Source organism: Prunus dulcis, chromosome 7 (assembly GCF_902201215.1).
Source record: "Prunus dulcis chromosome 7, ALMONDv2, whole genome shotgun sequence".
Lineage (NCBI taxonomy): Eukaryota > Viridiplantae > Streptophyta > Magnoliopsida > Rosales > Rosaceae > Prunus > Prunus dulcis.
The window spans coordinates 5010679-5154857 of NC_047656.1; the positions used below are offsets into that span (position 1 = coordinate 5010679).

General features: G+C 38.3%; 10 protein-coding genes across 13 annotated transcripts; 7 read left to right on the forward strand and 3 right to left on the reverse strand.

Annotated features, from left to right (window-relative positions):
- Positions 1-1506: 1506 nt before the first annotated feature.
- Positions 1507-4317, forward strand: LOC117635230. The gene is made up of 9 exons (XM_034369581.1): positions 1507-1761; positions 1867-2529; positions 2613-2777; positions 2857-3198; positions 3281-3451; positions 3536-3649; positions 3765-3845; positions 3988-4021; positions 4136-4317. Exons 1-9 carry the CDS (start codon positions 1507-1509, stop codon positions 4315-4317), a joined length of 2007 nt encoding a protein of 668 aa, XP_034225472.1.
- A 1172-nt stretch (positions 4318-5489) lies between these two features.
- LOC117635231 (protein FAR1-RELATED SEQUENCE 5-like) lies at positions 5490-8100 on the reverse strand. Its single transcript, XM_034369582.1, has 2 exons — positions 7968-8100; positions 5490-7864 (listed from the first exon to the last, which is right to left on the reverse strand). The coding sequence occupies exons 1-2, from the start codon at positions 8098-8100 to the stop codon at positions 5490-5492; spliced, it is 2508 nt and encodes an 835-aa protein (XP_034225473.1).
- A 4352-nt stretch (positions 8101-12452) lies between these two features.
- Positions 12453-21520, reverse strand: LOC117633731 (3-oxoacyl-[acyl-carrier-protein] reductase FabG-like). 2 transcript variants are annotated; one of them, XM_034367462.1, is made up of 3 exons: positions 21082-21520; positions 14614-14687; positions 12453-13337 (listed from the first exon to the last, which is right to left on the reverse strand). In XM_034367462.1, the coding sequence occupies exons 1-3, from the start codon at positions 21452-21454 to the stop codon at positions 13059-13061; spliced, it is 726 nt and encodes a 241-aa protein (XP_034223353.1). In that variant the 5' UTR covers positions 21455-21520; the 3' UTR covers positions 12453-13058. The 2 variants fall into 2 exon arrangements, with proteins under 2 accessions (XP_034223353.1, XP_034223352.1); XM_034367461.1 differs by having other exon boundaries at positions 14614-14843.
- Positions 21521-30277: 8757 nt separating this feature from the next.
- Positions 30278-33567, forward strand: LOC117635070 (probable auxin efflux carrier component 1b). Its single transcript, XM_034369401.1, has 6 exons — positions 30278-31779; positions 32178-32451; positions 32538-32623; positions 32747-32904; positions 32982-33058; positions 33150-33567. The coding sequence occupies exons 1-6, from the start codon at positions 30648-30650 to the stop codon at positions 33214-33216; spliced, it is 1794 nt and encodes a 597-aa protein (XP_034225292.1). The 5' UTR covers positions 30278-30647; the 3' UTR covers positions 33217-33567.
- Positions 33568-39109: 5542 nt separating this feature from the next.
- LOC117634699 (transcription factor bHLH106-like) lies at positions 39110-40860 on the forward strand. The gene is made up of 2 exons (XM_034368886.1): positions 39110-39601; positions 40280-40860. Exons 1-2 carry the CDS (start codon positions 39272-39274, stop codon positions 40703-40705), a joined length of 756 nt encoding a protein of 251 aa, XP_034224777.1. The 5' UTR covers positions 39110-39271; the 3' UTR covers positions 40706-40860.
- Positions 40861-55070: 14210 nt separating this feature from the next.
- LOC117635767 lies at positions 55071-56016 on the forward strand. Its single transcript, XM_034370128.1, has 2 exons — positions 55071-55124; positions 55373-56016. The coding sequence occupies exon 2, from the start codon at positions 55490-55492 to the stop codon at positions 56006-56008; it is 519 nt and encodes a 172-aa protein (XP_034226019.1). The 5' UTR covers positions 55071-55124; positions 55373-55489; the 3' UTR covers positions 56009-56016.
- Positions 56017-69438: 13422 nt separating this feature from the next.
- Positions 69439-76099, forward strand: LOC117634014 (CDPK-related kinase 7-like). The gene is made up of 11 exons (XM_034367912.1): positions 69439-70732; positions 71485-71612; positions 72320-72361; positions 72484-72592; positions 73315-73393; positions 73482-73778; positions 74257-74369; positions 74927-75034; positions 75111-75173; positions 75277-75444; positions 75530-76099. Exons 1-11 carry the CDS (start codon positions 70247-70249, stop codon positions 75665-75667), a joined length of 1731 nt encoding a protein of 576 aa, XP_034223803.1. The 5' UTR covers positions 69439-70246; the 3' UTR covers positions 75668-76099.
- A 7236-nt stretch (positions 76100-83335) lies between these two features.
- Positions 83336-85557, forward strand: LOC117634950 (agamous-like MADS-box protein AGL82). Of its 3 annotated transcripts, none has more exons than XM_034369243.1 (2): positions 83336-83796; positions 84734-85557. In XM_034369243.1, exon 2 carries the CDS (start codon positions 84739-84741, stop codon positions 85432-85434), a length of 696 nt encoding a protein of 231 aa, XP_034225134.1. In that variant the 5' UTR covers positions 83336-83796; positions 84734-84738; the 3' UTR covers positions 85435-85557. The 3 variants fall into 3 exon arrangements, with proteins under 3 accessions (XP_034225134.1, XP_034225136.1, XP_034225135.1); XM_034369245.1 differs by lacking the exon at positions 83336-83796 and adding an exon at positions 83820-83863; XM_034369244.1 differs by lacking the exon at positions 83336-83796 and adding an exon at positions 84247-84515.
- Positions 85558-92319: 6762 nt separating this feature from the next.
- Positions 92320-93842, reverse strand: LOC117635134 (polygalacturonase-like). The gene is made up of 4 exons (XM_034369475.1): positions 93378-93842; positions 92976-93265; positions 92650-92878; positions 92320-92538 (listed from the first exon to the last, which is right to left on the reverse strand). Exons 1-4 carry the CDS (start codon positions 93840-93842, stop codon positions 92320-92322), a joined length of 1203 nt encoding a protein of 400 aa, XP_034225366.1.
- A 14865-nt stretch (positions 93843-108707) lies between these two features.
- Positions 108708-109403, forward strand: LOC117635232 (agamous-like MADS-box protein AGL82). Its single transcript, XM_034369583.1, has one exon. It carries the CDS (start codon positions 108708-108710, stop codon positions 109401-109403), a length of 696 nt encoding a protein of 231 aa, XP_034225474.1.
- Positions 109404-144179: the final 34776 nt, after the last annotated feature.

Consider the following 144179-nt stretch of genomic DNA (forward strand, 5'->3'; position numbering starts at 1 on the left):
TCAAAGTCCTTACCTGAAGAGGTGAAATTCCATCTGGGTATGCTGCATTTCTTCCTCAATGACGTAAATTACAATTTCATTTGTAGTTTGTCCAATTGGGTTCTTCTCTAAGCAGAGTTCTGTTCATTAGGAAATCCTACTATTATACAAAATGCAATGCTGGTGCACGTTTTGTGGTTTGTGGTTTGTGTGCGTTTTGTGATGGTTTGTGTGAGTTTTGTGAGTCCGCCTATCTCAATGTTGGTACACGTTTTGATCTTCTAATTTGCATATCCCAGTTATTTGTATGTGCTTGTATTTCCCTCTCTTTCTATCTCTATTATGTGTGTTTGCTCTTTGTGTTGTGTGGCTCTTCTTACTCTATCTATCTTAATGAATGGGTCCATGTCATAATTTCATACGCATTCAAACTCCACCTCTGTGATTAAAGCATTTACCTGTATGTGATAAAAGCTTTTCATTTGTTTGTATTTCTCATTGGCTTTTTGACTCACTCACTCTCTGTCTTTCATTTATTGGGTTCTCTGAGATGGGGTGTCCTTTATTTTTCAGACCCATTTATGTTTCATGCATTTTTCATATCTTGTGGCTTTAGCTAGATACAGAGAGATAAACACTATGAACAAACAGTTTATGGGTCCTCATTCCTGAAACTCAGAATCTCAGTTTATTGAGTTTTGGTTTTATTGAAAAAACATTCCCACAACCCAGTTCATTAAAACAAAAAACTTCACCTTTTGTCACTTTTTGCATTTCTTCTGATTGGAGAACGGTGGGGGGAAGGATGCAGGAGACCTTATTAGTAGCTTTTTCTCCTTGTTATTTTTGTTAAAGAAGGAACAAAGTTCTTTTTCATTGTACTCGTTGTAAGGCTGTAAGGATAAAGTAAACGAATCATATCTTCTGAACATTCACTGAATTGGCTTGTTCTGAGTTCCAAGGGAAGTATACAGCAATTGTTGTCAATCACCATTCCATCTGTCATCAATATAAATCTAAAGGGTCTGATTTGGCAAATCCCATGAATCTATTTGAAGATTTCTAAAAACATTGTTTTACCTTAGAGAAGGGTTCGTTCCTAGAATGGGCTGCAAATTTTTTTCCAGATGTAATTGCTGGTTTGGCTGGCTTTTCATTACGCATCGAGATGTATTTGCTTTCATTTTCGAGATGTATTTGCTTTCATTTTTGAGATGTATTTGCTGGTTTGGAAAAAGCTAGGTCAAGCTTAATATATAAATTATGAGCTGCGGCAGTGAAGATAGATTGCTGGTTTGGCTGTAATTGTTATCCTTTGGCTGTCATTGCTGTCATTTTGGAGATGTCATTGTCTATATTTCGTTGTGGGTGTTTTTTAACAATGAACAGGTTGAGATTATGTCTCGTTAATGTGTTGTTTTATTTTTGGTCAAACTTGTTACTGTATTGTTTGATGTTGAGATAGAGATAATCGGTTGGATATTGTTTGCCATTTGAAATCAATAATGAAGGATATTCGAATCAACAATGAGGACGAAACACAAGGCCACCGAGGTTAGACCATCTGTTCAAGGTTCCCGTCGCCTGAAGACCACAGTTGCACAGGGTACGAAAGGTAACTCTTCAGCGGCTTCCTCAAGCTCGAAAAAACGGACGCCAGCCAAACGAATATCGGGTCCTATGGGTAATGGGGTGTTCGGGGTACGTGTGTTCATACCAAGAGACCGCAATCCTTGTTCACCCGTGCTTCACTTCGATTTGGAGGAACATATCTCCTTCAAGGTATTATTATTTAAGTTTACATTTCGCATTTCACACATTGGAATAAATTTTGTTTACCGGGTCACAATCAAATGAAGATTACTAAACCCAAAATTATTTATGCAGCTCACTTTAAAAAAAATCAGAGGGTGTGGAAACAACGACATATGTGCTACATGGTATAACAAAGCAATGCACGACACGGTGAAAGCAAAGGTGAAAGAATCTGGATTTTTGCCCTTTTTGTCAATACTGGGACATGGAAAGAAAGGGGATAGGCCATTACTTGTGGCCTTAGCTGAGAGATGGTGGGACACTACCCACACATTCCCCTTCGATGAAGTTGGAGAGATGACAATGACCCCGACGGACTTCGCAGCTATCACAGGATTGCGTGTTGGTGGGAAGCGATTAACGTACGACTTGGACATTTACAGAAACAAGAACAAGGTGGTGAAATTGTTTGGGAAGCCAATTGCAGACCTACTGGCAGGGGAAAGGAGAGTGCCGTATGAAAGCCTTTGCACTCCGTACTGGAAGAAGAATCCGAAAGATGATAAAGAAGCTGACCAAATTGCAAGGGCATTTATACTGTGCTTGATTGGCTCCTCATTCCTCAATGACAAGAGCCAATACGTGAGTATGCACTACGCCCCCTGTCTGGAAATAGTCTCAGACATTGGTAAATATGACTGGGGCGGTGCGGCGTTGGCTTGCTTGTATAGATCATTGGATTCTTGTTCCAGGGGCAGGTCATCAAGCATGGGCGGGTATTGGAGGGCATGGGAGGTTAGTGTCATCGAATTGAATATCCGCAAAGTGCAACATAATTTTTTGCTTAAATTACTAATTTGTAAACTTGTCTTGTGTAGGTATGGGCTTGCGAGTACCTAAAGCCGTTTGCTTTATCAAGGCCCAGTGGGACCTTGAACACGTGGCCCAGAACATTGAGGTGGGTTGGGGCAAAATCAAAGCGGGACTTGCAACATCACTTGGAACATTTTAGAGTGATGATGCGACATCTAACAAATGATCAGGTATAAACCTCGAAGTTTGTGAGAAATGTTGTGTAGCTTCAAATGTATGAGTCCGTGAGGTAACCAATTTGTGTTGCAGGTTAATTGGAACCCATGGGGGACCAATGAATCCGACATGCCGGAAGCCGTCATAAATAGTGTGTCGGCAACCCGTAAACGAATCCTACTTGAGGGACCAGCTGGTTCAGCCTGGTTTTTGGGAGAGCGAGTCGCAATGCAAAGTTTAGGCACCACAGAACCTCAAGTACCCAAAATTCCACCGACGACAATGCTTTCTGATTATAAGCTAAATGATGAGGCAGAAGTCAGGGAAGCACTGAATGGGTACCCCGCTTCAGAATGGCTTGCAAATTCATCCAACTATGGCCACTACAGAGATGAGTACATAAGGTACCGCCACTATGAGGACTTGCGTGAAGCGGTACGTTATACGCTGAACACGTGTTCTGTACTTACACTTGCTGCATGAAATTCATATCTAAAATGATACCTAAATTCCACAGGAAGGAGAAGATCGAAATCTCGGAGGGGCCAAAATCAGGGTAGGAAACATCTCTCCTCAGCCATGGTCAGTGCGAATACCATGCTGGGCAGCCGAAAATGGAAGTAAACTTGTGCGGATACCGCGTGGCCAAGATAGCCTTGATCTACCATTACCTGCTGGTGTGACACATGTAAGTAGCTTCCATTGCGTGATATATTCATACATTGTGAAATTTCATGTGGTCATTGGTGTAATTGCATGTGCCTCAATGTAGGTAACTGCTGAAGCTGCGACCGAGATTTTAGAGCTGAATGCTGGGTTGAATGCCGTACTTTTTTCAACTTCATTGGAAGCAAGCATAGAGATCAGTCTCCTACGGCAAGAGATTGTGAGTCGGTCGACTTTCATTTCAGACTGATTTCATAAAATGAACAACCTTCACGGATGTTAATATGAACTGACAGACCATGGTATTGAACATGAACGCTGTTATATTGTAATAGGCCAAATTGAAGAACACCTCGGGAACAACCATTGGAAGTTCAGGTATTGGTGAAGACGTCATAGATGATGATGCGGAACATGTAAGTTTGTTACCTCCATTGTAAAGTTCGCTGTATAGGATGTTCAATATTGCACTTTGAAATACATTGCTGACAGATTCTGCATTGCAAACCATCATCACAAAATTGATAAAAATATATGTCAATGTTTCCCTGTATGTAGGAGTTTCGCACAAAATTTAAAGCTGACCACCTAGGTACAAAAGGGACGACAAAAATTGTGATACCAGAAGAGCATGAAGAAGATGAGGAAGAGGAAGAAGAAGAGGAAGAAGAGGAAGATGAAGACGATGGTTGGATCGACGAGACAGACGTTGGGGATGAGGATGAGCAAGCCGATGAGGACGAGGTTGGGGATGAGGATGAGGAAGCCGATGACGGCGGGGCGGCAGCAAAGGGGAATCTGACTGCAGAACAAGACTCCCCACTCCAAAAAGGCAAAGTTCAGAAATGTCTTCGTCCACGTACCCCAAAGAGAAAGAAAACCAAGTAAATTATGGAAACGATTCAATTTTCCGGATCATTGGTCCGTTTTGTAATACAATATGTTCGGCATATTTCCCCTGACCATTTCTGATGCTATGTACTTCGATTTCTAGTTATAAAAAAAAGGTGTAATTGTGGAAGTACACAAAAATATGGAGTTCCATTTTTCGTTTGTAGGGGTTTGCGCACAGTGACCCTTGCATTGCATCACCGTCATGCAATTGCATGTGTGAAATGCAAATACAAACCTGCTGTGTGCAAACAAAACATACCTGAAAAACGCATGCCCAACCCTAAATGTATAGCACAAAGACAAAGACAACAAAGCAAATACTTTATTAAGACCATATGTGTACCATTCAATATTATGGTTAAGCACATTGTGTTATACGAAAATCGGGCTGTTTTGGAAAATCATTTGTGGTACATTAGAATGACCATTACAACGTATTTTCGAGTATTAATCATTGTTGTACTGAAACAATGTTCGGCTTATTGCCCCTTTCCGTTTTTTATTCTCTCAACTTCAATTGATAGTTAAAAAAATTACGTGTAGTTATGCATGTAAAAAAAAATATGAATCATTTTTCCTGATTCGGGGTTTGCGCACAGCCGGCCTTGCATTGCATCACCGTCATGCAATTGCATCTGTGAAATGCAAATTGAAACCGGCTGTGTGCAAAATAAACATACCTTCAAAACGCAAACGTAATTAATGTATGGCGCAAAGACAAAGAAAACGAAGCCAATTCTTTATGATGACCGTATGTTTATTATTCAATATTAGAGTTAAGCACATAGTGTTTATTGAAATTGGGGATATTTAGGAAAATCAATTGTGCTACATGACAATATTGGATCACCGCCTCCTACATAAAACTTCCGTTCAAGCACCCCCTACAAGTCATAACATCGTTTCTTAACATTACATACATAAAACAATAACATATCAATCATATGAAAGCATATTGTCTATTACTGAATCTACATTTCATGTGAATTTTTACATGTAAACCAAGTTCCAAAACTACAATTGTTTTGGGTTGAACCAGTACATAGGGAATTAGGTTCACCATTGTCGAATGAGAAACCATCGTCACTGTTAGGGGTAGAACCAGTTGGGTCTGCAGTAGAAAAACTATCAGAACCAGAGAAATCAACCACATTGTTGCTTCTGCATTAAGAAATCGTTTGACTAGGATAACTGTAGCTAATGTCCGGGGACGGCCCTTTATCAGAACTATACTGATAGCTTTCACTACCTGATGGGATATTCACACCTGCATTTCTACTTGGATGCAAGTTTCTTTGAGAGCAATTACGCTTTGTATGTCCATATCCGCGACACAATTGACATTGTCGACGCTTGCGCGTTCCACCCTGCCTTGCTTGACTGCCTTTTGTCTTAACGATATTTGGATCTTTCACAATATTTGAAGGACATTGCTCAGCGCTACCCAATTTCAGACTCGTCTCTTCTTCCTTTTGCCGTAAGCCTTCACAAATTCCCTCCAATCTACTAAACTCATTCGTCAACATGGCATAACCATTTGCACTCTTTGATGCATAAAAACAAACTTTGTTTGACATAGCACTTAAACTTCCATACCTCGCCATTTCTACAACTTCCTTGCTACTGTCTTCGCCTTTGCTGATAAATTCCCTACATGTATCAGTTTGGGCACTCTTTGTCCATCTCTTCATTATGAGTGCTGGAGGAATTTCCGTAAGGTGCTCACACTTCATTACATAAAACAGGTGGCAACACGGGATCCCTTCACTTTCATATTTCCGACATCCACACTGTATCCGTATCTGTTCCCCACCGTGGTAAACACAAGTCCATTTATTATGCGGTTCACCATATTTTGATAATACGTATACACGACCTCCAAAATTATGCATCACATTATCATGGATGAGTGCTGAACAAGATTCGATCTCCTGACGAACCAATACAAAGCATCTATGCGTGTAAATCAAAGAAGCTTGTTGCTCGAGTTTTGTCAATGCGGTTTTAAGGACTGGTGTTGAGTACTTTGCGTTGAAACCATCCTTTGCCGTGGTATTCCTAAGACGTAACATAGCCCTATCAATTGCTGGAATACATTCAAACAACTTCACACCTTTCCTCAAGTAATCTTTCACATACTTGTTCATAGACTCCACGCGTTGAGTGGTGCACATACCACTGAAAAACTTTCCTCTCAAACATGATTCAGCCCATGAGTCACTTTTTGCATACATCATTTCCAACCATTCTTTTTGTTTCGGAGTCCTCGCTCTTTCCCTTAGAACCTCCCATTTCTTCTCAAACTCGTCCAATGCAAATGGTTCCCAAATACATGCCTGAAAATTTCTTACCAATTCATCATCCTTCAAGTTATTTTGTGCATTCCTTGACACATGCCATGAGCACAACCGATGGTTAGACATGGGAAACACATCATCAATGGCTTTACGCATTGCCTCATCGCCATCCGTCAATATTGATATTGGCTTCTTATCTTTCATGGATGCCATGAATGTTTCCAATAACCACTTGTAAGTTTCAAATGTCTCGTCCTGCAATAATGCACAACCAAACATTACAGTAGAACGGTAGTTGTTCGAACCAACAAACAACACTAGGGGCTTGTCATAAACATTTGTTTTGTATGTGCTGTCAAATATGAGGACGTCCCCATAGGCAATGTAATCCAAAAGTGAAGTGGAGTCCCTCCAAAACAAATTACCAAGCCTATTTTCCTCGTCAACACTGAACTTACAAAAGAATTCTGGATCCATTGCTCCTTTCGCTTTCAAGTAAGATAGTGCAGCTTCTGTGTCACCGTCGAGCAAAATTTCCCTCCGTGATGCATCCAACTTATTGTACAAATCCTTTATTTGAAAACCAACATTTAAATACCCGCCACATTGGTCGACCATATACTCATATGTTTGACATGTTCTAACCAATGCTCTTCGCATTCCCACTGCTTGTGCTAAATCAGAATTTCGAACAACACGGTTACATCGGAGATATGGTGATTCAAGTGGAGTAACTAGTTGATGATTGTGATGTGGTTCAAAATTTGTAACGACGTAAACGTCACGTTTCTTCTCATAACCCACCCAAAAATGGGCAGAACAATTCTCTCTTGTAATTGGCTTTGGTGGTCGAATCCTATCTGATCGATCATTAAACTTCTCATTTCTCAAACCTTCTTTAGAACAACACCACCGTCTCCTACATATTTTCCCTTCCGCATTTCGCACCAATTTGTCTTTTCTCACGCTAAATCCAATGCCCTTTGCATAACTCATATAATATTCTTCTGCTAATTCTATCGTTTTAAACTCTTTTCCCATAACATCTTCTTTCCTCGGTGCAATCATGTCAACATCATTATCATCACTGCTTTGACTAACCATATGTTGGACCGACATATGCCCAGTCTCTGTTGTCGGTGCCCTATGACTCGACCTTTCACAACCACCCAGATACCCTGAATCACTACAACCACCATTTGATGTCTCTAGACCCCTGTCCATCTTACCAGACCCCTTCATGCCTGAGAAACATAATTTCAAACTGAAATGACCTTATACTCTATGTGCTAACATACTTTCTCTTAAAAAAAACACAAATGAATAATCTCATGCAATTGCACATACTCAGGTCAATAATTGCACCACGTATAACTGTTTTGCAACCAAAAACATGCAATTGCATCAACTCATTACCCAAATCACATTCAAGTCCTAAACCAGAAAGAGGGTTCTTTGAAATCTTACTTGATGTTTCCATACTTTCAAACGCCTCTCCTTACACTTCCTTTTGGCACCAACTCAAATGTCATCGTTAACAGCCAAGGATCTTCAAAATTTTTACAACCACGTTGTTATTACAAATTCTTTCCCCTGTGACATTGAAATTCTATATCAGACAATGCCAACAAATCAAATTAAATTAATTAAATACCTCCAATTTGGTGACCATTTCATCATGGAGGTTGGACCCACCATCAATTTGGTATCTGCATATGAGTTTTGGGCAAGCCATCAATTTGGTATCTGCATATGAGTTTTGGGCAAGCAGAGAGAAGACTTGAGGACCTCAATTCAGTGAGCATTTCCTTCTTGCAGCTGCGTTTTGCCCAAGCACAGACAAGAGTTGGACGCACTTACGATGAATTTGGGCAAGTGAGAGGAAGAGTTCCTTCTGAAGCAGAGACAAGACCTCGCAGCCAAGCACAGACAGTGGGCAAGAAGAGAGGAGTTCGTGGAGGCGCTAAGGATTTGGATTTGGGCAAGCAAAAGGAAGAGTTCCTGGAGGCGCTCAGAATTGGATGGGCTCTTACGAATTTCGATTTGGGCAACCAGAGAGGAGAGCTAAGTATTCAATCTCACTGCTTCCTACCGCACGTGTGACTTAGCTGCTAAATAACAAAGGGCTGAATAGGTTACCCAGTCATTCAATCTCAGCCATCCATTTTTGAAATGCAAACTCAACCCTTGGATAAGTGGCTGTACAGATACAGCCAGGGCACCACAGAATTTTCGTATTTCTAGTCTGTACATAATCCATGGCATTTCCATAGAGATAATAACTTGATGATTTTTATTTTCAGGAAACGCTGCTCATGTGGACCAGCAGAACTTGTGTGTTGATGGAAAGGCTACCAGTGTAAAGGGACTTAACATGATTTTTGACAGTGGGAGCTCCTACACTTACTTCAATTCCCAAGCTTATCAGGCAATAGTTACTCTGGTGAGAAGGAAACAACAGAGAGCATTCTACTTTTGATAATGATTACTATCTTTTATAGAAAACTAACCATCAATTGGTGTGATCAGGTGAGAAATGATTTAAAAGGAAAGCCTCTAAAGGATGCAACTGAGGATCAATCCCTCCCAATCTGCTGGAAAGGCAGAAAACCAGTCAAATTTGTTCGTGACGCAGAGAACTATTTTAAGCCCTTAGCACTGAGCTTTACTAATGCCAAGAATGTTCAGCTGCAATTATCACCTGAAACTTATCTTATAGTTACAGTGAGTGCCCCTATTTTCTCTCATTCTTTCTCTTCATTCATTTACTGCCTTCTGTGAGTATTAGAGAGAATAGAACACTTGAAAAACATACCCAACAAGATCATCATTGTCAGAAACATGGCAATGTGTGCTTGGGATTCTGAATGGCACTGAAGTAGGACGAGGAAATCTGAATATCATTGGAGGTAACTCATACTAACAGAACAAAAACGTTCTGATTCTTTTTATTTATAATTTCTTTTCTGAGATAGAATTTCATCTTTTACTTCCTTTCTATATACAGATATCGCTTTGCGAGATAAAATGTTGATATATGACAATGAGAATCGGCAGATTGGATGGGCTCCTGCAAATTGCAATACGCTTCCCAAGTCCCGAACCGTTGCCATAATTGCAAGATAAAATGTCACTTAAGAGAAAATAGTTCTTTTTGTCTATTGCAGAACTTACAAGGTGGCAAATGTAAGGTTAATGTCTGAAGTATCAAATTCAAGAAGAAACCAATTCAAACTAACAATAATCTCCTAAACTAGACTCTCCAATGGGACCCTGTTGTAGAAATCAAGACAAACCGGGCACTATGAGACATGAAAACACCTGATCCCATTCCGACCCTGGTTTTGTCCAATGCCAGTTGCTCCGGCCTACCCCTCATTCTCACCTGAGACTCACACTGAAACATTTAATGAGCATAACTCAGTAACTAACAAATAGACAAAATAAACAAAGACTTCAGTTAAAGGCTTTAAGCAGTATGTCTGCTATATGAGAATAATTGTGCTATATGACATGTATGCCTCAATTAAAAAGAAGAAGAAATCAAAAACCTTTTATTCTTTACCCTTTCCTTTTCCTGCTCAAATCCTTGGTACTCGCCTCATGGAAGACAATGCTGTTAACCTCTTGAACAAGTATACATTCCTTTAAACCTTTAAATTTTTGGCATGGTCCATTCACCATGAACCGTTCCTTTTACCTTTCATTGTATTTTTCTACCATAGGCATTTCCGTAGGTCCTGAAACTATTTTAACAAATTCTAAAGTCATTTCCGAGAATTCCCTATTACGGCGAAACATTTACTACTTTTTATCAACAAGAAATCCTGTAAAACATCTTTTGTCTAACAAAAACTATGCATATGCTATGCACTTTACTATGATGTCATGCTCTTAATGTAATCGCTACTTGGAGCAGCCTTAATAACACAATTCGGAAAACACTTAGTGATAACCGGTCGTTAACATGACACGAAACTTACAAGTCTCCTTGCTATCCCAGACAACGAGTCTAGTTACTTACCTTGAGTGTCCAAAGCTCACACACCTTTCACAGAGTAAGTTTAACCTATAAAAGTCCACTCATATCATCATATAAGTGCATGATTTTAAGAAACACAAAGATGTTATACGGCCCTTTCAAAACTTTTAAACAAAATCTTTTGGCAATGACCTCTTACTAAAAAAATTTGTGATGCCCCTTCTACTGAATTAACAATCAAACATAAATACTTTTCCAAAACTGTTGTTAACAATTTCAGAAAGAATCCTAATTATTTCCGAACCGACAATACTACAAGGGTTTCTAGACTCATACCTTCACACTTGCACAAAACTTCTTTGTAATGAAAAATTACCTTTTCTCAGCTTTTACTTACTCTTCTCTCTACGGTTACTGTGAAAAGTAAGGATGGAGAAGTAACTAGGGTAAAAGGGTGGGAGGAGGTTTTGAGGTCTCTTTTATAGGTGTTTGGTGGAATTTGAGGGCTGGCACGGGAGCTCTACCAGGTTAAGCAGAGCTGAAATTGCGCTCTGGTTAACCATAAAAGTTCAGTAACTTGGCTGAACTTATGACAAGTAACTTCAAGTTCTCTGACTAGGAGAAAAAGAACTTCAAGTCCTGAACCATACCGAAAAAACAGATCACATTTCCATAACATATATATATATGTATTTTTCCTCTTTCCCAGTTTCATAGATATAATACCTTGATGATTTTATTCTCAGGAAACACTACTCATCTGAACCAGCAGAACTTGGCTTTGGTAGCAAGCCTACTAGTGTCAAGGGCCTTCACATGGTGGTATTTGGTAGTGGGATCTCCTACACTTCAATTCCCAAGCTTACCAGGTGAGAACAATAGAGAGCATTCTTGTATGGTTAATTGATAATAATTTTTGTAGAAAACTAACCATCACCAACTCATGTTATCAGGTGGTAAATGATTTAAATGGAAAGCCTCTAAAGGATGCAACTGAGGATCAATCCCTCCCAATCTGTTGGAAAGGCAGCAAACCGTTCAAATTTGTTCGCGATGCAAAGAACTACTTCAAGACCTTGCACTGAGCTTTACAAACATCAGGAATGGTCAGCTGCAATGCGTGCTTGGATATTTTCAATGGCATGGAAGTAGGACTGGCAAATCTGAATACAATAGGAGGTAAAAATACTAACATAAGAAAAATCTTCCCACTCTTTGTTTTTTTTTGTGGATAAAGTCTCATCTTTTACTTTCTTTTTATGGACATTACACAATGTTGGCATATGACAACGAGAACCGGCAAACTGGATGAGTTCCTGCGGATGCAATAAGCTTCCCAAGTCCTGAACCATTCTATCATATTTGGAAAGATAAAATGTTGCCTCAGCAGGAAAAATGTTACAAGATGGCAAATGCGAGCATCTCCCAATACCAGATAACACATACCGTCCTTGATCCATCTCTGAATCTACATCAGTAGTAGGGAGCCCTAAATAATTCTTTGGCATTCGTTTGGTGTTGCTCCCAAGCGGTATGGCTCCCCCCCGGTGTGTTTTTGTAATTTTCCTTCAACATCAAATATTTAAAATTTAAATAATAAAAAATCAGAGTTTTATCAAAGCCAAAACCAATTTTCACAACATAATTCTGCCTCTTATTAGCTATAGCCTACTCTGAGTATTGCCATGAGAACAGGCTTCGAGGAAGCCACGCACGAAATATTGGAATGATCAATTACAGTGTTTTTAATTAGAAGATAAAGTCAAACAAATAGACACGATCAAGTTTGGGATATTTTGTTGTCCAAACACAAATAACATAATGAGGTCAAGTTAAATTACGGAAAGTGATTTATGTAACAGAGACATTTGATTTCTAAAGCAAATTGCATCGCCCTTGTGTAGGAGCAAAATTTACTCCTCAAGTAAACAATCAAGCAACACGTCTTCCTAATTTTCTCCAAAATAGCTAGACTTGATAGCCAAGCCATACATAATAACCCCCACTAACATGTCCATTATGGAATGCTTGCTGATCATAAGAGAAAAACAAGGAACACGGAACATAGAGCCAATACTTAAAATGACATTATTACTGTTCTACTACCATCTACTTGAACACTCACTAGCTTGAGTGTCGGAGTGTTTTCTTGCAAGTAGTCCCCCTTTCCTTATTGTTGGCAAGCGAAAAAGTGTCCAGCTTCTCAACATTGATTGCAAGATTACTTCTTGGAGGACCCGAAATTTCAGCCCCAATACCCTAACAAAGTTCTGTTATATTGAGATACACGTTAAGCACATAAAAAATCTAATAGGAAGTTGACCAAACCACTTAAGCTAGACATTCTATCATTCTTGAATCTTGAACTTGTAGGGCTGGTACCATATCCGTTCTTCCTACGTTTATTTGCTTCTGTACTCTTTTTTGCTCCTCATGAGTATAATCGACATAAAATCTCAAAGGGCAGAGAAAATAGGGACACCTGGCAAGGTGGCTCCTGCATCAACAATGTAGACATTGCCTGAAACATATTCAGAAGAGTCGTGTACTAAATAACGAACTAGTGATGTCAATGCTGGATCCGAAGTGCCAAATGTTCTTAAGGGGACAGTTTTCATAGCCACATTGTGTAGCCAGTCTTTTTTCATAAGACCCTCCGTGATTTCAGATCTGAAAAGTCCTGGCGATATTGCATTCACTCTGATTTTGTGTACTCCCAATTCCATAGCCATAACCTGTTAAACTTAATAATAATTAGAACCCTTCACTTACACTACCATGTGCAGAGACAAGTACATGGAAATTTTAACAGTCAAAATGTATGGAAGTAAAAAAAAAAAAAGTAAGACAGAATAGATCAGTAATTCACAATACATTTCCAGAAATTCTCAGAGGCAACAAAAGCAAAAACGAGATAGGTGCGGTAACACACTGGTCAACCAGTGGTCAATGTGACAAATGGCTATTTAACAATAAGCAGGTGCTTATCATCAATTTTAGCTAAGAATTTGAAGTGGAAAAACCAAAAATATTTATTCTACCTTTTGTGTGCCTATGATTCTTATTTCTTATTAACTACAGTTCTCTAATTCTTAAGTTTTTTTTCCTTTCCACAAGAATAACATGCATCTTCAAATTGCTCTCGGACATTGAATCTTTTTGCTTTTTTCCCCCTTTTTATCAATTGCAATGCCATTTCGACAACACTGTCTTATAAACCATAATTCTCAAAGCACAATATTTGGCAAGAACAAGTCATAATTAAAACCATGATGAATCTACAATATCTCAAACAAAGCCAAGGCAAAGTTTTGAAAAATATCGAGTGAAATTGTATGTGTTTGCCCAGCATGAACTCGAACTGCGGGCCATGAGTTGTGATACCCACGGACCAGCTTAGATTCATTTGGTTGATTGACCATAACCCATGATCTGAACTTTAACCCAACAAGGAACTCATGCAATTGGGGTGAGCCAGAGCTCAAATTGGACTCTGATTAAGCTTCGGTAAAAGCTCAGTAACTTGGCTCAGCCTAAGCCAAATAGCTTCAAGTCATTAACCCTTCCCATACAAAAGATAGACCACATTAAGATGACTAGTTTTCTAGCATTTAAAACAGTGGCGATTAATGAACTAAAAAGACAAAGAATCAAAAGCTTCCTTCAACCAGGAAGGAGAATAGAAGGAAATTTAGAGGGTGTCCCGTACGCCTAATAACAATATTCCTTCAGTAGACTGAAAAAGAATTGAAATAATTCTAGGCTCATTTCTGTCCTTAGTCTCTTTTTTCTTATTAAATCCACCCCTTCCTTATTCAAAGACGTTGTAATGGTCTTCTTTATTGCTTGTGTTGAGCAACACCCACCACCCCCAAGAGGCAGTGTATTCCTTCCAAGTTGTTATAATTCAATTATAGGCCAAAAGCCAAGCTAAGCCAAGCGGATAAAAAAAAAAGTATGATTCCTTTCTCTTAAGCTATTAACAAAATTATGTTAAGTCAATGGAGATACCTTTGCCAAGGTGTTTACACCAGCCTTTGAACAATTGTATGCTACAGCTCCAGGCAAATATCCACGATGAAGACCTGCAATGGAAGATACATTGATGATTGATCCTCCCTGATCAGCGTCGCGCATGCGTATAGAAACATATTTTGACACCAACCAGGACCCTGTCAAATTTGTCTTGAATACATTATTCCATTCCTCCTCAGACAATTCGAGCGAGGAACTCACATTACCTAAGGAACACAGATGGAAATGAGCGATTATGATACACCAACAGACAGAGGTACAATATGATACCCAGACAGTGAGTCTGTGATAAAGGTCAAACTCTAAATATTAAGACACTAAATTTGGGAGCATGAAATTAATCACTATCTAATGTTTTTTAGTGCCTAATGCATATTTTTATCTTTGTTTTCTTATAGAACCTTTTGTATGTTAAAATATGAAAACAACCACCGCTTAAAATCAAATTTTTTCCATTTCAAATCATGCATGAAATGACTCCCCAGACATATGCCGACTCAGGTCTTGCAAGAGTGTCTAAGAGTGTGGAAGACGCACATTGTTCATTGTCATTGACACACACAGAACGTGCTGGACTAAACATAACCACACAGAAAAGCAAAGGTTTCCCTTGTTTGCGTTTGTCATCGACACCTAACTACACTTTCACCTACTTGACTCATCTCATTTGACATCAAGTGCAGTAGCATGACAAAGAATTGAATCGACATCTTAAACTGCCAAGGAGCATCAGCATGTGATCTCAAACACATCGCATTTTACAATACTCAATTATCACATTTTACTATCTACATTGTCCATGGAACTCTGTTTACAATGAAGACCCAGCCAGCTGATACTTGTAGCACTCAAATGGATTTAAGTGTAAGATAGTTTATTATCACAATCCTTACAGAATTGGTCTTCTATTCATTATCGGATTGCAAGACTCAAGACTGATCAAGAATTCAACACAACTCTCGACCTGCAGCCTCTGTGTCAATGTTCCATATGGATTACAAGGCTAAAGGGGTTTCTAGTTCTATGAGAATTAGGATTAACAGTTCTATAGCAACAAGGATACCTCAAGGAGTCTCTTGATGGGCAAGACTCCTTGAAGCGTTGCCTATAAATAGAGCAGCTCCCTCTAAGAGCCGACACACACACAAATCTCATCAAGTAATTCACCCCATCTGGAATCTGAGAATAAGGCAGTCGGTTATCTTAGAGAAGAGTTGTCTCCCAAGTGTTCGATAAAAGACTTCAATGGCAGAACAAGGTTAGTGTTCAAGTTATAATAGCTTAGAAAGTTTACATGTGGTATCAGAGCATAAGTTATTTTATCTTCTACCTAACCAATTTTGTTGCAGCTTTTAGAACTTGAAAATTGAAGGATAATTAAGTTTTCAAGGTTAAAGAAACTTGACATAGCAAGAGTTAAACTTAACACCTTGCTGTGACAAACAGAAATTGATCAAAGTTTTGTATAGTTCTTGCCGTGCTCTGCGCAAGCCAAAGCAACTCAGACACAACAAGATCTGTACATTCAAAGTTTTATGATCAAACTTGTGTTGAAAATAAAGGCATAATGAATGATTCACTATCCAAAGATGTGAATGATTTATCGTGCAATTATTTTCAGCAGAACAGCATAAGAGATGAAACACGTAGGCTATCAAGGTTGTTCTTCTGTCCAAAGATGTGGAACCTTTCTTGTACAGGAAGCTTATGTGATTTTCATGTCTTAGTGTTGATAAACATGTTTTGATTTCTTCACCTAAAGGTGAGAATCGATCATGTTTTAAAGTTATGGGGTTTTCAGTTTTTAAACATATATATACTATGTGTTTTTTCAGTTAATCACAACTCGATTGAAACTCTCGTTGGCTCCAACTACACCAAATGGAGGGAAGATGTGGAAATTGCTGTAGGTCTGCTGGACTATGAGATGGCTATTGAAGTAGATGCTCCTGCAGTACCTGATGCAGATGCATCTGCTGGAGCAAAAGCAAAATATGCCAAATGGGTTAAGGCAAACAAAATGGCTATTCTAATCATGAGAAGGTCAATTTCACCATCTGTCAAGGGAAGCATTACATCATGTGATAATGCCAAGAAGTTTATTGATTCTATTGGGGAGAAGTTTCAGGAATCAGAAAAGGCTGAGATTGGAACTCTAATGGGACAGCTTACTGATACAAAATACAATGGGGAAAGATGTGTGAGAACACACATACTGAACATGCTGGAAATTGGGAACAAACTGAAGGCACTCAAAGTCAATGTGGATGAAACTATGATGGTGCATTTTGCTATAAACTCTCTGCCTAGTACTTTCAAGCATCTTAGAAGCACATATGTAGCTCAAAAGGAGAAGTGGACAGTAATTGACCTCATAAGCATCTGTGTGCAGGAAGAACAAAATATGAAGAAAGATAAGGCTGAAGAAAAGATTAATATGGTTCAAAACAGCTTCAGAAGGGATTTTGGAAAAGGCAAAATCGTTGGAAAGAAAAACAAGGAAGAAAAGGAGACTAAAGGACTGAAACCAGAAGGACTCAAGTGTTACTTCTGCAAGAAGTTTGGTCATATGAAGAGGAATTGTGACAGGTACAAGCGTTGGTTGGATAAGCAAAAGGCTAAAGGTAAGAATCAAGTACATGTTTGTTTTGAGTCTAATGCAATTGAGATTTCTTCAGATTCATGGTGGTTAGATAGTGGTGCATCAGTTCATGTGGCTAATTCCTTGCAGGGGTTCAAAACAAAGAGGCTGCCAAGCAAGGCTGAGATGAAGGTGTTCGTAGGAAATGGAGAAAGAGTCAAGGTGGAGTACATTGGATTAGCTAGGATCGAGTTGGAGTCTGGTTTTATTTTGGAGTTAGTAGATGTAGTTTATATTCCTTCTATGAAAAGGAATCTTATTTCAGTTAGTAAGCTTGTAAAATCAAACTTACAGTTTGAGTTTGATGAGTCTGGATTCTCCATTTTCAGAAATAAAGTTATGATTGGCAATGGTTTTCTAAATGATGGAATGTTTCGATTAAACTGCAAGAAACCAAATCCCAGCACTGGAAATCTAAGCATCAATGTGATAAGCACTAAAAGAAAAGCAGAAAAAGAAGAATCTTATAAACTTTGGCACAAGAGACTAGGACATGTCTCAGCTGAAAGAATGAATTTGCTTAACAAAGAAAATCTGTTGCCACCACTTAACCACCATGACAAAGACAATGTTTGCATAGAATGTGTTAAAGGGAAATTGACAAATTTGAGAAAGAAAGGTGCTACAAGAAGTGAAAAAGTGCTGGAAATCATACGTACAGACATTTGTGGTCCTTTTCCCACTCAAACACATGATGGTTTGAAGTATTTCATAACCTTCACAGATGATTACTCTCGATATGGTTATGTGTACTTAATATCTGAAAAATCCAATGCACTGGACATGTTCAAAGTCTATAAAGCAGAAGTGGAAAACCAGTTGGATTCAAAAATCAAAGTAGTAAGGTCGGATAGATTAGGAGAATTTTATGGTAAATTTGATGAGAGAGGAAGGAACCCTGGACCTTTTGCCAAATTTCTACAAGAAGAAGGTATAGTGGCTCAATACACTAACCCAGGGACACCACAACAACACGGAGTAGCAGATAGACGAAATAGGACCTTGATTGAGATGATTAGGAGCCTAATGTGCTGCACAAAGCTTCCAAAATTTCTTTGGGGAGAGGTTTTAAAAACTGCAAATTATTTGCTAAACCGAATTCCTACCAAAAGTGCAGACAAAATTCCTTATGAAACATGGTGCAATAGAAAGCCTAGTCTCTCACATCTTAAAATCTGGGGAAGTAAGGCAGAGGCAAAGTTCTACAATCCAATGGAAAGGAAACTAGATTCCAAGACATTGAGCTGTTTTTTCATTGGATATCCGGATAGAACAAAGGGGTACAGGTTCTATTGTCCGAACAGCAGCACAAGATTCATGGAAACTCAAAGAGCTATTTTTATTGAAGATGATATTGAATCAGACACTGAGGAAAACTTTGATTTTGATGAAATTTTGGAAAACAAGGAAACTGCTGAAAAGGAAAATATGCTGAGATATATAACCATCTTACCATTCACTGATTTGAATGACAAGCAAGTCTCACCAAATCATGATCTAACAACTGAAGTTCCACAAATTGCACTAGAAGACATGCAGATAGAGCAACAAGAACCTCAGCCTCACAACTTAGAATTGAGAAGATCACAAAGAACTAAGAGACCCGCACTGTCCAATGATTTTTTCGTATACTTGCAAGAGTCAGAACATGACATCAATACCACAGAAGATCCTCTATCTTATAAGCAGGCCATTCAAAGTGACAACTGTGATAAGTGGATAGAAGCAATGGAGTCTGAACTCCAGTCAATGAGCAAGAACGATGTATGGAAACTTGTTGATTTACCTCAAGGATGTAAACCAATAGGATGCAAGTGGGTTTACAAGACCAAAAGAAACTCAAAGGGACAAATAAACATATACAAGGCACGACTAGTAGCAAAAGGGTTCACACAACAAGAAGGAGTAGATTACAATGAGACTTTCTCACCTGTGTCAACCAAAGATTCCTTAAGGGTTATAATGGCATTAGTGGCACATTTTGATCTTCACCTTCATCAAATGGATGTTCAAACTACATTTTTGAATGGAAACCTTATTGAAAAAATCTACATGAAACAACCGGATGGTTTCATTCAAAAAGGGGAAGAAGATTTGGTTTGCAGGAGGAGCAGTGGCTTGGAGAAGTGTCAAACAACAATACATATCAACCTCAACCATGCAGGCTGAGTTTTTAGCAATTTATGAAGCGACCTCAATAGCCATGTGGCTTAAAAATTTTATGTCAATGTTAAAAGTCGTGGATTCTATACAAAGGCCAATCCAATTGTGGAATGACAACAGTGCTGCAGTTTATTTTGCAAAAGGAAATAAGAGGTCAGGAGGATTAAGACACCTACAGTTAAAGTTTTTATCAGCCAAGGAAAAGATCCGAGATGGTTATACGGCCTTAGATCATATTGGAACAGATTTCAATATTGCAGATCCCCTGAACAAAGGCTTGCCTAATCATGTTTTCCATAGGCATGTTAAAAGTATGGGTTTACAGATCAGTTTTGATGCTTGAAGTCTGTGGGAGTCTGTGGGAGCCAGATTTAGTTTTATTTTTCTTTTAGCTAGTTTTAATCGAGACTGTTTTACAGTTTATTTAATAATATTTTTTATGAATGTTTTGGCATGTGGATGAAGGAAGAATTTGCAAAATTTTGCTAGCATATGTGTTTTGCATTTTCGTATCTATGAAGGAGCCATGCAAGTTTATTAAGACCTTGGTAGTCTTGTAAGGGTGAGCTAAGCTTTGTTTTGATCATTAAGTTTTCTAAGGTAGATCACAACATTGTTTTTTTTATACTAATTCAGTTGGCAGTCACATGTGTTGATGTACATTTGTATGTGTGGTTGTAAAAGACTTGAGTTTGGTTGCTCCATGTTCTTTGACAGTTCCATATGAGTTTATATCAATGACAGTGGCTTGGTAAGAAACTGAGAAGGTTGATTCTAAATTGGCCATTAAGAGATTGCTCTTGAGTCACAATGAATATTTGACCAAGTGGGAGAATGTAAGATAGTTTATTATCACAATCCTTACAGAATTGGTCTTCTATTCATTATCAGATTGCAAGACTCAAGACTGATCAAGAATTCAACACAACTCTCGACCTGCAGCCTCTGTGTCAATGTTCCATATGGATTACAAGGCTAAAGGGGTTTCTAGTTCTATAAGAATTAGGATTAACAGTTCTATAGCAATAAGGATACCTCAAGGAGTCTCTTGGTGGGCAAGACTCCTTGAAGTGTTGCATATAAATAGAGCAGCTCCCTCTAAGAGCCGACACACACACACAAATCTCATCAAGTAATTCACCCCATCTGGAATCTGAGAATAAGGCAGTCGGTTATCTTAGAGAAGAGTTGTCTCCCAAGTGTTCGATAAAAGACTTCAATGGCAGAACAAGGTTAGTGTTCAAGTTATAATAGCTTAGAAAGTTTACATCAAGCTCACAAATAACATATTAAAAATCAGCAATTTTTTATTGTCTGTCCACTTCCCATCATTCTAGAGTTCAACAAGTAGTCAACCAATGATAATGCAAGAAAAGAATACAGATAAACTAAACAAGTCAAAGCATCAGGGAAATCCCACAACTTGAATTTATCTTTGAATTTTAAAAATGGAAGTTTTGGGTTTTCCTATACAGCCTAAATCTTATTGTTGGTTCTAGTACCTCAATTTATCTTTCTCCAAAAACCCAAGTACAATATACCACATATGTTAAACTTAACACACACAAAACAAGAAAATGCAAAATTTTCTCAGGAACCAAAGACAGAAAGCAAAATCCTAAACAACAATCAAAGCTCACCTCTAACACCGGCGTTGTTAACGAGGGCATCGATGCGCCCAAACGCGTCCCAAGCCTTGTTTACAGACTTCTCAATAGCTGGCCCGTCGGCGCTGATATCGAGCTCCACGGCCACGGCCCTGGAGCTTCCAGGCCCATTCACAGAAGAAGATGAAGAAGATGAAGAAGGCGCGGTAACGGTTAGCTGGTTGATTTCATCACAGACGGATTGAAGGCGGTCGATGCGGCGAGCCGCGGCGACGATCCTGCATCCAGCTTTAGCCAAGTCCAAGCAGAACTCGCGGCCGAGGCCAGACGAAGCGCCGGTGACCATGACGACCTTGCCGTGGAGGTGGCGCCATGGCTCGAGGTGGTCCGCGACTTGGTTCGCCATACTTACTCTCAGTCTGTATTGGATTTGTTTGGTGGGTGAGTCCGGGGTGACAAAATGCCCAGGAGGAAAGAGAAGATCCACGGGGTTCGCTGTGGTTTTTACATGTGGAAGTTTTGTTGCGAAATCTGGACTGTTGGTGGGTTCTGTATGGACGGTCGAGATGTGGGTCAACTAAAAGGATGTTTGGTAAGGTCGCAGGAGGTGGACTCTTTCGTTGAATTGGGAAGGTTGGCTACTACTTTGATTTGATCAATTTTTTTTTTTTTTTGGGGTTAATTTCTGATTTTTCAGGTATTAAATTACGTTTTTTTAATGCCGGATTCAAAGCCGCTCTTGGGTTTTCAGATGCTTAAGGTGAAAATTAAAATGAATCATCTTTGTAGATACTCGTTATACAAAAATGAAATATTAAACATTTTTGTATATGTATGTATTTTTCTGGTATCAAATAGATGTGTTGGTTTATATATAGCTCACATTAACACATGTAGAAATGAACGTGCACATGGACTTCCTAAGCATGTGTGTATTGATAAGAAATATTTTTGGGAGACAATATAAACTTGGTGATTTTTTAACATGTGGTTTGTGGTGAGCTTGAATCCATTTTATTGGTACAATTGTCGGCTTGCTCTTTCTTCATTGCAAACCATATAAAATATAACACATGAATCATGATACTAGTGGCAAGACACGTTTTTTCTTTGGTAGATTAGGAAAAGGAAAGAAAAAAAGATTTGATTAGTGATTTTTAACATGGGCATACAATATAAAATTGGGAAAAATGTGTGCAATTATGGGAAGACACGTGTTATTTACACTAACTACCATTTATATTTTTCAAAGTTTTGTAAATTACACTAACACGCTATGAGCTTTCAAATTATTTTCACAAAACTCCTCATGTTAATTTTTCACCAAAAAATTGTCAATCTCATCAAACAAATTTCTCCACGTGACAATATTAACCTCATAGATTAGATTGCACACCATGAGGTCTAATCGTTGAAGTTATTTTTTTTTTTTTTTTGAATAAGTTTTTTATTTTATTTTAATGAATCATAAATTTTGACTGAAAATTAAGAAATGAGATTTTTGTTTACAGTGCGTTTGGATGAGGGAAATAAACTTGGGATTTTTATAAAAGTCAGAATTTCTAAATAGACATGAACCAATTCACGTGTTTGGATTAAAAAAAATATATAAATTTAGAAATTCTGCTTGGGAAAAAACATGGAATTTGGAAATCATAAATCTCAACTTTAAATTCTATCTAAAATTCGTCATTTCTAAAATCCCAAAAGAGATTGAGTTTTTAAAAAAGATTAATTTACAAATAAAGATTAAATTATGTGTTATAAATCCGTCACCCAAACAAGAAACTTTACAAATTCTAGAACATTAATTTCCCTTATTTTAAATTCCGTCATTTATGAAATCCTTTGTACTTTTAAATTTCCTCGTCCAAATGCACTGAGTTTTTGTTTTGAAAGACTACAAAAATTGGAAGAAAAAAAAAACGAGTTGAGAGATAAAAATGTAAATCGTTGAGAAGTTTAAGGACCCGTTACTTCAAAAAGATAGTGAATAATGACATTGGAGGTGTGGACGGACCACCCTATGAGACCGTGAGAGAGATGAGGGAGCTTGAAGACTTTGACGAATACGAGGGAAGTTGAGACCATGGGTAGGTTAGGAGAGATGAATAGGCCAACATTAGATTCATAAGAAAAATGACTTATATATCAATATATAGGCCAACATTATATAACCATTCTGGTTCAGTTGTTAAGTGACAAAAACCAAGAATTGAACCGGTTCAAGTCAAAATCGGTTACCGGTTCAAATGTCCACCCCTATCAATGCTTCTCAGAGAGAGTAAAAATTGGAGATGGGCTTGATTGGGTTGAAAAAGTAAAACATGCAAACGACCAGACAGTCCACTAGAAGCCCAAAGTTTTAGTTCAAATACCTGCAAGCCCACTTCTCCATTAACCAGCAGAAGAGGAGGAAGAAAAGGCACAAGACCCGACCATTCATAATGGGGAGCAGGGAGCAGAGAGCAGAGAGCAGAGCAGAGATTGGGAGGGAGACAGTGAAAAAGACGTTGCTGTCATTTCTTGAGGAATTTTCGGACATAATAGACGCTCCCGAATCTGGATTTCACTTCAAACAAGGCAACCTAAGATTTTTTTTTTTTTTTTTTTTAAGAAAAAAGAAAACTGCTTTTCAGGCTTTACTGCTGGCAATGCGTGCCTCAATGTGTTTTCTGAAGCAGAAAGGGAAAGCAACTATAAATAAATAAAAATTAAACCCCAAAAAGAAGGGAGATTTTTATACTCACTCATTCACTCGCTGACACGTGTTAATGTTCCATTGGCCCTTGCCGTTGTGGCCAATCAGGGACCAGTATGTTGTGTAAATAATAGAGTGTGAATTGCAAATGTGAGCTTATTTATTATGGCATTGAAGAGCGCCGCCTGAGAGTCTGAGAGCGGTGGAAAACAAGGACTGTGTATTAAATAAATAAATAGTAATAAAATCTTTTTTTTAATAATAAAATTAAGAAATAAAATCAATTGCAGCAAGTGAAGGGGCATTAATGGCATACCTCTATGTCACTCGGCATCACCCTCGTACTAGCCTTTGCTACAGAAACACTATAGTGGTCCCAATTTTCACCTTGGTTACCAAGCAAGGAAAACAAAAACAAGAATAAATCTTTTGCATCCTTGGGGCTCAAACTTTTCTTGGATTTTAGGGTGGAAAGATTATGGAAATTACAGTGCTTTTTTTTTTTTTTCAATTGAAAGAAAGAAATTAATTTTTCTCATAAAGAGGGAAAAAAAAAAATCAAATTTTCATGGGAAAAATGTTACCATGCAGTGCAGCACGCAAATTAGGTCTCCATAGTGTTTTTTTTTTTTTTTTTTTTCATTTTTCAGTCATTTCACTAGGAAATTGTTCACCTCAAAAAGTGTTTTTGTGTATTTTAACATTTTTGTGTTGATTTTAAGTCAATTGGCTATAGAATGGGCTCAATGTGCCTATGTATAGTTTAGTTTTGAGCAGTGGCGAAACCATGAATTTATGTGTTGGGAGGCCAACATATAAACCAAACAAGACATTAAAAAATTTCAAATTTTCAACCTTAATAATGTTTGGAAAAATAAAAAAGCAGAAAATAATTGTTTATCCAATTAGGTATCAAAATAACACTCGTCGTTCTTTCATATCTCGAAAACCATTTATGACTGAGTCAATGCTAAACTTTCATGCAATTTCCCTTTTGATGTACATAATCAAAGAGTTTGTGAGAAATTCGTCTTCCATCTTGTTACTAAGCCTAGTTTTTACCATACGCATAGCAGAAAATGATCCCTCTACAGTTGCAATAGAAATAGGATGAGTAAGCACAAGCACAACCACTCTATAAACAAGTGGATATGTCGTTGATCTTCTAGTTGTTACCATCCATTGAGATAGATCAGAAATGGTTGACAAGTTTTCGAACTCTGGAAGTCGAACGACGTCATTCTCAAAATGTTGAAGTTATCTTCTCGAACCTATCTTCTCATGTTCTTCAAGGTCTTGCGGGTAGAACTTATCTACCAATTGACAAATATCATCAATTCTAAAAGATTTATTCACTTCACAAGGATCCAAAGCCGACCCCAGAATAAGCAACTCTGTTGTTTGATAACTAAATCTGATATTTAATTATTGGAGTTGAGAATCTATTGCAACATAAAAAATATCTATCATGTAATAATGCTTAATCGTAAAATCATCTTGTTGATGGCGAGCTTGACCTCGTCTTGCAACATAGTGAGCATTTATATCTAGGATATCTATGTTCTGTGCTTCACACAAACAATTCACCTTGGTAAGCAAAGAATCCCATCCATCATCTCTTAATTCTTGGATGAGTGCTTTAGTGGAAGAAACATGATTCATGGCATTTACGATGTGTTAGGATTGACATTGCAAAGCTTGACAAAGATCATTAGTGGTCTCCATAAGTTCTTCTTAACAAAGATATCCATAAGTTCTTCATAAGATATAAGATAAAGACAAATTCATATGAAATTATTGCCTTATAAGCTGCATCAGCATCTCCTCGTTGAGAATAAGTAGTTCCATTATCAATTATATTAATTAGAACTGTGCATGTTGCACTAAACATATTTACCAAGTTAGTAATTGATTTCAAATGAGAATCCTAACGAGTATCACTAGCACCTTGTAAGGTGCCAATTTGGTTCATTCTTTTTCTGGTCACGAGCTCATCAATTGCAATCATGTGCTCAATTTCAACAGCTTGAGCATTTTTCAGTTCCTCATTATGCTTGCATGAAGCACCAACAATATTGACAATATAAGTCAATTTAGTGAAAAAGTGGTGAACATGAATAACTTCTCTTGATGATGCAATTAATGCCAATTGTAATCGATGTGCCAAACAATGAATAGTAAGCATATGAAAAATCATTCAAAATCATAGCTTGTAACCCATTCCATTCACCTAGCATGTTACTTGCACCATCGTATCCATGTCCTCTAATATTTTGAATATTTAGTGAAGTATGAGACAATATAGAGTATATACCTTTTTTCAGCATTAATGCCTCAGTGTCTAACACATGAACAAGCCCAAAAAAAGGCTTTTGAATAAGACCTTCTTTGTCAACAAATCGCAACACTATTGCCATTTGCTCTCTCTTGGATTCATCACGTGCTTCATCAACAATTATATAAAACTTTGATTCCCCAATTTCTTCACAGATTGTTTTCTTCACTCTAGTTGAAAAAATATGTAAAATTTCATTTTGGATCTGTGGTGATGTGTTAGAGCATTTTTGGGAGCTTTATCTAAGACAACTCCATCAACTTTTTCATTATATGCAGCCAATATTTCTAACATTTGAAGAAAATTTCCACGATTGATTGAATTCTTTTTTTCATCATGGTCTCTAAAGGCACATCCTTGGAATGCAAGCCACCTGACTGCTTCAATTTTTACCTTAAGTCATAGTCGATTGTCTACAATTTGTTGGGAAGAATAATTCTCAATGACTTTCTGTATATGTTGGGATTGATTCATCAAATCCAAACATGATATTTCGGCAATTTTATGAGGGGAGTTAGGATCTTTCCCCTCATGATTTAGAAAAGAACACTTTTTTCCATCTCTAACTTTCTTCCAACTTTGAAATCCCTCAAGAGTGAAAGCATTTTTCCCAGAATGTTCAGATGGTTTGTTAAAAAGATAGTACAGTAGATAAAAAGCTACATCTTAAAGAATTGATGATATTTGTCAAAAATCATGAAGGAAGTTGAACCAAACAAAACCAATTTAATACTGTTTGGTTCAGTAGGTTTGGACCTAAGTCCAGTTCTCTTTCTTTTGCATTTTTTAAACATTGTTAGCCATTTTTGTAGAAATATTACCTAAACTTATACCTCAGTTTCAATATGTCACCTTAAAGAAAAATTTAAGAGAAATGTCATCTTAATTTTTCAAAATCCATTATTTGTCATATGACTTTAACACCATCCAATTTCCCATCAATTTTGAGCGTATTTTAGTCTTTCCATTTTCAAGGGTATTTTTAAAATGGAAAAATCAGTATATATAAAAAAAACACAGTGGGTGACCAAGCAAACTTTAGATCCTTCAACACAAATAGAGTGGCGTAAGTTAATTAAACTATGAAGACAAGAAAGGTGGTTGGATTTTGGGTAGGAAGCTTAAGTAGTTTTAAATCAGATATCTGAAAATTTTAGACATGCTCAATGAACGCCATAAAAATATTCGTACATGCTTGGAGAGACAGAGATAGAGAGAAGAGGGAGGAGGGGGGGTCCTATGTGATGTATTTGGGTGTGGGTGTGGGTGGGGGAGAAAGGGAGAGAGAGGTCTCTTTTTTCTCTCCTTGAAAATGGAAAGACTACAATACCCTTAAAAATGGATGGAAAATTGGTTGGTGTTAAAGTTAGATGACAAATCATGGATTTTTAAAAATTAAAGAGACATTTTTCTTAAATTTTTCTTTAAGGTGACAAATTAAACTGAGGTATAAGTTCATGTGATATTTCTACAAAAAATAAAAAATAAAAAATTTCAAATTTAAATAATTAATATAACTCAATTCAAATATCCTTATATAGTTATTACTTCATTAGAGTATTATAAATGTAAAATAAAATATAAATAAATAAATATACACATAACGGTTCAGTTTGGTTTAGGCCGGTTTACAAAAACTCAAAAATCAAAATCAAACCATAAATAGTTTGGTTCGGTTTTTAAAATGTTTGACTTTTTCTTGGTTAGTTCGGCCAAATTGATGCCCACCCTACTTGCTTGTTAAAGGTAAACCTATAGAAAGCTTTCATCTTTAGGATTTAAGACGACAACCTCTCAATCCATTTCATCTACTACTGCTTTAGGTTGTGTTTGTAGGTGGTATTATAGTTTCCAAGTTCCAATGTCCAGCTTAATCTCAAAGGTTCTTTGGGGCATTTCGTTGAACAATTGGTGGGAAATCAGAGGCCGCCACCCAACCTTCCATGGGGTTGTTATAAAAGCTGCCATGGAGGTTTTCCGGCATTCAAAGGGTCAAGGGACCCTGTTTATCCCTATGTGAGTCTGCCACTGCTTGTGACAGTCATGCCAACCACTATTTCACATTCGAAAGTCAAACAAGTTTGTTGGCTCATTGTATTATAGTGAAGGATAAAGATATTCATACAAGAGATGAATAATTCTGAAGGCTTTGACATTTAGAGATAAATGGATGATATTGAGAATAAAAATTCGAGGGTTGAGATGTTATAGGGCTCCTTTTGTTCCAACAGCTTGACAAATGGGCTTGGGCTGCCGTAAGGAAAAGGCAAGCAAAATTTTCCTTGTGACTGAGTTTGAGAACCAAGCTCCAAAAAAGTTTTGAAAAGTTTGTAAAACCTTAGAAAACACATTTGGTTCCTTTCACCAATAACCAGATGAACGTGACAGATTAGTAATATAGCTTGGCTTAAAAAGCTTGTGGCATGGGAGCTAAGCCTTCATGAGTTTAGCAGTAGAGAGAAAGAGCACGAATTTCTAATGGAAACGAAAGCTTAAAGTAAGGGGGAGAGATATTTGGGAAGATTTTGACTAAGGAAGAAAGGGAGAGATAGAAGTAGAGAATGAGGTGTCTTGAGTAAATTTCCAACTAATCGACAAAAGCTTGGTCGTGCTCTGGATGGTGGTGTGTTTGCTGGGCAGAAAGAGTCTCCTTTTATAGGCGCTGGAACCTTTAATTTTATCAAGCCTCTCTCTTCCTTTTTCTTCACTTTCTCCCATTCACTCTTATTTGGTGAAATTTCCCCAGCCTGAGCATATAGGCACCAAGCCTTTTGGGGTTCCAAGATCTTCACACAATTGGACCTCTCCATGTGAGTGAGGTGCTGCCCTCTTTTTATTATGGTTTTCCTATTAGAGCTTGCAAAAGAAAGAAACAGGGGTAAAGGCATTAGTCTAATGGGTATTCCTCTTGCGCATATGAATCTCCGTTGGTTTTTACAATGGCCTGCTATTTGAATTGGTTCTGAGGTTTTTGACAAGCTAGATACGATGCTAGATATTTTATAAGGTACTGGGCTGGGCTTTTCTAAGGTATTGGGTCATTGACATTTTTATTTCCAGCGGCTAGCTAATCCTTCATGGTTTTGTCAAGCTGATGGAAACAACTTATTTGCTTCTTTCTTTGTCAAGGCGCTGGGCATCTTAGCTGGTGCGAGATTTTCCTAAGTATTGCAAACTATTGAATATCTTCCTAAGGCATTGGGCCATTTTTTCTCTCTCCCTTGCTTACCCATATGTTTGGGTTCAAGAAAGGGACTTGAGTTTTGGTGTTCTGAACTAGCCCAAAACTTTCATCCCTTGAACATCAATGGGTCTCGTGAATACTTATAACCATCTATACCACAACCTACTCAACAAGCCCCAGACGTTCACGTGGCTTGGGTCCACTTAAGCTTGCAGCGTTGCTCGATGTCAAACTAACTATTTTCGTTTGGCATGTTGCATGTTTGCTTGGCGTGGCATGTGGCCCACAACTCGTGCAAGCGCATCCGATAAATTTATGCGTATCCTAGTCGGGCTTCTTCCTCAATTAAGCGTTGCGTTGAACTAGAAATATGTTTGGACCCAGCCTTAAAGTTTTTGGGCCTCAACAGATAGACATGAGAGATTCTGTCCAGCTATTGAAAATAAAATTTTATAATATTAGAATCTCAAATTTTATACAAATACATGAAAATCCAAATGTACATGAAAGTTTAAAATTTCTAATGAAATTCTATGTTATCAAAATTTTAAAAAATTAACACAAATAAATTAATACATGACAATCTAAATTCATTTCCTCCATTGTTGCAAAGACTACATTTGCATAAACTGCATGGAAATCTTATTTTTTACATCCTAAATAGGCATCTCCCCACTCTAAACATTCTTATAAAATTATGTAGACATGAAAAAAAAAAAAAAAAAACAGTGAAGAGAATCTTTTGAAGTCTTTCCCTTTCCTTTAGCTTTACCTTCCTCTTCATCCCCTTTCTTTCCGATGCTGTTTGGTCTTTTCCCTCTCAATTACTGAATTACTTTCCCTTTGTCTGAGATATGTAGAGATGCCTATTGCCAACTCCTCTACGAAAAGACTTAAAAAAGTTTCTCAAAAGCCCTCTGCTTTTATTTCTTTGTCTGCCATTAAAATGCCATAAATATAACCACTTTACTTCTCTCCCATCCCCACTTGCCACCATCTCTCCCTCTCCCTCTCACGCTCTCTCTCTCTCTCTCTCTCTCTCTCTCTCTCTCTCTCTCTAGGTAGAGAGAGAATAAAAAACTCTGGTCATTTTCCGGCGGTTGCTCTCGTTTTCACTTTACTTAATATCTCTCATTTTCCATCTTTGTCATTGACCCTTCACCTGAAAATGGGTTGATATTTTGCGTCCAAAGTCACACGAAAACTGGTTTCATCTGCTTTATCTCACCTTGGGTTCTGCCATTAATCCCATTTTCACATCTGGGTTTCCTCTAATCCCAACACAACCCATCAAAAACAGAGAAAGGCGCGACCTTTATTAAGCCAAAATAAAAAAAAAAATACACACACACACAAACACAAAGAAAGAACAAGAAAACATGATCAGTTTAACAGACCTCTACCACGTTCTCACAGCTGTTGTGCCACTCTATGTGGCCATGATCTTAGCCTACGGCTCAGTGAAATGGTGGAAGATCTTCAGCCCTGATCAGTGTTCGGGCATAAACCGCTTTGTGGCTCTGTTTGCAGTTCCTCTGCTCTCTTTCCACTTCATCTCTACCAACAATCCCTATGCCATGAACTACAGGTTCATAGCAGCTGACACTCTTCAGAAAGTCATAGTCTTGGTGGCCCTAGCAGTATGGTCAAGAACCAGCTCAAGAGGCTCTCTAGAATGGTCCATAACTCTCTTTTCTCTCTCCACTCTCCCCAACACTCTGGTCATGGGCATACCCTTGTTAAAGGGCATGTATGGAGATGCCTCAGGCAGCTTGATGGTCCAAATTGTGGTCCTCCAATGCATTATTTGGTACACTCTGATGCTCTTCTTGTTTGAGTACAGAGGAGCTAGGCTCTTGATCGGGGAACAGTTCCCAGACACTGCTGGCTCCATCATTTCCTTCAGGGTTGATTCTGATATCATTTCCTTAGATGGGAAAGAGCCGTTGCAAACTGAAGCTGAGGTTGGTGAAGATGGCAAGCTCCATGTCACTGTCAGAAAATCTACAAGCTCTCGCTCTGAAATCTACTCCAGAAGATCCCACGGACCCAACTCTGGCGTTTCCTTAACTCCAAGGCCTTCGAATCTAACAAATGCTGAGATTTACAGCCTTCAGTCTTCAAGAAACCCAACTCCCAGAGGCTCAAGCTTTAACCACACTGATTTCTACTCCATGGTGAACGGCAAGAACATGAGCAATGCGAGTCCAAGGCAGTCAAATTATGGAAATGTTGGGTTTGATGAAGAGGCAGGCGGAGTTGGGATGAGAGGAGGAGCAAATGGGGTTTATCCGCCGGGGAATTCGGGGTATCCCGCACCTCCTACAGCCGGAATTTTCTCTCCGGTGACAGGGCCCAATGCGAAGAAGAAACCCGATGGGGCTGATGGCGGTAAAGATCTCCACATGTTTGTTTGGAGCTCAAGCGCCTCACCTGTGTCTGAAGGAGGCATTCATGTTTTCAGAGGTGGAGAGTATGGCAACGACATTGGTGGGGTTGCTCACCAAAAGGGTATGCTAATTTGCCAACACTAATCTTTGAGAATATTTGTCACAAGGGCATGCTTGTTTTGGCTCTATTATTAGATTGTTGTGTTTGTGATGTGTAAACTATTTGTTAAGGTTTTGGATCTTTCTGTACATTTATGCAAACTGTATTTGTCTGGATGAATGTGGGATTTGATTTTTATCTGCTTGTGGGTGAAGAAGTGGGGTTTGTTGGATTTTGTTTGTTATGCCCTTTCCTGTATGCCCCATTTTTCTCTTGTTGCTTTTCCAAAACAAAATCCCCTGTTTTTTGTTTCTGGGTCTTATTTTGTCATTACTGGTGACTAGTGGATTTGCTTTTTGTCATGTCCTTTTTTCCTCATGTTTTGATCTGCAACAATTGGTTTTTGCTTTCATATTTAGATTATGATGAGTTTGGCCGAGATGAGTTCAGCTTTGACAACAGACCAAATTCAAATGGGGTTGACCGGGAAGGTCCTGTGCTTTCCAAGTTGGGTTCAAGCTCCACCACTGAACTCCATCCCAAGACGGCTCATGGTGAACCAAAGGCCACAGCTATGCCACCTGCTAGTGTTATGACCAGACTGATTCTTATCATGGTTTGGCGAAAACTCATTCGGAACCCAAACACTTACTCCAGCCTTATTGGCCTCACCTGGTCTTTAGTCTCATATAAGTAAGCATAACTAAATTGTGAAATACTTTCAAGAGGGGCTTTACAATCATAATTGGAAGTTTATAATCTGTGTTGTGATTTTTCAGGTGGCACGTTGTTATGCCCGCAATCGTGGCCCGTTCAATCGCCATTCTGTCAGATGCAGGTCTTGGAATGGCCATGTTTAGTCTTGGTATGTTAAATTTGCAAAGTTAATGCTTTTGTGCTAAATATTGTACAACTCTAGTTGGACAACATGTTCTTAGATGGCTGAAATATGTATTATTGATGAGCATTATCTTTGATGGGATTGCAGGCTTGTTCATGGCATTACAACCAAAGATGATTGCCTGTGGAAATTCAGTTGCTTCCTTTGCCATGGCAGTTCGATTCCTCTCCGGTCCGGCTGTCATGGCGGCAGCCTCAATTGCTGTAGGACTGCGAGGTGTTCTGTTGCACATTGCCATTGTACAGGTAATGAAAGTTTGCCTGTGGAAAATTCTTCAAAGGCTTCAATGGATAACAAATAACCTTTTGTTCTGTGATTTCAGGCAGCTCTTCCACAAGGGATTGTTCCCTTTGTCTTTGCCAAGGAATACAATGTTCATCCTGACATACTAAGCACCGGGTTCGAAACATGAACTCTCATCTTGATTGTAATTCCACTGCTTAGTCTTAAACATGTAGTAATCTGATATAAGCAAGTTTGTGTTGTGCAGGGTTATTTTTGGAATGCTAATTGCTCTGCCTATCACATTGGTTTACTACATCCTGCTTGGACTGTGAAACAGAGAATCTCTTAACTTGTTGAGCAAACAGTAGTCATAATGTAGTTCTCACCATTTTGGCATTGGGATTTTGCTTTTTGGCTCTCTAACAGAAGAACAGCATAGATTTTCAGAAGAACGTAGACAAGAAGAAGATAGAGATGTGGGAGGAAATATAATGACAAGTTCTCTTCACACAAGGTAGATAGAGAGAGAGGAGAGAGAAGAATCAGAGATGGAGAAATGAGCTTTTGTGGAAGCTCTGCTACTTTTTTATTCTCATTTTACCTTTTTCTATGAACCTTTTGTGCCTTTGTTTTTTTGTTCTTTTGATGAAGTGAAGCTTGTTTGTAGTTGGAGATGCCCTCTACTTTTTTAGCCTTTTCTTTTTTCCTAAGGTCAAAAAGGATTTAAACCCAACTGGAATCTCTATGCAAGAAATTTAAAGCCAAACCCAAACTGCTTTTTCTATAAGAAAAAGTCTGCAGCCAAACAGTGGATGCCTTCCGCAGCCTAACATATCAAATGCATGCGAGTTTATTGGATTTTGTGGTCTTTCTGCCTTTTGGGCAGTGCTTAATGTTACCAGCTGTGAGCTTTGACTTGAGTAAATATAGCCCAATATAATACATATCTGCTTTTTTCTCAAGCATTTAAATTTAATTTTGGTCATATCTGCTTGGAACTTGAAAATGAGAGGCATGGCAAAAGCTTTGCAGGCAAGCTGCTAGAAAAGATAAAGCAAATGTATAGCAGCAGCCTAGCTGACATGCTGAGGGGAGCCTATCTCCATAGCCAATGTCGGTTGGTATTGCTCAAAGTCTTGCTTTAAGGATGTGTTTGGCAGACCTTGTAAACCTCTCTGCTGGCTGGTCTTTGAATTGGGGAACACTAGAGACCGCTGAGAGAGAAAATTGCTATCCAAATGTGAACGAGGAGCTTAAACTTTAACTTTTGCAGCAAGTTGCCCAATAAAGTTTCTGCTGAGAATATTTATTTTCCATAAGAATGGAAAATATTTTCAACCTTTTTATAGCGTGTGATTTGAACCTCTTTTTGCTCGTTGTGTTGTCTCTCAACCAGTGAAAAGTTCTTCAGCATGCTAGTAGGTCGGGATGAGTGGTTGCTTGCTGTCCAGGATTTTTTCTAGGGTTTGTTGCACTTAAGTTGTCACGCTTGGATTTAACCTTAAACCAAATCGAAAGGAGTGAAATCCAAATTCACTTGAAAGAGTAGTTAAACCAAGATTGTTTTACATAGTTATGGAACTTCTAGAGTATATTATCTTTCAAAAGTACAACATTAACCTTTTAAAAGGATTCTAAAGCTTTTAAGATAACCACAATATCTCATATTTCGTGGTCAAAACGTCAAAAAGAGCTTAACTTCAAGTCTAATATTTTCTTAAAGGGACTGGAAATGGTGTGTTATAAAGCTCGGTAAGCAAAAATATTCATGGCCACGAGTGAGGGTGAGGACCACAACTATATAGGAGCTGACACACAAGTAATATTCCAAATTTGCTATATTTTGGGTTCTAACCCGTTTGTTTCATGAGAAAGGAGGTCTGTGAATGTGAAATCAATTGATTTTCCATATTTGGTAAGTCCATACATGGGAAATGGTTGCTTGGTACATTGGCAAGTAGGGAAGAAAATGAAGTCTTCCAACCAAATTGGGTTTTGTTTTCCCTCATTATGGGAAAGTTTGGGGAAATGAGCAAACATTCAATGCACATTTTTCATAATCATTTTGTCTCCATTAACAATTTAGAATTACAATATATCATTAAATACACTTATTTTTTATTTGATTTAATATGGGTATAATTGAAAAATTATACAAACTTTATTTTTCATTCATACTCAAAACAAATATGATAAATGAAATAAAGTGAAATCTCCCGGTTACTTTCCCGGCATTACCAAACGTGGGAAAGAAATTTTCCATTTCTCATTCCTTAAGAAATAACAAGGAAAATGATTTCCTCTTAAATCCGTTCCGCGAACCAAACGAGACTTAAGAGGACAAGAAATTTTTGTAGCCCTACTGCGAAATGAACTAAAGTTTCAAGTCTTGACCTAAAAGTTTCAAGGTTCTTCTATTTTCACTTTCCAATCTGATTGAAGCCTAACAAAATTCTTTTGCAATAGGAATGAAGTTAATGAGTTCTCTTCCCTCCTCCATGCCACCGCACCATCTAAATCCCATAAAGAGAGAGGAGAGAGCTGGAGAGCAAATCTTGAGGATACAGACTACTTGTCAAAATGTACATCTTCTCATCTCATGACACACACAGCCATCATAATCATCCTTCATCATTTCAATTCATCAAAAGCCGCATCTTCAGTTAAAGCAAGCTAGATTTATGGGTCTGCTATAAAATATGTAGTTTGGGTCCTTCCTTGAGAGAGAGAGAGAGAGAGAGAGTAGTCAATGATGGTGATAATTAAAGAAAATGGTATTAAGTATTCAAATGTGTGAGTGACAGCAATCTCAATCAAAGTGACTCTGGTTTGCTTAAACTTTTTTTTTCTTAAGTAGTGCTTCCACCTTTTCTCTTCCTTTTTCATGGAAAACCTAATTGAACCAGGAAAGTTGTATGCAGAGCATGAGATGATTCTACAGAATATAATGATGAAACCCAGCAGCCACCTTGTATTTTTAATCATCTTTCAAGGAATGTGCAGCACGTGTGCCACTTGGTTCACATTGCCCCATTCAAACTTTTCTTTGTTTTATGCCCCACATATTATATAAATATAAATGCATATGTTATTAGTTGTAAAGTCACATGGAAGAGTACTAGTTTTATAATAAGAGAATGTTTGTGAATACATGGGTTATGTGAGAGTTTGGTGTTAGTGGCGACCAAAAAGTCTGTTTTTTACTTAATAAAATCAAAAGATAAAAGCCGACGGGTTTAGAAAGAGCTTTAACTTGCAGATGAGTGATTTCAGGTTTTAATTTTTATGGCATCTTGATATTATATGTGTAATCTTCTTGTCCAATATCGTTAGTATAAAAAGAAATTAAAAAGGAAAAGGAAAACCAAACAAACAAAAGCAGAATGGTGGGGTGTGTAGGTACTTGTTGCATCCAGTGCGGGCTCAAGCTAATTTTGAGTAGCTTTTCTTACTTGAGGCCCAAAATATATCAGATACCCTACAACTCACTGTATAGCCCAAATAAAAAAGTCCTAAACAAAAAGAGACCACCCAAAATTAAGAAGAGAGGACTACTGAAATTAAGAGCCCGCGAACAATACTTCATGGCCCATCCATGTAAAAACAGATCCAAACAGCAAGCATCTTCGCTTATAGGATGCTATAACGAGGGGTTATTGTGAGGGGTTATAATAAGAGGGTTCATAATAGTCGTTCGATTCAGTGCATAATTATTATTGAACTGTTGGATTGAACTCCCTCATTATAACCCCTCAACATAGCCCCTCATTATAGAAGGTCCTCCCCCTTTGCTTAAAGCAAAAATTGATGTTTGGTCTAAGATTCGATCTAAACTTGTGGGTCCTTAGCTCCCATTCCACAAGTTTCTCATGCCAAATATTTTCCACATTATCGACACTTTCTCAAACTCAAGTAACATCCTTCCACTATTAGACCATATGCCCCTCTGTCCATCTCTCACTAACATATATTGCTATGTTTTGACACGAAAGAAATTAACTGTTTTATTTCCCCGACTAAATTGTTTCCATATTCATTTTCTATGCTTATATATATAGTCCCATTCTATTGAGAGATCCTTTAAATAATTTTATTTGAATGATACCCTTTAGGGTACTCTACGAATTTTTTTCCAACGATCCAAACTATCTATTTTTTAAATCAACATTCATAGATCATCCTTAAAAAAAATTAGACAAATCGGAAACCGTTTCGACATCTAATTGTATCCTACAAAATCAATGAACATGGTGCTCCAAGAAAGTATTAAAATTTCAATTACACAATTGAGTGGTCAAATGATATCGGATTCAAGTAATTTTTTGTAGAGATAATTTTTGAATGATTATCTAAAACATAGACGGTTTGAATTAGTGAAATACAATACGGAGTAAGCCTTACAAAAATGTCCATTAAATAAGTTAATTTGAGGGATCCTCAAAGAAAGCTATATATATTCCAAAATGTACGACGGGCTGTCGTCAAGTGATCTTACCCAAGACAAATGCTGCTTGTTTTTTATTTTTGTTTTTGTTTTTGTGGTCCATTACAAAAGTAAATATAATGCTTACAAAAACATGTCGAACTATCAACAAGAATTAAATGACCAGGCATTTACACTCGACAAGTAGATTCTGATTTGAATTCCAAACTGGAAAATGTGCAACTTTTGTTTGGAAAAGAGTAAACCAACAACAAAAATGGCTTGACTTTTGCCCCCCGGCCCTCTTTTCTTTCGTACCAATTTGAAACGAAAATATTCACATTGGGAAATAGTAGGCGGGTCATGTAACACATTGAAATTGAGAAACTTGATCTTAAATAAAATAAAAGAGTTACTTACGCTAATACTCGCTGAGGTTTTTAATTTTTTTTTTTAAATACCTTTAAGATTTCAGAAATTACATGAACACCCATTGAGGTTTTAAATTGTTTTTACAAAACGCCTTTCCATTGACTTTTCGTTCAAAAATTGATGATTTGATATAAAATATTTCTTCAAATGATAAAGTTAGCCTTTGAGATTAGATTGCACATACATTTGTTGTTTGTTATTTACATAATTTTTATTATATGAAATCACTGTCCAAGGTCGCAAATGTGATTATTGTTCAAGTTATGTATGTGAGTGTTTGTGCATATTCTCAAACATTTGAGTTACAAGTCTCTTACTAATTAATTTTTTTTAAACAAAAAAAATAACATTTTGTCCACACATTGCTTACATGGCTTCCACATCCACAAAAAATGCATGACCCACGTATTCTATATCATCAGTTAACATAATTTTTGATGGCATGTGCCAATTGCTACATGGAGCAAAGCCAAGGTGGCTAATTATAAATTTTTTTTGTTTAGGTGGTACTTGACAAAAGCCTAAATGCATGTGATATATAATATTTAGTTCTTTTTTCTATGCAGATGTACATACATTATTATTGTGCATACGTCATTGTAAATAATGAGGAAAGTATGGAGGGATAGTAGCAAATATATGGTATTCTCACGGTAATAACGTCCGGATGTTCGGACTCACAAAACCCCTTTCCATTGATTTTTCGTTCAAAAATTGATGATTCTAAATGATAAAGTTAGTATTTGAGATTAAATTGCACTTACATTCATTGAGGTTAATTTTGTTATTTGCATAAGATTTTATTGTATAACTATAAACACATCAAGCTTTGGATTAAAAATCAATAAAAATGAGTTTTGTGAAAACAATTTAAAACATTAGGGGTGTTCATGTAATTTCTTAAACCTCAAGGGGTTTTGTGAAAAAGTCAAAAATCTCAGGAGGTATTCATGTAATTTCTCCATTTTTTAATAAACAATTAACGAAAAGAAATTTTATAAAAATAATTTGAAACCTCAAAGGATATTAATGTAATTTTAAAAGCTAGTTTTTTTGAAAACACTAAAAATCTCAGTAGGTGTTACTTGTAGGAAATTTCATCCCATTATCTTATACCTTTTTTTGGAGACATGCTATGAAGAGTTTTAGTGGCCCTAGAAAATACCGTACAAAAAAACAAATGGAACTGAAAATTGCAGAGCATTTTATCGTCATACTCACATCATCATATAAGAATTCCACTTTTTGTCATCCCTCCCTTTTCCCCAATAAAAATAAATAAAAATATAAAACCCATTTGGACCCCAAAATTCACGGATATATATAAAACCCTAAAGACAAAAAGACTAAACCACCGAAAGTCTCCCAACGCTTTCATTTCATTTCAGTACACACACACACACACATATATATATATGTGTGTGTGTATCTCACTCATCTCTCTCACTTGGTCGGTCAAAAAGCAAATCAGAAAACAAGAACAGTACTCAGTGAGAAAAAAAAAAGAAACTTGACTCAGACAAGAACAAGATATGCAGCCAGCTGATCATCAAAACCAAGAGCTCTACCGTTTTTTGGCCCAAAACGGGTTAATTAACATGAACAACAATAATGGTTCATATGTTGGGTTTCCAGGAGGAGCTAGCTGTGATCAGTTTTCAGCTATGCAAAGCTTTTGCAGCTCTTCTTCTTACAATTATTACCCTCTGGAGGTCTCTGGAGTTAGCACTGAACATGAAACCTCACCTCAAGACAGAGCCCTTGCTGCTCTCAAGAATCACAAGGAGGCTGAGAAGAGAAGGAGAGAGAGAATCAATTCCCATCTCGATAAGCTTCGAGGCCTTCTTCCTTGCAATTCCAAGGTACTCTCAGTTAATTATAATCACATATATCTGTTTTTTGCAAGGTTAATTTTGAAGTTTGTTTTTGGGTTTGTGTTTGAAACTTTGAACTTTGCTCTTAATAATTTGTTTTGCTTTGTCTTAGATCGTTTCTCACTTCATCCACATTCATTTTTCTCTTTGTTGACTGATGTTTGGTTGGTGAGAAAAGAAAAAGTTGGCAAGTACTGCTGGAATTGGAATCCTAGACTAAATCTCCCTTTTGACCAAGGAATCAAAGATTTTATGTTCATTGACTTGTGCTAAATTACAAGTTTTACTAATTAGAATCAGTACTTAAATTATTTTTTTGGTACTAGTGTAAGGATCAAGTGTTTTCACTAATTCATTCTGAATTAATTAAATTCAGAGAAAAAAAAGTTTCTTCTAGTGAACTGCTTTTACAAGTGAAATTCAAAGATCTTGGATCTATACAAAGCTTAGGTTCTTTTAAAGCTTTTGAATGTTCAAACTCTAAGTACTGTCTGAAAAAGAAAAAGGGATGAATGGAATTGTAGTACTCAGACTGGTCTTTAGTGTACATATACTGTATTTGGGAAAGTTGCTGAGCTTTTTACAATTAGGGTTTCTTATTATTATTATTATTATTATTTTTCTTCTACTTCTAATATATATTTTTTTTATAACCAAAATTATCAGACAGACAAAGCCTCGCTGTTAGCAAAGGTGGTTCAACGAGTGAAAGAGCTGAAACAACAAACTTCAGAGCTCACTGAGCTTGAGAGCTTCCCTTCTGAGACTGATGAAATCACTGTGCTCTCTTCGGATGATTATTCAAGTGATGGAAGAATTATTTTCAAGGCCTCTTTGTGCTGCGAGGACCGGACCGACCTCCTACCTGATCTAATTGAAATTCTAAAGTCCCTCCATCTCAAGACACTCAGAGCTGAAATGGCCACCCTCGGAGGAAGAATTCGCAACGTGCTTATCGTTGCTGCGGATAAAGATCACACCATTGAATCAGTCCATTTCTTACAGAATGCGTTGAAGTCTTTACTAGAACGCTCAAATGCTAGTGAAAGATCGAAAAGGCGACGCGTATTAGACCGCACATTAGTCCTTTAATTAGTACTAGTACATATTGCTAAAATGGTGATCATAACTATTTTCAAGTTTGTCTTTCATTCTATATATTTTCTCATATATGTAATTTTATTTGAAATTAATTGTGTGGGTTTGTTTTTAATTTATATATGGAGTGGTTTTTTTAGGGCTTTCAATCTCAGACTCAGAGCACTCTTGTTGCAATTCGCATGCATGTGATCCTTTGTCTTCATGTAGCAAAAAGAAACCATTTTAATGAATGATTTTATGAAATAGAAGATCGTAGATTCTACTGCACGTGAAGTGTGAATATGGTGTCTGTAAAAGGAACGCTTCTATGAGTTTTCATGCATCTGTGAAAGTTTCTCAGAGGCTGAGCTAGCTGCTCTGAGCTCTCAAGTTCTGAACATATATATATATATATATATATATATATATATATATATATAACACTGATTCTCAAGAAAGCATGAAAGAGGAAAATTATGAAATTCTTAGATTTGAGATGAGATATGATGTTTGCTTTAGTGTTGATATATATGGTGAGCAGCTGAGACAGTGAGAAGGAGACAGTAAAGGACATGGTTTTTCAGCCCCAAGAAACCGAACGCTGTGCTTCCATTTCCAGCACAGCCTGAAACCAAAAAGAAAAAAAGAAATTCCAGACTTCAGAAAAGAGAAAACATTCTCACACGTATCAAGGCGGATCCTTGTCTTTGAGTTTTAGTTTTGAATTAAGGAAAATCATACGCTTACCACATTTTTATACCATACCACCTCTTTAATAAAGATGACCCTATTTTATTGGTGGGTTCTATCTTTATCAGAGATGTGGTATATAACGTGGTATAAAAATGTGTTAAACATATTACCCTTGAATTAATTCACACTAACTACTATTTTTTCTTTATTATTTTATTCAGAAGATAATAAAAACAGAATGTACTTGCTATTAGGTAGATTCCACTATTTTTGTCCTCATGTGAATCCAAACCCACTACTAGAAAAGGGGCTAAAGAAGGCCACAGATTAATTCCTTTTGCACACACCAGACAACAATGTCGCGATCTAACTACTTGTTTGTACCAAAATTTTCACTTCTCTGAGTCGTTTTTGGCGGACGCGTTCATCTAAATTTTAAAGCACGATTAGGGTTAGCTTGAAGTCCAAGTTAGATAGGTTAAGACACCTATAAATATAACGTTTAAGCCATCAAACAAGACTTCAACCCATATGACTTCATATACTCTAAACATATTTCAAAGAGATCTCCGGAGAGATTCCTGAGCGATTTCAATTCTTCCGAATAACATCCAAATCCGAAATTACCCTCAAAGATTTCTCTGTCACGCCTTGTTGCTGGTATGATCTCCAGTTTGTTGAGGGTTGGGCTACACACCCCATTGCCAATTGGTTTTGGGGTGGAACCTTAACTTCCTTCATAGTATCAGAGTAAGGCTTCACGTGTTGGGCCCAACGGCCATACGTGCTTCCACGTCACCCAATATGTGTTGTTCACGTGTTAGGCTTGAAAGTTCACCACACGTGCCGGGGCGTGTTGAGGGTTGGGCTACTCCCCCCATTGTCAATTGGTTTTGGGGTAGAACCTCAACTTCCTTCACAGTTGACGTTCATCCCAACTAAAGATTGTTGCAACAATGAGTCCTATATTCCTCTCTCGAAATCGAGTTCAATTGCCTTTTTTTTTTCTTTTTTTTTTCTCCTATTTACTTTTCTTTCTTGTTATCCATTGAGACAAAATATTTAAAAAAGATATTTACTCATCATTAGTAATTATTATTGAGTCTAATCAAGGCTTGATTATGTTTGACCAAACAATAGTGGCTACACTTCACAAAATCTTGTTGACCGAACAATGGATCTCTTAGAGCTATTGTATCCAGGTGTCATCACATTATAGGGTTAGCTTGAAGTCCAAGTTAGATAGGTTAGGACACCTATAAATATAACGTTTAAGCCATCAACAAGACTCTTCAATTCCTTCAACACAACAGACTTCAACCAAAAGTAGTTCACATGTTCTACACATATTTCAATCTCCACAGAGATTCCTGATAGATTTCAATTCTTGCTGGTATGATCTCCAATTGACGTTCATCCCAACTAAAGATTGTTGCAACAATGACTAAATTCCTTTCTCGAAATCGAGTTCAATTGCTTTTTTCAATTTACTTTGCTTTCTTGTTATCCATCGAGTTCATCATAGTGATGGGGCTCGCACTAAATATACAAAAAAGAGATTTACTCATAATTATCAATTATTATTGAATATACAAAAAAGAGATTTACTCATAATTATCAATTATTATTGAGTATAATCAAGGTTTGATTGTTTTTTACGAAACAATAGTGGTTATTGATGCAATTTTCCTCTCGGGTAGATTCGAGAAGATCCTCGCATCTATTCGCTTTTCCAAGATTTCTTGCAAAATAAGAATGGTCAATTGGAGAACACTGGTGATGTGTTGGCTAAGAGCCCTCCAATGTTTAAGTCAGAATACAGTCTCAGAGAGATGCAAATATTTTTGAAGGAAATGAGTTTTCTCTTAGAGAGAGAGGAGAAAGTCACTACTACGATTTACTATTTGCGCGACGGAAGTTTGCGCGACGAAGGATATTTCGTCGCGCAAGGAGCACATTTGCGACGAAAAAAATATTCCGTCGCGCATACTACAGAAAACTAGCGCGACAAATAATTTCGTCGCGGAAAAAGGCTATGCGCGACGTAAATATATTTCGTCGCACAAAAGTGGCGAAGTCTATGTTATGGCGCCAAACTCTTGCGCGACGACATATGGCGGTAAAAAAATTTTGGCGCCTATTATGGCGGTAAAAAAATTATCGGTATTCGTCGCGCAAAGATGGACAGAAAATTGGCGCCTATTATGGCGGTAAAAATTTTTTGCGTGACGAGAGTTTTCGTCTCAAAAGACAACTTAGTGCGACGAAAAAATCAACCGTCGCGTAAGAAAACGAGGGAAACTTATTTTTGGCGCGAATATACAGGTGGGTTTTTGCGCGACGGAAAAACCGTCGTCGCGTAAAGTGTAATAGCTGTGCGCTCTTGCGCGACGAAATATTTCATTTGCGCAACGAAGTTTATACTTTGCGCGACGCTAGTATACGCGCGACGGATTTTGTGCGACGAATAATTCTCTTCGTCGCGCAAAAAAGCAGATGTCGACACGTGATTGCGCGACGGAAATGTTGTTTTGTGCGACGGAAAAATGGGTTTTCGCGACGGCGTTTTGCGCGACGAATTTTCCTCTTCGTCGCGCAAAGTCCTTCTTCTCCATATTCTGTATGCTGCCTCTCTCTCATTCTCCCTCCCTGCTGCTGCTCTGCTGTGAATTCTGTATGTTTATTAGGTATGTATTTTTTGTCGTTAGTTTAAATGTATTAATGTAAATTCGTACTAATGCTATTAATTTTGTTCTCGTTAGGGATATTTGTGATTAGTGATTGGTGGAGAACGATTGAGAAGGTATGTTATTGTAAAAGTTTGTTTGTTATGTTTGTACTTTTTTTGTGAAGTTATATGTTTATAATGTTGTGAAATTGTGCGTGACGTAGCACAATGTGTTGTGATGTACGAAGTTAATTGAAATTAACTTCGTACTTTTATTTTTATGTTTAGTAACACGAAGTTTCCCGTTCGAGATTAGTTGGATTTCGTGCATGGATGCGTAAGGCATGACTGCGGTCCAATTAATTCTTGAATTGTCCCATTATTTGGACAGTTTGGTAATGCATAGTGTTGTCACATAATCTTCGGCTACAGGATTAGGTTTCGATTGTGGAGATTTCGGTGTCATCTCGGTACGTTCTTCGGGTGGTACGTAGGTATTTATACCTATGCCCACTTCAAGAACTGTGTCGAGATGCTGCCGAAATTAATCCACGTCGAAATCTAATCTCATGTAGCCGTAGGTTACGTGACAGGACTATGCATTCCCGAATGGGATAGGGCCCTTACCGGAGGCATAAGGTGACATTATAACTTCGTATGAAGTTGTTGTGATTGTTGTGTCGTGATTGTGGTTTCAGGAATTATGAGCAGAAGGTGGATACAGAACCCGAATAGATGCGCAGACGAATACTTGGATGGAATCGAGGATTTTATTGAGTTTGCACGTAGACACAACCCGGGTGCAACTAGAATCCGTTGTCCTTGTAGGAGGTGTAACAACACGTTGTTTGAGACAATTGAAAATGTTGGATTTCATTTAGTAAGGAATGGAATGATTGAAACATATAGCATTTGGAACCTTCACGGCGAACAAGTAGACCATGCTTCGTCTTCAAATGCCCCAAGAGTGGACAATGTTGAACCTATTGTGGATCCTAATGATCAAGTCATGGGTATTATACAGGATGCTTTTCCATTCGCATCGACCAACATCAATCAGGAAGGGGAAGATGACGTGCCTACACCAATAGACAGTGCGGAGTTTGAACAGTATGAAAAACTGTTAAAAAATGCCAACCAAGAGTTATACCCGGGGTGCGAGAGTTTTTCCGTTCTCACTGCCATTGTGGAGCTAATGCACGGAAAAATAAAGTATCGTATGTCGAACTTGTGTTTCGATTACTTTTTGGGGGTTTTCAAGAGAATGCTTCCGACGGACAATTGTTTGCCGAAAGACCATAAACATGCACAGAAGGTGTTGCATGGTCTTGGATTGGGTTATGAAAAAATCCACGCTTGCAAAAACAATTGCATGTTATTCTACAAAGAGCATGAAACGTTGGATACATGCCCTATATGCAATGAGTCGAGGTTCAAAATGACATCCCAGAATAGAACGACTAAGATACCACAAAAAGTGATGCGTTATCTCCCCCTTAAACCTAGGTTGCAGAGATTGTATATGTCGACGCATACTGCCACAGACATGAGATGGCATAAGGAAAAACGGGTAGACGATGATGTGATGCGGCATCCTGCAGATGGGGAGGCATGGAAAGAGTTCGATCGAACGTTCCCCGAGTTTGCTGCTGATCCCCGAAATGTTAGATTGGGACTTGCCACTGACGGATTCAATCCGTATGGGGTTCTAAACCAACACCACAGCACTTGGCCGATTTTCGCATTCCCATATAATTTGCCGCCTTGGAAATGCATGAAAAAAGAATACATGATGATGACTGCTTTGATAACTGAGGATCCTGGCAGGTCAATTGATGTGTACTTAAGGCCTCTGGTTGATGAGCTGAAGGATTTATGGACAAACGGTGTTCGCACGTACGATAAATCAACTGGGAGGATGTTCACTTTGCGGGCAGCAGTTATGTGGACTGTGAATGATTTCCCAGCATATGCAATGGTTTCTGGGTGGAGCACAAAGGGTTATATGGCATGTCCTGTATGCAAGGAAGATGTAACTTCTGGTTGGCACGCAGGAAAAGTTTGTTACCTTGGTCATCGGAGATGGTTGCCATGGGACCACGAATGGCGGGAAAAAGATAAAGAGTTCGACGGGAACACAGAGCGTCGCCTAAGACCTAGAGAATGGTCCGGTGATGAGATCTTGGAACAGCTGAACCGTTTGGATTTTGCTCCGTTCGGAAAAACAGTGAGTCGGACCAGACCTTCTACACATTTGAACTGGACGCACAAGCCTATGTTTTTTGAGCTCCCATATTGGTCGAAACTGAAATTGAGGCACAATCTAGATGTGATGCATGTTGAGAAAAATGTATTCGACACATTGGTGGGCACGATTCTAGATATCGAGGGGAAGACGAAGGACACGATCAAAGCTCGTCTTGATTTGGAAAGAATGGGCATACGAAGGGGTTTATGGATGAATAGGGACAGTGATAAAGCTAGAAGGGATCTTGCATTCTTTTCTATGAAACCGAATGACAAAAAAGAGTTCCTAAAGTTTGTATCGTCTGTCAAATTTCCCGATGGGTATGCTTCTAATATCGCACGTTGCGTGAATGTCGATGGGGGTAAATTTACTGGACTTAAGAGCCATGACTGCCATGTGTTTATGCAACGCCTACTTCCTGTGGGTATTCGACACCTACTGCCGGAAGATGTGGTGAAGCCAATCATGTTGTTATCCAGATTTTTTTCCCAACTGACGGCAAAAACATTGCGAAGGACAGACATGTTTCAGTTGCGCCATGACATTGTCCAAGTCCTATGCAAGTTTGAGATGATATTTCCGCCAGCTTTCTTTACAAGTATGATGCACGTGATGGTTCACTTGCCAGAAGAGGCATTGCTTGCTGGTCCCGTCAACTATCGCTGGATGTATCCAATAGAAAGGTATATAATCTTTATCATTTGTGTATGCATCATTATCGACAGTTTGCTAATTTGTATCATATCGTTTTATTTTGGCAGGCTTCTCGGAGAGCTGAAAAAAAGTGTACGCAACAGGGCAAAGCCCGAAGGATCAATTATAGAGGCTTGGGTTCAATATGAGTCGCTTACTTTCTGTGGAATGTATTTAAAAGATGTGGAGACGGTTTTCAATCGTCCTCAACGCAATAAGGACGGAGGTATGAGAAATGAAAAACTTTTTGTTTTTGCCCAAAGCGCACGACCATTTGGAGATCCTGGACGAGGAGAGTCGTTTTCTAGAAATGACATGGAGGTAGCGCATTGGTTCGTACTGAACAATTGTGATGAGATAATGGCCTACTTAGATGAGCATGAACAGATGATGAAGCGAGAACATCCATCACATTTGGTTGCCCTGGAAACACCGTGAATTATTTCCACAATGGTTTTTGGATTCTGTAAGTTATAAGTGTTTTGTAATTGACAAATATAAATTGTAGTATTTAATTTTGTCATACTAACATGTAAATGCTTTTGTATACTATTAGGTGAATAAATTGAAATCATCGAATTCCCCAACTTACAGTGATGAGTTATATAACTTGGCGTTCGGCCCAATTCGCGCTGAATTGTTCTCGGGTTGTAATGTTAACGGCGTCAAATTTTTGGGGGCCGCACGAGATGACAAGTTGTGTACGCAAAACAGCGGTGTCCATGTCCCAGGTGGAGGCGAAAGTACGGACATTGATTTCTATGGCAAACTGACAACTGTAGTGCAATTGCTTTACAAAGATCGATACCAAGTCATCATGTTTAAGTGTCGATGGTTCGATACCAACCCAAATAGGGCGGGCAAGTGTTAAAATCGACCATGGAGTACTGTCTGTGAACATTAACAGAACTTGGTATGATGACGACCCGTACATTTTGGCAAACATGGCGTCCCAAATTGTGTATCTAGATGACCCTAAAGCCGGAACGGGTGGAAAGTTGTGCAGAAGATGGATCATAGGAACGTGTATGATATACCAGAACTAGACCCAAGTGACAACGACGTCGACAATGTGGCTGACCAACGTTTAGAATCTTCAATGGAAAATGATGCGGAAACACTTCGAGATACAAATGTTATACAAGAACCGTTTCAAATAGAAGGAGTGTCTTCAGTCGAAATACCGATTCAGTCAATTACAATTGACCTCGGTGATCTTCCCCGATACGATGTTGCAGTGGGCCCTAGCAACGCCGATGATGCAGTTATTGAGGAGGAGGAGGAAGAAGATTGGGAGACCGAGAGTGATGATAGCGACGATAACGAAAGTTATTATAGTTCAGATGATGAATAATGAATTTATTTGTAAATTTATTATGTTAGTGTATTCATTTTGTGTAATACAAATCTTTTAATATATGTAGTTGTGTATTCATTCTCCACATTTCATCACAAACTTAATTGGAATGTCAATACTTTAGTCAGTACTTATTACGATCCCATGCTTGTTGATTGGTTTTTATTTATTTATTCATGCCTTAAGGCCTCTTCAATTATTAATTTTTTCTTTTGAGATATAGTTATTTCTTCATGTTTAAACAAATAATTTAAGTCATTTCTCCAACATTACCTGTGTGCCACTTAATTTTCTTCACTTTGGTTCATGATTAGTGGCATCAATCTAGTCAAACCGATACATTCGGTTGATTCAAATCTTAATTATCAATTTTGTTTGGTTTTGATGAAGAAATACAAAGCCTTTCCAAAAAATACAAAGCATAAAAAATGATGAATACAAAACCTTTCCAAAAAATACAATGCATACACAATTTGAATGGAGTTATGGCGCCAAATCTTTGCGCGACGAAGAAACATTATCGTCGCGCAACAATACCATACGCGACGCATAACAATGCGTCGCGTAAATTTTGCGCGACGAACAAACATCGTCGCAATGGTTTTCGCGACGAACACGAATGCGTCGCGTATGGGATTTTTGCGCGACGAAAAGAATCTCTTCGTCGCGCAAATATATATTAGGTAACTTTATAGTATAATATATACACACATATATATATATATATATCAAATTGGCGATCGAAGTAGTTGATTGTATTCATATGGAGTGTAGGACTGTTGGTGCAAAAAATCATCAACATCGGAGTTCAAATAACCGTTCAATCATCACTTTTTATTTAGAACCGTCGAAAAGTTTTACCCCGTTACTTAATCTCTGAATGTTTTTTTGGGCCGAATTTTGCTGTCTATGATCTCGAATTATAAAAAAACAAGTTTGACGGCTGGATGACTGCAACTAGTTTCGTAGACTTAGTGTGCTATCAAAATCATATATTCACCAAAAACTCAAAAATTTGTTCATACATTTGTCAAAATGTAACTTAACGTTTATGCGGTATCCCCTAGTGTAAAAATCAGAAATTGAAGATCAAATTCAGTCATTGTATTCATATAGGGTCAACAAATGTTGCTGTAAAAAATGATCAAAATTGGAATGAAAATAACCGTTAAATCATGACTTTTCATTTATAACCGTCGAAATATTTTGTCCCGTTTTATGATATCTGAATGTTTGGTCGTTTTGATTTTTGGCGTATACGATCTCCAAGTATAAAAAAATAAGTTTGCCGGTTGGATCATTGAAACTATTTTAGGGTTTAGGGTTTAGGCCTTACGGCTTAGGGTTTAGGGTTTACAATTTAGGGTTTAGGTTATGCGCGACGGATAAGGTTACAAAACCATATCGTCGCGCAAAGTGAAAGTCGTAATGATTGCGCGACGGATAAGGTTACTTTCGTCGCGCAATCTAGGACACAAAGTCCACTTCTCCATCCCCTTTCAACACTTAGTGAAAATTTCAACCGAATGAAATTCTAAACTAGCGCGACGAATAGGACAACAACGTCGCGCAATCCCTCGAAAACGTCGCGCAAAGTGAAAGTCGTATTGATTGCGCGACGGATAAGGTTAGTTTCGTCGCGCAATCTAGGACACAAAGTCCACTTCTCCATCCCCTTTCAACACTTGGTGAAAATTTCAACCGAATCAAATTCTAAACTAGCGCGACGAATAGGACAACAACGTCGCGCAATCCCTCGAAAACCCAGACACCAAATTTTGGCAGCCAGATGTGTTTTGCGCGACGAATCGAGAGCCTCCCGTCGCGCAAAAGGTAGAGACCCTTCAGTTTCAGTCTCCCCCTAAACCCTAAATCCCAAATTTTTGGCGGGCAGAATGTGTTTTGCGCGACGCGACGCTTTATTTACCGTCGCGCAAGGGTTAGCGGCGCGACGCTTTCGTCGCGCAATGTTCTTTGCGCGACGCTTACTGTCTTCGTCGCGCAAAAGGCACACGAATCCCAAAAATTTTAGCGGCCAGATTGTGTTTTGCGCGACAGACAAAATAGTGTTCGTCGCGCAATGTTCTATGCGCGACGCTTACTGTCTTCGTCGCGCAAAAGGCGCACCAATCCCAAAAATTTTGGCCTTCAGAATGTGTTTTGCGCCACAGACAAATTGGTTTTCGTCGCGCAAGATTCATTAATGCCATTTTGCGCGACGGAATTGTCGTCGCGCAAGATTCATTAAAACGATTTTGCGCGACGAATTATTTCCTGCGTCGCGCAAACTGTATTAAATCTGCAGAAACGGCCCGAGGCCTCCTTCTTCCCCATTTCTCTGGTTTTTCCTCCTTCCCTCAGCCGTCTCTCTCCGCCGCCACCTCAGCCACCTCCGCTCGTTCCGTGGCGTCCTTGCCGTCGCCGTCGCCACCGTAGCCTCATTGTCGTCGCCGTCGCCACCGTAGCCTCGACGGGAACACAGCCGCGCCGCTGCCGCTTCTCTTTTCTCTGCACCACTCCCGCTTGTCTTTTCTCTGCGCCACTGTAAGCCTCCATCAGTTTTTATGAAGATTTCAGTTTTTTGATTTTGATTATGTGTTAATTCAGTTTTGTATTTTTGTATTTGTGTTATGAAGATTTCTGTCATTTTGATTTTGATTATGATTTTGTATTTGTGTTATGATTTCTGTATGTTTGTTATGATTGATTGGCTGGATGGATATGTTACTGGTTAGATGATGGTTGGTTAGGATTTTGTGAATTTTCGCTATAGGAAATAGGAATTAAAACCCTAGGTTTTGGCCGAATTAAAAACCTAGGTTTTGGCCGGTTTAAATTTGGTTGCCGTTTGAGTCTTGATCGGATTTCGCCTATTGTGCGATTTCCAGGTTTGATATGTTCGGACCGTTGGATCGAATTGAAACTCACGTAGTTGTACCTTTGTGTTTCTAGGATCGTTTAGGATTCGACCGATCGTTGATCGGAGTCCCGGATACTCTGAAATTCCAAACCCTAGGTCATGCTATGCTTTTAATTAATTAGTTTAAATTCTGAATGAAATTATATGTGCAGATGTCAGACTTGATTAGACGAGGTAGGTCGATGACGACTGCACCGAGTTCGGATCCCCCGGCTCAGTCGGCATCTCCTGCCACTGCTCCAGCTATGCTGGACCACGTGGTGGTTGGTCCCGGGGCGTCCCAGGCGCCTGCGTCATCTTCGTCATCCGTTGCGCAGCCACCTAGTGCTAGGCGGCGGCACCGGCCCACCGACACCATCGACACGACATCGACCGACGGTACTGGTGCCTCGGGATCACAGCCAGGTATAACTAGACTTTTGTATTGTTAATTTTATATTGAAATTTGACAATATTTTTTTATTTAACATTAATACCTTATTTCTTTGCAGCGAAGAAGAACACCCGAGGGCCGTGTCGTCAGCTGAAGACGGCGAAGGTCACCCGGATGACCAACAGTCGTATCAGCATCGGATACGACGAGCGCCATCGGGCTGCACCGACGGCGGAGTTGCATAGCTCCTTGGCCCACGACATTGGCCACGTCGTGCGGACCCATTGCCCGATGCAATGGAAGTCTTGGAGGGTCATGCCCGACGAGATCAAGGCGGAGGTTCGCGGCCAGTTGTCGGTATGTACCTTACATTTTCATTATTTTTCTTTAAAATTGTGTATATTTCTATTACTTAACGTATCTAATTAATTGATTGCAGACGAACTATAACTTGGAGGATCTCGACGAAGAGTCGTCGACGTACGTCAACAGACTCTTCGCTGAGAGGTACAAGCAGTGGAAGAGCGACTTGCACCACCATTTTCAGGCCTATGATGATCCGCAAGTCGCTCTTCAGGAGGGTTGCCCGAAGGAGCTTGAGGGGGGGGAGGATAGTTGGGAGTGGCTCTGCGCTCATTTTCAAGCGCCCGAATTTGTGGTATTTTTTTAATTATATTTGTTTAATTATTACTTATTACTTATTAATGTTTATTTTATTTTTTTTTTTCATTATTATTTAATTTTTTATATTTTAACTAATACGTTTCATTTTTTGTATAACATAATAAAGCCCAAGTGAATAAGGGTAATAGGAAGAAGAAGACCCTTCTCCACCATTCCGGCTCCAGACCCTTTTCGTATAGGATGGATGCACGGCGTCGGGTAATAATCACAAAAATTTTATTTCATTTTTAATGTCATTTTTATTAATTTATTTTTTTCATACTAATATTTTTCTTCTCTTGTTCAATTTAGGAGGGGTCCAAGTTCCCAGAGATCGACGTCTTTGGTGACGCTTATGTTCGACCCGGGAATGAGTTGGCCGAGTCCCTTCATGTAAGTATTATTTAATTTTAATTCTTATGTTACGCATTCAATTTATATGCATGTTTTAATTTATATTTTATGTTATGTTCAACAGACGATGATGGTGGAGAGGAGCCAGTTGGTTCTTCAGGAGTCCGCCTCCCAGCTTCCTCCCGAGACTCCGATCGAGTCTGTGGCTCCTCCACAGGATGCTGGATTTCATATCTTGACGGAGACGTTGGATCAGACTCTCGGGAGAAGGCCGGGGACATATTGTCGAGGGATGGGGAATGCCCGGCGGAGGGAACCTAGACCTCGTTCATTGGCGCAGTCAAACAGTCAGGTCATTGCTTTGACAGCACATGTGGCCTCTCTTGAGAACAAGTTGTCGGCTCTTCTGCAGTCCCTCGCACAGTCCGGCCTTCCAGTCTCGCATTTTGATGAGCCGACCTCCGAGCCCGTCCATCCTGAGCATCCCAACCAGACCACTGCACCGGTGAACGCCCAGATCTCTGACCCGCATATTGGCGACGACTCGGTTGATTTTGATTCATTATTTGATTAGTGTATTTATTTTCATCATCAACATTTATTTTATTTGTAATACATTTATTTTATTTTATAACAAAATTTTATTCTAATTTATTTTTATTGCAATTTCATTGTTTAATCAATAAAAAAAAAATCAATTTTATTTAAAATAAAAAAAATATGTAAAAAAATATAAAAAAAAATTATAATATTATGTTTGCGCGACGGCTAGTAGTTCGTCGCGCAAACCAGCATGTAAAAATAAATAAAAAGTCAACATTTTTATTACTTTTAATTATTGCGCGACGAATACATACGTCTCGCAAACATGTTTTGCGCGACGAAAGTTTTCGTCGCGCATTTCTTCCGGCGCGACTACAGTTATTTTCGTCGCGCATATATAAGAGCGACGAAAGATTCCTCATCGCGCGAATGGTTCTGCGGCGAAGATCTACGTCTCCGGAACACGTTTTGCGCGACGAATTATTTTTCGTCGCACAATCCCAGTCGTCGCGCAAATATCTGTGCGCCGAATAAATAATCGTCGCGCAAATTTTATGCGACGAACAGTTGTTTCGTCTCCATACCGTTGGTGCAACGATGGTTTACCCGTCGCTCAGTTTTACGCGACGAATGGTTGTACCTCGTCGCGCAAAGGCTTTCTTCACGATCTTTGCACGACGGAATGTGCGCGACGAATTGTTCGTCGCGCTGAAGTTAGTGCGACTAAATGAGACTTTGGGCGACGTTTTTGTGTTCGTCGCGCAAAGGGTAAAATGTAGTAGTGAGTGGTGTGAGAGCCAAAAAGAGAAATAGAGTTCTCTAGGGCTCTTTGTGATATAAACTTATCTTTATATAGCCTCATCATCTTGTGCCATATTTGGTATGATTTATGAGAGAATAAATCTTTTTTTAAGGGAATTATTTATTGGGAGATTAACTATTATACCCAATATGGGGGCCCAAATTATAAAAATACCTCATATGAAATGGACTTTAGAAACACACCCAAAGCTCATTTACAACATAATAAAAAAACTTTTAACTTCTTATAAATTACAAAACTGCCATCAATTTCTTAAAACAAGCCCAACCCCAAAATCTCATAAAAATACCCAAAACACTTAATAGGGTATCAAAGTAATTTAATAATTAATATTAAATTCAATAAGGCCTTCTGTCATTTTTTGAGTTTTTTTGGGGTTTGTTTATAGAAATTCAATTGTGTAGGGTTTATTTATAATATTAGTGCTAGAAATGGGTATATCACTAAATATCTCTTATTTATTTCCATAAATAAAAAGATCAAGGAGATTTAATGCAATCTGGATCCTTGACTTATGAAGATATTTCCCATTTTAAATCAAATTAATAAGTCAATAATCAAAATAACCTAGGGTATATTCCAATTTCCACGTCGCGTCACCCAAGTGATTGCCGAAATTCCTTGTTCCCACAATGGCTACACTTCACTATTTGCCATAGTCACAAAATCTTTGTCTAAACTGTGGGCAGTGTGAGGTTGTAGCGTTTTGCGGTCCATCGTAACCATTGACAATCTGTGCCTATATGTACAAGAGTTGGGTTGGGCACAACAATCCATTAAAAAAAAAAATCACATTGCCATTTCTACAAAAGTACTAAAAAGGGTTATTGGGCAGAAACCATTATTTAGGGATTCAAAACTATGGTTCATTAATATGAAAGGATAAGAGTAAACCCGTTGAATCTAATTGCAATGGGACTCCTATTATTCTAGTTAAATCTAAACGTGATGTGCAAGATTTAAGTTATCTTGTATGGGTAGGAAACTTAATAGGCATGGCATATATAAAAAGCAAAGGCCCCCCTCACTAGTTGTGGTTTATGCTATTCCCATTGTAGCCTTACAAGGTCTGATTCCGGAGAATTCATGGCTTCAGGTTAGTCTTTTTAGGTATCAGAGCATGTGATAATATATATACTTGATTAAATTAGGGCTTTATCAACATCATTCATGATTTTCTGAACTTTGCTTATGAATTGCCGTGACCCATTATGTGTGTATATATGTATGAGTCAGAAGATTAAATATAAATTAGGGTTTTCAGTGCTATGATATTATTACTATTGTGTCACAATGAATATCCCTTTTCCAGTAATCTTGTTGCAAATCCATGTTGGTTTTCAGTTTATACTGCTCCGGATTTGAGTTCAATAGAAACTTTGAATAGACCAAATTATGAGGAGTGGAAACTAGACGTAGAGGTAGTTGTGGAAACTAGACGTAGAGGTAGTTTTAGGCCTTATGGATTTGGATTTGGCTTTGATCGAAGACAAGCCTGCAGCTCTCACTGCTTCCAGTACATCTGAACAGAAATTGAAGTTGAAGAATTGGGAAACATTGAATCGAATGTCTCTCCTTGTTATGGAGAAGACAATTTCTGCATCTGTGCTTGAGGAAATACCTGCTTCTGAGAATGCAAAACAGTTTTTGGCAACTATAGTTCAGAAGTATAAGCCAGAAGATAAGGCACAAGTTAGAAAATTGATCACTGCTCTCACTTCTGCTAAGTTTGATGGTGTTGGGTATGTAAGAGAGTATAATCTGGGATTGGCTTGCATTGCAAATAAGCTGAAAGTGCTCAAGGTCCCCATAGATGAGACCTTCTTGGTGCATATTGCCGTAAACTCTCTTCCAAGCTCTTATGGGCAATTGGTAAGAGTATACAGCATTATGAAGGAGATGTGGACAGTGAATGAGCTTATTTACGTGTGTGTTCTAGAAGAACAGAGGCAAAAGAATGACAAGGGAAAGCGAGCTTAAGTGTCAAATCAAAAGGGTTCGTTAATTAGTCTCGCTCTAAAATTTTAGTTTTGTCTTAGATTTGACAGATGTTGTTTATGTACCTTCTATGCGATAAAATATTTTGCGAAGAAATACTACCTACATCAATGTTTTATCAATTTTCTCACAACTCCCTCTTCCTCTAGTCTACTTAAAGAGTCAAACAATATGGGTAGAATATTTTTCAGGTTGTATTTCATTCTGCAAAAGAAGGTATTTATAGTACAAAGATGTAACCCTAGTAGGGTAAAACTAGGAAACAAGATAAAAATCTAATTACATAATATTTGTACAAAAAAGAAAAAAATATAATACTAATAAACTAGGAAATAAATATCCTGATTAAGTTAAAATCTCGCTAACATAAAGTTGTTAAACTGGTTTAGATTTAACAATTAAATGAGAAGTTTCTTTGGTAAAACATAAATCTTGACCGACTTATATCAAAATGGGAGGGATAGATAGATAGAGGCAGTGAAGCGTGCAAAAAGGAGGCTGACAAAAAGCATCAAGATTTCTCTTTCGTTTGAATGTAATTTTAATTTTGAGGCATGATAAAAAAGCGACGATGATGATGATGATAGGTATTTGCATGTAGGGGGGTGGGGAGAGGGAGGGAGAGGGGGGGTGTTGTTTGTGTGGGGGCTTGGTTGGATGGTGGAGAAAGTGGGGACTGTGGTTACTCTTCTGCATATTCAAAGGCCTTTTGCAATTGGCAGCAGCAGCAGACAAATGCATTGCGCTTTGGGATGGCCCCCTGTCCCTTGTCGGGGACGTGCTCTCTCTGTCTCTGCCAGGCCCCCTTCCTTTCCAACTGGCGTGCGTTTTTATTCTCAGCCTCTCTGAATTCTCAGCTTAATTGCCTCCTCCTCCTAAACCCTAATGCCTATGCAATGCTCTTTGCCTCTTTGTCTTTGCTTGCATGCATAAAATCTCTCTCTCTCTCTCTCTCTCTCTCTCTCTCTCTCTCTCTCAATCATTACTACTCCACTCTCCCTCTCTCTCCATTCGTTCCCAAATTCTATCTCCAATGTTGTGTTCTACATATATAGGTGAAGTCACTTTAGTCTATGTGGTTTGTCTGTTTTATCATTTTAGTTCCCGCAGTAATTTATTTTTGTGAAATTAATCATATAATTTTAAATCTTAAAAAAATTCAAAGACACATAAAAAATTATATCAAATTCCTTTCAATCACTTTAGGTTTTTTAGCATGTAATTTAACACAATTAGAAGGAAATTAACAACATTTGTAATGTGTTATTGAATTGCTCGAATTTAATATTATAAGAATAAAATTGACAAAGCCGAAATTGTGGGGATCAAAGTAATAAAATCCACAAATTATATGAACCAAAAATAATTTTTTGTCAAATTGATGAGAGAGACAGCAGGCGTATTCATGATCATGATGTGAACACCTTCTTGGCCAGTGACACATTCTCCAACATTCCACACCCCACCATAGGACTTTAGGGTACATTTTTGTTTTTATTGCCTTGTTTGTAATTTTTTTTGCCCAAAGGGTCTATATGCCTCTAGCTACCACCTTCTTCTCACCTATATTCTTACAATCCAAAGGGAACAACAATCTTTCCCAATAAAAAATTATTTTAATTTGCTAGCCCAAATAGGGCTTCTAAAAAGTATATGATTGAGTGAATTTTCGTACTACCAGGCAATTTTTTAATGAATTTATTTATAAAAGTTGTGATGATTTAGCCATGCCGTGCGACCACTTTGAGGGAGAGCAAGCCAAGATGAGGAAATGCATATTCTATTGTTGTCTTGCCTAGGCATGCCTCTGGTCGAGCCACTGCCCGTTTTACAATTATTTATCTCCTCAAGAAAATCTCTCCTTCCCCTTTGACCGTCACATTTTAGAGACAACGAAAATGAAGCCCAAACTAGGGTTAAAATGATGGAAGTATTGCAACATCCCTGTAAGCCCCATGAATCAGAATTCCAAGCTAAGCCATACCATATGGCCCGTATTTATTTGTGCTTGGATAAATTATGCTACATCATGCAACAAAAGATGTGTCATATATTATGTTATGTCTAAGCGTTACTTATAATTTTCATTTATAGTTTCGAGATCGAAACAACACGACACTAACAGCGGTGTCGTTGGGTGAGTCACTCCTTGCTTCCCTAACCTAATCACTTCCGATCCCCTCTTTCCATACCTACTTATCCGTCGAGCCGTGATAAACGATAATGCTCAATATATACATGCCATTCTTTACTAAGTGTCGATACAAATATAAAAGAGCCCCAAGACCAAAAAGAAACCAAAGAGCCATTAAATTTTTTGATTGCTGAATGTTCAAAAGTCCAATAAGGATCGGACCAGGCCCAAGCTGATTGTCACTTTGGGATTTCCTTTTTGTTTTCTGGGTTTCCCCTATTTTTCCTTGAAGCTGTACAAAACCACAACGTTTCAATAAGCACTTTCCGAGATTATGAAAAGACCTTGGAACCACCCTAGAAGGGCCCATCTTCCACAAGCTATGGAAAGCACAAAAACCATTTGATTTTCTTTCCTAGGTATGTTTAGTGCCACAACACATAATCAAAGTCAAGCTTTTAATGCTTAATTGACAGGACCCGAATCAAATTCCACTTTGGAATTCGAGTCGAACCTTGTGCGTGTCCGACACTTGGCAAATGTCGGGCACAAAAGACCTATTTGCCCTTTTTCTTAAATTTTGATTTTGACTTCGACCGAAATTTCGGCAGAGTCTTCCCTATATTTCGTTTAATCCCAAAACTTACACCTGTCAAAACGATCATAATTGTCTAAACAACCAATAGCCAGCACTTCAATAAACATGCCAAAAGTTCCATTCTCGCTCTAGGGCAATGTATTAGAGCAATTTTGATAATTTACGGATCACTTACCTGGTTTACATACCATCACTTTTAATCCAGAAGGCGCGGAAGTCAAGATGGCCCGGTGGTGGATGTCTTGTGCACGCTACAGCCTGGGGGCGCAAAACAGTTGAAAGTGTGAGTGGACAAAAATAGGGTTCTAGAAAATAATTTGCGAACATAATAACCCCCATTGTAAAATAATAGTAATAAAAGCTGGATATGTAAAGTGCGCTTGAAATATGCTAAATGTAAAGCATTCACACATATATAGATAATATAAAACATATTCAATGTCGAGAAAACTTACATAAAATCACCGTAATTAATCCTTGCATAAAAGCACTGAAATCCAAAATTTGCATGAAAGTACTGAAATCAAGCCTGCATAAAAGCAATGTACTCAAAACTTTAGTCAAAACACTGTAATCAATCAAAACTACCACTCGGATGTACCCCTGTAATTCCGTCAATTCCCCTGGCAGGTCTCGGCGACACGCTGTAACACCCCGACCCCAGATGAAATGTTTATTTTAATCGATTTAATTAAATTTACGAATTTACCCTTGGGGTAGGGGTAAATTGGTCACTTTCTGATCCGGAAGGATTTTGGGACCATGAATGGTATTTTTGGGTAGGTGGTACCGAGACGAATTCGTAGACAGGCGGTAGGCTTGAATCGGAGTTGTAACGAAAAAGTTACGGGCAAAACACTTCCAGTGGCAAACTTGTAATTATTTCAAAAAGTTTGGTAAAAATCAGATTTTCACCTCAGCTCTCTCTCTCTCTCTCGCGCGACACTCTCTCTCCTCAGTCTCTCTCTCTCCCCGACGTCAACTCTCTCTCTCCTCGGTTCGCACAGCTCCGGCCACGGCAGGACCCGAGACCGGTCCCGTTCGACTCGCCTCGACGCCCCGACCAAGACCTGCCCGTTTTCCCCGTCGGAAACCACGAACTCCGGCCGCGAGCTCGACTGGTTCGAACCGGAGCTTGCTCGCCGTCGCGCCGCCGCCTCCGCCGCCCAAACTCGGTGATTGAGGTATGGTTTCTCCTCCTTTTTACGAGTTCTAGCTGATGTTGGTATAGGTTTGGATCGATTGTGAGTGTAGAAAACCGATTAGGAAAACCTAGGGTTTGGGCCGAATTTCAAACTGAAATTCCGGCCAGTTGCCGCCCGAATTGGGCCTTCCCGTAGTTGAAGAAAGTGATCCTGACCTCGAGTAGAAGCTAGGGTAGGAAGGGTGAGCTCGGGTGTGGAGTTTTTCCGTCGCCGGAAATTACTCTACACACCCACGCGCTGCCGGCGCGTGTGGCGGCGCGTGGGCAAGTCTGGTGAGGCTGCTAATTAACCCGATGAGATCCTTAGGTTGTCACGAGCGTGTAGGAATTCGCGGATCTCAATTCGGATGTCGTTTGACTATCGAACGGATTTTCGCATATTGTGCGTTATCCGGGTTCGATAGATTCCGACCGTTAGATCTTTCCCGAGTTAAAATATGTTGTTCTAGGAATTCCTAGGACCGTATGGGACTTCACGAATTATGAATCGGAACCCCGGATGTTCCAATTCAAAAATGCAAAGTTTGCGGGTTAGCGATAACCGTAAAATCGTGAACGAATCCTAAACCTGTAATTGGACCTTAGGATACCCTCTTCAACGTGCACGTATGGGGAATTTGGGGATTTAATCATTTAATTTATGATTTCCGCTTCGACGTAATTTTATACCAATTAACGGTTCGTATTTCGAAATAGGTGTTTCGACTGCACGTACTCAGCAGGCAGGACCCTCACGTGGTCAGGCAGCGTGGGATTATCTGTGAGTGGACTTTGTTTTAATCATATGCATGGTTTTAATTGATGAAAGTTTCTGCATAATGTTTTAATGGTTTATGGAATTTATATATTATATTCATGAAATGATTTTGATGGTCGTATAGTATTTGGCATTACATTGTGAGTTTGGTATTTTGGGTTTTTGAGAGTGCATTTATATGGAGAGTGGGGAGGTATAATTATATATTCGCTATAGATGAGATATTGGGGTAGTTGGAGGTTGATGTGGAAGAATGTGGTTGTGGAGAGAAATTGTGTGATTACACTACGTAAGTACCTTCCCCAGTTACTAGTCTCACTCGCGGCGTTGGATGTTCCGGCGTGTGAGACACTTTCCATATGCGGCGTTGGATGTTCCGGCGTATGGAAAGACTTTGTATAGAGTTTAGGGTCATCACCATGGCGTTGGATGTTCCGGTGTGTGATGACCCAGTCTGCGCGCGTAGGACATAGTTTGGAAGCTACACATGGCGTTGGATGTTCCGGTGTGGGAGCTTTGGAGTTTCGTCCCCCGGTTGGACCGCTCATCCCTAGACGCAGGATAGCACCTGGAAATCCTGCGGACTAGTCAAACGATCCCCCAGTTGGATTGTTTTCCCGGTACCTAGGTTGTGTGAGGAGTATATCGTATAGCTATTTTTTATATATATATATGTATATATATATAGGTATATTTATGTAGATATGTATGGTGGAGTGTGTAAGGAATTAGTAGCTTGAAAGAAGTGGTAAAATTGAGAGAATGGGGATTCTTTTGAAAGAGATAACTTGTGTTTTTGAAAAGTTTTATTTGATTCAAGTTTTGAGTAATTAATCAGAGAATTGTGAACTTGCATGAATTGAGCATTATTTTTACATGGTGGGGTTACTATGTTGTTTTTAACTGCAAATCTGGTTTTTGTCCACTCACATATTTTCTGTTTTACCCCCCCCAGCCAGTAGTCGCTCCAGGAAGCATGCAAGTGGTGTACGAAGCTCAATCTGTGCATCTTTCTAGTTAGGAACTGAGTAATTTCTCCTACTCAACTGTTCTTGTAATCTAATTTCAGTAGATGCTCTGTATCGCTCTTGATAGATTTTACTTGTGAGGTCGGAGGCCACTTTAGCGACTTGTAAAATTGTGAAAGCATGCTGATGGTTGGGATTATTATTATTATTATTATTATTGTGTGTTGCAGGTTGAATAAATTTTGTTGGGATTGCTTAATTAACAGGGGAGACTCTGCCAAAATTTTGGTAGAAAGTCTCGAGTTTTATTTTAGTGGGCCCGGCATCGGGATGATGTCGGATCAAAGACGGGGTCTGCTCCAATTTCAGGGAAATTCCGGGGCGGGTCCTGTCACACGCAGTCTATCCGAGCCTCAAATCCTGGCAGGATACAGGGGACTATAGTCAGCCTGATCCGCTGGCAGGTCTCGGTGACACAAAGTCGACTCGAGCCGCTCTAGCAGGATTCAGGGGACCGTAGTCAGCCTGATCCCCAATCCTGGCAGGTCTCGGGGACACAAAGTCAGTCGAGCCGCAAATCCTGGCAGGTCTCGGGACACCAAGTCAGCCGAGCCGCAAATCCTGACACTCACGGTCCGAGCGTCCCCGAAACTCGTGAGGCAATGTCAAGTGCACTGACAGAACTGAAAATAGACTGGATGTCCGTAGACATCGGTCTAACTGAGGGTAATCACCATAAATGGGTATATGGTGGTCTTAAAATAAGCTATTTTTGGAAAATCTGATAAATAATTGAGTTTTGTTAAATATAAAGCTGTGCTGCTATTTTATCTGATACAAGTCTCAACTCTGCTTTCTATCACTTTTTAGCATGCTCAACTAAGCAGCATAGGAATAAAGATATTTTACAGCATAAATCATGCTCGGAAAACATTCCATAAAACTTATTCAAATTCAAATAATGAAATTCATTCATATAAACTTATTTATATAAAATCAATATAAAATCATTTATATAAAATCATTTATGGAAGAAAGTCCACTCACTCCTGGTCCGAGCTCGCTAGACCTCCTGACGATCTCTCCTGCGGGCTTGTCTGGTCCCGGGTGCCTGGGTAAACCATCATGAATGTTTAATTAATAAAACTGCTCGGTATAACTTTTTTTAAGTAAAACTCTGACCCCCGACTTCTAGGAGTGCGTGCACTAACTTTAAAGTCATTTTCCTGCCTACTTCGGTATTTCAGATATTTACAATCGTCTGAAAAAACTAAAGACTTCATTAAGCGATAAACTTCCACCTTGGTCGAGACGGAACCCCGTGGGGTCCACGACCTCCAATGACCAATCTGAGAGTTACTTTAAGTTCCTCACGCTTAAGGAACCATATCCTGCAAGTTTGGTTTGAAACTGAAAATCAGATTGACCACAATCGTAAAATCATAGAATTTCCAAACCCTAGCCCCAGGCTTCGCGATTTCGGAGTATCCGGGACTCCGATTCACGATCCGTCGAATCCTACTCGATTCTGAAATTATCTGGAATAACATATCCAAAATTGAGCGCGATCCAACGGTTCGGTAATATTGAACCCGGAAAGCGCACAATATGGAAAATCCGTTCGGGGCTCAAACGGAATCCAAATTAAGATCCGCGAAATCCTACGCGCTCGTGACAACACAAGGGTCGCAACAAGACATAGTGCCACTGCACTACCCTCATCCACGCAGCCCAGCACGCGCCGGCAGCGATGGGTGTCTAAAGCGATTTCGGCTTGCCGGAAAAACTTCAAACCACGGCTCCAAACTCCTACCCTAGGTAAAACACCATATTTGGAGTCACTTTTGTTCTTGGACCTACCCCAAAAAGTGGCTGGAAGTGGCCGAAAATTGGCTGAAACTTCAATCTCAAAAATCCGATGGCTACACTACAAATCGATCTAATCAGACACAACAGGCAGCTAGAACAGCTCTAGAGGTTCAAGATCCATACCTGGGTCGACAGAAATGGTGGCCGGAGGAGGGAGATCGACAGCCTTGAAGTTCAGGTGAGCTCCCGTCGTTCTTTCGCAGATTCCGGCCAGCACAGGTCGTCGACGGGCGGGAGATCGGTGCCTCATAACCACTTTTACTATTTTTGCCAAACGCTTTTAAAAGAGTTTTTATTATTATAAAAAAGCACTTTTAACTCTTTCAGAAGCAGTATTAAACATGCCCTTAACTATAATCAAAATGTTTCCTTTTTTGTTTTCTTTTTGGGTGACAACCTTTAGAAGAACTTACTCTTGGAGTATAATTTTGTACATAGAGAGAAAACTTGCGGTAGTATAGTTAGATCATTTAAGCAAGACATGCTTGATTCAATCACCAATGCACGTATGTTCGAGTGGATGAATTTAAACTATTGATAAATATAAAACTCACATTACATCAATGGTTAGGAGTCGCATGCGTGCGAGTGAGCGACTATACCTAGAAAATTACTTATTCACAAGGATTAGAGTGGTGCTTATAAGGCAAGACCCTCCTCCCATGTTGAGGAGGTTAGAAATAGAACGGACAACAAAATTCTAGGCGTATGTATATAACTCAACTCAGCTTACTGGGCCTCTATTTTTTTTATGTCCCTTTTCTTCATGAAACATCATATTGGGCTTCTAGGCCTAGGAATGTAATTGGCGACTTTTCTAATTTTCTTTCGGGCCTTGTGCCTCATTAACAGAAATTCAACTTTATATATGGCCCAAAAAGAGGAACTATTATAAAGTTTTTTTATTTATTTTTATTTTTAATACAAATGATATTGAGGGAGGATGAATTATTATTAGGATTTTAAACTAGTCATCGCACGCTCTTTTATCTCATAATTTTTCAATAAGAAAAAGGATGAACGACAACTACTTTGGAGTGGTACTAATAAGTACTAAAAAGAAAGAAAGGTATCTCCATTAGCTTGGTATTTGGATTTTAATGTCGATATTATTGGGTGCTTTATTTGCTTGTACCTAAATGCACAAACATTCTAAACTGGAGTTCTGAAAACAACATGAGGAATCTTTAAACTTTACATAGGAGCATTTCTAGAATGGGCTTATGCTTGGGTTAAGAATCTGGCTTTTTCATTCGGCCTCCACTTTGGAGAGAGAGAGAGAGAGAGAGAGATAATAAATGATGCATAATTGAAAATTAAAAATTATAAGAAATATTTATTTATTTATTTACATTTACTCAGCCACTCACGACCCTTTTAATTTTGATGATAATCTAATGGGACAAATTAATGCTTGTTTTTGTTGGGTTTAAGCTTTAAAATAAGATGCTTCGATAAAGAATCGAACATTTTATTATTATATAAGAAAGTGGCGGAGGAATACATTTTTGTAGATTGCCGGAGGATCTCCAATCCCTATGATACTCCATCCAAGCATAATCTTTGTAAGCAAGAATAGTCAGAGAGCCGACCTGCAGATTCTCGACACGTGTCCACCGATGATTTCCCCCACCAAAAGAAAAAGATAAAAAAAATAAAAAGAAATTAAAAAAAAATATTCAGAGAGCCAAATGAATTGGCATTGTCTTCCCAAGCACACACCAAATTCAATGATCAAAACTCCCAAATGGGTGTCCCTTTCCAAGCCCAAATGGTCAGACCTTCTCAACAAATGAAAAATGGCTTGTAGCGGGTCACCTAATGCCACACACAAGATAAAGTGGGGTCCACCAAAATAACTTTGTGAACATAATAGTGACGTTTCTCAAGGCATTACCCTAACCCAAATACCAAAACAAAGTTCCACACCTTATTAGATTATAAAGTTATTCATTGAGTCTATTCACTAAATGATTTTGTTTTAACAAAGGCGTAGATTATTATAAGGAAAAAGTATAAACAGAGAGAAAATATCATATACTAAGGATTACGAGTGTAAATTTACACATAAAGAATTTATTCGTCGTACTAATCAGCATCCTACTCATGTTGTTTTTATACACATGTTAGGCTTCATTTAGATTAGAGAGATTCCAAATCTATGGATTTACATGACATTATAAAGTAAACTAGTTTGTTTAGATTAGTACAATTCATGTATGCCAAGATTTGGACTAGAATGACAGGAAGAACATAAATGGGTTTCAAATAATTCCTTACAAATAGTCATTTCAAATCCTTTTTTTTTTTTTATTTTTTTTTATTTTATAATACAGTGATATTGGGAGAGGGGGGAAATTGAACCTATATACATCTAGTTGTTTCAAAATCTAATGCTGTTCTTATTTTTATAACAAATTTAGCTTTGTTTTCTAATTCAAATCCATTCTTTTAAATCCCTCCATTGAAACGGAACATTGGAGTTTTGTTAAAAATAAATAAAGTCTAGAGTAGGTCCAACTTTAAATAAACAAGAAATCATCGCGTCATTTGGTAAATAAGTTCAATGATTGTAACAATACTCAACTGATACTACTCTTTGATCATAAGAGAGAGGAGGATGATTATGAAACCAGGGTCGCCAAATTGCCATAATTAACATAATAATTGCATTTCTCAAGGAAATACACACACCACCCCCATAAAAAAGTTTCAATGATCAAAATACCTTTTTCTTGGACTTGTGATGTGTGTGAACAACATACACACACACAAGAAATATATATATTTGTAATAAGCAACACTCTATATATCGTGATTTGCGCAGAGGACTTAGCATTGGATGCTAATTATAATCAAATATGGGTGCTAACAAACATTTGACCAAAGCTCTACAAGTGTGTCTTCATAGTCAAGCAATCCCTAGCACTGCCTTGGAAAACATCTGTATCCCATGTTCTTGCATGTTCACATGCAATTTAAAATTTTCATACACACACCAACCATCACTCTCTCTCTCTCTCTCTCTCTCTCTCTCTGTGTGTGTGGGAGAATAACTATACTACTTTTATTCTCCAACATTTTTATATATGCCAAACTTTATTCTATAGAAAAAGAAGGGGTAAAGAGGAGGGTATCAAGGAATAAGAATTTTTATCTGTCTTGCACAAAGCTCCACTCTACGATAAAAGGGGGGCATAATTGGGGTCCTTGTTAACCTTTGCCTAAATATATCATCTTTTATCCAGTGGCCTTTGGAAAAGAGCTTTCCCAATCTGATTTAAATTCTTGTGTCATTTGAGATTTTAGTTTTTATTATTTTATTGTGCAAGAATTCGTCTCTACCTGGTACTGGCCATAAAGGGTTTCTTTCTGGCGTGATTTTTGTCTCTGAGTAACCTAACAACCAGCTTGGTTTTTTCTTGGTGGGATTCAATACAAGGATTAGAAGAAACCATAAAATACCAATCACTAGCTTTTTTCCACTTCACTTTCTTCAAGGAGCTGCTAAGATATATAATTAATAGTTTGGGATGCTTTGTCTATACACTACAATCAATTCGATTATTTTATATCAAATGAGTGATTGGTTCATGACACGTGTAAATTTTTTGCTTAAATTTGATAAAATTGGGTGTTACTCATACAAATTAAGTGTTTTAAGTGAACGATTATCTTTTCTTTCTCTTGTAACTTTCTATTCTACTCCTATAAATACTTATGGTGTATTTACTAATCAAGAATTGGAATTTGAATAAGGAATTGAATTCCAAGTATGGAGGATTCCTGTGTTTACTTCATATCAATGAATTAAAAAATAAATGGGACCTACACAAAAAATTCCTAATTTTGAAGGAAATCAATTCTTAAGTGGGAGGTGGTATTCTAATTCATAGAGATCTAAGTCATTAGGAATTCATTTTTTTTTCCCATTAAATCCTCACACAATTTTAAAATTTCCAAATTTGTCATCTACTTTAACCTAACAACAGGAAATTTTAGTAATTAATATCACTTCTACCTTAATTCCATAAGGTTTAGTAAATAACTTCAATAGGAATCCATAATCTAACTCTTCTCAATCCATATGGTTTAATAAACAACTTCAATAGGAATATGGAATCTAATTCTCCTCAATCCAAATCCTCATCAATTCAATTCATTCTCAATTCAATTCCTCATAATCCAATTATAGATTAGTAAACATACCATTAATATATTAAAATATTTTCTAAATAATTATTTACGACCGTCTCTAGAAAAATACAGGTGGTGTCACCGCACATGCAATGACGGATATGGGTTACAATGCATACACAATTTTTTTTCCCCCTAAAGTGTCTAGCCCACAACCCATCATACTAAGTCTTTGATATTGACTTTTTTCTCTAGCAAGTGTTTTTTGTTTAAGTTTCTGAAATTTGGTTGAATCTAGCTACAAAAAAAAATTTCTTTTTTACTCTGGTCATTTTAGAATGGATTGCTTATGCTTGTGAGTTTTTATTTTGGTTTTTGTTTTAATATGGATCATGTAGGGGGTTTGATAACCTTTTATTTGGCATTTCCCTTGCAAAATGATGTTGAGTTTTTTCTTTTTGCTATTTTGGGGTTTATTTTTGTTACCAAACTCACAGTTTGGTTCTAAACATGTAGAATACTGCCTAACCAGGGAAGCAACTTTGCTTCTTGCCATGTACTTGACTTGTGGGCAATTTTTGATGACCTTTGATGACAAGTCTATTTACTAACTTGTAAAGGCAACTTTTGATGACAATATCATATCACCAAGAAAATTATGTATATAATAAATTGAAAATATGTTAATATATAACTTTTTATGAGGCCTAAAATTTGTTTTGTAATTTTAGAGAGGTTCAACTAGCATATTCAAACGTCTTGTAAGAGTCACAATTTTTATTTTACTTTAAAATGGAGGAAATTAAAATGTCCCACACTACTAAGCATCAATTTAATGATACGGTATCTCCGCAATACACGTGTTTCTCATGTCACATTATGTGTATGTGAGACTTTTTATCGTTGTCGCATAGGACTCCTAAATCTTTGAACCTAGCTTGTCTTTATTTAACATGATATCAGAACATTGATCTTGAAACTTACCCTTTTTTTGCTTTCCCTTGCTAGTTATAAAAGAAGAAATACAACTGAAAAAGAAATAAACAAAGGATTATAAGAAATTATGGCGGATGCTCCATCGGTGGCAAATTAGGCTCCTTAATTCGTAATATGCAGTTTATTCCTCTAAATGTGAAGAAATTCAATTTCAACATGTTTTTTTTATTCAACAACTATCTTTCATATTTTAAACTTAAGACTTTCTCTTAAACAAAGTAGATATTGAGTGCTGCACTAATGGACATGTTTTTGACGCAAATTTTGTAGCTGATACTTTGGCTTCTTTTATCAAGTTTCGCAAACTTGAAACAACTCCTTGCACTTTCTGTTGTGTAGTTTCTCTTAAAGAAAAACAGAGGAAGAAATTATACATTATTTAGCTTTCAAGTTTTTCCCTTACTCTCTCTTTCAATTATTTTCCCTTCTATGCACTCCACATCTCATCCCACATTCCTCATATTCTTGTTTTTTTTTTTTTTTTTTTTTCAACCTAACCCAATTACAAGTAGGTATTGCATGCATATTATTGTTCACCTATATTCTTTAGCATTTATATCATAAACAAAAGAATTAAAAAAAAAAAATTCTCTAGTATTTCTTGAGAGAAGCCTTTGGAACCATCCAAAGCCAAACAAAAGCTGGTCAAAGCTCAAATACACATACAGACTCTTTAACTTGTTATTACAGATACAAGGCAACATATCTATCTTCGTTTTTAGGGATCAAAAAGGACAGGCTGGAAGGATCCAAACCCAAACCCCACTTCCATAATTATGAATTATTATTATCAGAGACCAAAGATGTAGAGAGAGAGAGAGAAAGAAAAGGAAAATACAAGGAAAGAATTCACAGTGAGCAAGAGTAATAGAAGAAACTTCCACCCTCTAAATGAAAGTGATATTGCCACACACAGAAACCATTAACAGAAAAGCTTACATAAAGCAGAAAAAAGGAGGCCTTGGGTTTTCCTTTTCCCTTTCTTTTCTTTTCTTCCTGCCTCTGCTAAGCATCTTTTTATTCACTTTTTTCACCTCTCCTCTCATTCCTTCCTTCCTCTTGGAATTTATTTTTACTTGAGTTTCCCTTTGCTTTTGTTTCCCACCATCATTTCCTTGTCTTGCTCACCTATAATTTGCTTCATGTTCTGCTGAATTTTTGATGGTTCTCCTCTCTGGCATTGTTTGTTTAATCAGAAAAAGTTGCATTGCTTTTCTTCCTGGTTTCTCAGATTGATTTCCCTAATTGGGTATCTCTCTTTTGCTGTGAAAATCCCTTTGGAATTTGATTCTGGGATTGACTTCATGCAATGATCCTTTCTGGGTTTTTCTTGATCAATTCAGTTCTGCTTTAAGAATTCCCTCCCTTGAATATATTCTGTGTGAATTTTGTTTCATGAGCGCCAAGTTCTTGAATTTAGTCTCACTTTCACCTTCCTAATTGTCTAAAAATTCACTGTTTTTTCTTTTTTCACTCATCATACTTTGTGAGCTGTGTGATCTTCATTGTTAATTCTTGCAAGTAAACTTTTTCTTCTGTTTGTTGGGTTTGTGATTCATGGGACTCTGTCATGGAAAACCCACAAAAAACCCACAAGCCCAATCGCAAGATTCCACAATTCCCAGTGAAAGTGAGCCTTATGCACTCAATTCCCACTCCACCAAATCTTCAAACTTTCCCTTTTACAGCCCAAGTCCATTGCCAAGTCTCTTCAAGAACTCCCCTGCCAACTCCAGCGTGAGTTCGACGCCTCTGCGCATTTTTAAGCGACCTTTCCCGCCTCCCTCTCCGGCGAAACACATTCGGGCATTGCTTGCTCGCAGGCATGGCTCTGTTAAGCCCAATGAAGCCTCAATCCCTGAAGGAAGTGAGTGTGACGTTGCCTTGGATAAGAATTTCGGGTTTTCTAAACAGTTTGTAGCTCATTATGAGCTTGGCGATGAAGTGGGGCGTGGGCATTTTGGGTATACTTGCTCTGCCAAGGCCAAGAAGGGGAGCTTGAAGGGCCAGGATGTGGCTGTCAAGGTTATTCCAAAGTCAAAGGTCTGAATTTCATTTCTTGGTTCTTTGGTGATCTCCTCAATGTTCAACAAGTTCAATTCTTTTTGAGTTATTGTTCGCAAAATCATAATTGAATTGTCCTAGTTTCCGTAGAAGTTTGATTAGATTGCTTAGGTGCATATGCATACATGTTTCATTAACTAGGGACCATATGACCTTAATATCATGTTGGTAATGTTCTTAATTCGTATCTCCTATAACTCGTCTTGTTGTTTTAAATATTTTAGTGAGCTGTGACGCATCTTTAGCATATCTGATGTTGAGTAACTTTCGTCCGTGTTAGCTTATGCTGGAAATATCAGAAGGATATTGAGGATGTAAAGGTTTATTAGACTTTATCTTCAAGAGGATATTGCATACTCAACTTGTGTGTTGTGTTTGTTAGTCCTTTGGGTGTGATATAGACTGTATGCTTGCCCCTCTAAGTGGCTCATTATAGATGTTATTTTATATCAAGGTGATAAGTGTATATGTATCAATCTATGCTCAGTGTCGATAGCTTCAGGGCTTTTAAACAGTGAAGGATCATGGCTTAGTCTGAACAAAAGTGGTAAACTAGGATATTGTAATGGCAATGACAATAAATCATAACTGCAACGCAGACAAAATCTTCATAGATTTCTTCTCTGTTGCTATCAACATTTCTTACAATGTGGATCTTTAGATGACCCATACTTCCTTCCATGTCATACTATTAGACTGTGGACATACACTAATGAAAGATGTTTCTGCAGATGACAACGGCAATTGCTATAGAGGATGTAAGAAGAGAAGTGAAGATCCTACGGGCACTAACACATAAGAACCTAGTGCAGTTCTATGAAGCCTATGAAGATGATGACAATGTTTATGTGGTGATGGAGTAAGTTATGATTGCTATAACTTTCTGAATATGCATCTTACTCTGTGTCATAGGATGCCTTTGGCTTATTTTAGTTCTCTTAATACTGGCTGAAGATGCTGATATGACTTCCTGAATTTCTTCTTCTGCTTGGTTGCATCAGTACCAGGTGTCAAAGTTGCAACTTGTTGAACATGTGACAACGTGCATACATATGAGTCCCCTTAAGAACAATGTATACTTATTTTAGCAAGTGTCTTTTTTGACACCAAAGCCATTAGGATTTAGATGCTATATAATCATGGTGCCTTGAAACATAAGTTTAATCTGGACATGGCTGAGATACCCCTATGATCAATCTAGATGTGCAATCTACAAAAACAGAGATGGGCGAGCAGAATAATTTTAAAACCTGGTCAGATTTGACCCCAAAAGCATACAATTTTTTTCTGCCCAAAAAAAAAAAAAAAAAAAAAGCATACAATTTTTATTGGGGGCATGATCATTTCTAGTAACAAGTGCTGAACCAATTACGTGATTCATTTTTCCTTTTCAGCTGAATATCATTTAGCACTGAAGGAAAGCACTATATATAGATATGTAGATACGTATATATATCGATATATATTAGTAGTAAAATTATTCCAAGTAGGCCATCAGCAAGGCATTTGTTGCTATAATTTTAGACTTTTAAGATATTGGAGCTTAATCAATGTTATGTTCTCCAGGTTGTGCAAAGGAGGTGAACTATTGGATAGCATACTTTCAAGGTACCTGCTCTTACAATCTTTTCATTTATGTCACAAGGAAGAACGCAACTCTTTCTTTTTTGGAAGTCACTAGCCTGTTCCGTACCTTTCAAACTAGCTGAATTCCCATTTCTCTTCTCTAGGGGTGGCAAATATTCAGAAGATGATGCAAAGGCTGTTATGGTTCAGATTTTAAGTGTAACTGCCTACTGCCATCTCCAAGGAGTGGTTCACCGCGATCTCAAGCCAGAGGTAGTTCATTCACAAATATCTTTCAGTTTTTGAGTATCAACAGACTTAGCCCCTAAATACATGCTACCTTAGAGAAGTTGCATAAAGGTAAAAATTAAACTTGATTTTCTTAGGTCGAGGAATCTGCATATGCTCAAAATTAATTTAAATTAAAAAAAATAACAAAGGTAATAATAATAATATTTTTCCCCTTCTACTGTTTTACTCTTAGATTTGAATGTCACCTATCCCATTGGCACCAGCTGTTTATACCATTGAGCAATAGCTTGAATTGCCAAACCAGCTTTAGGTTTAACTTGATTAATTTTAGGATTCTTACCTTCCACTTTTTTTGTTGTGCTAGATCTTCATACAGGGTCTTCCCATGGATATTGGATACATAGTGCTTCATTGCCTGCATTAGTGGTTAATCTAAATTATACCTCTCGAGTGGGAGCAACTGTGCATTGATTAATACGAGTTAGAGGCAGCTCACATCCTGCATCACTGACAACTCTGAAGACAAATGATTTTTTTTCTAACTGCATCCATGCATTGTTATTTTCTTAATTTCCGGATAAATGCACCTACGTGTAATCTATTGATTGTTGAATTTATTTTGTGGTCTGAAATTGATTATTGATTTAATGATGTGATAGATACAATTCCTTATTTGACTATATTTGTACTCTTTTGCCTCATTCCCTCTTTTTTTAACCTTGATTTGGTATTTTCTGCTCCAGAATTTCCTTTTCACTTCAAGCGATGAGAAGTCCCCCCTGAAGGCCATTGATTTCGGACTCTCTGACTATGTAAAACCAGGTTTGGACCCAGGATTACTGCCTAAGATAAATCCTGCTCTAGTTAATTTTAAAAGACAGATTGGGCTCTAATACTTAAGTTTGTGCAGATGAGAGATTGAACGATATTGTAGGAAGTGCATACTATGTAGCTCCTGAAGTTCTACACAGGTCATATGGGACAGAGGCAGACATGTGGAGTATTGGTGTAATTGCTTATATCCTTTTGTGTGGAAGCCGACCCTTTTGGGCCCGGACTGAGTCTGGCATCTTCCGAGCTGTACTAAAGGCTGATCCAAGCTTTGATGAAGCTCCTTGGCCTTCTCTATCATCTGATGCGAGAGATTTTGTAAAGAGACTACTGAACAAGGATTACCGTAAGAGGCTAACCGCGTCTCAGGCTTTGTGTAAGTCACCAAGCTCAGGGCCCTTCTTTTGACACCCACTATAGGATTATGTTTACTAAAGGGTACTTCTGATGAGAACTTGCTCCTATCTCTCTTTTTTTTCTTTTCCACATTTAGTCAAAGCCTTGTGAAACAAATTCTGGAATGAAAACAGTTAATAATCTGAGAGAAGGGAGATAGCACTCTGGCTTCTTTCTTTGGGAAAGGTTTCTCTCCTTTTGAAGATCAAATGGAGAGGGCCAGTTGCTAATCCTAACTGTGACATGCTTTGGGCTTCTCCTGAATGGCAGCGGGCCTGAGATGCTTGAACTGTGTAGATTAAAACGTTTATTCTCTATTTGAACTTTAAATGGAGAGGAGGAAGATCCTCTTTCTTTCAATCTATTCTAAGGGTCGTGTGATGGATTTCATTTTCTGCATCATAAATTCATAAGTTTGTTGGAACTTGTGATACTGACAGCCAATTTTTTTTAATCAGGTCACCCATGGTTAGCCAACTATCACGAGGTCAAGATACCGATGGATATGATAGTGTACAAACTTGTTAAAGCTTATATATGCTCATCTGCTCTACAGAAATCAGCATTAGGGGTATGCAGTAATAAGTTTATTAATCTTTTTTCTCTTTGTTGGTGTCTTGCACCTGACTGAAATTGAAATGTCTTCAAATATTGCTATTAATTGTTTATTATTAACTAGTGCCTCATTGTTATGTTCTATTTTTATTCCCTATCCTCTTCCTTTTCAGCATTTTGGTTTCATGAGTATTATTCAGATTTGTCTTGTGATGTCTCCTATGGCAGTTCTCTAGCTTTTGGTTGAGTTGAAGCGAAGCTTTTCTTTTTTAGCTTTTGGTATAACAGTCGAGTTTGGGAACCTATACATTGTAGTGGTTGTCAGGGCTGATTTTGAAAGAGAAACTGAGGAATAACTAAAAGAATAGAATCTTTGAGAATCGCTTATTGAAATAATTGCTTTGTATCTATCTCAACTTTGTAAAAAAAGTAATGCCTTGGAGTGATGAATATGTTAGGAATACTTTTGCACATTCATTTATCTTATTCAGCACATGTCATTGGTGTAAATATCTGAAATTTTCCTTTAAAGCAATACCAAAATGGAGTGAAAAACTTTTGCCATTTTGACAGACTCTTGCAAAGACATTAAGTGTAGCACAGCTGGCTTATCTCCGGGACCAATTTACACTGTTAGGGCCAAATAAAAGTGGATTCATCTCTATGCAGAACTTCAAGACGGTCAGCACTTTTTCCTAACTATTGTATTCTGTTAATAATTTATGAAGTCATTAGAACTGACATTGGCATTCAGCAGGGTGTAATAAGGAACTCAACTGATGCCATGAAAGATTCACGGGTTCTAGATTATGTCAACATGGTAATATCTCTAAGTTCACATATCTTTTAGTTTATCTTAATAAAAAGTCTCTGTATAATAAGAATTACAGCTGAATTTGCAGTCGTATATATGTGTCTTGCAGATCAGCTCTATCCGATATAGAAAGCTGGATTTTGAAGAATTTTGTGCAGCTGCCATAAGTGTGCATCAGCTGGAAGGGATGGAGAGCTGGGAGCAACATGCAAGACGAGCATATGAGCTCTTTGAGAAGGATGGAAACAGACCAATTATGATAGAGGAACTTGCCTCGGTATGCTCTCTCTCAGTGAATAAAAATAGAACATAAAAAACCCTCTTCGTGCTAAACATTTTTCCCTGTAAATTTCTATTTTCAGGAATTGGGGCTTAGCCCATCTGTACCAGTTCACGTTGTTCTCCAGGACTGGATAAGACACTCGGATGGAAAACTTAGTTTTCTGGGGTTTGTTAGACTACTACATGGAGTTTCTTCACGCACATTTCAGAAGGCTTAAACTAAAACTGGTCTACATGCAGTTTTAATACCTCCATCCCTACTCTCGAGGACCTGGAATGCCCCAAGGGAACCAAATGTGTGCTTAATTGGAGAACTTCATTTTGTTTTGGTCCCTAGGAGGGTCTGCAGTGCATGCTCATGTCAATTTTTTTAAATAACTTTTTTCTCCTCCCTGTTAAGTTATATAAGGTTTTTCCTTCCCTTTCTTCTCTTCTCTCCATGATTGGTGCTGTTGAAGTTTAGAGGATTGTACAGGTGAGAGTAGATCACAGAAAGTGTGTAGGATTACCGATTACAGAAGTGTTCTAAACTGGAGTGAGTTTTGTGGTCTCTGGCGTTCATACCTCATGTAGTTATAATGCGCTTTAATTTTCCTAATAAAATCTTCCTCTGATCTTATTGAAATTATAAAGAAAATATTGATTAGGTACCTTGAAACATTTTTTGACAAATCAGTAGTTGATTTTTTCTTTTTTATTAGTTACCAAGCAAAGGCTCATTTGTTTAAAATAAGCCACAAATCATGCTTTTATCTGGACCCAAGTTGTTTTGGGTGCTAATGCAATGTGTGTTGCTAGGACTTTAGATTTCTATTTTAAGTCATTTTTTCCTTTTTTTCAATTAAAAAAAAAAAATGAGGATGTGTGAGTGGTTGATATCTTGATAGTTGATTGTTTTGAATCTACAATTGTGCCTCTCCTTTCATCTTTTTCTTCACATTTCATAAGGGTGCACTCTCCTATGCATTCATATGTTTATTTTTGACATGATATATAAATTTTTTATTTATTTTTTATAATCAAATAAAAACTTCATTAGATAAATTTTAACGGTACAATCAAAGACATTATCGCCACCATTGAATGAAGCGCCATCGCGGCCACACCTACCACCGCATCCGTAACAGATCTGAGGAAAATGTGATTTTCAGTGATCTATCTGTGCATAAGAGTGAACAAATAAATGAAACTAATGGGGACATGATATAGAACTTCAGTTGATCTTATTTGAGTAATAACCTTGTGGGCCCACTCGGCATTGAATTTCAATTATATGAACCGTCTATCTTTTCGATATTTCCTCAAAGACCATCTCTGCAAAAAAATCACTTGAATTCAAAATCATTTGATCATTTAATTAATGGTAGTTATTTTAGGGTTTTCTTGCAAAACCATTTTCGTGTATTTTGTTGATCACAACTAGATGTCTAAAGGATTTTCAATTTATCTAATTTTTTTGTAAGGATGATCTCTTAATAATGACATGAAAAATATATTATTTGAATTGTTGAAAAACAGTCCCGATCTCTTGGACCACAGGAGTCCAAGAGATTGTGGTCACCCACCGTTGGATATTAATTCAATGGTTCAAAATGATATATATAAATGCAATATGACATAAATGATTATTACCCGATTTAAGTCAACCGTTGAATTTACATCCAACGGTGAGTGACCATAAATCTCTTGGACTACAGGGGTCCAAGAGATCAGGACTGTGTTGAAAAAAAAAAAATCATAATGGACCTTGAAAGGTATCCTTATTTGAGGGATCTCGAAATAAAATTGTATGTATGTGTATGTTGCATGTTCTTCACGTATAATATGGATAAAGGGTTCTTCAGAAAGAAATGTCCTTGAAATCCATGAAATTCGACCTGAAGGTTCCACAGGAAAAAAATCCCTTTGTCCCACCGGAAAAAGGTCCCTTCGGTAGCAAAGAAAACAAGCATCTACACAATCATGTGCTGAGAGAATAAGTAAAGAGGCCTGCATTGACAGGACCCGACCCAATTTCCACTTTGGAATCTGAGCGAATTCTGTGCGTATCCGACACCTGGCGAATGTCGGGCACGAATGACCTTTTTACCCTTTCCTTTTTCAATTTCTTTTTAAATTTTCTTCTGACTTCTGCCGAAAATTGGGCAGAGTCTCCCCTGTATTTTGACCATCCCAAAGTCTTCCACCTGTCAAACAGTCTCAAAAATCCTACCAACGGCCAGACTAATTCAACAAACAGATCTTAACTCCAGTTTCTCAAGTTCAACAAGATATCAGAGCATGTTTATACAAATTTACAGAACTAAGAAAAGTTAAAACGGGGTCCTACGCTTCGGTGGTGGGGCGGGAGCTAGGATGATGGCCCGGGTGGTTTCCTTCCTTCTTCTACGGCCTGGGGGCGAAAAACAAGTTAAAATTGTGAGTGGACCAAAAATAATGTTCGTGAAAACATTTGAGAACATAGTAACCCCCGTTTGAAAAACATAGGGACATAAAAGCTACTATTTGATCATAATCAAACTCGAGATAATCATTTAAACATAGATAAACGTAACTATAGAAATGTTCACATACTAAACAAAGATATAACAGTATAACACATGTTTGAGTATCAAATATACTGATAAAAATGAGTGAAACAATAACTGCAATAAAAAGTTTTAAAAAGAATCCTTTAAAACTGCCACCTAATTGTACCCCTGTGATAACCGTCAATTCCCTGGCAGGTCTCGGGCGTCACACAGGCTACCCGAGCCGCAAACTGGCGAAATCAGGGGACTATGATCAGCCTGATCCGCCGGCAGGTCCTCGATGACACCAAGTCAGCTCGAGTCGCTCAGGCAGGATACAGGGGACCGTAGTCAGCCTGATCCGCTATCCTGGCAGGTCTCGGGGACACAGAGTCAGCCGAGCCGCAATCCTGGCAGGTCTCGGGACACCAAGTCTGCCGAGCCGCAAATCCTGGCACTCACGGTTCGAGCGTCCCCGAAACTCGTGAGGCAAGTCAAGTGCACTGACTAACTGAAATCGGACCGGATGTCCGTCGACATCGGTCCAACTCTGGGTAATCACCAAATAGAGAGTGGGTACATGGTGGTCTAAAATAACTATTTCTGATCAAATCTGATATCCTCTGAATTCTGGTAAATCTGAGCTAAACTACTATTTTGGCTCAAAAACCTCAAATCTGCTGCTTGGCTAATTTTCATAAAAATAAAGGTATTTCACAATAAAGTTCATACTATAACACTTATTCAAGATCAAATATAACATAAAATTATAAAATCTTTTTAAGAAAGAAAAGTCCACTCACTGCTGGTCCGAGCTGGCTGGACCCTTCGAAGGTCCCTCCTGAGGGTTAGCTGGACTCCTGGTGCCTGCTTATCCAAAAATAATAAATTAATAAACTACTGGATAAATAGAATTTAAATTAAACACCCTGCCCCCGGCTCCTAGAATACGTGCATTTCATTTCAAGTTACTCCTATGCCCACATTAAGCCTTTCAGACACTTGGACCCGCTTTGGAAGGTCCGACGCTCAGCTAAGCGATAAACTGTTAGATCGGCCGACCCGGGACCCGTGGGGTCCACGATGTCCGATGGCCAATCTGAGCTTCCCTGAAGGTTTCTCATAGAGCGGGAACCATGTTCTGCGAATTTGGTCCGAAACGGACGGTCGGATTAGCTAAAATCGCGTTACCGCTTAAAACCCAAACCCTAACCCCAGGGTTCGCGATTCCGGAGTATCCGGGACTCCGATTCGCAATCCGTCGAATCCTACGTGGTCCTGAAATCACGTAGACCGACATATCCAAAATTCAGCGCGATCCAACGATTTAACGACACTGCACCCACGGATCGCGCGATATGGAAAATCCGTTCGGGGCTCAAACGGACTCCAAATCGAGATCCGCGAAATCCTACGCGCTCGTGACGGCACGAGGACCTCAAAACTGCCCAGAAACAAGCCACCACCCTCGCCCACGCGCCGCCACACGCGCGGGCAGATCGGGTGTCCAAAGCGATTAGGGTGCGTCGAAAAATCTTGGAACCGAGACTCCAAACTCCTATCCTAGGTAAAACACCTCATTTGGAGTCACTTTTGTTCTTGGACAACCCCCAAAAAGTGGCCGAAAATGGCCGATCACGGCGGCCGAAGTTCGGCCGATTTTCAAGTTACAAATCGAGTGATCTAGAGATGAAATTGATCAAAACCCAGCCAACCATCAGTTAGAGCATGAAAAATAGGTGAAAATCCATACCTCACTCGAAAGATTTGGTGAAGAAACGAGAGAGATATTCAAACTGGAAGTTTGAACACGTCCGTCGGCAAGAATGGCCGATTCCGGCCAGAATCCGGCGTGCCCGTGGCTGGGGTTGGTCGGGAAAGGTCGGCGGGCGAGCGGCGGTCCGATTAGCACCGGTGCCGGAGATCGAGTTGACCAGTGGTGGAGATGGGAGCGGCTGGAAGGAGGGAGGGTCGCGCGGGGCTGTGCAATCGAGAGAGAAGAGAGAGAAATGACGGGGGAGAGGAGAGAGAATGGATAAAAATTCTGACTTTTGACCAAATTACCGTTTTGCCCTTTGCGGTATTTTGCTCGTAATTTCTTCGTTAGAACTCCGATTCGGGTCTACTCCGTGTCTACGGACTCATTTCGCCGTGCTCTACGCAAGGCGCAAGAGAAACTCTCAAATTCTTTTCCGATTAAAAAGTCAAAATTTTCCCCATTAAAATATGCGAGGGCAAAATCGTCTTTTGGCTTGAATAAAGAAATCTTAATTTTTAAATATTTTGGTTTGGGTTCTTACATGCATAGGTTTGTTCGTTCTCTCTTTGGCGTGGCTCTTTTATTGCTCGATTGCGCAGATACACTATGCCACACTAATTGTGGGAACACATATTTTGCTGGCCAATAAGAAGACGACACGTGGAAAAGGAATAAGTAATTCTCCATTTCTGCGTTTCACTTTCAACTAACTCCAATACTCTTGGTGCAGCATTACCACAATACCGTTTGCTCATTTAATTTCTTGTAAGTTCTTTCATTTATACTATTCTCTTCGTATGCAATTCTATGCGTGCGAGGTCTTTTTCAATCACATGAGACTTAAATTTTCCTTATATATATATATATATTATGTTTTCTATATTTAAATAATGAGTAATGCTACACTTACCCACATTTTTATCCCACATTTTTATACCACATGATGTGGCATGTCCATATCATATCCACATCCCTTAAGAATAATGCTACTCTTACCACATTTGTATACCACATTCCCATACCACCTTATGTGGCAGATGAGGTGGATAGTCAAATTAATTAAAATTATTTAATCTTTTCTTTTCTTTTCTTTTATGATTTATTAACACATAAAAAAAAAATTGTTAATTAAACTTTCTTTATTAAAATACACTTCATTGATTTAATTAATGTGGCATATGATATGGATATGTCACATCATGTGGTATAGAAATGTGGAAAAAAAATATGTTAAGTGTAGCATTACCATTACTCCATCACTTAAATCAATGAAGTGTATTTTAATAAGGCTTATTATCACAAAACATCCCTGAGGTTTATGAAACTATCAGATTGCATCCTTAATGTTTTTTTGTGTCACTTATGGTCCTCAAAGTTAGTATGTGCAATCACAAATGGTCCCTGACGTTAGGGTCTGTCAAAAACTCTGTTAGTTTGCTATCGTGGCATACATATATATCACAAAACATCCCGAGGTTTACACACTTATCACAAATGGTCCTTACGAATTTTTTTTAAAAAAATTTAAAATTCATAAAATTTTGGTTTTCTTTTTAAAATTATTTATAAATGAAAAAACAATTTATAGAAGGATTTTAATCTTGAGGACCATTTATGAACCCTAAACCTTTAGTTTTTTTTTCATTTTTAAATTTTATGAATTTTAAATTATTTTTAAAAAACTTCATTAGTTTGTTGATGTGGCATACATATAGAGCCCACATCTACAATAATATAGTGTCACATGTATTTAAAATTTAATATATATTTTAAAATAATTATAATTCATAAATTTTAAAAATAAAACAAAAATTTTATGAATTTTAAATTAAAAAAATTTCGTAAGGACCATTTGTGATAGGTGTGTGAACCTTAAGGATGTTTTGTAATATACATATGTGCCACGTCAGCAAACTAACGGAGTTTTTAACGGAACCTAACGGCAGGGACCATTTGTGATCATACATGCTAACTTTGAGGACCACGAATGACAAAAAAAAACATTAAGGATGCAATCTGATAGTTTCGTAAACTTTAGGGACGTTTTGTGATAATAAGCCTTTTAATAAAGAAAGTTTAATTAATAATTTTTTTTAAAAGTGTTAATAAATCATAAAAGAAAAGAAAATGTTAAATAATTTTAATTGATGTGGCTGTCTACCTCATCTGCCACATAAGGTGGTATAGGAATGTGGTATACAAATGTGGTAATTTCAAATTAATACTAAGCAAATTTCAAATTAATACTAAGCTAATTTCAAATTTGTTTCCATCTTTACAGGGCATGATCAGAAATCAGTCTTGAGGAGTATGAAGATGACAAGCATATAGATTCATCTGTAGCCCGTGCTGAATTTTTCTTCATCCACTAAGGCCCAGTTTGGGATTGCTATAACTTTTAAAAAAAGTTGCTTATGCTGTGCTTTGAAAATAATTAGCTGTAAAGTAAAATAGCTCAATGTTTGGTAAACAATATTTTAAAGTGCTGTTAGTACAAAAAGCAATGTCAAAACCGTTTGATAAATTTTAATATAAAATTGTTGTAACTGTGAATAATGACTAAAATAGACATGATGTTAAAAGTGTTATGTACTAATCATGTGGTGGTGGTGGTAGTGGTAGTGATGGAGTGGAGGTAGTGGTGTGATGAAGGTGGAGTTAGTGATTGTGGTGGTAGTGGTGGTGGTGGTGGTGGTGGTGGTGGTGGGGATGGCGATTGTGGAGGTGGTGGTGGTGGTTGTAGTGGCAGCATGGTGGTGGTTGTGGAGGTGGCAGTGGATGTGGAGGTTTTGGAGGAGGAGGTGGTTGTGGTGGAGGTGGAGGAGGTGGTGGTTGTGGTGGTGGCGGTGGTTGTGGAGGTAGTGAATGTGGTGGTGCAAGTGGTGGAGTTGGATGTGGAAGTGGAGATGATGTCATATTTTAAAATGAATGATGGTATTTTGGGAATTAAAAAAATTCATTAAAAGTTCATCTCTACTTTCTTTTCAAAGCTGCTTTCAAAAGGCCACTACTTTTAAAATAATCGAGATATTTTATTTTTACCAAACACCTTAAACTGCTTAACTTTAAAGTGAAGCAGGTTTTTGGCCAAAAAAAGCAATCCCAAACGGGGCCTAAAATTGGCAAACCACTTGGAGAATTGTTATCAATTTTTATTCATCCACTAAATTTTTTCCAGCACTAACGCAGTGTTGAAGCTTTTCTTTCTCAGATAAGATTTCTTCCTTTTTATGCCCGCTTTCATAGTTGTTTGAATGCTTTGGTCTTGTCTTGTCCATAGAAAATTTTCCTAACACTAATGCAAATGGAGCTTTCTTTCACACTATCACAAGTGGCCTTTGAATTTTTGAAACACTCTCATTTTGAAGTTATTTTCTTTCTCCGATACATAACTTTGTTTACTTTGTGTCATGGATTGATAGGTTGTGTCATGTATTGTCACGCGACAAATTTTTACTAAAATTTTGACAAAATGCGATGACAGCGACCAAAATGTGCGAGTCAAAAAATTAATGAGCACATTCATTTGAAGACTTGGGAAAAAAAATAGTCCACAAAATTTTTTCCAACACTGTGAAGCTTTGTGGTTTTTTTTTTTTCCCCCCTGTAATGACATCTTCGCCTTTTTATTAACATTCAAAATTGTGTTTAGAGTTCTATACATCCACTACAATTTTTCCAACACCAAGACAATGATGTTTCTTTATTTTTCTCCGTGATATGATTTCTTTCTTTTATTCACACTTCCAAAATTGTTTGACCTTTTCACTCATTCCAACACTCACATCGATCCACTGGGCTGTGAGTAAACTCCTTATAATTCAGCCTCTAACACACTAGTTCGCCTCGTGAGGAAAAATCCCTTTGTCCCATTGGAAGAGTAAATCCTGAAAAAGGAAAAGAATCCCATCGGAAAGTCCCCCTCCCCGAGGAAAAGTCTCATCGGAATAAGTCCCTCTGTCCAGTCGGAATAAGTCCCTGCCCTTCGGAAGCAAAGAAAACAACTCGGAAGAGGAGATGGTGGAAGTCCCATCGGAACAAAGAAAATAAATTGTGTCCCTTCGGAAGCCAAGAGAAGGTAAACCAGTCCTATAGATAACAAATGCCAAATTGAGCCTGTACTATCTGTTTGATGAAATGCCTCTGTGAGAGTCTCTTTGTCTTTTCTCCTTTTCTTTAGTCTGTTGACTGAAAAGCAACTGAATTTCAAAGCAAAGAGAAGATTTCGATTTGTATGCAATTGAATAAGAGTTTCACTTGGTTGAAAATTTTGAAAGTCTCCATTAAAGTTTGTTTGAATTTGCAATTCTTTTAGTTAAGAAATAAACCACGATATGCCTCTCTTATTTAAGCTGCATGAATGGCAGCTATATAGGTTTCAATGGAGTTATTGGGTTACCAATTTAAGAGAGAGAGAGAGAGAGAGAGAGAGAGAGAGAGAGATGATATGACTTGTGCGAGGATGGGTCTCTCTGGTTTGTTTGGGATGGGTCCGCAAACCGCAAATAAGTGTTCGCAAGAGAGAAGGGCTAAACCCTAGGAATGAAAGTAGACGTGGTGGAATAGAAAAAGGAATCTGTAGAATATAGACGTCTTAATCAAGAATTATATTTTGGGTTTTCCTCGTGAAATATGGAAACTACTTTTCTATAAATATTAAAAATTAAATAAAAAACCAGAAAAATTCCCATTTGAATTGAGTTTCCTTAACCGCCTCCTCCTTCCTTCTCTATAAAACTCAATCACAACCCCGACCTTCACTCTCATATTAAGATATCCGAAAAACCCAAGTCACAGGTACTTTATTCAACTTGAACAATCCAAGTTATGTTTTTTTTTTTTTTTTTGGCCCTAGTTTTCTTTTTCTTTTTTCTGTTTTTTCAAACCAAAGTTTTGCAACAAAGCTTCTAGTTGTTCAGAGTTAGATCCAATTAGATCTCTGCAATATATTATTTTCTTGGGTTCTTCTAATCTAAACATCAAAATTTTTGTCTCTCTGTTTTGTGGAATTATAGAAGATATGGTGGCTCCTCGAAGAAGTAGCTTAGAACTCATACCTAATGAGGGCACTCGGAAGATGACATTTCGGAAGCGAAAGAAGAGTATATATAAAAAGGCCGACGAGCTTTCGAAGCTTTGTGGTATTGATGTTTGCTTGATCGTCTATGAAGCCGATCAAAAGAAGGGGAGGGCAGTTCAACCGGAGACGTGGCCGCGGGATCCAAATCAATTCAAACGCATTCTCAACAAGTACAAGGATTCTAAGGATACGTCCACACCCAGATTGAAAAGAAACTTTATTATGTCTGATTTTTATGAGGACAAGAAAGATCACGTGGATGAGGATGACGAAAAGTTTCAAAATTCAGGGAAGAAGATTTTTGAGGAGGAATACCCGACAAAGTTTCAAAATTTAGGGAAGAAGATTTCTGAGGAGGAGTACCCGAGATGGGACGATCGAATAGATGATTTTTCGCAGGACGAATTGACTGAGCTCATTGCTTCACTCGAATCCAAGATACATGTTGCAACCAAGAAGATTGATTCTATGGAAAGATATATGGGGTTTGCTAAGAAACAAAATCAAAGTTTGGTCTGGGAAGAGATTAATCATGATGAGCAGCCCTATCAAGTCCCTGCTTTGATGTCTCCTCCATCACTTGTGCATTGTCCAATGTTGCCAAGTGCATGGGTTTCAAGCTCAGAAAATCGGTGAAGAGCTAATCAGAACTTGACAACCTGTGTATCTAATCCTTTGTAATGGAATTTCTAGTATTGTTTAATTCGATTTTGATGTACCTTTTGGCTAGGGATAATATAGCCCTATAATTTTTGTTCACCTTCCGTCAAGGACAGGCCCTCTGTATGTTGATGAATTGATGGTAATCTCAATCCAAGGTTATCAAGTTTGAGTTGAGAGGTCGGTAAGAAATAAACCAAAAGCAGATGGAAAACGACAGTTTGCCTTTTATGAAAATCTAATTAATTAAGCCTTTGGTTTTAATTTCTAACCCTCCAAAAAGCATGAAAGCTCTGTTTTTGTAATCGGAAGGCAAGTACTTTCCTTAATAGTGGACAAATCATTTGAAAGAGGACTTAAAAAACCGAGTGCACTTTTCCTAAACAGTGGACAAATCAAATTTTATTGCGACGGGCTGTAGCGGATGTTCCTTGAATGTTCATTAGACATTTAGTCAAGACATACGTTTATGAATGAGTACATGCTCAATTTAGTCAAGACATACGTTCATTAGACATCTAATCAAATTTTCATACTGCTCGTAAATGAAAAACAACGTGAAAGCGAACTATTTCCAGAAAGATTGTTTTTAAAGATACTGAAGAATGCTAAAGAACTAAATTTAAAGATTTTCAGGGAAAAAGCCAAACATACATGCTCATACTTCACGCCTCAAGAATAATAATAATTCCTCATATGCTGGGATACATTACTCAATTTTCATATACAGATATCTCCAAAATCTGCTACATATTACTTAAGCCGTAGCCTCCATATACACTACGAAAAAATGTAATTTCCTTGACACAAATAACAAACTATAAAGCAAGGACCACTTCGATACTTCAAATATCAAAGGACTATGTAGGATTGATATCAAAGGAAAGTCAGTCATGCTAATGACTCGATGAGCTTGGTAGTAGGGTCGTAGCATTCTCGCGGAACGTACAAGAGCCAAAATGATCTTCTCCAATTTTGGGTAGCGAGTTTCTGCATTGAGGAGAGCTTTTGACGTATAGAATACCAGATTTTGGAGTCTCTGCATCAAGGAGAGCTTTTGAGGTGTAGAATATCGGATGTTGGCCCCCAATTCTTCTCGAATGAGAGCTGAGCTGATGGCTGAGTTAGACATTGCCAGGTACACGAACAAGTCTTCACAAGGAACTGGCTTTTGAGAGCAGAGGAGGTGAAGTAAGGTAAGTCTTTAGATTCTGGAAGGCTACTTCGCACTCCTCATCTCATTTGTCTCTTTTTCCTTTCTTCAAAGCTTTGAAGAATGGTCTGCACTTGTCGGTAGATCTCGAGAGGAATCGGTTGAGGGCCCCTGCTCTACCCGTCAGACTTTGTATTTCCTTCACTTTATCTTGAGAATATCTTTGATTTGACGTGGGTGTGCCTCGATACCTCGTTGTGTGACTAGGTATCCCAAGAATCGGCCGGAGGATACACCAAATATGCATTTACTCGGATTCAACTTCATGCTATACTAGCGAAGCAGGCCGAATGCCTCGGCGAGATTTTTGATGTGATCTGCATGTTTCGGGGCTTTGACCAGCATGTCGTCCACGTAGACCTTCATAGTTTTGTCAATCTATTCCGTGAAGATTTTATTCACGAGCCTTTGGTAGGTTACTCCGGCGTTTTTCAGCCCAAAGGGCATGACCTTGTAGTAGTAGATCCCTTTCTCGATGATGAAAGAATTTTCACCTTGTCATCCTTGTGCATCAGGATTTGGTTATAGCCGGAGTAGGTTTCCATGAAGCTGAGCAGCTGATTGCCAGAAGTGGAATCCACGAGTTGGTCGATTCTCGGCAATGGGAAGTTGTCTTTAGGGCATATTTTGTTGAGGTCAGTGTAATCAACACAGACTCTGCATTTGCCCTTTTCTTTTTTTGCCACCAGAATAATGTTGGCAAGCCACTCCGAGTAGGAAACCTCTTCGATGAAGCCGGCAGCTAAGAGTTTTTCAATCCAGGCTTTGATGATAGCGACCCGCTCGGGAGCGAAGTTGCGTCTTTCCTGTGCCACTGGCTTATTATCAGGGTTGACGTGGAGTCGATGGCAGATGATGTTTGGGTCGATGCCAGACATGTCTGATGGCGACCATGTGAACATGTCTTTGTTGTGCTGGAGGAAGGTGGTCAGCTCAACCTTCTTGTCTGAGCTTAGGCGCAAGCCGATCCACACTTTTATGTCTGGCTAGTTAGGATCTAAGGGTATTAGCTCGACGTCCTCTTCGAATTTTCATCATTCATCAGGAGAGACCTCTGGAAGGATTTCCTCGGCTTGGTCCTGACGCTTTGATTGCTATAAGAGAGCAAGATTCGATTGTTCAACCTCCTTCAGATCTGCCTTACTCACAGGGAGAAACTGCGCTTGTTTGCTTTTCTTCAGCCCTTGGGCAGAGCATTTCCTCGTCATTGCCTGGTCGCTGTTGATTTGGCCAACACCGCACCTAGGGATTGGGTACCAGATTTTCTAATGTGTGGCGGAGGTGATGGCGTTGATCTTGTCTATAATGGTCTACCCAGAATGTCGTTGTAGGGTGAGACCTCATTAATGACCATGAATGTTTGCGAGTTGATTACAGGTGGGGAGTAGACGTCAAGGCCTATCATGCCCACGATAACCGTTGTTGCACCATTAAAGCCAGTTAGCGATCTGGCTGATTTGTTGATCTTTGTCTCCAAGTCTATTTGTTAGATGACTGCTAGTTGCAGGATATTAGCTGCACTGCCCTCGTTTGCATGGATTCGGTCAACTATGGCTTGAGCGATTTGAATGTTGATGACAAGGGTATTGTTATGTGGCACGTCGAGGCCGATCAGATCTTTCTTTTGGAAGCTGATCACAGAATCATCTTCTGCTGGTGGAAGGTCAGTCAAGATTTGGGAGATCATAGTGGCATGTTTGATATTCCTCATCTTTTCCTTGCTGGTTAGCCCATACTTCTCGTCGTCGGCTAGGATTGTGTTAATCCTTATGACCTTCTAGGACGACATTTTGGTGGTGTCATTATCTTCAATCTGCTGGATGACCTGCTTTGCAATGAATTCCGTGCAATAACCTTTTCTCACGAGTTCTTCAAGGTGCGCTTTCCAAGCGAAGCAATTAGTCGTAGTGTGCCCGTGCGTCCCATGGAAGGGGCGGTATTTGCTAGTATCCCTCTTGTCTAGATCTCCTTTCAAGAGTGGCGGTCTTCTTACCCAAGGTTTGTCTTTCACTTGGGCTAAGATTTGATGTCTGAGGGTGGTGAACTTGGTGCAGTTATCTCTGTCGTAGCGTCCCCTTGTGGGTGCGACCTGCGCTTGTCCTTGTTTCTATTGCTAAATTCGTCGCTTCTTTGGCATGCCCACTTAGTCAGCTGATCTTCCTGCTCTGTAGACTTCTTTGCGGTGATTTGATCGTCATCCTAGAGCGCGTAGCTTTCCACGATCATGTAGACCTCTACCAGTGTCTGGCTGGGAGTGATAGTCAGCTTGCGGTACAAGTCGTGTTCAGCTAAAAGGCCTTTCTTGAAAGTAGAGGACACGATTCGGTCGTCACATCCTACAATGTTAGCCTTTTCTGTTTTGAATCTCTTGATGTAGTCTTGAAGGGACTCGTCGAACTTCTTGCGCATGTTGTATAGGTGGTCAAGGTTCTTCTTGATTGTTCGATAATAGGTGTATTCTTTGGTGAAGATGTAAGACAGCTCCTTGAAGCTACTGATAGACTCGGATGGCAGAGTATGGAACCAGTCTTGGGCGGCTCCTAGCAAGGTCATCGCAAACACCTTGCACATTAGCGCATCGTCGGCATTGTGGAGGATCATGACACTTTTGAAGTGTTTTAGATGGCTCTTGGGATTAGAATCCCCTTGAAGTGTGTGAATGAGGGCGTTGAGAATCGCTTCGGAGGAGCAGCCTGCTCGATTTAAGCAGTGAAAGTCGTAGAGTTTGCCTGGTCTATTTCCTTACGTAGTGCATCTTCTAAATTTCCGCCGATCTTCAAGTCTCGAAGTCGGTCATTCACAAGCTTCTCAACGTCTTCTGCACACATTGCTGGTCGGCCATTTTGGCGACCTTCACGATTTGGGCAATGCTGAACGCCTGCGCTGCCTAGGCGGCGTGTTGGTGGACTGTGCTTGTGAATGATTTTATGTAGCTTGTCGACGAGAATCGACTCTTCGAAAGTGAGCAGCGGAGCGCCTTTCCTCATGATCCTCATTGTGAGGGTTATCCAGTTGACCTCCTTAGGGGCCTAGCCTTTCGTGAATGCTCCTCTGGGAGTAGACAGCTGAGGGCCTTTCTTCACGATCCTCGTTGCGATGGTTGTCTAGTTGACCTCCCTGGGGGCCTAGCCTTTGATGTACATTTCCCTGCGGGCCCAGGCGGGCCCCGGATGTCAAGTCGTGGGCTAGCTTTCGCGCATGTTGTTCCTTAAACTCAATCTGCTCTGAGTGTGGCTTGCAGATGCTTGCGACATGTCAGCAGGCCGATCACGTTGTTGTCCCTCGCTTTGTCTGCTCACTCTTGCTCAACCTGCTTGGTACCTATGAGTTGTCTACCAGCGCGTTTCTCCATCCTTCTCTCCTCTCCAGGTTGTCCAAGGACAAGGTTTAGGGCCAAGCTTATTTGGTTGAGGAGTTGCCTCATTAGATTGCTCTGGTCGCCAATTCTCTGAGCTAGCTAGTGAACTCTCAGATTAAGGTCTGCTTGACTTCGTGGATCGGGATGAGAGAAGTGTGTGGAGCCCAATTGCACACGGGCTGTGGTTTCATGGGAAGTGTATGCGGGAGCGTGCATCGAGCATGGAGGTAATTGAGGGAATGCTTGAAGTTGCTCCAAGATCGGGCCTAAGTCGGCGGTGGTAATGAGCCCGCCTTGATGGGAGGTTCCACCATGTTCAGCGGCAGTGGCCGGTGCAGTGCTCTTAGCTGTGAGTCCGGTAGGTGGCACAGTGGTGAGAGGTGGTGGTGCCACCATGTTGATCGCAGGATCATGGGTGGATTGGCTTTGGGCCTTCGTGGATTTGGCCATTGCGGCGGTTTTGCCTCTCGTCTTCTTGTTTCCAACCATGGTTGTTTGGAAGGCTTCGCTGGATTGGAAAATAGGAGGAACGGATTCCTTGAGCACGCATTGAGCATAACTCGTGCTCTCAATGAAAGCACCAATTTGAGGGAGAAAATTGGTGAAAATTTCCCCACGAGAATATTTGATTGCAAAGATTCCCCTTCCTTCTTCGCCGCCTCTTTCTCCCTGCAAAATAGAAAAAATAAGAGGACCACACCTGGGGGGTGTTGGCCAAAGGCCCTCCGATGCCTAAATTAGTTCAATTGAATCGCATGGAAAACAATAGCTAATAGGGTACGGAGATATGTTTATGCTGTAAACCGGGCGGCCAGAGCCTTATGTAAAAGAGAGAGAGAGAGAGAAGAGGTGGCTAGGGTCTATGAGGGGAAGATCTCTACAGAGTTTTAGTAGTAATTCTGACGTACCTCAATCCTTGTGCGTAGCCAAGTATTTATAGGGGGCCTCGACGAGGTTGGTGAGGTTGGTGTATTTAGGGATTTGATTATCAAATCCCTAATTAAGTCAAATACACCCAATTTGAATCAAATAACTTCACAATTAATTCAAGTAACTCCCAATTAATTGAGAATTGTGGTAGGAATCAAATCAATTCTCGACCTAATTAGGTAACACTCAATTTAATTAGGTAATCCCCAATTAAATTGAGTAACTCCCAATTAGGTTGAATAATTTCCAATTAGGTCAAATAATCCCTAAATGGGAGGAATTACTTGACCTAGGGTTCAGATTTAATTCGGTTCCCACAAATGTGCATTACCAATGTTGCCAAGTGGATGGGTTTCAAGATCAGAATCGGAGAAGAGCTAATGACAACTTGACAGCCTCAGTTCGATTTTGATCCTTTGTAATCGAATTTCTAGTATTGTTTAGTTCGATTTTGATGTACCTTTTGGCTAGGGATAATATAGCCCTATAATTTTTGTTCACCTTCCGTCAAGGTCTCATATTTATTTCATATTTCTATTCAATCTAATTCTGAGGTCCATAAAAATATATGGTCTTTAGCACGCGTCCAATATAGTTGTGTCATACATGAGCAGTGAGCAGTTCTTCTATCTCTCTCTGAGATTATTCTCTGAGTTGGTATGATTAAATAACGAAACACATCAGTGGACAGGCCCTCTATATATGTTGATGAATTGGTGGTAATCTCAATCCAAGGTTACCAGAAACATCACTTCATGTATATTTATTTATTAACTGTATTAATGATTGTGTGGATATTAGAGAACTTTTTTTCAACGTTAAGGTTGGTTAAGGTTGTTGTGTACGGTTTTGGACAGGTTATGATTATATTCGGTTTGATTGTTTCATATGACAGGACGTTGTTGGTGCTGTGGGGGCTGGGAATAAACTAGCCTTTGGTTTGCCCATTTTGCAATGCTTTTTGGAGGAAGGAGAAAACACTATGAAGATGCTTCAAGAAAAGGGGAAAAAAGAAGAAAAAGTTTGCTCCAAAAGGACTTTTATAGGCACTTATTATTACTCCCACAAGAGAGCTTTCACTTCAGGTAATATAATTGTATTGCAAGTTGCTGCTGGAGGTTGTCAAGTCTGAGTTCAGGGGTTGGTAAGAAGTAAACCAAAGATAGATGGAAAACAACAGATTAATCCTTCCCTATTAAAAAGCCAGGGGAAAAAATGGAGTGAATTCATTTCAGAAAAGTGTAATTGAGTTATTATTAACTTACTAATGTATAAAAAGAATGATATTTATGTAGAGACTCGCTAGCATTATGTGTGTAGACTATGCACATGTATTTCATGCCTAATCTCATCTTCAGTATTACAAACAACTGTTTGGTTGAACAGTGCCAACAATCTTTCCATTTGCATTGGCACAATGTGACTGAACCTCTTGATTCCTGCAGGTCAAACTCACATTTTCGAGTCTTATCCCACTACATGGATTTGTTGCGCTACAATCAAATTTTATTGCAATGGCTGTAGCTGATGTTCCTTGAATGTTCCGGTACACGACATCACTGACTCTCACACCTGATACCTATAATATTGAAACAAGATGAAATGTGCATTAGACATTTAGTCAAGACATACGTTTATGAATGAGTACATGCCCAATTACTATGTACATTGAGATTATAGTTTTCATTACCTGAGCAGGGCAGTTGATGTTGTGTGGGCAGTAGTTTTGGTCTATTACGATAGGATTTTGGACATTTAACATTACGACATCAAGGAATTGAACACCTTGAACAAATCCGTTGCTCGGCCTTGCCCAAGACTTAATCCTCAAACCATTTTGAGTACCCTTGAAAATTGCATTTTTAACTGTCACATTTTGGACCCCTTCCTCTTCCAAGTCTTTGGCTAAACTCCCTATGCTGCAAACCCATGTATGTGTAAGCTAACTATAATATTAACTGTTACGAGGTTTTCATATGTAAGCAATGCAATATTCCAAGAGCTATAAAATCTTACCTAATGCCATGGCCAGGACCACAAGTTATTTGCTCGATCCACAAGTCCTTTGTTCCGGGGCCAATCGAGACACAATCATCTCCAGTTTTGATAGAGGTGTTGAAGATTGCAACATTTCTTGACAATTGGACATGGATGCCATCAGTGTTTGGGCTATTTCCAGCTGCATTGACTTTGACCCCTTTGATGCGAACATCTTGGCAGCCGTTTATCACAATGTGGAACATCTGGCTGTTCAATGACATTAGTCCATTGATGTTAATGTTTCTGGAGTTCGTAAAACTCAGACTCTGCGTATCAATGGTAACAAAAATATCAAAATTTAGGAAACTACAGAACACGAAGAGACAACAAATTTAAACAAGATTTCACTTGATCTACTAGAAAGCATAAATTACTAACCGTGGCTCCTCCGTTGGGGCAATTAGTGCTTCCAGCTAACTTGCATGCCCACAAGGAGGTACCTTTAGCGTCAAGGGCACCTCCGATAATGGACACACCGGTAACTCCTTCGAAGCTTAGCCAGTTGTTAGCTTGGCCAAGGACTCGGTAATCAGACGAAGCTATCAATGTTCCATCAATTCGAAAAGTAATATCTGTGCTTTTGCAGTTATCACCTTTGAAAACCATAGCATTGCGAAGCAAATACCTCCCTTTTGGTACACGTATAGTAGTGGAATCAGAGGAGGCACATGCTGCAGTCCATACATCCAGAAAAGCTTGTGTAGAATCTATTACACCGTTAGGCTTGGCTCCAAAGCTTAGGACATTGAAAATTAATGTACTCTTAGCAACACATGATTGGTGTAGGATATATAGAATGAGTAGTGCTACTCTGCTAAAATAACTTCTTGTAACCTCAGCCATTTTCTCCTTTTCTATTTTTCCTTTCTGTTTGAGAGAGAGAGAGAGAGAGAGAGAGAGAGAGAGAGAGAGAGAGATTAAATTATACCGATGATGTCGATGGTAACGAATGAAGTTGGGAACTGGGAGGTTGATGGAGAGAACTTGAACATTGTAGGGTACTTATACTCTTGATGATACATGCATGCAGTAAGTAATTAGGTTGATATAAGTATAAGGGATGTTTGTATATGATATTATATATACAGAGAGAGGTGGTGTAGGTTTAAAGAAAATATAGTTATGTATATATGGAAAGCATATATGTATTAAGAAAGCTGCGCCGGCACCAATTTGGTGGCTACTCTTTTGTGTTTTACTGTAAATATAAGTAATATGGATGAATGAATGAATCATATAATATTATATGAATCGATAATAATTCAATTAAAATATTAGTTTGGATATGATTACTTTTGCCGTTGACTTGTTAAGGAATCAATTCATCCCAAGTGGGACACCCCTTCCTGTACTTAAATCCCTTCATGGCCACTCATTCCTCGGTGGAGTAACGCGCAGGATAATTTGTATTTCAGTATTGTACAGGTAGTAGATAGATATATGCTAACGAGCATTTTGAAATCACTACTGGGGTATCCTAATGATGGCATAGGCTTATTGTAAAGTCACACATTGAAAAAATACGCAATAATACAAATGCTTATAAGGACTTACATGACATTTTGTAATTGCCGAGCCTAGTAGCGTGGACTTATAACTAAGCAGGACATTAAAGTGATTGGTTGCTTGAGCAAGTCTTGTTAGGTGAAGTGTGGTGGTCTTGCACTGTTCACCTTGGTGAAGTCGCACAAAGCACGCCCCCTACCCTCGGGTTAGTAGGGCCGCCCACCCTCAATGGGTGGGTAGCAAACCTCAACTTGGTATTAGATTGGGGTGTTAGGTACGAATACTAAACCTCACGGGTCAAGAGCCATCACACCCCAGCGTCCTGCCTAGCTTGGCCTCTTATCACACAATCACTTTTTTTGAGAAATTGGAAGTGGTCTCTCATTTTTGTTCAATAAAAATTGAGATAATGTCTATTTCTTTTTTAATGCTGCCAAATCATCCTTCTTATTTATTGTTATTTTCCAGCAATATGTAGACTGTGTACAGTATTAATTAGGCTCCATTTGAATTGATTGATATGAAAGAAAAGATTTGGATAACGTATATTCAAAATGGATTCGAAATAACTATATCTAAAGAATAATTTGAAATTCATTTGTTTTCTTTGTTTCTTTATAGTCCCAATCATGTCATTGATGTCCAAACAAACATGAATGGGTGGTCGCATTTGGTTCGAGAATTAGGGACTAAACTAACCAAATGATAATTTTGAAGAATACTAGTTTTTAAAACAATGTAAATTCGTTGTGTTTCCACATTCTTTTTCTACATTAATCTTGATCATTGGAAAGAGCATGAATTCCAGCTTCACTATTCGGAGAAGAGCTAATGACAACTTGACAACCTCAGTGCATCTAATCTTTTGTAATTGAATTTCTAGTCATGTTTAGTTCGATTTTGATATGCCTTTTGCCTAGGGATAATATAGCACTATAATTTTTGTTCACCTTCCCTCGAGGTCTCGAATTTAAGGACAGAGCTTAGCATTTATTTCATATTTCTATTCAATTTATGGGTTCCATAAATAGATAATGAGCCAAACCACATAAGTATAATAATGCCCGATACACTATAGTAACAAAATTACGGAAATTCTCCTATTCGAATGGTTGCCATTGTAAATAGAGAGGAAAGTAGGGAGGGGTAATACATGGTGTCCGCACGGTAATAATTTCCAGACGTTCTCATAGTGAATTTCTCTAGTTTTGTTAGTTTAAAATTATATTTTTAATATTAAATTTATCTTTGTATAATGTTTTCCACATTATCATAACTTTTTTAGTACATATGAGGACTATTGCTAACCTTGGCCCCTTTTCTACCAACAAACAATCCTAGAGCCGTTTTCACTTTGAGAAGGGAGGAAGAACACTCCCACCAAAACTATGGAAATTCTCCTATTCAGATATCTACACGTTATTACCGTGTGGTTGCCATTGTAAACAGAGAGGAAAATAGGGAGGTGTAATACATGGTATCAGCACGGTAACAATTTCCAGACGTTCTCATAGAGAATTTCTCTAGTTTTGTTAGTTTAAAATTAATTTTAACATTAAATTTATCTTTGTATAATGTTTTCCACATTATCATAAGTTTTTTAGTACATATGAGGACTATTGCTAACCCTAGCCCCCTCTCTCCCAACAAAAAATCCTAAAGCCGTTTTCACTTTGAGAGGGGAGGAAGAACACTCCCTTCTTCTCTTGCTCCCTTTTCCCCTTCCCCCATTTGCAAAGACAAAAGGTTTTCCCTAGTTGTCTTTGTTTTGTTATGATTTTCCTCCAACCATCGCAGGTGGCTACGTCTCGACGTTGAATCTCCACCAGCTTTTCGGTATCGGATCTCCATTTGCATTTTGGCTTTAGATCTCCATCATCATCCTCTTTCTGGTTTCTTTCGATATTTCCTCAAAGATCATCTCTGCAAAAAAAAATCACTTGAATTCAAAATCATTTGATCATTTAATTAATGGTAGTTATTTTAGTGTTTTCTTGAAAAATCATGTTCATCTATTTTGTTGATCACAACTAGATGTCTAAATGATTTTCAATTTATCTAATTTTTTGTAAGGATGATCTCTTAATAATGACATGAAAATAATTGTTGAAAAAAAAAAATCGTAATAGACCTTGAAAGGTATCCTTATTTGAGGGATCCCGAGGTATCTTTAGATTTGGTAGTTATGTATGTTAGTGATCTCAAAAAGACCCTTAAAGGTATCCCTCAATAAAATTGTATGTATGTATATTTACATGTTCTTCACGTGTAATACAGAGAAAGGGTCCTTCGGAAAGAAATGTCCTTGAAATCCATGAAATTCGACCCGAAGGTCATTGGAAAAAAATCCCTTTGTCCCACCGGAAAAAGGTCCCTTCAGAAGTAAAGAAAACAAGCATCTACACAATCCTGTGCGTGGCTCTCTGGCATGACACTTTTCTTGCTCCATTTATACACTATGCCACAGTAATTGTGGGAACACATATTTTTCTAGCCAATAAGAAGACGACACGTGGAAAAGGAATAAGTAAATCTCCATTTCTATGTTTCACTTTCAACTATCTCAATACTCTTTGGTGCAGCATTACCACAATACAGTTTGCTCATTTAATTTATTGTAAGTTCTTTCATTTACACTATTTTCTTCGTATGCGCTTCCGTGCGTGCGAGGTCTTTTTTAATCACACGAGACTTAAATTTTCCTTATATATATAATGTTCAAATTTGAAGCTTTTCTTTCTCCGATAAGATTTCTTCCTTTTTATGCCCGCTTTTCATAGTTGTTTGAGAGCAAGTCCACCGCAGCAGGCCTGCGCAAGCCCATGGGCAAATCCTGCCTGGGATGTTGCCCTCAGGCTACTGACGTCAGCGCCTAATTTTTTTTAAAAAAATTACTGTTGGTGCGTAGAAAACAAGCGCCAACAGTAAAAAAAATTTGAAAATCAATCGCTGACCCACCAGCCCACATAGCCCAACGGTTATAAGGCCTCGTTTGGGATTGCTTTTTTTGGCCAAAAATCTACTTTGCTTTAAAGTTAAGCAGTTTAAGATGTTTGGTAAAAATAAAATATTCTGATTATTTTAAAAGCAGTGGCCTTTTGACAACAGGTTTTAAAAGCAAGCTCTTGGTTGCTTTTCAAAGCTGCTTTCAAAAGAAGCAGAGATGAACATTTAAGGAATTTTTTTAATTCCCAAAATACCACAATTCATTTTAAAAAATGACACCACCTCCACTTCCACATCCAACTCCACCATTTGCACTACCACATTCACTACCTCCACAACCACCGCCACCACCACAACCACCACCTCCTCCACCACCACCACCTCCATGTTGCCACTGCCACCACCACCACCATCTTCACCTCCACAATCGCCATCCCCACCACCACCACTACCACAACCACCAACCCACCTTCATCACCACCACCACCTCCACTCCATCACTACTACTACCACCACATGATTAGTACATAACACTTTCAACATATCATGTCTATTTTAGTCATTATTTATAGTTACAACAATTTTATATTAAAATTTACCAAACAGTTTTGACACTGCTTTTTGTACTAACAAAACTTTAAAAATATTGTTTACCAAACATGGAGTTGCTTTACTTTACAGCAAATTATTTTCAAAGCACAGTGGAAACAACATTTTATAAAAGTGACAACAATCCCAAACTAGGCCTAAGCCACACGCGCCAACAATAATTTTTTTTTGAAAATCAGTCGCTGACCCACCAGCCCACATAGTCCAACGGTTATAAGCCATGTGACTTCTCCTGGAGCCTCCGATCAAAAAATCTTGTCCAATCTAACGGCTGTCCAATTTTTAGCTTAAAAAATTGACAAATATATCAAATTTTTTTAAAATAAAAAATAAAAGAATTATGGAAATTTTTTCTCTAAATACCTACCAATATTATTAACTTTTCACATCAAATCTTCATACAAATTCATCTCATTCTAATATTTTTCACTTTCCACACCAAATTTTCAACTACAAAATTCCATTTATGCAAAAGTATAAATGGCCTCTTCCATTGAAGCCGGAGGGTTGTGGACAAACGTTCGAAGAGGTCAAAATCTTGGCGACGAGGTAAAAAAAAAAAAAATGTCGTTTTATTCAATTTAATGTCATATATATATATATATATATATATATATTTCTTGCATTTCCAATTTCCTTTTTTTTAAAATAGATTATTCAAGGGAAAAAAAAAAAGAAGAGGAAAACCATTACACATGGCTCCTCAAGTGAACAATGCCCGCAGTCGGTTCCAGTGGTGCGTTCCATGTCGGAAATAATGGCACTATTAGGTCATCCGAAGGAAAATACTCCCCCACGTCGTGATCCGGTGGAACCGCCTCCGCCAATGATGAAGTTGTCCTTGTACTCCATTGTGTCGAACTATGAGGACCAGGAGTATTTCAATTGTATGATGCGTGAGTATGTATTTTAATTGTATATGTGAGATGTGAATTTTATAATAAATATGGACACGTGGCAACCGAAAATCTTATCCGAAAATTTAATTTGAAAATTTTATCTGAAAATGTTATTTGAAATTTTAGGTGAGAATTTTATAATAAATAGCGCCACGTGGCAACTGAAAATATTATTTGCCCTTGCCCAGGTGAGAAGTATAAAAACATAGGAAATAAAGTACAATGAATAGTATTTGCCCTTGCCCTAGCCTTTTGAAGTGAAACCAAAAAAGGCAAGGCTGCCACTATTCACATAAATAGTAGCAGCCCTTGCCTTGCCTTTGCCTTAGCCTTAGAGCAACTCCACTCATTTGCCCTTAGCCATGGCAAGGGGGGAGATAGAGCAGCCACTATTCACGTGAATAGTGGTTGCCCTTGCAAATAGTATTTTGTGTTTCCACCTATTGCCATGGCTAAGGGCAATTACTATTCATTTTTTTGTTTTTTTCACAAATTTTTTAATGAAAATAATTAATTTGGATAATATTTTCAAATAAGATTTCCGGGTTCCTACGTGTCAAGACTATTCATAATCGGATAAAATTTTCGGATAAGATTTTTGGATTCAAATTTCGGATGAATTTCAAAATTCAAATTTCAGATAAATTTTTGGGTTCAAATTTCGAATGAATTTCAAAATTCAAAATTCAGATAAATTTGGGTTCAAATTTCGGATGAATTTCAAAATTCAAAATTCATACAAATTAGGGTTCAAATTTTGGATGAATTTCAAATTTCAGATAAGATTTTCATCCAATCAAATCAAGCCACGTGGCATGTCTATCTTGCCAAAATTTTCTATAAAACCAAAGGCTTAGCTCATACCTCTCACACCACATCTTTCTATATTTTCATTTCTCAGAGTTTAGAATTCATACTTCATTCATTCTCAATGGAAGATTTTAGGAGATGCTTGGAGAGGCAAGAGCGAGAAACAAATGAGAGAAATTGTAGAGCAGATGAAATCAATGAGTTGCAGAGACAAGTCGATGAACAAGTTCTCATAGCAGTGGCTTTGCAAGATAAAGAGAACCAAGGTCTCCACCGTGGTTCACAAGTCGGCCATCGCCGGAATGTGGAAAGACATAGGCATTCTCGGGGTAAGAATCTTTTGGAAGATTATTTTATCCCAACTTCTTTGTACTCTAATGTTGATTTTCGAAGGCGATTTAGAATGCAACCCCATTTGTTCAATAAAGTCATGCATGATATTTGCAATTATGATGCATACTTTGTTCAAAAGTATGATGCTACTGGGGTTTTGGGGCTTCTTCCGGAGCAAAAGCTTACAACTGTTATACTAATGTTGGCGTATGGAGCATCTGCTGATCAGGTGGATGAGATTGCCCGGATGGGGAAGTCCACTACGTTGGAGGCTTTGGTAAGATTTTGTCAAGCAGTTGAAACTCTGTACACTAGGGACTACCTGCGTAGACCTACTCCCAGGGACCTCCAACGGCTCCTACAAAAAGTCGAAGCTCGAGGATTTCCAGGAATGATTGGTAGTATCGACTGCATGCACTGGCAATGGAAGAATTGCTCAACTGCCTGGCAAGGTGATTACAGAAATAGAAAAGGCCAAAAAAATATCATCCTTGAAGCCGTTGCTGGCTTCGACACATGGGTTTGGCATGTCTTCTTTGGAGTTGCAGGATCCCAAAATGACCTCAACGTGTTGGGTCAATCCCCGGTCTTCAACGATGTATTGAGAGGCCAGGGCCCCAATATCACCTATCAAGTCAACAATACAGTGTACCAGACGGGGTATTATCTAGCTGACGGCATCTACCCGAGGTGGACCACTTTTGTCAAATCCATTCCGAATCCCCGATCCCAGAAGCAAAAATTATTTGCTACCTATCAAGAGGGATACATGAAAGATGTCGAAAGGTGTTTTGGCATCCTTCAAGCTCGGTGGTTGATTATTCGAGGTGCGGCCCGTATGTTTGATGAGGAGATCCTCAGAAGCATTATGATGACTTGCATCATCCTCCATAATATGATTGTGGAGGATGAGTATGATTATGATGCTTTAGAGGTCTACGAACCGAATCCAATGAACACGGCCTTGACACGGATTTATGAAAGGCCCATGGGGCCAAGTGGAGAACCGTTTGAGCCGGAACCGTTGGTGAGGGATGATCGTTTAATGACCCGAATGATAGATCGATATACAGGGATGCAATCTTCGTATATTCATGAAATGCGTCAAGTTTACTTGATGGAGCGTAGGCAATGAAGATGAATGATGGAGCATAGATGCTTTGGTTATGTTTTATTTAATTATGGTTAGGTTGTGTTGTATTTTTATTTATTATGGTTTGGTTGTGGTTTGTTATTATTATTGTGCCTTGTTTGTAGTTTTTTTGTTTAAATTTTGTTTTGTTTGAAGTATGGAATATGTTGAATAAAAAGGTAATTTATTGAATGCTTTATTTATTAAATAAAGAAATCTAATACAAGTCATTAAGAATTAATACTACTAAAATAAAATACATGAATTACAACAACTTTAATAGAAAACATGAAAAATACAAATACATAAAAGGTATGCTAACTAATTTAATGGTTTCCATCATTTAACCAATCCGTGTTGCTAGGCCCATCATCCCGGAAAAGTCTTCTTCTCATAACATCCATTCGTTCTAGCTTCCAAAATTGTTTTGTTTCAGGGGACATATGACTTGTATCCATCGCCATGGTTTCCCGATCCGTCTTGTCCATATCTTTTTTGCGCAAATACTCCATTTCTCGTGTACTCGGCTTGAAGGGCCAACTCGTTATCCTGGCGTTTCTGCTCCATTTCAATTCTTATGCCGTTTTGCCTTGCAATTTCCTCCAAAAACTTTGAATTATTATTGCTTGAATTACCCGCCTTCTTTGCCTTCGCGGCCTTTCGGCCAATGGGCCTCGGCTCCTTTTCGATGGGTGAGTCTTGACTCATAGGGGAATCGAGAGGTGAATCCGATGTCATTGAATCACGGAGTGGCGTCTCGTTTAACACAACGGCGGGACCCGTCGGAATAATTATGAAGCGTTTGCAATATTTCACCACCTCCCAACATTCATGATGGTTGAAACTTTTTTTGCCACCCCCGGTTGCACCGAACCACATTTGTGCTTGAATCATCTATTTAACAAAAAAATGGAAATGCAATAAATATTTAAAATATATTGGATATGCAAGTAACAAAAAAAAAAAATAATGGAAATGCAATTAACCTTACAAATAAATTAGAATTGCAAGAAAATTAAGAAACAATTGGAAATGCAAGAAATATTAACAACATATTGAAAATGCAAGAAATATTAACAACATATTGAAAATGCAAGAAATATTAACAAAATATTTAAAATGCAAGAAATATTAACAAAATATTTAAAATGCAAGAAATATTAACAAAATATTTAAAATGCAAGAAATATGAACAAAATATTTAAAATGCAAGAAATATGAACAAAATATTTAAAATGCAAGAAATATTAACAAAATATTGAAAATGCAAGAAATATTAACAAAATATTGAAAATGCAAGAAATATTAACAAAATATTTAAAATGCAAGAAATATTAACAAAATATTGAAAATGCAATAAATATTAACAAAATATATATATTAGGAGATTAAACTTAATAAAACAAAAATTATAAAATACTTACCTCGTTAGTACGATTTTCCCCGCTTCTATAGTTGTCCATCGCTTTTGCTAGGGCATCTCTCCATTTTCCCAACTCTTTATTGAGAATTTTCCACCTACTAGATAATGTCATCTCCGTACGAGTAGACCCCGGAATTTTTTCACAAAATTCGGCATGAATTTTTTTTCCACATATGAAAAAATTTCATCTCATTGCCGGACACGGGACAATGACAAATTTGGAGCCAAGCCTCACACAAGGAAACATCTTCCATGGTGCTCCAAGCCCCTCCGGTTTCGATAGAAGAAGCCATAAAAATATGAAATAAAAATACAAGGTGAAAAAGAGGAAAATGTTGAGTAAAGAGTGAATAATAGTAGAAGTATAATGAAATGTATGAGGATTGGTGTTGAAAGTGAAGGGTATTGATAGGTATTTATAGAAGAAAAAAAATCTGAATTTTTTAGAATTTTTTAAAAAAATGTTCGATTTTTTTTCATAATTTTATTGCCCAAAAAATGCCAGCCGTTGGATTGGATTCGAAGATGCTGATCGGAGGGCTGGGGGCGCGACAAGTGGCATCTGCCCGTTGGAGCTGGCCTCGCGCTGACGTCAGCGCGCGCTGGTTCAAATTTTTTTTATCGTTGGCGCGTGCAATGCACGTGCCAACGCGCCAACGGTAAAAAAAATTTGAACGCTCTCGCTGACGTCAGCGCCCGCGGGCTTCAGCGTGGGCTGAACTTGCCTTCGGGCTGGCCTGAGTTGGTGGGACCCACAAGCCCCCCGGGCTTGGGCTGACCGCTGGAACGCAATTTTTTTTCCCCCTAGCCCTGGGCTCGACTTGCCCGTTGGACTTGCTCTTAGCCTTTTGGGGTGGACATGCTTTGAATGATTTGGTCTTGTCTTGTCCATAGAAAATTTCCAACACTAATGCAAATGGAGCTTTCTTTCACACTATCACATGTGGCCTCTGAATTTTTGAAACGTTCTCATTTTGAAGTTATTTTCTTTCTCCAGTATATAGCTTTTGTTTACTTTGTGTCATGAATTAATAGGTTGTGTCATGTGTTGTCACACGATAAATTTTTACGAAAATTTTGACAAAATGCGATGAGATAGACCAAAATGTGTGAGTCAAAAAATTAATGAGCACATTCATTTGAAGACTTTGGAAAAAAATAGTCCACAAAACTTTTTCCAACACTGTGAAGCTTTGTCCTTTTTTTCCCTGTAATGACATCTTCGCCTTTTTATTAACATTCAAAATTGTGTTTAGACTTTTATACATCCACTACAATTTTTCCAACACCAAGACAATGATGGGTTTTTATTTTTCTCCATGATATGATTTCTTTCTTTTATTCACACTTCCAAAATTGTTTGACCTTTTCACTCATCCATTATCCAACTCACAGTGAAGCTTAATTTTTGAAGTGGCTTCTGTATTTGGTTCTTCTTTTATGCTTTCTTTATATAAAAGAAACTCTGTTTCTGATTTTGACAGCAAAAGGAGTTAAAAAAAAAAAAAAAAACTTGGTTTCTGATTCCATTGATTTCTACAGCTGGGTTGGCTTACATGCAATTATTCCACCAAGTGGGCTGTGAGTAAGCTTGTCCCACATCGATCCACTGGGCTGTGAGTAAACTCCTTATAATTCAGCCTCTAGGAGCATCTCCACCGCTGCCATCAAACCGGGCAGGAGGCCCCCCGAGAAAGCCCAAAACGGCACCAGTGTGAGAGAAGAGGCCCGGGCAAGCAGTGGGTCCCACCAACCCGGGCTAGCCCATGGGCAAAATTTGCCTGGGCTTCAGCTCGAAGACAATGACGTCAGCAAAATTTGACTTCTGTTTGATGACGTCAGCCCTGACAGAATCCAACGGGCATACGCCACGTGTCGCAACCTGGACGCTCCGATCGTTTTTTATCTAGAAATCCGACGGTCCTAGTTTTTTTGGCTAAAAAAATTCGAAAAAATTCTGAAATTTTTTTTTTTTAAATTTTGGATTTTTTCCCTATAAATACGTAACAATTTTATTCACTTTCCAGACCAAATCTTCATACAATTTCTTCTCCTTCTAATATTTTTTACTCTCCATTCACATTATTCACTTTCCACACCAATTCTTCATACAAACTCTTCTCCTTCCAGTATTTTTTACTCTCCACTCACATTTTTATACTACTTTCCATTTGTATCAAAGAAACAAATGACATCTTCTGTCGAAGTTAGAGGCGCGTGGACAACTCAGGAAGATATTATGCTGTGTCAGTCTCGGGTGATCGTTAGTCATTGCCCTGTCACGGGCAATGAGATGAGGTTCTCTCATATGTGGAGCAAAATTCATGGAGAATTTTGTCAATGATCGGGTTCCATTCGAACCGAAATGACCTTGTCTAGTAGATGGAAAATTCTAAATAAAGAGTTAGGGAAATGGAGAAATGCCTTGACAAAAGCAAGAGAGAACATTCGAAGCAGTCAAAATCTATCTGATGATGTAAAATATTTTTAATTGCCATTTTAATCAATTTAATGTAACTTTGTTTTTTATTGCATATTCTATTTCTTTTTCTTGCATAATCTTTTTTTTTTTTTTTTTCTTGCACTTCCAATTATTTATTTTTAATAGATCATACAAGCACAAGTTTGGTTCGGTGCCATGGGGCAATGCAAAAAAAGTTTCTTGCATTTTCAATGTTGGGAATATGTGAATGATTGTTCGAGATTCAAAATGATTCCCACAGGTTTGTCGGCTGTGTTGAATGAGATGCCGCTCCACGATTCGCCAACAACCGATTCGCCATTGGACTCCCCAATGGAAACAGAGTCACCACTCCCACATCCGCCAAGACCTATTGAGAGAAAGGCGGCAAAGGCCAAGAGAGGGAGCACTTCGAACAATGAATGTGTACAATTATTGGAGCAAATAGCTAAGAACACCGCACTAAGGATTGAGAGAGAGATGAAGCGGACATGGCACGACATGAAGCATTTGCAATTCAACAGCAGCAGGCACAAGAAAAAGACATGGATGATAGAGAGATGAAAATCATGGCCATGGATACGAGCCATATGTCTCCCTCGTGTACAAATTTTCCACTGCATCACAGAATCTCACCAAGCACTCTAGGATAGTTGATTTTTCCATCCTTGCAATCTCATCCACCTGCTCTGCATATACCATAAGCAAGCATCCACAAAGCAGCTGTAAGTTTTTGCTCTGAGAGAAGACCCAAAACTCCAACAACATCATACTTTTGAATGAAGTATGTGTCGTAATTACAAATATCATGCATGATTTTACAAATGTGGCTTCATTCTATATCTCTTTCGAAACTTAGAAACAGGATATAACGAATTTGGGATAAAGTAATCTTCCAAGAGATTCTTACCCCGAGACTCCTTACGTCTGTTCACATTCGGGGCACGACGGCGGTGTTGCCTTGATTGATTAAGCATACACACCAATGCTACAAGCATTTCTTCCTCTTCTTCATCGGCCTCCTGATCTTCATCAGCACGTCTTTGCCGGATTTCTTCCTCTTCTTTCTGTTGCCTCTCCAACACCCTCCTCAAGTTTAACATTGAGAGTAGAATGTGTTTTGTAAAATCTGAGAAATGAAGGAATAGATAAGAGATGGTGTAAGAGGTATGAGTTGATGATATAGTTTTATAGAGGGATTCAGAAGATAGAGATGACACGTGGCACAATTTTAGAGGGTGAAAATCTTATATGAAATATGAAATTATAATTTTTTAAAAATATATGAAAATTTTATCTGACATGGGACACGTGGCATAATTTTAGAGGGTGAAAATCTTATTTGAAATCTGAGATTATAATTTTTTTTTAATGAATATCCGAAAATTTTATCTGGAATAAGACACATGGCAACCGAGATTCTCAACCGAATATCTTTTTTGAAAAATACTGGACACGTGGCAACCAAAAATCTTATCTGAAAATTTAATTACAAAAGATTATCAAAATTAATGTTTTAAAGTATAAAAAAAATAGGAAATAAAGTACAATGAATATTAATTGCCTTAGCTTTAGCCTTTTTAGTGTGGAACCACAAATGGTAAGGCTGCCACTATTCACGTGAATAGTGGCAGCCCTTGCCTTACCCTTACCCTTGCCTTAGCCCTTTAGAGTGGAGATGCACTAACACACTAAGTCCGCCTCGTGGGGAAAAATCCGTTTGTCCCATCGGAAGTGTAAATCCTGACAAAGGAAAAGAGTCCCATTGGAAAGTCCCCCTCCTCGAGGAAAAGTCCCATCGGAAAAAGTCCCTTTGTCCCGTCGGAATAAGTCCCTCTCCTTCAGAAGCAAAGAAAACAATCGGATTGTCTCTGTTCCCCACCAAGGGCAAAGAAAACAACAAATGTTCCTTCAGAGGCAAACTGGACCCGAAAGAGGAGAGCCTCTACTATCTCTTTGGGTGGGATGGGCCGCAAATAAGTGTCCGCAAATGTCTGCAAATAAGTGTCGCAAGAGTGAACGGCTAAACCCTAGGAATGAAGGTAGACGTGGTGGAATAGAACGACATGTTAATCAATAATTATATTGGGAAATATACTGATGTAATCACGTTTCACAAATTGTATTTTGAAATGATCACGTTACAAATCTTATTCTGATATAATTACTTTGGGACTTGAAATTACATAATTGCCCTCCATATAAAAGTATATCTATTGTGGAGCTATTGGCCATTGATTGCTGACTGAAAACTTCTGACCTCTCTCTCTCTGCGTTCTCTCTTCCTCTCTCAGCGTTTTATCTCTCCACCATCGCTCCATGACCACCACCACTCTGTTTATCCCACTCTCGTGAAACCCATCTCTGTGTCAATTGAGGCACTTCGTCATATCCATAGAGCAAAATCAATCAGACCAATAGAAGTTTCATCCAAGCATGAAGTAATTCACAGTTAAAATACAGAAATTTCCAATCTCTCTAATTACTAAACTTCACAAAATCAGTCACAGGTCAGTGAAATTATCCTTCTCAAATGAAAACCATACAAAAAGACAAACCAGTCACTAACAAATACAAAACCCACCTTAGAATCACTCATTTGGCGCTCAGAACCGAATTGGAAATCCCAGAAACACAAAAAGAAAAGCATGAATTTTGTTTGTGAGAGGATTGAGAATGAGGAGGAAGTATGTGAAAAAAGTCGGAACTGAAACCAAGAATTAGGGTTTTTTGAGGCCCTGAAGGAGCAGAGGAGAAGAGAAAGAAGTCGATTGAAGACATGAAAAGAGAGGGAACTGAGAGATTGTTGAAGGGAGAGAGCATTTAACGAAGAAACTCTCTCTTTCACCTTCAAGAATCCCCTCAACAAACCCTAACATTGACTGCAGAGAGAGAACGAGAGAGTGCTACTTATGTTTTTGCGACAGAGGGAGAAAGAGAGTGGTGGTGGTCGATGAGAAAAATCGCTGTGAGAGGAAGAGAGAACCATAAGAGAGAGCTGAGACAGAGAGAGAAGTCAGAAGCGTTAGGTCGGCTCCACAATAGATATGTTTTTATATGGAGGGCAATTAGGTAATTTCACGTCCCCAAGTGATTATATCTGAATAGGATTTGTAACGTGATCATTTCAGAATAGAAGTTGTGAAACGTGATTATATCAGTATATTTCCCAATTATATTTTGGGTTTTCCTCATTAAATATGGAAACTACCTTTCTATAAATATTAAAAATTAAATAAAAACCCAGAAAAATTCCCATTTGAATTGAGTTTCCTTAACCGCCTCCTCCTTCCTTCTCTATAAAACTCAATCACAACCTCGACCTTCTCTCTCATATTAAGATCTCCGAAAAACCCAAGTCACAGGTACTTTATTCAACTTGAACAATCCAAGTTATGTTTTTTTTTTTTTTGCCCTAGTTTTCGTTTTTTTTTTTCTGTTTTTTCAAACCAAAGTTTTGGAACAAAGCTTCTAGTTGTTCTCAGTCTCTAGATCCAATTAGATCTCTGCTATATATATTATTTTCTTGGGTTCTTCTAATCTAAACATCAAAATTTTTGTCTCTATGTTTTGTGGAATTATAGAAGATATGGTGGCCCCTCAAAGAAGAAGCTTAGAACTCATACCTAATGAGGGCACTCGGAAGATGACCTTTCGGAAGCGAAAGAAGAGTATATATAAAAAGGCCGACGAGCTTTCGAAGCTTTGTGATATTGATGTTTGCTTGATCGTCTATGAAGCCGATCAAAAGAAGGGGAGGGCAGTTCAACCGGAGACGTGGCCGCGAGATCCAACTCAATTCAAACGCATTCTCAACAAGTACAAGGATTCTAAGGATACGTCCACGCCCGGATTGAAGAGAAACTTTGATATGTCCGATTTTTATGAGGACAAGAAAGATCACGTGGATGAGGATGACAAAAAGTTTCAAAATTTAGGGAAGAAGATTTTTGAGGGGGAATACCCGACAAACTTTCAAAATTTAGGGAAGAAGATTTTTGAGGAGGAGTACCCGACATGGGACGATCGAATAGATGATTTTTCGCAGGACGAATTGACTGAGCTCATTGCTTCACTCGAATCCAAGATACAAGTTGCAACCAAGAAGATTGATTGTATGGAAAGATATATGGGGTTTGCTAAGAAACAAAATCAAAGTTTGGTCCGGGAAGAGATTAATCATGATGAGCAGCCCTATCAAGTCCCTGCTTTGATGTCTCTTCCATCACTTGTGCCAATGTTGCCAAGTGCATGGGTTTCAAGCTCAGAATCGGAGAAGAGCTAATGATGACAACTTGACAACCTTGGTGTATATCTAATCCTTTGTAATCGAATTTCTAGTAATGTTTAGTTTGATTTTGATGTACCTTTTGGCTAGGGATGATATAGCCCTATATTCTGTTCTGATTACATTTGGACCTTTGCGCTTCTGTTTTTATTGAAATCATTTTGTGAGGTTTTCAATATGTGTGTTTCTTTCAATTGTCTGTTTCTGGGTTTGAATTCTTTTGTGAGTTAGCTTTGATATTTTAAGCAAGAAATTGATGTGGGTTAGTTCAGCAACAAACTATATGGGTTTGGATTGGATGATATCATATCTAACTTTGTCTTCTGCTTATTTTATAGTTAATGATCATTTATGGAGTGTCCATTTCCTTCAAAAATGGAGTAGTAGAAAGCTGGAGGGCTTTAGCATTAATAGGTGATTAACTGTTAGGAGGTTTTCATGTGATGTTAGGAGATTAACTAATAGGTCATATGTAAGCAATGCAATGAAAGAGCTATAAAATCTGACCTAACGCCATGGCCAGGAGCACAAGTTATTTGCTCGATTCACAAGTCCTTTGTTCCAGAAAGCAACACACACATGCATACAATGATGAAACAATAGCAGCAGGTAGATTTTTTCTCAACGATCTAAAAATCGACATTATACTATTGAACAGAAGCTTCGTGAATCCATATCTCTTTGATTCATACTGCTCGTAAACGAAAAACAACGTGAAAGCGAACACCAGTGCTGAAAAATATTTCCAGAAAGATTGTTTTTAAAGAGACTGAAGAATGCTAAAGAACTAAATTTATGTGAAAGATTCAGGGAAAAAGCCAAAGATACATGCTCATGCTTCACGCCTCAAGAAAATAATAATTTCCCATATGTTGGTATACGTTACTCAACTTTCCTATTCAGATATCTCCAAAATCTGCTACATATTACTTAAGCCATAGCCTCCATATACACTATGACAAAATGTAATTTCTTTGACGCAAATAACAAACTATAAAGCAAGGACCACTTCGAATACCAAGAGCATTCCAGCAAACCAAAATCACTCTGTTACAAAATATGCTACGGTTGCAATCATGTCTTTCACTAACATTTCAGAAATCTCAAAACAAGATAAAGATGAGCCCGTAACGGCGGCAAGACCCAATCTGTTCAAAAGACATTATGGTCAGTAAATACAGGAGGAATGGATCTCTTTTAGCATTTTAGAGGTTACTCTAGCTCATAAGAATCAACACTTGCATCTTCGGTGGTAGAATTCCATATCCATGAAGGCCAAATGAAACTAACAGCAGAAGCTTGGATACGGATGAGGCAAAAGTTCTTCCAAAAAGGAAAAACGAGTAAAACAACAGACTCAAAGCAAGGAAATAAGTAAAAGATTTCTTCTCATCACGCCACAGCAAAATGTCTGCAACTGCAGGCAATACATTTCAAGGCCATTCTACAATCGCAATCATACATTTTACGGTCGCAATCAAACAATATGCAAGCCCATATGATGGATCATGTTTGATCTGAAGATGTGTTCTAAAATGCAAATCCTTCCTGGTGCTAACTTAGTGCGTGTGACGTTATACAAAACCCTGTTCATGAGCCTAAGTAAAGCTGTGCACTAAATTACATAATACTTAGTATGGCACCATGCAAGAACAAACTACCATGATGCTTACCACTTGCACCAAAATCAGGCACAAGGATCCAAGTCAAGAAGCCCAGCTCTACCCAGCAAGAACTTTTGTTACATGGAACCAAAAAACATCTGGAACATAAACCCCCCACCACCACCACCAAAGAAAAAAACCCTAAAACCAATATATTGAAAATAATGTGTAGCTGATATCAAAATGGAGCACAACATAATATGGTATACAACGGAAAACAACCTTCTCCTCCTTTGCCTGGCAGCTTCTCCACTTTTGGCTAAATGAGATTGAGGTCACCTTCCTGTCCTGTACACAGGTAATCAGCGCTGACGAACCAGATTTTTATACCTTGAATTTTCATGCTTTCCAATAAACAATAACTATATGACAATACACTGTAATGCCTACTTCATATCCAACAAAAACCACTAGAAATCATTTTCAAAACGAAAGGAATAGGAAGCAGCAGCCTTCATTAAGCTTCTGCTATGTGCTAGAAGAAATCAAATATTGGGGCTTGACTAGCCAGCCAAGACAACTTTAAAAAAGTTGACAAGGTTCAATCGGATATCTAACAAAAACGATGTTATCCATGTAAGAGAGAGGTTTCAAGAGAGAAATGTTAAAATATCAACACCAGCTCAACACATTAATCAGCCCAAGAAAAATAAAGCCCAACCCATTGAAGTTTGGTAACACTTGAACTAGATAATTATAGAAAAATCTGGAAAAGTGAAGAGAATACCACCGACTTAGTAACTAGATATTGTAATATAGCTAATTCTAGAAAGTTGCATAAGTTAGTGGCTGGAAATGAAGAAGCCAAGTCGGTGGACTTGGACTATGTCAGCTAGGAATTTCTATATATGGGCATGAAGCCTTCATTTATGTAATCAAGAAGATAAAAGAAGAAAAACAATCAATAAGCTATAGAGTTTAAGCTTGAGTAGTTTTTGTGAGGAGTGTGATACTGTTCTAGAGTGTGTCTTTAGAAGTCAGAAAGTGTGTTAGCTTCTAAAAATTGTGGGCTTTTTTTTGAGAGTTGTTTTATTGTAATATTTTGTAAGTTTAATATAAGTAATTCGTTTACTTGTAATGTTTTCAAGAATTAAATATTAGAGTTGTGTGCTCTGATTTTTCAACAATTGGTATCAGAGCGGGACGGTTAGGAATCGATTCTTCTAGAGCTTCCTTGAGTCGTGAGGAGTTCGTCTCTACAAGTTTGCATCTTTAGAGATCAAGCTTGTTCGGTATACCAAAATTTTGCCGACACGATGGGTGATCTTCAAGTAGTTGGAGAAATCAAGAAGCTCAACAATAAAAATTACAATACGTGGGCGACATGTATGGAGTCTTATCTAGAAGGTGAAGATCTTTGGGATGTCGTCGAAGGTAACGAAGTTACACAACCGAAAGAGGACACCAATGGCACTTTGCGTAAGTGGAAGATCAAAGCAAGTAAAGCTATGTTTGCCCTAAAGACCATAATTGAACAAGAAATGTTGGAGCACATAAGAAAAGCCAAAACACCAAAAGAAGCATGGGACGCCTTTGCAACACTCTTTTCAAGGAGGAATGACACAAGACTACAGCTTGCAACACCCTTTTTGAGGAGGAACACAAGGCTACAACTTCTAGAGAACGAGCTGTTATCTGTTGCACAATGCAACATGACGATTGCTCAGTATTTTCAAAAGGTAAAGTCGATATGTCGTGAAATTTCTGAATTAGATCCTACTTCTGCTATTGTGGATTCTAGGATAAAAAGAATAATTATCCATGGTCTGAGACCCGAATACCAGGGCCTCATTGCCACTGTTCAAGGATGGCCGACTCAACCATCACTTGTTGAGTTTGAGAATTTGCTTACCGACCAAGAAGCTATGGCTAAGCAAATGGGAGAGGTCTCACCAAAAGGGGAGGAGGAAACACTCTACACCAACAAAAGTAAAGGTAGCTTCAAGTAACACATCGGTGGTGGATCTAAAAGAAATGGTGACAAGGTGAATGGTCATCAAGGAGAAGGAGGTTCTTGGCCAAGGGGAGCTCCAAAGTATCACGACAACCATAATGGTCAGTCCAAAAATAATAAAAGAATTGAGAGTAAATGCTACAACTGCGGTGTCACACCTCGGACCGGCTCCGCCATAGCATGATATTGTCCGTTTTGGGCTAGGCTACATTCTCACCAGCCCGCATGGTTTTGTTTCTGGGAGCTCACGAAGCAACTTCCCAGGGGGTCACCCATCCTGGGATTGCTCCAGCCTCCAACTCGCTTAACTTCGGAGTTCCTACAACTCCGAAGCCAGTGAGCTCCCAAAAGGCCTCGTGTTATGAGGATGCGAGGTGTGCCATATAAGGCACATCACCCCCTCTCCGTTTGGTCGAGGTGGGATCTCACAATCCACCCCCCTTAAGGGATCCGACGTCCTCGTCGGCACACTCGCACCACACGGCAGAGTGGCTATGATACCAAACTGTCACACCCCGGACCGGCTCCGTCGTAGCACGATATTGTCCGCTTTGGGCCTGGCTACATTCTCACCAGCTCGCACGGTTTTGTTTCTGGGAGCTCACAAAGCAACTTCCCAGGGTGGTCACCCATCCTGGGATTGCTCCAGCCTCCCACTCGCTTAACTTCGGAGTTCTTACAACTCCGAAGCCAGTGAGCTCCCAAAAGGCCTCGTGCTATGAGGATGCGAGGTGTGCCATATAAGGCACATCACCCCCTCTCCGTCGTAGCACGATATTGTCCGCTTTGGGCCTGGCTACATTCTCACCAGCTCGCACGGTTTTGTTTCTGGGAGCTCACAAAGCAACTTCCCAGGGTGGTCACCCATCCTGGGATTGCTCCAGCCTCCAACTCGCTTAACTTCGGAGTTCTTACAACTCCGAAGCCAGTGAGCTCCCAAAAGGCCTCGTGCTATGAGGATGCGAGGTGTGCCATATAAGGCACATCACCCCCTCTCCGTTTGGTCGATGTGGGATCTCACATGCGGAAAGAAGGGCCATATGGCGAAACATAGTTTGGTCAAACAAAAGCCCCGCCAAGAGTAATATTGCTACTTCCAACCCAAAGGAGAAAAGTGAAGACAATTGCGACGCTGAAGCATCTCTTGCTATAGAGGAAGATGAGTTAGCTCTCACAGTAATGACGCATGAACGGATTGACTACAAGTAGGGGTGGGCATTTAAATTGGAAAACCGAAAAACCAAGCTGAATTGGGTCGCAAAAAGCGGGTTAACCCAAAACCAGATCGAATTGAGCCGATTTGGTCCGCTTCGGTTTTTATAGCTAAAAAACCAAACCAAACCAACTCTATATTTTTAATTTTAAAAAAAAAAAAAAATTTAAGCCTAATGCTAAATGTCTAAGCCCATAACTAATCTTTCCCCAATCCCAACTCTAAATCACTTTCTAGGCCAAATCACCTCCATTTGCATGAAATTTAGCCATTTGTGAATTTTTAAGCCCAAAAAAATGAAATTTTAGTTGGATTTTGTTAAAAAAAAAATATATAAGAAAAGGGAAAAGAGAGAACGAAATGGTAGCCTTTTTTGGAGCTACAATCGCTATTTATGGATTACCAAAAAAGGCTTTGAGCACGTCTTCTAGTTCCAATTCAAAGGATTTTAACCCGCCTCTACACTTGTCTAGACTTGAGATCCTCAAAAAGCTACCCCACCGGAAAAAATGGAAACTGAATAAACTTATGGGCAAACCAGACCAAACCAGTTTTATAATTTTTTTCGTCAAAACTGAACCTTATTGGACCAAATGAATAGTGTTGGTTATGGTTCCAATTTGGAGTGAGAACCGGACCGTGCCCACCTCTAATTGCGACGCTGAAAAGTCTACAAGAATGATTGGATTTCGACTCAGGCTGCTCAAATCATATGATGGGTAACAAAGGGAAATCATGTAGTGGTGACAGCCAACAACTCAAGATTACCAATAATCCATATTGGTAAGACAGTAGTTGTACTATGTTACAATCCTAACCATGTGCCGCTTCAAGACATCTACCATGTTTCGGGCATGAAGAAGAATCTGCTTTCAGGGAACATCTGACATCGTCAGACCACTATGTCTTGTTCGGCCCAAGAGATGTGAAGGTGTATCAAGAAAATTAAGCATAGAATACAATGAAGTTGGGAGTTGCATATCTGAAGCCTGAGTTAACCATGGAAGGGGATGAGGAAGATTGAAGTGATCATTTTTTAAGCCAATAGTGGCTGAGAAGAGGCGTGATGTGGAAAACACTACTTGGGCAGCCTATGAGGGCCCGGAGCCTATAAAAATTAACGGCACTTTTGTCATAGTGAGCAGTTCTTTTATCTCTATGAGGTTGTATGATGGAGCTGAGATTATTCTCTGAGTTGGTATCGTTAATAATGAAAAAAATAAACACATCGGTGGACAGGCCCTCGATATGTTGATGAATTGGTGGTAATCTCAATCCAAGGTGACCGGAAGCATCACTTCATGTATATATATTTATTAATTGTATTAATGATTATGGATTTTAGAGAACCTTTTTTCAACGTCAACTTAGTTTGGTGGAGGTGTTTTGGGGTGGTAAATTCAACCAAGCTGGGCAACTTCTGAAAATGCAAGTGGCCGGACAGAAGTTCGAGCGTGGCTAAAACCTTGATGGCTGGGTCGTGGTTGGAAGCTCAAAAGACCAGTTGGGCAGCTTCCGAAAATGCAAGCAGCCGGATTTGGATTGGCAGAATCTGCGGCCGAATTTAGATTGGCTTGGAGATGGTTGGAAGGCAAGGCCGGGCTGGAGTTGAAGATTCGGTCGGGGCATGGCTAGAAGATTTGGCTGGGTTTGATAGCTAGGCACGCTCAGAGGAGCTGGGCTGTGACATGCGGCTGGGCACGACCGGGTTAAAGAATTGCGGTCGGATTCTGATGCTTGGAGAATGCGGTCGGGGTTCGTCGGGGAAATCCGGGGCTTGCGAGGCAGCTGGGCGTATGTAGTTGGACTGCGTCTAGAGTGGCCGGGTCTATTGGAGTATAGCCACCGGGTGAGCTGGAGAAAATGGTCGGGAAGTGGTTGAACGTGGCTGGGTGTTCGAAGGAGGTAAGACTGGGTGTTGTGAGTGAATGAATTGCGGCCGGGTTCTCAAAGGTTTGGAGTAGTCGGGTGCCGCGGGGTTTACGCGGCTGGAGCTTGGGCATTCTTGAGGGTTAGGCTCTAGGGCTCTTGCAAGAATGGGATGGGCTTTGTTTGAATGTGGCTAGAAGTTCGAAGGAGATTGGGCTGTTGAAATTTGGCAGCCGAGAGTTGGAGTTGTAGAACCTTTGCAAGTATACGACTGGAGGGTTTACTTTTATTATATATTATATATATTATATAAACACAAATATGCGGTTGGGGGTGTTTGATGGGGCTCGAAAATTCTGTGGTACATCAGCTGTACCAGTGCAGCCAGTAATCAGTATTGCATTTTAAAAATGAAGGGCTAAGATTGAATGACTGGAAGACTTGTTGTGCCTTTTGTTATTAAATATCACGTGACATACACGTGACTGAGAAAACAAGTAAAAAGCTTCAACGAAAGCGCGGAAGCCCTCACGTGCATTGGAGCTGCTTATCTCTGCGATCGATCTCTCTCTTGGAAATCCAATCCTCATCTGTGTCCCCAAATCAGAATCTGGGAGTCTCACCTCTGCCGACGTCGAGATGCAACAGTCATCGGACATCGCCGATTCCGGAATCCCCATCCACGCAAGGTTTGCCTGCTTAGTTATCTTCTTTTTCCATCGGTTCAATTCAGAAGATTACTCGGTTTTTGTCTTTGAAGAATCTTTATCAAGAAGCTTGGAAGCAATTGGGTTTTGGGGTTGATACATCTGGCAGATCACCACATGCTCTCCATTTGTTTGCTGAAATGTCACACTCATGTTGGGTATGCAATGGCGGTGCTGCACTTCTTGATTTTGATCTTGGCTACCATATGGGCATTCGAGACGATGGTGGTGGTGAGTTTCTCACGAGTTGCTTCATTGGAGGGTTGATGACAGAGAGCTTCGCCAGGACTTGTACTTGCTTCGTTTTGTTCCTGTTCAAGAAGCCTCTACGCCAAATCTAAAATTGCTCAAGGTTATACAGGGCTTTATCAAGAATTGTTCAGTTGTCATTTTCCTTGATTCTAGTAGTTCACGAAATTTCATTGGTTTGGCACTATTCAAATGGTTAGGGTCCAGGATTATGATTGTGTCCACACTGTTTTTACTCTTCCGTTGGGTAATTGCATTCTTGATTTTGATGTTGGCTACCTTCTGGGCATACGTGGCCAAGGTGGTGGATTTGAAGTTGATAATGGGCATACTGGAAAAGAAGAAAATTTCTGCAAGGTTTATGGCTATGAGCTTGAGTCATTGAGAGCTTTACTTCTTTCTCCCAGGGCTCATTCCAAAGGACTTGGAGCCATTGATGTGTTAGTGAGCTTTCCAATAATTGGGGAGTTTTATGTGGGTGGGCTGCCAATCCAGCAGCAGTGAGACCATGAGTATTGTTTGGTTCAGCATCTCTGTAATTGCATGCTCTGATGGTGGCCTTGTTCAAGCCAACCAATTGATATATTGCTACAACAATATGAGTTCAATGGCACACATCCATCACTGAAATGGCAGCAACTTGTTGGTTCGAATTCCAGAATTTCATCCTAGAGGACAAGGATTGTTTTTGTGGGGAGGGTAGATAGGAATCTCTATATAAGCTGGAACTAGGTTAGTTGTTAACCATTAGTTAGGCTATGCTTAGTTGACAGTTGGTTAGGTTAACTCTATATTAACTAAGTGAGTCTGTATTTGAGGGAGTTAGTTGAGAAATTGTATCTTTTTCTTTGTGAAAGAAATAATATCATTGCTCTTGAGATATTGAGTTAAAGTAGAAGGCAGGTACTATCAATTTATACAAGAACTGCTAAAACTCTAAACCTAAGATCGAAGTGGAGGATAACGCAGAGGCCAATGCACAATGATGGCTTCCTGCACACACTAGGCTTCACTTTCTCACCTGCTTCCAGTGTAATCTCTCTCTCTCTCTCTCTCTCTCTCTCTGAAATAATTGGGCAAAAATAAAACTAAATGCATATGAAACTCCAATTCTCAATTTGTGCATTGATCCTTCTTATCTGTTTGGCTGCAGAGGGTGCAACTTGAGAGTGGAAAATTCAATGTTTTCCAACTCCTCCTTTAGGCCACAGGTTACAAATTGTTGTCATTTCTCAGTGTGTTTTTTTAGCTTCTTCCCAATTTGATTTTAATTATAAACATTTTGCAGGTAACTTCCGGAATGCAAAAAATGGCAGCAGTTGGCGAATGTAGTGCCGAAGGAAATTGGTACGAAAGGGAAAACTCCAATTGACTGCTTGCGTAATCTTTCTTGTTAATAGTGTGAATTATATGACAAAACAAAGAAATTTAATTTGGGAACCCAATTTTAGAGTTTTCACATGTCTAAATTGAAATGTTTTTGTAAGTGAAAGCTCATCATGAAAAAGGTATAGAGTTATGTAAGTTATCGTAAACTCATGTTTTCATACTCTCTCTCTCCCTAAACCCAGGTTTTGGATGCACAGTTCTGTTTCTAATTGAAGCTTAATATGCTTTGGAAATTAGATTCTTTAAAGTGGGTTTTTCTTCAGGGAATTCTGAAAGCAAAACCCAACAATCTCAGCTACATTTTTTTGAAAGAATTACCTAAATTGGTGGTATGTTTCTGCTATTGAGTCAAATTTTGTTTTTGGTTTTTCCTAGTAGGAAGTAGTTTCTATGACGTGGCTCTTTTGCTATGCAATCACCAGGCTTCTGGTTTGTAATCTTGAATACTCCATGATTTTAATTAACATTGCCAGTCAAGAAATCGTTTTTAGGAAGGTGAATTCCCAATGTGGTTTTTTCAAGGGCTTTCAAGAGACCAACTCAATCACTTGAAAAGCTAATGGATGTTATGAGGGAAGAGCTTCCTAACACAATGGCTGCTGTTCGTATATCCGGGATAGAGCTCAGTGTCTTGGGTTGCCATTACCATTTCAAAGATTGTATTGCTAAATTAGGAAGTGTATGGTTCAAATGTGATGCTCATGATTGGTATTGGTTGCTATGATTGCCATAACTGCTATATATTGGTGGCTCTGGCTAATGATTCAGGAAAAGAGCAATTAAGAAAAGTGCACTTTTGTTACACTGAAATATATGTTTTGAGATACCATCACAGTGTTTAAATAATCTCTCTCTACCTCCCTCGCATTTGCAGGAAGGGGTATGCTCACTTGGACTTTTCATGCATACTTGGTGAGATTCTCACCTTCTTCTGAGAGCCTAATATTTAGGGGCTAACATTTGTGTACTCTACAAGTTAAAATTGAGCTAAACGTATTACAAAATATTTTAGGTAAAGTGTTTTCTTTGCTTATGTTTCTTTTTTGAGATCTTATTTCTTATTTATGTGACATGTAGTCTTGGTTAGAGAAAAAAGATTATATGACATTTAATTTTCTATAGCTTTTAGGTAGTAGTAGATTATCCGTATTGTCATGCAAATGAACACACACAAAAAAGAGGCCCTCTAGCCAAAAAGAGGAAATTTGGTGATCTTTGCATACATTATAAGAGTGTGATCCAATGAGCCTTCTGGTAAAAACAACAAAGTTAAAAACCAAAAGAAGGGGAGAATGCAATTGCATATTGTAAACTAAGAATTGCAAACAGACATTACGAAATTGCATACATATATATATGCAATTGCATATTGTAAAATGAGAATTGCACATAGATGCTACAAAATTGCATACAGGTTTATGCATATGCATATTATAAATTGAGAATTGCACACATGTGCTATCAAATATGCGATATATGCCCAAAAACCATTAAACATGGCTAAATTGTTGATTTAGTCCTTGAACTTGTACCCAATTTTCAATTTATCTCATGACATTTTTTTATAAAATTAAGGATATGAATTTCTCTTTATCGCCAATATCTTCCCTGCCGTTTAATTACCTAACATTTCGTCCAATCTGTCATTAAATATGAGGGAAAATTGGTCATTTCATACGTTAAAAATAATTGAATTATGTAAAATAAGATAATATGAAAGGATGTTAAATATATGCCATAAAGCCAAACATGTGATGTTGTTTTCTTTTCTGGATATTTCACCATCATTTATGGGTAAAATCGTTGTTTTCAACTATGATATTTAGTCTAAAATCATAATAGCACAATAATACTTGGAATATGGTTCGTATCAGGGCTATGCAATGAGACTCGATATAAGAAGACTCCTCGTACTTTCACTTCATGTCATAAACATTCATGATCATATATTATCAATTGGGCATTGATCATAATCGAAAGAGTCCAATTTTCTTTTTCGTCAATTCAATGTGGCTTAATCAATCGACCATTAAGTAATAATTTTTGTTGAAAGTTTTTAAATTTATATTTGTATCAACAATCATATGTTTGATATTATTGATTTTTTTCAATTAACAATGTTGTAATAATTGGAGACAATCAACAAAGTTCAATTTTATTCTCAATAGTTCATTGGGTTAAATTAGTAGTAAATCACGAAAGTTATATTGAGTAATTTATGCCAACAAACCTACCTAACGAAAGCTAAGTGACTCGTTCGTCGGGTAAATGATGTTGCCCGTTGACCACATTACCCAACGAACTCCATGATTTACTCAACAAACAAGGTATTTTACTTCGAGGAAGTAAGGGGTGCATTCGTTGATTAAAATTGGTCATTCCTCGTGATATTGGACCAACTAACTTACTTTTTCAAACAAATACTACTTGTTCACGCGAACGCAAGGGTTGCGTTCGTTGAGTGAAGTTGCCCGTTCTCCATAAAAATGAGTCTAACTAACTTACTTTTTAAACAAACGGGCTATTTGTTCTTGCTTTTGTTGACTAAAGTTGCCTGTTCTTCGGAAAAATGGGTCTCACTAACTTACTTTTTCAAATAAACGGGATATTTTTTCACACCAACGCAACAGCTGCGTTCGTTGAGGAAAGTTTTCTGTTCGCCGAAAATATATTTCCAACCAACTTACTTTTTCAAACAAACGGACTATTTGTTCACGTAAACGCAGGGGTTGCGTTCATGGAGTAAAGTTGCTCGTTCTTCTAAAAAATAGGCATAACTAATTTACTTTTTCAAACAAACGGGCTATTTGTTCATGTAAACGCAGGAGTTGTGTTCGTTGAGTAAAGTTGCCCGTTCCCCGAAAAAAAGGGCAAAACTAACTTATTTTTTCAAACAAACGGGCTATTTGTTCATGTCAATGCAGGGGTTGCGTTCGTTGAGTAAAGTTGTTAGTTCCTCGAAAAAATTGGCCCAATTAACTTACTTTTTTCAAACAAACCGGCTATTTGTTCATGCGAACGCAGGGATTGCGTTCGTTGAGTAAAGTTGCCCGTTCCCCGAAAAAATAGGCCAAACTAACTTACTTTTTCAAACAAATGGACTATTTGTTCACATAAACGCAGGGATTGCGTTCGTTGAGTAAACTTGTCCATTCCCTGAAAAAATGGGCCCAACTAACTTAATTTTTCAAACAAATGGGCTATTTGTTCAGCGAATGTAGGGGTTGCATTTGTTAAGAAAAGTTGCCCGTTCCCCGAAAAAATAAGTCAAACTAACTTAATTTTTCAAACAAACGGGCTATTTGTTCACGTAAACGTAGAGGTTGCGTTTGTTGAGTAAAGTTTCCCATTTCCCTGAAAAATGGGCCCAACTAACTTACTTTTTCAAACAAACGGGTTGTTTGTTCACGCGAACACTGAGGTTGCGTTCGTTGAGTAAAGTTGCCCGTTCCCCGAAAAAATAGGCCAAACTAACTTACTTTTTCAAACAAATGGACTATTTGTTCACATAAACGCAGGGATTGCGTTCGTTGAGTAAACTTGTCCATTCCCTGAAAAAATGGGCCCAACTAACTTAATTTTTCAAACAAATGGGCTATTTGTTCAGCGAATGTAGGGGTTGCATTTGTTAAGAAAAGTTGCCCGTTCCCCGAAAAAATAAGTCAAACTAACTTAATTTTTCAAACAAACGGGCTATTTGTTCACGTAAACGTAGAGGTTGCGTTTGTTGAGTAAAGTTTCTCATTCCCCTGAAAAATGGGCCCAACTAACTTAATTTTTCAAACAAACGGGTTATTTGTTCACGCGAACACTGAGGTTGCGTTCATTGAGTAAAGTTGCCTGTTCTCCGAAAAAATGGGCCAAATGAACTTACTTTTTCAAACAAACGGGATATTTATTCATGCGAACGCAAGGAGTGTGTTCGTAGAGTAAAGTTGTCCGTTCCTCGGGAAAATGGACCCCACTAACTTTCTTTTTCAAACAAACGCACTATTTTTTCACGCGAACGCAAGGGTTGTGTTCGTTGAGTATGTTGCGTTCATTTGATAAAGTTAAATGTTGGTATGTTCGGTAAGAAAAAATAAGAGTTCATGAGAAAGAAGAAGACATGATTTTTAATTTTTTATGTTGTTTTGTTTTGTTTTGAGTCGAAGAAATTATTATTATTATTTTTTAAAGAAAAATCGTATGGGTGTGATATATACTATTGTTAATTTAATTGGATTGTCCCCTTATATTTTTTCATGTGCTTCTTTTTAAAACTATTTAAAATTTTGTTCTTATAATAAAAAGAGAATAAAATTACAAATATATTCACATAACTAAGACTCAAACCTAGACCAACTCAAACCTAGACCTTGTACCAAAGGATATGCACTAGAAACCAAATCCACTAAATAAAATTTTGTGTCAATGTGCGGCACGTTGGAGTATATATACAGTTGTTATAATATTAATATATATTATATAAAGTAAAAGAAATTCGGAGGTCCTAAAAAATTAGGAGCCCTATGCAGTGGCACCACTTGCATCATGCCAGGGCCGCCCCTGCCTACTAGTTCGGTTAATCCTAATTTTTAATACAATCATTGATAATGTACATAACATTTATGAACATTTTACACCAAAATTACGTATTTCAATGCTTATATTTGTCATTTTTGTTGATTTTTTCCCGATACCTAAAATGATAACGATATATTCCTCGAAATTTCCGTAAATTGGAGGCCCTATATTATCTGCACGGCCGATATTTTAATCCTTGACCTTACCTTTGTGAGGTGCAGAAATTAGACCCGGCAATATTGCACACGACCCGTTAACATGACACGAATTCGCATCAAATTATCAATATTTGGGTTGAACTTAATGGGTCGGGTTGAAAACGAGTGAACCCATTAAGCTAACGAGTCGTGTCGGGTCAATTTGCGAATATTGCATCCACCCGTTAAGGAAAGTAATTCTGTATTTTTTTTAAATATATATTTTTTAAATATCTCATATCCCCAACATCATGCCTTTTTAAAAAAAATAAAATAAAATACTTTCTTATTTTCCTTCTCTCTCTCTCTCTCTCTCTCTCTCTCTCTCTCTCTCTCTCTCTCTTTAATATTATTTTTCCTTCATTCCACTTCCTCTCTTCGTCGACTTTCTCATCTCCCCCTCTCTTTTTTTCTCTTCTCTACATCCCTCAATCTCTCACTTTTTTCCTGTTCTTCTCCCCTTTCGGAAATTGTCCATCTCTCCCATCCATTTTTTTTCTTCTCTTCTTCTCTCCCTTTTTTTCTTCTTCTTCTTCTTCTTCTTATTCTCTCCATCTCTTTCTTTTCTCTCCATTTTTTTCTTCTCTTCTTCTCTCCCTCCCTTTATTTTTTTTTAATTATATATAAATAATCTAATCAACCAACATTTTGCTTCTCTTGTTTTATCATTATGCAAGACTAATCCTGAACTTGTAGATTTTTGGATGGTGTTTATGAAAGATGAAAATTGGGAGAAAAGGGCAGAGATAGGGGGTTGCTAGCTCGTTTTGGGATATATATATATATATATATATATATATTTCCTAGTTTATTCTTAACGGTTTGTGTTTGGGTCTGATATTTCTCACATGTTAGCTTAACGAGTCGTGTCGTGTCAACCCATTAAATTAACGGGTTAACACGAATATGACCCCAAATCCATTTGCCAGGTCTAGCAGAAATTGGATTCATCACTATCCATGTTAAGGGTAATGATTAAAATATCGATCTCGAGCATAAAAACCTGAAAACCATTTGAGTTCCAAAAACCTGAAAAAGTTTCACTTGCTTATTAAATCTACACTAGTTTGTCTACTTCGAGAAAGCACGAGAGTGAAATTTGTTTGTACAAATGATAATAATTGCATATATAGGGTCAACTATTGCATAAATGGTATGCAATTGCATATCCTGGTTTACAAAAGTCATTAAAAATGAATTTTATTCAAGTTTAGGCTTTAAAGAGACTGCGCAATTGCACGTCCCATGATACAAAAACTAGACAGCGGTGTACAATTACCCTTTCCTCCATCTGTTTTGTTTGTAATCAATCAACAACCAACATAACCAATGGGGCATTGGTTAATTTATGTTAATTCACTTCTGCAAAGCTTCATAACTCATTCAGTAGCAAAACCAAGCTAAACCTAATAATAAAATAAATATTTAAAAATAAATTGAAAATTGAAATTGCAAACTAATTAGAATAAATATAATTACATACAACCTGCAAATCTATCCATTGTAACATGATATTTAAATCACAATAAAAATTACATTTAAAACTAAAAATACTCAAAATGAACTAAGTTATCTAGCATTTAGAAGATCACGAGCAATTAGAAGATCACGAGCAACACAGTATAAGAAAACCTTTATGGGAAATCCATCCTTACTATATGGCACTTTATATATGGGAACAACATATGGCGCATAACCATTTTCTCAAGTCCTCACTATATGGCACTTTATGGGAACAATGGTTGTTGTTCATTAAAAGCAGAAGACATCAGAGGAAGAAATAAATAAAACTTCACAATTGAAAATCACCGTCATGATGTTACTCTGACATTACTTGATTACAAGATGTAGATGAAGCGTTCGTGAATTGTTACATGAAAGAGTATCACTTGCGTACTTAAACCCTTTCCAAACATCCTATACATATCATGCATTTATCTGATACATCTCACATGGGAAAGCATGAACTCATTATAACACAATAGATTTCTACATGCCTATCCATGGAAACTATCCAACACCAATCCAGATTACCTGTTTATATACCACATGTGATACAGTTTTTTGAAATCAAGAGCACACCAACATTACTTAATTGTCAACTCCAAATAAAAGAAAATCATAGAGCGTTTCGGTACACGGTACACTATCCACTAGAAGATCTGTAGATTGATAAATTAACCGTCCACAAATGCCAAAACATCATGTAAGACCTAATATATTTTTAAAAAATAATTGAATCTGACATAAATAATTAAAAAGGTTTTACCAGTCACTTGTAGGTGCCAACATGGAAATTAAATTGAGAGCATGGAACTTAAGGCACTCAACAACTTGGGTTGTGTTTTAACTAGGCAACAACAGATGTTTGATACCACAGTTGAAGAAAACTATGAGCTTTAAGAAGTGAGCAAGAGAAAAAATAGAAGTAGCCTTACATTGTCTTGAACCATATCCTGCCTTGCCCACCACAGAAAAGCACCCACACCAACAATTGCTACAAGCACTGCAAGGAGTTGGATGTGGAAAGGCATCAATTTCATTAGAGATATAATCCTACATGCTGATGTCAGAGTCAAAAATAAAAATGATTATATTAGAAACAAAAATAGTATAAAACTACCTTTTTTTTTTCAGAAATGTAAAGGAACTAAGATTTGTGAGAAGAACCCCAAATCAGTTGCTAAATGAAAGAGAGTACCCAAATGGAAACAATTGCATCCAAAATCCAACCAAGCTGCCTCTAGCAGTAGCTCCATCATCTTTCCCACCACCACCTCCACCACCATTAAACCCAAACCCCTGATTGAACCTCACCACAACCTCTCTTTTCATCTTCTTCTTCTTCTTCTTCTTCTTCTTCTCTTTCTTCTTCTCTAACTGGTATCTCAATGCTCTATTTTCTTTGATGACTAAGATGAATGAATTTTTTTTTACAATAAAATGAAATCTTACGCTACGATTAAAAAATCCTAATTTAATAGATTAGAGAACCTCATATTAATTTTTATTTTAAAAAAAGGACAAGGGAAAATTTGAAGGAAGAAAAATTTACAAAACCCAAACTTGTTGCTCTAAATAAATTAAAAAATAAGAGAGAAAAAACAAAGAAACAACAACGAAGAGAAGCCAGATGCGTGGGAACTAAAATCTCCCAGCCAGATGCATGTGAATTGAAATTGAATTTGAATGGTGATGGGGTATTGTCTTTGTCCCCAACGTTGATGGTCAAGCTTTGGCCTGAAATTTTGTTGTTCCACGTGAAAGTGATGAGGAGCTGCTTCTGGGTGAGAGTTTGGCTCTGTCTACCCACTTTCCCTTTCTCTGTCTCTACAATTCTCACCAAGCAAGAGACCCTCAAAGAAGAATCCACAAAACAGCACACAATCTCTCATTTCAACATTACTTAAATTCACACACAGGCATGCACAGAGTTCTTTTTCTAAACATTTCTACTCAACTTGCGAACTATTTCAATAACAGAAAGCTGAAGATTTAGTAGATGAAACGCAGCAATTTATTTCCCAGAATTAGAAAACAATGCAATAAATCCATGAAAATGAAAAGTAATCTATAAATTAGTAAAAAGGTCCCATTTGAGATGATGGATTCATATTTTCCTCAACATGAACACTCTAAATATTTCTCATAATTATCAAATTGACACAACAAATTCACAATTCTACCAAATTCAAGCATTACGGGCAGTGAATTGCTTTTAGTAGAATTTCCACCAATCCCATCATACCTCTAAATCTTATCACAAAAGCCAAAATGAGACTATCCAGCTCCACAATACAGAGGAGTAGGACGAGCAACAGTTCAGAGCAAGTTGAAGAACGAGCGCGTGGTTTTGTTTTCCTTTTTTTAACCTGTTACCCAAAACAGCCACTATTGTTTTTAAAAAACATCACGTGCCTATCATGTGAGCGGCTGTACCTCTACAGCTGATGCACCACAGAAGGACTCTTGGAAGGATTATGGGCAATTGAAATATGAGAATTTTATTATTATATACAAATGGTTGGCCCTTTAAGAGAGCTCGGAGGTCCGAGCCCAAGCTACCAATTCAAGCCTAGGATTTTCGGAGGATTATGTGCACGTGATGGAGGACTCACAAAGAAGGAAATCAGGGAGGTCAGTAATAATCCCGAATGTTCCAAAGCAAGGAAGAATCAAGCATGTCATAATATTTCAATCAATGCCGTCTCACGGATTTAGGGGGGCTTCGAAAGGAAAGATTTTTTAAAAAAGAGTTGACATTTGGCCATTCAGAGAGACAAACCTATTTTTCGTCTTGCACTTTTCTTTTCCTAGACTTAGGATTTTACTTTTCAAGTACCTAATGTTGCGAGTTCTTCCTTTTTCTAGTGTAAGTTTATATTTTTCTTGTCATTTAAATTCTTGTTCAATTTATATTTTCTTGTCATTTAAATTCAAGTTTTTTTCAATTGCTTTACCTTTCATTGTTATCGCACTTCAATTAAGTTTAATTTCAAGTTTTATTTATTTATTGCTCTTATCATTCTTATCGCTTTTATTTCATTCTTGCTTTATTTATCGCTTTGATTTATTTTATCGCACTTCAATTCTTGTCTTTACGCTTATACGCATATTTAGTTTAATTGCATTATTTTTACTTAAAACCCTAAAAATCACAAAAACATCCGTACGAAACCTAACCATCCTCGAGCCCGAGGAAGTGAAAGAGTCTAGGCCAAGAGGAGGTTCCTTGCTTGGCCGATCAATCGTTTGATCAGAAGTTAGAAGCGCAACATATCTATCTACTCACATTCCATTCAAGCCCAAATTCGTGGTTGGGTGGTGATGGCACGCTCCGCATTCAAAAGAAGAAGGACCAAAAGTTCCTTCTGTCGGCCACCTCGGCGGAAAAGAGGGAAAGATGAGGTGAATATTATGCTGGAATGAGTTGAGGCTCATCATCTGATGATTGGAAAGATAATATACAGTGGGGACTCAGAACCGACGCCAATCCATAAAGCTTGTTTTCCTGCTGCTGTTCATCAAGGGAAGGTTGGTTAAGGGATTGCTTGAAAATCAAAATGAGTAGGAATCAGAATGAAAGGGAACGGGAATGGAAAGTAATCAAAACAAGGCATTTCCACTAATCTGAATGAGGGATTGCTTGAGAATGATTCCTATTCCATGTAAGTAAGCATAAAATTACAAATACCATATGAATCCTACTCAAACTCTGGTTTTTTGTTTGAAACTTGGAATTAGGGTCTGACTTAATGATTATTTCTTTCTTTTTTTTGGGTCGAAACTTAATGATTAATTCTATAACATAGAAAGAGGTTGGTTTTCTTGTACAAAGATTTTCAGTTATCGTTTTCATTTTCATTTTATGACTTAGATGAGGGGATTTTGAGGAGTGTCTACTATCTTTGTTAGGTGGGGAACAAACTCCTGTTCCATGGAGTCTTTATGATATGGACCTCATATCGGGCATTGTACCAGTAATTTCGGACAAATCAAAAATGTGGTATAGGGTGGTGGCAACAAGTATGAAGTTGGGAGCTAGAGGAGCTGCCCATGTGGAAGGAGTTACTTGTGTTGATCTCAGCGAGAAAAGTAGTTTCTCAAATCTTTTACTCATAAACAGAACTACAAAGACCTCTTGAATGGTAAATTTCTATTTCATTTTCTTTTATTGTTAAAAGCTTTAAGATTGGCTCCTTTGGGATGGTAAAACCTACTTATTTGTTTCAAGGTGTGGTTCTCTAACCATGCAAATTCGTTTTCTCATTTTCATTCTCTGAACATATTCTTTCAAAACATTCTCCAAAAACTTTACCAGACGGGCCCTCATTTAAGTGAGATATTTGTTTACCGTATAACTCTAGATATAGGTTTCTAGTGCTATATCATCTTTGTTTTCATCTTTTACATTCTTTACTTATTCTTATATTACTTGCTTAATTACATTTTCGTCATCTTAATCCTCTTATCGTTTGATTCAAATATAATTAGAAATAAATCACTTTAGTATTTAATAGATTAACTTGATCCCTGTTGGAATGATACTCTATTTACCACTATATTAATTTGAGCAATATTGTCCACTTGCAATTAATCACATCAAATTTTGGCGTCATAGCCAAGGACTTAGTCTGTTAATTTTAGTGCGCTTTATTTTCTAGTTATACTTTAAATATTTAATTAGTTAAATTTTGATTTCAAGTACTTTTTGAGTTCAATTTAATTTCGTTAAAAAAAAAGGACAAGAGAACGTGAGAAGCTTCAGACCACAAACAAGAAAAACAATACAAAGGTGACAGCCCAGCTCATAGAAAAGAAAGGAGAAGAAGAAGAAGGAAAAAAAAAAAAAAAAAAAAAAAAAACCAACCACCGAGATTTCAACCACAAGAGAAGAAAAATAACTTGGAAGACATAATCATACAGCTTGCAACAAATACAAATCAATTCATAAGTAGGATGGAGACGACCCTACAAAACCAAGCTGCTTCCATTAGAAATTTAGAAGTTCAAATGGGTCAATTGGCTAAGGCACTCACGATACAAGAGAGAGGAGTTTTGCCTAGCCAATCAGAAGTTAATCTGAAAATTCAAGAACATGTGAAGGCAATTACACTTCGAAATGGGAGGCCCATTAAAACCACTATAGATTTAGATGCAGAAAAGCAGCAACAACAGCTAAAAACTACGGGAAAAGCTTATGAAAATAGCCTTTCTGCTGTTGGACCACCGCAACTGGCCACCGCAAGCTCCACCAGAAATTTAGCAAAAACTGAGCAACCACCACCCACAAATCTCATTCCAAAATCCCACATTTCGCCGATTCCTTTTCCGCAACGCCTGAAGAAAAATAAGAAGGATGCACATTTCTCCAATTTCTTGAAATTTTCAAGAAATTGCAAATTACTATTCCATTTAGCGAATCACTAGAGCAAATGTCAAGCTATGGAAAGTTCCTCAATGAAATTTTAAGAAAAAAGAGATGTTTGGAAGATACTGAGATGGTGAAATTGACGGAGGAGTGTAGTGCAACAATACAAAGGTGACTACCACCTAAGCGAAAGGATCTAGGGACGTTTTCTATTCCTTGCACCATTAGCACTATTTCTTTTCAAAGAGCATTGTGGTATCTAGGTTCTAGTATTAATCTAATGCCTTTGTTTATAGCTAAAAGAATTGGTTTGGGGAAAATTGACAGGACCCGCCCTGAATTCCTTCGGAATTCGTGATGAGTCCTATGGTATTTTCGACATCAAGTTGATGTCGGACCCACTTATTAACGAAATAGCCTCTTTTCCAAATCAAGGAAAAAAGGGATGAGATTTTCTGCCGAAAGAGTCTCCCCTGAAAAACGGACATTTACCAAAATTTTCACTTGTAAATATCACAATATAAAAACTCCCAACTGATAGCATGCACAGTAGAAAGCCATAACGATTAATACCAAGATAGTTCTCATAGACACCCCAATCATTTTTCTTAAAACTTCACAAATCTATAATCTCATGTAGTCAAAATACTCAATCATTCCTCTCATAAATCATGTTTTTCAAAGTATAAAACGATACACCACCCAACACTATGTGATTTCATAAATAGAGTATTTGTCACGCATCATACTAGGGTCCAATATACCAAAATACGTATACCTTTAGGTCTAACATCTCTGAACCTACATGTACATTAGTACACAGGCACTAGAGCCCACAACTAACTTCTCAAAAATATAGGTAACATAGTAAGGCATTAATACATAAGTGCGTTAACAACAAAGGTTATCTAGCTCTAAGTATACAATCACATAATATTTAAACTTCATAAAATCATAGGCTGGACAATTGAACGGAAATGTGTGACATAATATCATAGCCAATCTACCTAGACACAAGGTAGATAAAGCATAACTTTAACAGTTTACTTTGCAGTGGCACCTAGGTTAAACCCCAGGCTACCTACGTACCTCTTTGTGAGGGATCAGGCCACATGTAGTTCTTAAATCAACATTCACGATTTAGATAATATACGAGTATTTAAAGTAATGCCAACGATTAAATTTAGATTTTATTACAACATCAAATTTGACAAGGCAACCACTGAACACTTTAATAGTTCCTTTCCTTTTATGCGTTCTTTCCTGCAACCATACCCTATCCAAGGCGTATGTTGTAGAACAACACTTTCCAAACTATCAATCAGACGTTCATACCTGATCAGATACTCACGAAGCACCAGTTCAAGAATCACGACCCGAAAACGTATCTACATATATATATATATACTTTGGCTTTCTTTCACATCTGCTTTCACATTGCCTTTTGCCTTCTTCTTTTTCAGGGAGTATTGATTGTAGAGGCACGGGGCTTGGAAACATCATGCAAATGTTTACTTTAACTTTACTTTAGTCTTCATTCAAATCATAAGGGTCTTGACTGTCGGGGTAGTCTGCCTATTTAAACTTGTGTGTGGAATCTTTTTGACTTTGTGGATTTTGCGTCTGGCTGGAGGAAGAGGCTTGAGTGGATTGAGACTTCGGGGAAGCATCGTCATCATCATCATCATCATTCATTTGAGAGGCTTGAATCATTAATTGTCTAGCTAATTCTTTAATATCTGACTTGGATCTTCCTTCGATTGGGATGGAAGAATGAGACGTGCCAGAGCAAGAGGGCTTTGATTGTGGAGCCTTGACTAGGAGAAATTCAGTGTTGACTTGTTCAATAATCCTTTATGACTAGAATTTATCCCACCATTTGATGGAGAATTGCCGGGAGAGAATACGTGATTCCCAATTGACTTGATAGGACCATTGTATTTGGCAATGAAAATTAAGAGTTTTAGAAAAAATTGATTTTCTTGCATAAATTTGTATTTATTGGAAAAGTACTTGACTGATTCTTTAAGATGGGGGGGAAGAATATCAACAGTTGGACCATATTTTTCCCACCAAGAAGAAAACTAGGAGGAAAAAGGGCTTTTGAATTTAGTATTGAAATTGACAAACCATGAATGACTAAAATCCTCAGTTTAGTGGAGGAAAATGATGTGCCAGGCTTCAATGTAATCATAGTAATTATACTGGAGGCTGGAATTAAGTGTCTTGAAAAAGTAGGGGTGTTCGCCCCATTCAGTTTGACTGAGAATATTTTTGATATACACGGAATGATAGAGAATGATGTTTGGATCATGTTTATCCTGGATTGGCCTTATTTCTAAACTCTGGGTCTGAAGGTGAATATCACAATAGTATTTGAGAGTCTTAGAAGGATGTGGAAGTATATAATGGAAATTGGGAGGGAAATAGGCTTTGGCTATTTTGACAGGGTTGGTCAAATGATTAAAGCATGGTTCAATAAGGAAGAGAGGGTATGACTGGTTTTGGTGAAATAGGGAGAAGATTTGGTATGATTAATGGAGGAGGAGGCATGAGAGGGGGTTAAGACTTGAAATGGATCATAACTGGAGATGAGAGCTGACTGATAATTAGGACATATGTTATTGATTGTGGATCCTAAAGTGGCATACTATTTAATACTTGAATGGGTGAATATCCTGGATAAGGGATGACTTGGGAAGGTTGCTCTGTTTTGACTGGGATCATTGATGCTGGGAGTTGTCTGACTGGTTGCTTGCCTTGATGTTTTGTTTGTTTTTCTACCATCGTTTTTCTTGAAGAAATTCTCTAGTGAGGAAATCTGGGATGGAATTCTCACTACCTCTCAAATTTTCAATATCAAAATAAAAAAATACTTAAAATAGCTTGCCATCGTGCAAAAATCTGTTTTGATACAATATTTTGAACATCCTTTTCTAAAACATGTTTTGCACTTTTACAATTAACTCTGACTAAATTTTTTTGATTTAATGGATCATCCTAAAATTTTGAGATGCATAATACTATGGATAAAATTTCTTTTTAATAGTACTATAATTATGTTGTGACTGTGTCCAAATTCCATAATGGAATCGACAATTTGCTTTGTTTAGTGTGGATTGACTCTTTGTTTTAGGATTCCTCCATAACCATTTTCTGAGGCATCAGTTTCAACTATTTTGATGGAATTGACTGAAGGAATACAAGACAGGGTAGTATTTTGACATGGACTTTGATTTGTTTTACAATTTCTGTATGAAGAAAGGTCCAAGGAGGAGGATTACTCTGGAGCCTATCATTGCTTTCGCAGATTCTGATAAAAATCAGAGACATAGTTAAGAGATCCTAAAAACCTTTAAAGTTGACTTTTATCAAGAATTTGATATGGGAACTTATCGGCAAACTGGATGACTCGATCAATTGGACTGATTTGTGACTGATAGATATTAAAACCAAGAAATCTAATATTGGTTTGGAATAACTTGATCTTCTTGGCTGAGATTACTAAACCATTTTTCTTCACTATTTGAAGGAACTTATACAGGTGTTTCCAATGTTGTTCTATTGACTGAGAGAAGATAAGAACATCATCAATATAAACTATGGAGAAGTCATTGAAAGAATTGAATATTTCATTCATTATATTTTGGAATTCACTAGTCGCATTTTTGAGACCAAAAGGCATGACATTCCACTCATAGTGGCCGAATGGGGTTACAGAAGCGGTTTTATATCTATCTGACTCTTGGATTTGAATTTGCCAAAACCCACTTTTCATATCAAATTTAGAGAAAATGATTGCTTTATTTAATCTATTAATTAAATCTCTTTTATTGGGGATCAGATATCTAATCCATTCTAATACTGTGTTAAGGGGTTTATAATTTATGACTAATCTTGGGGCTCCTCTTTCTAATTTAACATTTTTCTGAATATAAAAAGCTGGACAGGACCAAGGTGACTTGCTTTTATGGATTATCCCTTTTTGAAGTAATTTTGCAATTTCTTTTTTACAAAATTCCATAATTTCTTGACTCGTTTGAATTGGTCTTGCTTTAGTAGGAATATTTTTTCTGATTAAAGGTTTTTACATAGGGTAGACTGACTACATGTTGTTTTCTATGCCAAAAGGCATTGGGGAGATCAGAACAGACTTCTTGTTTTAGCTTTTCTTCAAATTTCTGAATTTGTGACTGTAAAGACTTATTAGTAAGTTGTTGCTTTATTCTCTTGAATTTGACTTCTTCTTTAAGGAAATCTAGCTGTTTATGTTTGTTTTGGATCATTTTGACTATGATTGCATTTTTCTGTAAAACTTTTAAATTATGTAATTCAGGTTTGGTTAAAAATTCAAACTTGACTTTTTCTCCCATATGGGTACATGTGACTCCATTGTATTCAACTTGAAAAGGGTATAAGAGGGCTATGAAGGGTAGACCGAGGATGAAACAAATCTTATTTTGACAGACATGGGCTGTTGGAATTTCGTAATCTAACAGGAGTGGCTTACCAGAGGCAGTACCTAATATTTCATTTGACATTTTGTAATATTTAGTGGGGATTAGGCCTTTCTTGTATACAATTAAGGTCGGCTTCGGAATCGAAAAAGGCTACTGTATTTAGCTCAATTTTTTTTATAAAAATTGTAACTTTAGAGTATGATTTTCTAAAATTGATTTGTTTTATTAAATTAATAGCTTTATCATTGGTTGAGGGTTCATCATCTGAATTTGTTGGACTTTCAGATTGACTCTTAGTATCAAAATTTCTTTTTTCCATTAAATTAAGTAAATCTTCTTTAATTTCGAAATTTTCATTTTGTAACTTGTGACTCATATTGTAATAACCCAAACCTAAATTAATATTTAATTAGTAATTTATTAAGAGGAAAAGACAATTTTTCCCTTGGAATAATTTATTAAAGAAAAGTTGACTTTTTGATCGAGAAGGAATTTGACAATTCCACACACACCGTTGCGTAGAGCACGACGAAATGAGTTCGTAGATACAAAGCGGACTCGAATCGGAGCTTTAACGAAGGAAATACAGTTAAAATACTCCTAGGGGCAAAACGGTAATTTGAGAAATCAGATTTTACAAAACCACATTTCTCTCTTCTCCCTAAGTCTCTCTCTCTCTCTGCCCATGTGCGCAGTGCCCCCCCCCTTCAATTTTTTTTTTTTTTTTTTTTTTTGCACAGCCGTGGCTTCCAAGAGCCACTGTCGCCACCACGGACCACCACCGGCCACGAGGCCGGACCCATTCGAAATCCTGCCACCTCCTCTTCCTTTTCTGACCAACCTTAGTCGCTGGAATCGTCGGTGCTAGCCGAAAATTGCAGAAATCCGAGCGGTTTTTGACAGATTTTTTGGAAGCTCGTTCGGACGTTTTCGGTAACCAAATCGAACGATCCAGGTATGGATTTTGAACCTCTCGAGCTGTTCTAGTTGCCTGTTGGGTAGGATTCAATTGGTTCTTAGCGTAGGTAATTCAATTTGTGAATTGAAATTCGGTCGGTTTTGGGATCTCGATTCCGGCCACTTCCGGTCAGTTTTTAGGGTAGGTCCAATTACAAAAGTGGCTCCAAATAGGGTGTTATACCTAGGGTAGGAGTTTGGAGCCGTGGTTTTGAGATTTTTTGGCGATACATAATCGCTTTTGGCACCCAGCGCTGCCGGGGCGTGTGGCGGCGCATGGGTGAGGGTAGTGAAGTGGCACCATGTCGCGATGAGATCCTTAGGTTGTCACGAGCGCGTAGGAATTCACGGATCTCAATTTGGATACCGTTTGAGCCTCGAACGGATTTTACATATTGTGCAATTTTCAGGTTCAATGTTGTTGAGCCGTTGGATCATAATTAGTTTTAGATATGTTAATTTAGACCATTCTAAGATCGTTTAGGATTCGACGGATTGTGAATCGGAGTTCCAGATACTCCGAAATCGCGAACCCTAGGGCTAGGGTTTAGAAATCGTGCGATTGTACGATCGTAATCAATCTGACCGTCCGATCGAGACCAAACCCTCGGGACATTTGTCCTAGATATATTGGACCTTCTAGAGGCTTCCAGATCATATTGTGAGGTTATGGACCCGTGGGGTCCCGGGTTGACTTTTTGGTACTTTAGCGCTTTTTGAGTCCCAAGATGCTGCTAAACTATCCCAAGTGGAAGGAAAGCTTTTATGGCCATAGGACCAATTTTAATTTGACGCACGTACTTCTAGGAGCTGGGGGTCAAGATTTTTAAATTAATACTATACTGTATTAATAGAATATTATGGTCATTGAATCAGGCACCCGGGCACCAGTTGACCCGCAGGAGGGACTTTCAAGAGGTCCAGCGAGCACGGACTACCAGTGAGTAGACTCTTTGTTTTTATAAATGAATTTAAGCAGTTCAATTTCAGTTACAGTATTTGATCTTGAATAAATTTTATTCAAAGATTAGTGTTATAAGCTGTTCAATGCTTTTGAATATTTTATTTTGCATGCTGCCGAGTGGAATACCCTTTAAAGGATATAGAAAAAGAAATTCTAGTTAATTATCAGACAAATGGCAGCAGAATTTTAGAGGTTACAGAAATTCAGTTATTCAACAGATTTTCTTCAGAAACTTTATATTTTCCTAAACCACCTTAGGTACCCAGATATACAGATGTTGCCTTCGGATTGTATTGGTTGCCTTTGGTTTAGTCAGCATGCTTGACAGTTGCCCCACGAATTCTTTGGTACTCGAACTCGTGTGGAGCGAGTAATGCGGATCAGGTGGACTACGGTCCCCGGAATCCTGTGAGTTGCGGCTTGGACTGACCTTGTGTCACTGAGACCTGTATCACCCATGGTGATGCAAGGAATTGACAGATATTAGGAATTGACTGAAATAAAGGGTACACCTAGGTGGTTATTTTAAACTGTTTTCAATGCCTTAAGAAATTAATGTTGACCATGAGTATGCTTGGCTTATATACATGTATAATTATATGAGTGCGTTAATTTCAGAAATAAGGAGAATAATTTAGTTTGCATAACTATTTTTACAGTAGGGTTAGTATGTTCATATGCTATTTTCTGAACTTTGTTTTTGGGTCCACTCACCCTTTTTAATGTTTTTCGCCCCCAGGCAGTAGGCGTGCACAGGGATCCACCACCAGGCGGTTTTCCACCTTCCGCGCTTTCCTTTATGATGAGGACTTTTGTTTTGTAAACGGATTGACTCCTTGTAAATTCTTAGTAGTCGCTCTGATATTTTGGCCTAGACTTAGAATTTATCGGTTGGAATGTATATATATGTATGCTGGCGGTTGATTGTATATATATATATATACCTGTTTGACAAGTGTAAATATTTTGGTATTGATCCTGTTACAAGGGAGACTCTGCCGATTTTTAGGTAGAAGTCAACCTTGTTATTTCATCGTGCTTTGTATAGAAGGGCAATTAGGTCATTCTTGCCCGACATTCGCCAGGTGTCGGACACGTACAGGGTCCGGCTTGGATTCCAAAGCGGAATTTGGGTTGGGTCCTGTCACATATATTCCATTCATATAGTTTATCTGATGAGACTGAGAATTGATTCTAAAATTTATTTCTTCAAATTGGATGTCAGGAGGAGTTGGTTTGGGGTACCAATGTTTTGTCAGACTAGTAGGATTGACTTTGTTCTTTAATCTATTAAGCTTTAGATCACTATCTATTTCTAAATTTTTAAAGGCATTCTCAATTTTTGATATATGATTGGAATTTGTTTCATTACTGTAACACCCCAACTCCAAATTTAATCCCTATTTAATTTATTTTAGTGAAATTACGAATTTACCCTTGGGGTAGGGGTATTTTAGTCATTTTCTCATTCGGGAAGTGTTTGGGGTAATGACTGGTATTTTTGGGTAGGTCATACTGATATGAATTCGTAGACACGCAGTAGGCTGGAATCGGAGTTGTAACGAAGACTTGGCGATCAAAATAAGTTCACTGGCAAACTTGTAAATATTTCGAAAAAGTTTGGTAAAAATCTGATTTTCACTTCCTTCTCTCTCCTCGCACGCACGTCCCATTCTCTCTCTCTCTCCTCTCTTTCTCTCTCCCCGACCCGATCACTCTCTCTCTCCGAATCTCTCTGCTCAGGTCACGACAAGGGCCGGTGCTGGTCTTGTTCGAACCGGCTCGACCTCACCATTAGAACCCATCATTTTTCCCGATCGAAAAACTCGATTCTCGTAGACGACATCGATTGGTTTGAACCGATTTTTCACCGTCGTCATGCTGCCGTCCTTTCCTGGTGAAAAAGGTGAGGGTTCTTCCTCTTTTTATTTGTTCAAGCTGTCTGTTGCTTAGGATTGGATCGATTTTGAGTCTAGAATTTCGATTTTGAAACCTAGGTTTTGGCCGGATTTCAAAATGAAATTCCGGCCAGTTGCCGTTCGAATTGGACCTCCCTGTAGTTGAATGAAATGATCCTTGTCCTCAGTAGTATCTAGGGTAGGAAGGAGGAGCGGTGGTGTGGAGTTTTTCCGTCACCGGAAATTACTCTACACACCCACTGGCTGGCGGCGCATGGGCTAGGGTGGTGAAGCCATATTTTATCCTGTTGTAATCCTTGTGTTGTCACGAGCGTGTACGTGTGCTCGGATTTCGATTCGGACGTCGTTTGACTATCGAACGGATTTCGCATATTGTGCGTTATCCGGGTTAAATAGGTTCTGACAGTTGGATCGTTTTCAAATTAAAATATGTAAATCTAGGCACTCCTAGGATCATGTAGGATTTTGCGGATCGTGAATCAGAGCCCCAGATGTTCCGATTGAATAATTCGAAGTTGTGGTTTAAGATAACCGTTCTTTCCTGATCAAATTTTCAAGATGTATTTCCTAATGCGTAGATGAACCTTAGAATACCTCGTTCAAAGTACACGCACTGGGAACTTGGGGATTTTAGTATTTAATTTGTGATTTCTATTTTGAAGTGATTTATATTAATTAAGGGTTCGTATCTCGAAATAGGTGCTCCGACATGTCGTACACAGCAAGCGGGACCCTCTCAGGGTCGGGCAGCTTGGGACTATTTGTGAGTGGACTTTGTTTTCAATCATACGCATGGTTTTATTGATGAAAGATTTATGCATATGTTTTTAAATGGTATATGGGATATAATATATATTTGGTTGTTGAATTTGATGTTCTTATAAGCTTTGGCTATATATTTTGGGTGTTGATATATTTGAGCATCTTGAGTATGTTTATATGGATTTTGGGAAATTCTATCTATATTGTCTATATGTGTGGGATACTTGGGTTATTGAGGTGAGATTGTGGAAGAATTTGAGTATGAGGGGTTGTTGAGAGAAGATGTATGATTACACTTCGTAAGTACAATCCCTTGATTATTAGTCTCATATGTGGTGTTGGTAGTTCCGGCATGTTAGACACTTCCCATACGTGGCGTTGGTAGTTCCGGCGTGTTAGACACTTCCCATACGTGGCGTTGGTAGTTCCGGCGTGTTAGACACTTCCCATACTGGCGTTGGTAGTTCTGGTGTATGAGAAGACTATGTACATTGCTTGGAATCATCACACATGGCGTTGGTAGTTCCGGTGTGTGATGATGTAGTCTGCGCACGTAGGACTTAGTATTGGAGATACACGTGGCGTTGGTATTTCCGGCATGTGAGCTATGGAGTTTCGTCCCCCGGTTGGACCGCTCATCCCTAGACGCAGGATAGCACCTGGAAATCCTGCGGGCTAGCCAAACAATCCCCCGGTTGGATTGTTTCCCCGGTACCTAGGTAGTGTGATGAGTATATTGTATATTGTATATTTATATAATTATATACCTATATACAGGTGTGAGTGTAAAGCAATTAGAGTATATGTAGTGGGTTTGGAAGAGCAGTATAATTTTGGGAATGAAGTTTATGGATTGAGTGATTTGTGGTTTTAAAGGGTTTCAGAGATAAATGGTTTTGACTATTAAATATGAATTATCTATCTGCATGCTTAAGCATTATTTTTACACAGTGGGGTTATTATGTTGTTTTAAATCCAAACTTTATTTTTGTCCCCTCATATGTATCTGTTTTGCTCCCCCTAGGCAGTAGTCGCTCAGAGGAGAATTTCAAGCCCTGTTCGAGACCTCGAATCGTGATCATCACTAGATTAGACTTCGAGTAATTTCTTTTTACTCCATTGGTTGTCCTTGTAAACTAAATTCTGTAGATGCTCTGTTATTGCCCATGTTAGGTTTTACTGTAAAATGTTGAATGCATGCTTCTGGTTGGGTTTATTTTGTGATTGTTATGCAGGTTGAATTTTGTTGGGTTTGTTCAATTTACAAGGGAGACTCTGCCAAAATTTTAGTAGAGAGTCTCGATTTTTAGTCAGTGGGCTCGGCATCGGGGTGATGTCGGAAACAAGACGGGGTCCGTCCCGGTTTCCAAGGAATTCCGGGGCTGGTCCTGTTAATTACTGGTTATAGACTCAGTGTAAGAGGAATTGACAAAAACAAAGGATTCAAGGACTTTAAGACTAGAAGGTTCATGTTTTTCTTTGACTGGGGTTAGTTGTTTAAGCATTTCTTCAATCTTTTCCATTGTGGGACTTGTCTTCAGAGTGGAACTTGACTTTAAATCTTGAAATTTTACTAAATGTTTCTCTTTTTTAGGCTAAAGAGATATTTGTTGGGGGACTATTTTGTCATATTTTGTTTCAATTTTATGTAATTGTTTCATATTTTGTTTTAATCATTTTGCTCAGGGATTATAAAAGGACTTGCAGTGATTTTAGCATTTTTATGGTTTATAACAATAGTTTCTACCGGGGGGTGACTAGATGTAACTTTGGTATTTATCTTCCTTTTTCCATTTTTCTTGTGTTAATGGTTCAACTCTTTGGGCATGTAATGACTTTCAACAAAATCAAGATAAAAGATTTCTGATTTAGTAATTTTCACAAAAGTTTTCCATTTTACTTGGGTAGGCTGTGTGATAGTCATTTCTTCGTCTCAGGTTTTTTGGAGCATTTAAATGATTGTTTCGAATTTTCCAATGAATTTTAAAATCTTTGTTGAGGGTTTGTAATTGATTGTCTACTGGAATGGCTTCAGCTTCAAAGTCAGTTTGTGTGGGTGAATCTGGGCTATCTGATTTTTCATCTTCTTTGACTGGTTTCTTACCATAACAAGGATGGTTGACCTGAGAGGTTTTTCTTAAAGATTCTAGCTTTAAATTAATTAACGTTTTTTCTATCTCTAGGTCTCTTTCCAAAGTAGAGAAGGAAGCTGCGAAGGAATGTCTAGCAGGAGTATGTCTAAGAGACTAACTAGGTGTTGGGAGTTGTTGTATCTGGACTGAGGACTTGTGGGGTTGATTTCCAAAATTTATTTTTATTGTACCGTCTAAATATTGTTGAATATAATCTAGATTATTCAAATTATGTTGAATAGGAGTCGGTTGATTTTCTATTATTAGTGTCCAACCTAAAGGCAATTACTTCTGACCATTTGATTGTATGGGGAACTCTTAGATTGGCATCGGCTTTACTACTTTTAATGTAAGAACCCAAAACAAAATATCTAAAAAAAGAAAGAAAATATCTAAAAAGTAAGGAAAATATCTTTTAGCAAAAAGACCAATTTGCCCTCGTATATTTTAATGGGGGAAAATTTGACTTTTTGATCGAGAAAGAATTTGGGAATTTCGCTTACGCCATAGCGTAGAGCGCGGCGAAAGGAGTTCGTAGACACGGACTAGACCCGAATTGGAGCCGTAACGAAGAAGTTATGGTCTGAAAATCGCGAAGGGCAAAATAGTAATTTGGACAAAAGTCAGATTTTTATCCCTGCTTCTCTCTCTCCCCGCGTCAGCTCTCTCTCTCCTCTCTCTCTCTTTTCCCCGCGCGCGAGCAGCGCCCCCTCCCCGTTCAGACCAGCCCGTCACCGCCACAGGTCACGGCGACCTTCGCCGTCGGTGCCAACCGGAACAGCTCGACGTCGCCGATCTTCCCCGACCAGTCGCTGGCCTTGGACCGCCGCCTATTCGCCGGAAACTGGCGATTTCTCGCCGGATTTCACCCGAAATTCAAGCCATTCGTTCTTCCTCATTTCGCCACCAAATCTTTCGAGTGAGGCATCAGAGGTCCAGCCGACCAGCAGGAGAAACCTTCAAAGGGTCAAGTTAGCTCGGACCATCTGTGAGTGGACTTTCTTTCACGAATTATTTTATATAAATGAGTTATATAGAGGATTTTCTATAAGTAAGATTTCATAAGTGATTTTATATTGATTTTATATAAATGAGTTTTATAAATGAGTTTATTTGAATAAAGTTCTGTATTTGATCTTGAGTAAACCTGATTGTGGTTTTGAACATGAGTAGTACAGTAATAGTTTATAAATCTGTGCTGCTTATTTACCAGTTAGAGAAACAGAGTTTGAGATTGGAATCAGTTGAAATAGCAGCACAATTTGAGATTTCAGTTATTAACCAGATTTTCTTTTTCTAAAGGAATTTATTTTAAGTAAATTTAGGTTTTAGCCACAAAAAAACTTTCACTTTTGAAAAAAGCCAAAGCTTTTTCAAAAAAGACAGAAAAACCTCTTAACTTTTAAATCAAAGACATGCAAATGTAAAGGATGCCTTAGGAAATCCAAAAATAAATAAGGGCAATTCTGTCCATTTTGGCTTCTTTTAAAAAATTTATCTCTCCTTTGAGTTTTTCCAAAGTCTCCCTTTATTTTAAACCCACCTCGTACCCATTTTCTTTGGTGATTACCCAGAGTTGGGCCGATGTCTACGGACATCCGTCCCGATTTCAGTTTATGTCAGTGCACTCGACTTTGCCTCACGAGTTTCGGGGACGCTCGGACCATGAGTGCCAGGATTTGCGGCTCGGCAGACTTGGTGTCCCGAGACCTGCCAGGATTGCGGCTCGGCTGACTCTGTGTCCCCGAGACCTGCCAGGATTGCGGATCAGGCTGACTACGGTCCCCTGCATCCTGCCAGAGCGACTCGAGTGACTTGGTGTCATCGAGGAATCTGCCGGCGGGACAGGCTGATCATAGTCCCCTGATTTCGCCAGTTTGCGGCTCGGGTGGACTGCGTGGCGCCCGAGACCTGCCAGGGAATTGACGGATATAACAGGGGTACAAATAGGTGGTATTTTCAAAGGATTTTGAGTTTTCTTTTATTCAAGGATGATTTTCAGCCATTTTATATTGGTTTCTCAGTAATTGCACATTTATATTTTTGTATTTTTATTCAGTTATGCTAGTTCTTTGATTTCTCCAGGCAGTGATATTTTTATATATCTGATCGATTATGTAAGTTTATGCATCAGCATACTGATTCATGCTTATAGAATCTCTTATATTAAGATATAGTTAAATTATTGATATATATATATATATATATATATCCTTAGTTATTTCAAAACGGGGGTATTATATTCTGACCTGTTTTTAAGAATTTCATTTTTGTCCACTCACAGTTTAAAACTTATTTTTCGCCCCCAGGTCGTAGAAGTGCACAGGATCCACCATCGGGCCACTCATAGCCTCCGCGCTTCAAAGTCAGGTAGAGTTTAGTAGAAAATCCCTGAAACCTTGAAATTTAGAAAATTGCTCTGATATCGAGTTTTAGTGGAAAAACTGAAACTGGCGATTATTGGTTTATCCTATTCTGGCAGTTGGTGTGGTTTTGTTGAATGTTTGACAGGTGAAAAATTTTGGGATTGGTCAAAATACAGGGGAAACTCTGCCGAATTTTCGGCAGAAGTCTAAGGGAATTTTAAAAAGAAATTGAAGTAAGAAGGGTAAAAAGGTCATTTGTGCCCGACACTCGTCAGGTGTCGAACACGCACAGGACTTGGCTCGAATTCCAAAGTGGAAATTGGGTCGGGTCCTGTCATTTAATAAGCAAGGTTTGGTCTTTTAGGCTTTTATTAAGGGCTTGGAAATTCATATTAGTTCCTGTGACTTTATAATAAATTCTATAAACTAAGGCTAGAGGTTGGGTACCTGGTAAGACTTTAAACCCTGAAGTTTTAATATTTAATGTTAAGTTTTCAATATATGGGGATCACTAAGGCTTACTATGAAATCTAG

Coding starts and splice junctions, on each gene's coding strand:
- LOC117635230 (XM_034369581.1), top strand. CDS start 1,507: ATGAGGACGAAACACAAGGCCACCGAGGTTAGACCATCTGTTCAAGGT. Junction 2,778..2,856: donor GACATCTAACAAATGATCAG/GTATAAACCTCG, acceptor TTTGTGTTGCAG/GTTAATTGGAACCCATGGGG. Junction 3,452..3,535: donor TACCTGCTGGTGTGACACAT/GTAAGTAGCTTC, acceptor GCCTCAATGTAG/GTAACTGCTGAAGCTGCGAC.
- LOC117635231 (XM_034369582.1), bottom strand. CDS start 8,100: ATGGAAACATCAAGTAAGATTTCAAAGAACCCTCTTTCTGGTTTAGGA. Junction 7,865..7,967: donor TGGTGCAATTATTGACCTGA/GTATGTGCAATT, acceptor TATGTTTCTCAG/GCATGAAGGGGTCTGGTAAG.
- LOC117633731 (XM_034367461.1), bottom strand. CDS start 21,454: ATGGCGAACCAAGTCGCGGACCACCTCGAGCCATGGCGCCACCTCCAC. Junction 14,844..21,081: donor TAACAACGCCGGTGTTAGAG/GTGAGCTTTGAT, acceptor TGTGTTCCTTAG/GTAATGTGAGTTCCTCGCTC. Junction 13,338..14,613: donor GTGTAAACACCTTGGCAAAG/GTATCTCCATTG, acceptor TAAGTTTAACAG/GTTATGGCTATGGAATTGGG.
- LOC117635070 (XM_034369401.1), top strand. CDS start 30,648: ATGATCAGTTTAACAGACCTCTACCACGTTCTCACAGCTGTTGTGCCA. Junction 32,624..32,746: donor AATGGCCATGTTTAGTCTTG/GTATGTTAAATT, acceptor ATGGGATTGCAG/GCTTGTTCATGGCATTACAA. Junction 32,905..32,981: donor TGCACATTGCCATTGTACAG/GTAATGAAAGTT, acceptor CTGTGATTTCAG/GCAGCTCTTCCACAAGGGAT.
- LOC117634699 (XM_034368886.1), top strand. CDS start 39,272: ATGCAGCCAGCTGATCATCAAAACCAAGAGCTCTACCGTTTTTTGGCC. Junction 39,602..40,279: donor TTCTTCCTTGCAATTCCAAG/GTACTCTCAGTT, acceptor CAAAATTATCAG/ACAGACAAAGCCTCGCTGTT.
- LOC117635767 (XM_034370128.1), top strand. CDS start 55,490: ATGGATTTGGATTTGGCTTTGATCGAAGACAAGCCTGCAGCTCTCACT.
- LOC117634014 (XM_034367912.1), top strand. CDS start 70,247: ATGGGACTCTGTCATGGAAAACCCACAAAAAACCCACAAGCCCAATCG. Junction 70,733..71,484: donor AGGTTATTCCAAAGTCAAAG/GTCTGAATTTCA, acceptor ATGTTTCTGCAG/ATGACAACGGCAATTGCTAT. Junction 71,613..72,319: donor AATGTTTATGTGGTGATGGA/GTAAGTTATGAT, acceptor TATGTTCTCCAG/GTTGTGCAAAGGAGGTGAAC.
- LOC117634950 (XM_034369243.1), top strand. CDS start 84,739: ATGGTGGCTCCTCGAAGAAGTAGCTTAGAACTCATACCTAATGAGGGC.
- LOC117635134 (XM_034369475.1), bottom strand. CDS start 93,842: ATGGCTGAGGTTACAAGAAGTTATTTTAGCAGAGTAGCACTACTCATT. Junction 93,266..93,377: donor GCCCCAACGGAGGAGCCACG/GTTAGTAATTTA, acceptor ATTGATACGCAG/AGTCTGAGTTTTACGAACTC. Junction 92,879..92,975: donor GGTCCTGGCCATGGCATTAG/GTAAGATTTTAT, acceptor ATGGGTTTGCAG/CATAGGGAGTTTAGCCAAAG.
- LOC117635232 (XM_034369583.1), top strand. CDS start 108,708: ATGGTGGCCCCTCAAAGAAGAAGCTTAGAACTCATACCTAATGAGGGC.